The sequence below is a fragment of the Orcinus orca genome, chromosome 2 (genome assembly GCF_937001465.1).
Source record: "Orcinus orca chromosome 2, mOrcOrc1.1, whole genome shotgun sequence".
Taxonomy (NCBI): Eukaryota; Metazoa; Chordata; class Mammalia; order Artiodactyla; family Delphinidae; genus Orcinus; species Orcinus orca.
This window is the reverse complement of record NC_064560.1, coordinates 137,571,526-137,693,935: the sequence shown is the minus strand read 5'-3', so window position 1 is coordinate 137,693,935 and position 122,410 is coordinate 137,571,526. Positions and strand designations below refer to the sequence as shown.

Here is a 122,410-nt window from a genome sequence, read left to right as displayed (position 1 = left end):
GGCATGTGGGATCTTTTAGGACCGGGGCACGAACCCGCGTCCCCTGCATCGGCAGGTGGACTCCCAACAACTGAGCCACCAGGGAAGCCCTAGGTGGACTCTTTTTTACTGGGGCTTTTCCTTCACTTAAAACAAACTTTCCTTCATTTCTACTTATAGTGAGTTCTTCATTTTCCTCACTCTCACTGAAGTCGGATCACTAATACTGGGTCTAGTGCTTCCTCTCAAAAGAATGTTCCTCTGTTTTACTCAAGCATTAACCATCATGCAAATCATGTTCCATAATTTCATCCAAATTCAAATAATCACTAATTGTGCTACAATTAGAGAATTGGGAAAGCTTATTCATTGTTTTTGTTTTAGTACTGCCACATTTTTCAATTCCTTTACCCTGAAACCCCTGCACACCAGTGGAGTCTGTTGATGGTTCCTTCACCAGTAGTACGGATGTAACTTCTAAATCTTTCTGGTAGAGCTTGTTGTTTAAGGATGGAGTTTTCACTTGAAGTGGAGCATCTTCAGATTTAAAATTTTGAAATTAGTTTTTGTTTCTAACTCCAGATTATGTTTGGATTTTTTAAGGTACAATTAAACAATATCATTATCATGGTCTCTGTTAGAGTGCCCAAACTTTAATAAGTGTCTGGCCTAGGTTGCTTTTTCTGGTGCTCCTTGCCAGTGGAGTAAGATAAGAAAAATAAATTAGGGAATTCCCTGGCGGTCCAGTGGTTAGGACTCGGCACTTTCACTGCTGGGGCCCGGGTTCCATCCCTGGTTGGGGAACTAAGATCCCATAAGCCACGAGGCTCGGCCAAAAAAAAAAAAAAAAAAGAAAGAAGTATAAGGATTGGAAAGGAAAAAAGAAATGTCATTATTCATAGATGATAGAGTTCTCTACCTAAAAAAGCCCAGACAGGTTTTCAGGAATATGGGAATTTAGCAAGATGACTGAATATAAGATTGATATATAAAAAAATAGGTTGTCTTTAAATGGGTGCATTGTACGGTATGTAGATTATATCTCTCTACATCTGCTATATTTAAAAAAATCTGGTATTTTCCTTTAGATGGGAAGTGGAGCCATCCCTGCTGTCAGTACAAGCCTGGGAACTGCAGATGCTCAGTCGCACTGTCCCCACTCACCAAAACTCACCAACCCTAACTGATTTAAAAAAATACAAGAGCTGTGTTGAGATATAATTCACACAGTATACAATTTTCCCATTTAAAGCCAATTAATTTTTATTATTTATTTATTTATTTGGCTGTGCCTTGTCTTAGTTGCGGCACTCGGATCTTCGTTGTGGTATGCAGGATCTTTAGTTGCAGCATGTGGGCCTCTTAGTTGTGGCATGTGAACTCTTAGTTGCGGACTTCTTAGTTGCAGCGTGCATGTGGGATCTAGTTCCCTGACAAGGGATCGAACCTGGGCCTCCTGCATTGGGGGTGCGGAGTCTTACCCACTGGACCACTAGGGACTGCTATCCTTTGAAAAGCCTGCTTACAAGGTTGGCCCTGGCTGGCATCTGGAAACTAAGAATCTGGGGAGGGTTTCAACCACCCTAACTGATAGAAATAACTCACTGTGCCTAAACTGTTTGTATAAACAATGTGGTTTATGCTAAACACCGGCTTTCCTCCTGGGAGTCTGGAATTTTGGTACTGCTAGACCAAGGGTGCCTACGTGACCAGGCCCAAATAAAAACCTTGGGAGCAGGGTCTCTAATGAGCTTCTCTGGTAGAGAACACGTGTTGTCACAACTGGGGGAATTAAGTGTGTCCTGGTGACTCCACTGGGAAAGGACTCTTGGCGGCTTGTGTCTGGTTTTCTGTGGACTTTGCCCATTTGCCTGTTTCCTTTGCTGATTTTGCTTTGTACCCTTTCACTGTCATAAATCATAGCCATGAATGTGACTACACGCTGAGTCCTGTGAGTCCTCCTAATGAATCATTGAAACTGGGGGTGGTCTTGGGAACCTCTCCCCTGACCAAATTATAGGTTTGTTGTTTTTTAATAGACTGAATTTTTTAAAAGCAGTTTTAGGTTCAAATTATAGTTTTTATATGTCGCTGGAGTTGTTTTGCATATTTTAATGTTTTTATAGCTTTATTAAAGTATAAACATATACAATAAAATGCATATTAAAATGTACAGTTTTATTACTTTTGACATATGTATATACCCATGAAACCATCACCACAGTCAAGATATTGAGCATATCTATCACCCTGATAGTTATCTCACGCCCCTTGGTAATCCATCTCTTCCTCTGTACCCCCTCACCCCAGATAACCACTGATCTATCACTATAATTTGCATTTTCCATAATTTTATATAAATAGAATCATGCAGTATATACTCTTTGTATGACCTCCGTCACTCAGACTACTTATTTGGAGATTCATCCATGTTGTTGCATATTATAGATAGTTGTTCCTTTTTATTGCTGAGTAGTATTCTATTGTATGAACTTCATATGGATTATACTACAATTTATTTATCACCTGTTGATAGACATTTGGGATGTTTCCAATTATTGGCCATTACAAATAACACCGCTATAAATGTTCATATACATGTCTTTGTAGGGGCACATGCCTTCATTTCTCTTTGGTAAACATTTTGGAGTAGGATGGTTAGGTTGCATGGTTGGTATATATATCACTTTTTGAGAAACTTCCAAACTATTTTCAAAAGTGATGGCAACCCTTTGCATTCCTACCAGCAGTGTATTAGAGTTCCAGCTGGTGCACATCAACATTTGGTATAGTCTGTCTTTTTATTTTTTAAGTCTGTCTTTTTTTTTGGCTGCAGCTCATGGCTTGTGGGATCTTAGTTCCCCCACCAGGACCAGGGATTGAAACTGGGGCCTAGCAGGCAGTGAAAGTGCCGTATCCTAATCACTGGGTCACCAGGGAAGTCCCTAGTCTGTCTTTTAAATTGTAGCCATTCAATTGGGTGTGTAGAGATTTCTCATTATGGTTTCAATTTGCATTTCCCTATTAACTAATTGATGTTGATCACCTTTTCTTATGCTTACTTGCCATCTTTTGTGAACTGTCTATTTTAAAATTGGGTCTACTTTGTTGGGTATGTATTTTGCCAATATTTTGTCTCAGTCTGTGGCTTGCCTTTTCATTTTAGTTAACAGAGCAAAAGTTTTACATTTTGATGAGGTCCAACTTATCAATGTTTTCTTTTTGTGTCATATTTAAGAAATCTTTGCAAAACCCAAGGTCACTAATATTTTCTCCTATTTTCCTCTACAAGTTTTCTTTTTTTTTTTGGCTGCGCTGGGTCTTTGTTGTGGGCTTCTCTCTAGTTGTGCCGTGTGGGCTTCTCTAGTTGTGGTGTATGGGCTCTAGAGTGCACGAACTCAGTAGTTGTGGCTCCAGGCGTGGGTTTAGTTGCCCCACGGCATGTGGGATCTTAGTTCCCCGACCAGGGATCTAGCGGCGTCCCCTGCATTGGAAGGTGGATTCTAACCACTGGACCACCAGGGAAGTCCCTTCATGTACAAGTTTTATACTTTAGGGACTTCCCTGGTGGTGCAATGATTAAGACTCCGCTCCTCTACTGCGGGGGGCACAGGTTCGATACCTGGTTGGGAAACTAAGGTCCCACGTGCCGTGCAGCACGGCCAAAAATAATAAAAGTACAAGTTTTACACTTTAAGTTCCTACATTCATGTCTGTGATCCGTCTTAAGTCAGTTTTTGTATGTGATGTGGGATAAAGGTTGAGTGTTTTTTTGTTTTTTTTTTTGTATATAGCTACCCAATAGTGTTCCTGCACCATTTGTTGAAAAGATTATCCTTCCCATTGAATTGCCTTGGGACCTTTGTTGAAAATGAAATGATCATATGTGTGTAGGTCTGTTTCTTGACTCTATTCTGTTTCATTGAAATATAGGTCTATATTTATGCTAATACCACATTGTCTTAATTACTATAGCTTTATAATAAGCTTTGAAATCAGGTAGTATAATCCCTCTAGTTTTGGTATTTTTAAAGTTGTTTCGGCTATCCTAGGCCCTTTGTATTTCTATATAAATTTTAGAATCAGATTGTCAATTTTAATTTTTCTACCTATGTTCTCAAGTGATGTTGTCCAGTACTTGTCCTTTCTTAGCTGTTTTTATCTGTTTCTAGGATCAAGGTTATATCCTGTCATAGAACAAGGTGGGGAGAGCTCTATTTTTCTGTGCTCTGAAAGATTTTGTATAAGATTGTGATGATTTTTCTTTCAAAATTTGGTTTAACTCACCTGTAGACATGCAAACCTTCAGGTCCCACTCCAGGCCATGGGGGATGAGACCCAGCCATCTTTTTTTTTTTTCCTAAATAATTAATTAATTTATTTTTGGCTGCATTGGATCTTTGTTGCTGTGCATGGTCTTTCTCTAGTTGCGGCGAGCAGGGGCTACTCTTTGTTATGGTGTGCGGGCTTCTCATTGCAGTGGCCTGTCCTGTTGCAGAGCATGGGCTCCAGGCATGCAGACTTCAGTAGTTGTGGCATGCGGGCTCAGTAGTTATGGCTTGAGGGCATACTTGCTCCACAGCACATGGGATCCTCCCTGACCAGGGATCAAACCCGGATCCCCTGCACTGGCAGCTGGACTCCCAACCAATGTGCTACCAGGGAAGCCCCCAGCCATCTTTTTAACAAACCTTCCAGGTGATTCTGATGTGCTCTGAAGTTTGAGAACCACTATGAAGGATTGTTTATTTTTTTATTTAAGTCTTTAAGCCATTTTGAGTTTATTTTTGTGTATGGTGTGAGGCTGTGTAATAACTTCTCTTTTAAAAAAAATTTATTTATTTGGTTGCACCAGGTCTTACTTGCAGCATGTGGCCTCAGTTGCGGCCAGTGGGCTCCTTACTGTGGCATGCGAACTCTTAGTTGCGGCTTGCATGTGGGATCTAGTTCCCTGACCAGGGATTGAACCCGGGTCCCCTGCATTGGGAAAGTGGACTCCTCTCCACTGTGCTACCAGGGAAGTCCCTGTTTTTTCTTAAAACAAGGAAAAAACAAGCCAGAGAACATTTGAACATTTATCCTAATAGGTACTTGCTACTATCTTTCCCCTGCTTTTGGTCCCTGTTTTTGGTCAGGTGGGGTGTGTTGCTGTTACTTCTAGGACAGGAACAACCCCAGCCCAAACACACTCATGGTGTGGAATTTTGGCTTTGGGTTTATCAGTGCCAGCCATGGCCTGGTTGTGTTTTTATCTTGATCCTATTTCTCAGCCAGGGCTGAGGGCTAGCTGTATCACAAGGCTGTGGGAGTGGTTTCGGAACTTGAGAATCTGTAGTGTTGCTTCACCTACAGTGGGATTGTGAAGGTCACTGGCAAATACTTACAGATGATTCATCTGTACAAGGGATAGAAATACCTTGAGCTAAGGCCAGGGTTGGTGTTGGGGGCTGCGGGGGGCAGATTGTAAGGATCACAGATCCAAAGACTGGGGAGGATATTTTAAAGGCCTGAGCTGGGGTGCTTGGGGTCTAGGATCAGGTTCGTTCACGATCATATCTATCAATCTTTTTTTTTTTTTTTTTTTACTAGTCCTGCTTTTGGGATTATGCCTAGGACACATTCTCCCTTTTCTCCCCATTTATACATCTTTTATCTGTTTTTTATTTTTCAAGTATCTCATTGGTCCACTTGGAATTTATTTTGGCTTTAAATTGTATTTAATGTGTAAATTTGGAGGAGACTAACATTTCATATTACAGTGTTTCCCATCTACTACATCTCTTCATTGTTAAAATCTTTCCGTTTTGGGGACTTCTCTGGTGGTCCAGTGGCTAAGACTCCACGCTCCCAATGCAGGGGAACTGGGTTCCATCTAGATCCCACATGCCACAACCAAGAGATCACATGCTGCAACTAAGAGATCACATGCTGCGACTAAAGATCCCACATGCTGCAACTGAGACTTGGCTCAGCCAGATAAATAAATAAATAAATAAATATTAAAAAAAAATCTTTTGGTTTTTGTAACTTTGTAAAATTTACCACACATTTTCAAAGTTTACTCCTAGGTATTTTTGTTTTCACTATTGCAAATTGTATCTTTTGTCCATTATATTTTCTAACAGGTAATAGTTGGAGGAAAGCCACTGATTGTTGTAAGCAATTGCTGTATTTTATAACTCACTACCATGCTGAACTTGGAGTTCTGATAGTTTTTCAGGTGACTTTCTTGGGTTTTCCTCCTCTCACCTGCAGGTGGTCCTTCTCCATTGCTGTGCAGGATATTGTACTGCCCTGTTCCTCTGTGAACACGCTCTTTGTTGCCTTTTTACTTCTTTTCCTCTAGACCCTTTCATTCTCCAAGTTTCAGTCCCTCAACCATTCAGTGCATAGTCTCTTCCTTAGAATGTTCATCCACTTTTTCAAAAGTTTCAGTCTCAGTGTTAATGATTCCCAAGTCTATTTTGAGCCTTGACTCTAATTCTGAATGTCTAGAAGCACACTGGATTTTCCTAGGACCTTGCAAAATCTGCTTATCTAAAACTGAACAGGGATTTCCCTGGCAGTCCAGTGGTTAAGACTGCAGGCTTCCACTGCAAGGGGCTCAGGTTCGATCCCTGGTCGGGGTACTAAGATCCTGTATGCCACACAGGACATGGGCAAAGAAAAAAAAAAAAAACCCGAAAACCCCAAAACTGAAAAAATTGTCTACTCTAGGATTCCTTTATGCCTGTTGTGGTATCCACTTCCTAGCTGTGTAGGTTTAAAATTGAAAATTTTTCTTTGTTTCCCACTTCCACTTAGTTATTGAGTCTTTTTTGTTTTTTTTCCATCGTCCTTTCAAATGTCCCCTACTTATCTATCATTTTCCTCTAGTCACACTGAGTCCAGGTCATTTCCATCCCTTTTGGACCATTACAACCACCTGCCAACTGGTTTTCTTGCTGCCAGTCTCCCCTTCATTCATTAGTTCATCAACATTAACTGAGCTCCTCTCTGCCTGGGATTGTGTCAGGTGCTAGGAATTTACAGACAGGGGCCTGCTCTCAACGAGTTGAGATGAGTGGCGAAAACAGGTAAACAATCACAATATTGTGTGGTGTCGGCCATGGCACAAATGTAACACCAGGTGCCACCAGAGTACAGAAAAGGAAGGACTCGGGACAGCTCTGGAGAGGAGGAAATGTTTGAGCTGAGTCTTACACGATTGGTATGAATTGGCCAGGAATTCAGCCCTCTGAGGTTTTAACTCTTTGTTAGATCAAACTCTTCTTTGGGAAAGTTTTTTCTCTGAATGCAAATTTTCCATATATCTTATTTATTTATTTATTTATTTGTAGTAGACTTTAAGACTCTTTAAGTGCTGTTATCACATTTCAATCATTGTAATTCAAGCATGGAATCAAATTTCAAGCTAACAAATGGGTAGATGTACTAAGAAACTAAACCTCAGGTACAAGTCCTTTCCTCTGCCACAGCTGTATAGTCATATCCCAAATACTATCTAGATTGTTACTATAGGATTCTGGAAATCAACAAGGCTCTCATAGATTATGATGCTGTCTTAGCCCATCCACAGACCAGTAATGTGACAAAGTCTGGTTTATTAACCCATTACAATGAGGGAGGCTACTCACCAGAGGACCAAACAAAGTATAGAGTTAATACAGGACCTGAGGGACCTCCCTGGTGGTCCAGTGGTTAAGACTCCACGCTCCAAATGCAGGGGGCCGGGGTTCGATCCCTGGTCAGGGAACTAGATTCCGCATATCACAACCAAGACCCCTCGTGCCACAACTAAGACCTGGAGCAGATAAATAAATTTAAAAAAATTTTAAAAATACAAGATTTGAGGGAATGGTGGAGATAAAATTTCAAAGAAGCAGTGACAGGCTGAAAGCAAAGCAGGGCTCATGTGGTCAGTGTCAGGCTTAAACTGTTGAACTGAGCTCAGAGTGATGTTTCCCTGGAAAGTAAAAGTTTAGGTGTGGAATGTTGTGTCCACAACTCCTTTTCTGAAGCTTTACACCTGGGTTGTAAATCAAGGCTGCTGCTCTGTGTCAGAGTGGCTTGGATTCTCAATCAGGAATGGAATGTTTCATTTTTATGGATATAATTGCAAATAGGAAAGTTTCTGATCATCTATGATTTTAGAGAACAAATGCTTTCAGTGCGTTAAGAAAGCAGGAGTCATGCAAAGAAGGGTGTGATTTTGATACTTTACACCTGTAGTGTGTCACGGGGAGAGAGGCTTTTCTTGTTATTTTGCAGCTGCCTTTCACTGTGTCTGTTATCCTAGCCTGGGTAATGGCAAGGCAGATTTTAAATTTTCTCAGTCCTACCAAATTTTGACTTTTTCAGTGCTCACATCACAGTAAGGCAGGATCTGTCGACAAAAGGCAGAGAGGGGTCTGATGAAGACGGGTGCTCCTCTGTGAAGCCTGTGACTAATAGGCCTCCATGCTCCCGGCCTCAGCTGCTTACCTCTGTAAAAGACTGGTATGTAATCATCTGTTATGAATCTGGGCTGTGAGCTTCTTGAGTACCGGGCCTTTCAAAGATTCCCTTTGTCCTCCCAGTTCTGGCACACAATGTTGAATGGACTCACAGATGAGTCATCAGGGTTGCTCACCCCTCAGTTTTTACTGATCTGCCACTCTTTCAACACATCCAAGGTGGAGGTAGGAAGCACCAGCAGTCCCCTAAGCGGTGTGTCCCTAGAGTCCCAAGGACTGTAGAAGTGCTTTTGACTCCCGGTGTTGCTTGATCAGTGAAGGATGGCAGGGGAAGTTATCTGCATATGTGTCAAAATCCGACGACTTCACACAGAGCCTTAAGTCATGTTCTGAGCTTCTTGCAGAATTCCTGGCCCAGCCTTTACGAACAAGGCCTCTTCTTTAGCTGTGCAGGTGCAGTACCGAAGCTCCCTCCAGGCATAGGCTGTCATGGGAAAGTGAGATGATCCTTTTCTGGAAGATCCTTAAAAAAAAAAATGCAAACAGGTACGCAACAGTCATGGATCTTTCAACTCACAGAGTTTAAAAGGAGCCGTCTCATATTTAAATGAACTCTTAGCCTCAAACTAACTTCATTGGTGTGTAATCCATCTGTGTTGTCATAGGAGTAGCTCACATGAATCTCTTTAAAGGCGTTCAAGTTAAATCCCTTTTTCTTGGGTTTTCCGTTGCCCGGTGCTTGACCGGGATTCCTATGCATGCGCAGAAATGTCAGCTTTTACAGGGTCTCTAGGTGCTAGGGCCACAGTGATTTCCTTTCTCCTTTTACTGTAGTAAGCTGCTTTCTAAAGTAACTTCAGCTTCTGGTTTAGAATTATTTTATTGAATCAAATATAGCAGTCCCTGCTTATTAACCATCTGTATCCACAATGTAACCATGATATACCAGTTGCCAGGTAGTTTTCCACTATATAAAAATATGATAAATAATTCATAGGGAGAATCATTATCAAAATATAGCTTGTGCCTTCGGTAGCTTTTACCTGGAGATCTCAAGAGAACTCTACACAGATGATCCAGACTAGCACAGAAGGTACCTTTTGCCATGTGTCTTGAATAAAAGAATGGTCTTCGGGGTTCCCTGGTGGCGCAGTGGTTGAGAGTCCGCCTGCCGGTGTAGGGGACACGGGTTCGTGCCCCGGTCCGGGAGGATCCCACATGCCGCGGAGCGGCTAGGCCTGTAGGCCATGGCCGACTGGGCCTGCGCGACCGGAGCCTCTGCTCTGCAATGGGAGAGGCCACAACAGTGAGAGGCCCGCTTACCGCAAAAAAAAAAAAAAAAAAAAAAAAAAAGAATGGTCTTCATCTTTAGGTAATGCATAAGCTTTGCTCTTTATCACTGCAAATCTTGGAATTTTTATCAAGTTATTTTTATATAACTTTTTTTTTTTTTTTTTTTTTTTGCGGTACGCGGGCCTCTCACTGCTGTGGCCTCTCCCGTTGCGGAGCACAGGCTCAGGCTCAGTGGCCATGAATCACGGGCCCAGCCGCTCCGCGGCCTGTGGGATCTTCCTGGACCGGGGCATGAACCCGTGTCCCCTGCATCAGCAGGTGGACTCTCAACCACTGCGCCACAAGGGAAGCCCTATATAACTGTTTTAAGAATAAAATAGTATTAAAATGCAACAAAATCAGTGTTTCCCTCCCCTAGCCATGTTGCTACTACACAGAGGCATCTCCTTCTAATGTAATTGTTTTTTCTGGTGTTCACCTCTATCTAAATAACATGCTTATACCATGGATTCTTGACTCATCAACCTTAGATCACGGTGTTTACTTTCTCTCTGTTCAGCAAGGACCTAGAGCTCTCTCATATCCTGCCACCTCTCAATATGAATGTAGTACAGCCTTTCTTTTTAAAGTCAATATTAAATGATTGCATTATTATGCCTAAACTAAGCAGTGTAGGATGGTTACAGTTCCTTTCTTCTACATTGTATATATGTATATTTTTTCTTTTTGTGGTACACGGGCCTCTCACTGTTGTGGCTTCTCCCGTTGCAGAGCACAGGCTCCGAACATGCAGGCTCAGTGGCCATGGCTCACGGGCTCAGCCGCTCTGCGGCATGTGGGATCTCCCTGAACCGGGGCACGAACCCGTGTCCCCTGCATCGGCAGGCAGACTCTCAACCACTGCGCCACCAGGGAAGCCCTCTACATTGTATTTTTACTGGAGGTATAATTTGCCTTTACTTCCTGTTTCCTGCAGGGTGGGGAGAAAGGGAAAGTCGCTTGGCTTTCTGGGGTGGTGATGACACCTGGTGCCAAACAGCTTCTTTTTTTTTTTTTTTATAAATTTATTTATTTATTTTTGGCTTCACGGGGTCTTTATTGCTGTGCGTGGGCTTTCTCTAGTTGCGGCGAGCGGGGACTACTCTTCCTGGCGGTCCGCAGGCTTCTCACTGTGGTGGCTTCTCTTGTTGCGGAGCACGAGCTCTAGGAGCACGAGCTCTAGGCGCACGGCTTCAGTAGTTGTGGCACGTGGGCTTCAGTAGTTGTGGCTCGCGGGCTCTAGAGCGCAGGCTCAGTAGTTGCGGCACGTGGGCTCAGTAGTTGTGGCTCGCGGGCTCTAGAGCGCAGGCTCAGTATTTGTGGCACACGGGCTTAGTTGCTCCACGGCATGTGGGATCTTCCTGGACCAGAGATAGAACCCATGTCCCCTGCACTGGCAGGCGGATTCTTAACCACTGCGCCACCAGGGAAGCCCCCCCAACAGCTTCTTAACCAGCCTTTTAACCAATTCTCTAGTCCCCAGCCTCTCCTGTCACTCCCTCAGCCCTCCAGCAGAACCCAAGATCCCCAGTTCCTGACGTGGCCCCAAATTCTCATCTTTGGCTTTTCCTGTGTACAGGATACAAAGAGAAATGACTGAACTGAGGAAATCATCGTATTGGAAATATTTCAAGATTTTAAATACTGAATACAGGACTGATTGCTATATCTTATATTGCTATATCCTAGTTCAGAACCTCATCATCTACTACCTGAACTACATTTCACGAGCTATACCCTGTTTAACCCTAGGGTCTTACTGAGTATTAATAGATGTTCTACAACCACCATCACAACAAAGATGCTTTGGTCAGATGAGTTTGGGATACACTGCGTTGTGCAAAGTTAGGTTTTTGCTGCAGGACATCTAAGAGCACCTAATATGCTAATATGCATTATGACTCCCCAGGAAGACTGTCCTCCCCCGCCTTTCTTTTGAGAATACCAGTGTTCCTTGGAACATGTTGGGCAACCCTGAACTTGGTCATTTCAATAACTGCCTAAGGGGGTTTTCCCTGTCTCCAGTCTCTTTTCATCCTAAACCCATGACTTAAATTGTTGCCACACTTTTCTTTCTAACTCACAAAGCCAATCTTGGCACTTCAGTTCTCAGAAAGCTTCCCCATTTTCATGAAAAATACAGTCCATCCTCAAGATCCTTCATGTTTCAGCCCCAACAGATTTTCCTACCCACTCTTCCAACCTTTCCTCACGCACCTTCACGTTTCAGTCAAATCAATCAAGAGTTTTACCTCAGGCTCATAGAGTAACTGCAAAGTCCTGTTCCTGCTCCTCCTTCACCCAGAATGTTCTGTCGTTACTTCTTTTTTTTTTTTACTTCTTTATTAGAGTATAATTGCTTTACAATGGTGTGTTAGTTTCTGCTTTATAACAAAGTGAATCAGTTATACATATACATATGTTCCCATATCTCTTCCCTCTTGCGTCTCCCTCCCTCCCACCCTCCCTATCCCACCCCACTAGGTGGTCACAAAGCACCGAGCTGATCTCCCTGTGCTATGCGGCTGCTTCCCACTAGCTATCTATTTTACGTTTGGTAGTGTATATATGTCCATGCCACTCTCTCACTTCGTCCCAGCTTACCCTTCCCCCTCCCCGTGTCCTCAAGTCCATTCTCTAGTAGGTCTGTGTCTTTATTCCTGTCTTAACCTGTCGTTACTTCTCATCATCCTCCATGAAGGCCTCCCTGATCCACTTCCTTCCCTGGGCGCCACACACATTGGAAGGTAAGTCATTCCCTCCCCTGTGCTCCACCGTTTTGTCAGTGATTCTGTTAGACTTAGTGCATTCAACCTTGTAGCTTGTTGTCTCACTGGTGGAATCTAAGACCCCCCAGGACAAGACAATGTCTTTTTCATTTCATAATTCTAGCATGTGTCTTGTACTGGGTAAATATTCAATGAAAGCTTGTTAAAAAAAATTAGAAACAGGAGCACTCTTTGGAGATCTAACCTGAAGCAGTAAGAGATGGCTATATTAATATTATTGAGGAGTTGATTTCTCAATTTCTAGGTTATCCGGCATGTTATCAATTCCGCCCCCCCATCTTTTCAACAGCTTCATCTCTTCCAGATCAGGGTAAAAGGAAACTGACAGTGAGATTACTGTAAGATTTTCTTATTTATTTAGTAATTTAAAAAATAAATATTTAATTGGAAAAAAGGTTGAACTTGGGGTTTTAGGTTCCATTAATTTTATTCGTGTATTCCTACCCCTCACTGGCAAAAGTAATCAAGATCTAATTTCATGTTACTAGATCTTTTGTTTATTAAGCCACTGAAATCCTAGCTCCAGACTCTTTCCCTCTGATACTCTAAACTGGGAGAGCATTGTGACACTGAGGCCTAAAATGAAACTGAGATTAGGTAGAGTTTATCTTTTAAAATCTGAGTGTCATAAATGAAAACACCCACAAAATCAAACACTAATTGCTACTCAGATCAACATGGTTAACTTTGAAGTAGAAAATTCCTTAGGAAGAAAGGTTTTATACTAATTCAAAATGAAACAAACAGTAGTTTGTCTGTCCTACAGGAAGCTTGTGTAGTCAGTCCAGGCTGCTCACTTCCCAGCACTGAGGAGATGTGGGCGGCAAGAGGATGGGCCTCCTGGTCAGTCTTGGAAACTGATTGGCTTCTTCTTGAAAAGCTTTCTTCTATGACATATCCTTTCCTGGTTTTCTGCCTGTGTCTCTGGCCTCCCCTTATTAGTCTTTCAGTGGTTTTTCCTCCTCTTCCTGACTTACGTGTTGGAGTTGGAGGCCCCCTGGCTGTGGTCCCAGCCTTTCTTTCTGGGCTCCAGACACATACATTCAATGCACCACCTGGTTTCTCTATCTTGATATCTCATTGGCACCTCAAACCCACCATGGCCACTCAGCTCCCCTGCTGTCCCCCTCTCACCTCTGCCTACTTTACCTGGATAACTTCTATTAATTTTTTTTGGCTGCACTGCTCAGCATGAGGGATTTTAGTTCCTTGACCAGGGGTCGAACCTGTGCCCCTTGCAGTGGAAGCATGTAGTCTTAACCACTGGACCGCCAGGGAAGTCCCTGAATAACTTCCATTTATCTTTCATGCTTCACCTCTATTTATTCAACAAATACTGACTGAATGTCTGATAGGTGCTTAAATGTCCCATCCTCAGGGAAGCCTTGTCTGATGTCACAGATCAGGTTAAGGAGCTCCTGTTATCAGGTAAACCATGTTCTTCCCATTAGAGCACTTATCACCATGGAAGTTACATAGTTAAAAAATATGTCTATCCCACTAAAATTAATATCCATAAGAGCAGAGATAATGTCTAATTATCACTGTGTCCCCAGTGCCTAGAATAGTGCTTGGTATATAGTAGGTGCTCAATAAATGTTTGCAGAGTGCACAGACATAAAAGGATTTAATGGAATTGCTTATAATCTAGTTGAAGAAAGACAACATTTTCACATGCAACAGATGTTTACAAAGCAATGTTAACAAGGAAGTGGTTAGAATATAAGAGTTTTGAAGTCCTGTTCTGTCTGGATACTCTATGATTTTTTTTTTTTAATTTAAAAGTTGATAAAAGTTTACTAAGTCTTTGTGTTACAGAAGATTTCATTGGTATTACAAAAGAATTCATTGAAGCTTTTTTTTTTTTTTGAGTATAATTGCTTTACAATGGTGTGTTAGTTTCTGTTTTACTCTATGATTCTTAACCTCACATTCAAGTTACTGTAGAGCACTCTGTACATTTTGGGGTAATGCAAAGCAAGGGCATGTTCAGAGTCGGGTGTGGTTAATTTCAGGAATATTTCCTAATCCAAATTTAGTATATGTGCTGCCGAACATTTCCCTAATCCAAATAGATGAATTTAAAGCTCAACTTAAAGCAGAGTTTCTCAGCCTGGGTATACTGCTGACCTTTTGGGGCCAGGTAATTCTTTGTGTTGGGGGCTGTCCTATGCAGTATAGGATATTTAGCAGCGTCCCTGGACTCTACCCATTAGATGCCAGTAGCAACTCTTAGGTTTTTTTTGTTTGTTCTTTTGTATTTTAATTAATTTATTTTTTTATACAGCAGGTTCTTATTAGTTATCTATTTTATACATATTAGTGTATATATGTCAATCCCAATCTCCCAGTTCATCCCTCCCCACACCCCGTTTTCCCCACTTTGTGTTCATATGTTTGTTCTCTACATCTGTGTCTCTATTTTTGCCTTGCAAACCGGTTCACCTGTACCATTTTTCTAGATTCCACATATAGCAACCCTTGGTTCTGACAACGAAAATGTCTCCAGATATTGCCAAATAGTCCCTGGGTGGCAAAATCACCCCTAGATGAGAACCACTGACTGATAGGAAGAGAATACATTGGATTGCCTGAGGGAAAAGATTTCTAGAGGATGGCATTCATGGAGGCTCTAAGTTGGGAATGAACAAATCATGCCTAGGAAAATGCCAAGATTCTCTTGGTTGGAATGGTAAGTACCAGGATAGAAAGTTGGTCAAGTTGAGGAAGAGAGCTGAATTCTGTTCATGAAGGGTTGTTTGGGGGCATCGATGTAAATTTGAAAAATGCAAGTTCTGTGGAAGTAATAAGTAATGAAAGTCAAGGGCAGCCTGAGTTCCTTGGGGAATGGGTGGTGTTCCTCACTGGGCTGGGTGCCTCCTGCCTGGGCCTTTTATCAGAGCAGTTATAGTTACATCCAGGGGATGTCTCTCAGACTAGAGTGAGTACTCCTCAGGGTCAGGGCATGGGGTGGGGGTAGCACTCACAGGGCCTGTGCAGCACATTGACGATGTTCATCGAATGAACTTTTTTTTGTTTTGTTTTTTAATAAATTTATTTATTTATTATTTATTTTTGGCTGTGTTGGGTCTTCATTGCTGCACGCCGGCTTTCTCTAGTTGTGGCGAGCAGGGGCTACTCTTCGTTGCAGCGTGCAGCTTCTCATTGCTGTGGCTTCTCTTGCTGCGGAGCACGGGCTCTAGGCGCTCGGGCTTCAGTAGTTGTGGCACACGGGCTCAGTAGTTGTGGCACGCGGGCTCAGTAGTTGTGGCACTCGGGCTCAGTAGTTGTGGCACACGGGCTCAGTTGCTCCGTGGCATGTGGGATCTTCCCAGACTAGGGCTCGAACCCGTGTCCCCTGCATTGGCAGGCAGATTCTTAACCACTGCACCACCAGGGAAGTCCCTCGAATGAACTCTTAGCTGGGCTGACCTGAGAAGGAGAAAGGAAAAAGCTGACAGAGAAGGCAAAAGTCTTCTAGTTTGTTGGTTTGATGTATCTCTTATTAAGTACTTAGAATGATATCAGTACGTCAGACATTTGATTTTTTTTGCTAGTCATCAAATTTTTATACCTTCTGATTTCTATCTTTACTTCAGGCTGGAACAAGAAGAGGAAGGTGATCATTTCTGGCTTAGTTAGTCATGACTATTAGGTGTTTAAGTATGACACATTTTAAATATCTTTCAAAATCAGGAGATGATATCACTGAAACCTTTGTATTAAAAATAAAATCAAAACATGACTTTCCTCCTGCAACATCCAATGTAATTATAACATGCCACTATATTTTTTAAAATAAATTTATTTATTTTATTTACTTATTTTTGGCTGTGTTGGGTCTTTGTTGCTGTGCACGGGCTTTCTCTAGTTGCAGTGAGCGGGGGCTACTCTTCGTTGGGTGCGTGGGCTTCTCATTGCAGTGGCTTCTTTTGCTGTGGAGCATGGGCTCTAGGCATGCGGGCTTCAGTAGTTGTGGCACATGGGCTCAGTAGTTGTGGCTCATGGGCTCTAGAGCACAGGCTCAGTAGTTGTGGCACATGGGCTTATTTGCTCCACGGCATGTGGGATCCTCCTGGACCAGAGATCGAACCCGTGTCCCCTGCACTGGCAGGCGGATTCTCAACCACTGCGCCACCAGGGAAGACCCGCCACTATTTTTTAAAATAATTTTTTTTAACTTTTTTTTTTTGGCCTTGCCACACCATGCAGCTTGCAGGACCTTAGTTCCCCGACCAGGGATTGAACCTGGGCCCTCGGCAGTGAAAGTGCAGAGTCCAAACCACTGGACCACCAGGGAATTCCCTAAAAATAACTTTTAAAAATTAATTTTATTCTTAATAGCAGTGACTTTGCGAAACTGTGCGCTTATTTTTCTGATGCTTTTGTTGCTAAAATGTTCTCGGAGCTCTTCATTCTTTTATTTATTCTTTTGACAAACATTTGTTGAGAATCTATTTTGTCCCAAGCACTGCTAGAGACATAAAGATGAAGAGGCCTAGGGCTGGTCCTCCAGGAGCTCACTGAATGGTGGGGCGACAGTTACAGTGCAGTGACAGTGACAGCAGGTAGAAGGTGCTCTAGGGGAGGGGGTGTGAGGTGCTGGGTCCTTATGGGGGGAGGGAGGGAGTGCTGCTGGGGATCTAAAGGAGACAGTGAGGGCACCTGCAGGAGGAAGCCGTGGAGCTGGTCCTTGAACGGTGAGCTGGAGTTCGCCAGGAGGGACAGGAGTGGAGACTCAGGTGCTTCCTGGTAGAGGGAATAAAAGTTCTTTTATGGGCTTCCCTGGTGGCGCAGTGGTTGAGAGTCTGCCTGCCGAGGCAGGGGACATGGGTTCGTGCCCCGGTCCGGGAAGATCCCACATGCCGCGGAGCAGCTAGGCCCGTGAGCCATGGCCGCTGAGCCTGCGCGTCCGGAGCCTGTGCTCCGCAACGGGAGAGGCCACAGCAGTTAGAGGCCCGCGTACCGCAAAAAAAAAAAAAAGTTATTTTATGTAGGCATGGGAGTGAGAAAGAGTGTGCCACAGAGAGAAGGAATAGCTCAGCATGCTTGGGGGAGAGAGGGCAGAGCAGAAGTGTGCAGAACTCTGCCCTCCATGCTGAGGTGATGAAAAGCTGTGGAAAGATTCTTGGCAAGTTGACTCTGGCAGTAGTGAGGAAGGACTGGATTTGGGGGCAAGACAGGAAGATGGGGTATGAGGCTAATACTACTTATCTGCACAAATGGGAGGGGGGGAGGTAACCGAGGGAATATGCACCCTCCTCCCTGCATTCCTAGAGGCACTTGAAGTACTTTTTTTTTAAATTGAAGTATAGTTGATTTACAATGTTGTGTTAGTTTCAGGTGTACAGCACAGTGATTCAGTTCATATATATATATATATATATATATGTGTAAAATTCTTTTTCAGATTCTTTTCCATTATAGGCTATTAGAAGGTATTGAATATAGTTCAATATATTGAACTATATATAATTCAATATATATATTGAACTGTGCTATACAATAGGAGCTTGGTGATCCGTTTTATATATAGTAGTATGTATCTTATACACTTCTATAGCTCTCAGAAACGTGATAACTATCCAATTGGTGAACCGTACATGTACATGGTGAAATGTAGCCCACAGTTCCATGTGTTCTCCGGGAACATAACAATTGAACATTTTTCTTCAAGATAGAAAATGACAGCTTGGTTTCGCCCATCCTCCTCCCAATCAAAAAACCTGTCAGTCATGCTGCACGTTTGGTCCATCCAGGTCAGAATCAATGGTTAACCTAAGGTAGGGACTGGGAAGGAAAGGAGGGAGATGGCCAGGACAATGGAGTCATTCAGTGGTTGGGCAAATGATTACAGATCTTGGCCAGTAATTTAAGGTGAAGGTAGGGGCTAAAGGAGTAGTCTAGGATATTTCCTATATTTCCAGCTTGGTCACTAACTTTTAAAATTGCCTTCTGAGTCCCTTTATGGGTCAAGAAGATCAGTTTCATTACTTAAAAAAAATTTTTTACTGAATAATTATTTATTGGGGAACCTTTTATAATCAGAGCAACTTGAGATGCACAAAGATGAAAAAGAAACCATTTGTTTTCAAGGAATTTAAAACTGAGATGGGGAGACAGATATGTCCAACAATTAACCATAAAACCAAGCACTAGTTTAAGGGTTAAAAACAGAGTTACAAACAACCAACTATGAAGATAAGGAAGGTTTTGAACCCTGACCATTTCTCATTCATTTTGTTTTCTGGTTCAGAACCCCTATATTGGAATGCTAGTATGGGGTATGTGCACGTAGTTATAAGGATTCAGGTTCCTAGGACCTTTCTTAGAATTTGACTCATGATTTTTCTTCTATCCTTCTGCTGGCAGGAATACCTGCCATTTAATCTTTTTTTTTTTTTTAATATATCTTTACTGGAGTATAATTGCTTCACAATACTGTGTTAGTTTCTGTTGTACACCTAAGTGAATCAGCCATATGCATACACATGTCCCCATATCCCCTCCCTGTTGAGTCTCCCTCCCATCCTCCCTATCCCACCCCTCTAGGTCATCACAAAGCACCGAGCTGATTTCCCTGTGCTATGCAGCTGCTTCTCACTAGCTATTATACATTCATTAGTGTATATACGTCGATGCTACTCACACTTTGGCCCAGCTTCCTCCTCCCACCCCATGCCCTCAAGACCATTCTCTAGGTCTACATCTTTATTACTGCCCTGCAACTAGGTACATCAGTACCATTTTTTAAAAAAATTCCATATATATGTGTCAGCATACGGCATTTGTTTTTCTCTTTCTGACACACTTCATTCTGTATGACAGACTCTAATTCCATCCACCTCACTACAAATAACTCAATTTCATTTCTTTTTATGGCTGAGTAATATTCCATTGTATATATGTGCCACATCTTTATCCATTCATCTGTCGATGGACATTTAGGTTGCTTCCATGTCCTGGCTATTGTAAATAGTGCTTCAATGAACACTGTGGTACATGACTCTTTTTTTTTTATTTTTTATTTTATTTTTATTTTTATTTTTTTTATTTTTTTAACATCTTTATTGGGGTATAATTGCTTTACAATGGTGTGTTAGTTTCTGCTTTATAACAAAGTGAATCAGTTATACATATACATATGTTCCCATATCTCTTCCCTCTTGCGTCTCCCTCCCTCCCACCCTCCCTATCCTACCCCTCCAGGCTGTCACAAAGCACCGAGCCAATATCCCTGTGCCATGCGGCTGCTTCCCACTAGCTATCTACCTTACTACGTTTGTTAGTGTGTATATGTCCATGCCTCTCTCTCGCCCCGTCACAGCTCACCCTTCCCCCTCCTCATAACCTCAAGTCCGTTCTCTAGGAGGTCTGCGTCTTTATTCCTGCCTTACCCCTAGGTTCTTCATGACATTTTTTTTTCTTAAATTCCATATATATGTGTTAGCATACGGTATTTGTCTTTTTCTTTCTGACTTACTTCACTGTGTATGACAGACTCTAGGTCTATCCACCTCATTACAAATAGCTCAATTTCGTTTCTTTTTATGGCTGAGTAATATTCCATTGTATATATGTGCCACATCTTCTTTATCCATTCATCCGATGATGGGCACTTAGGTTGTTTCCATCTCCGGGCTATTGTAAATAGAGCTGCAATGAACATTTTGGTACATGACTCTTTTTGAATTATGGTTTTCTCAAGGTATATGCCCAGGAGTGGGATTGCTGGGTCATATGGTAGTTCTATTTGTAGTTTTTCAAGGAACCTCCATACTGTTCTCCATAGTGGTTGTATCAGTTGACATTCCCACCAACAGTGCAGGAGGGTTCCCTTTCTACCACACCATTTCCAGAATTTATTGTTTCTAGATTTTTTGATAATGGTCATTCTGACCAGCATGAGATGATACCTCATTGCAGTTTTGATTTGCATTTCTCTAATAATTAGTGATGTTGAGCATCTCTTCATGTGCCTCTTGGCCATCTGTATGTCTTCCTTGGTGAAATGTCTATTTAGGTCTTCTGCCCATTTTTTAACTGGATTGTTTGTGATTTTGATATTGAACTCCATGAGCTGTTTGTATATTTTGGAGATTAATCCTTTGTCAGTTATTTCATTTGCAAATATTTTCTCCCATTCTGAGGGTTGTCTTTTTGTCTTGTTTATGGTTTCTTTTGCTGTGCAAAAGCTTTTAAGTTTAATTAAGTCCCATTTGTTTATTTTTGTTTTTATTTCCATTACTCTAGGAGGTGCGTCAAAAAAGATCTTGCCATGGTTTATGTCAAAGAGTGTTTTGCCTATGTTTTTCTCTAAGAGTTATAGTATCTGGTCTTACATTTAGGTCTTTAATCCATTTGGAGTTTATTTTTGTGTATGGTGCTAGGGAGTGTTCTAATTTCATTCTTTTACATGTAGCTGTCCAGTTTTCCCAGCACCACTTATGGAAGAGACTGTATTTTCTCCAATGTAAGTTCTTGCCTCCTTTGTCATAAATTAGGTGACCATATGTTCATGGGTTTATCTCTGGACATTCTATCCTGTACCATTGATCTATATTTCTGTTTTTGTGCCAGTACCATACTGTCTTGGTTACTGTAGCTTTGTGATATAGTTTGAAGTCGGGAAGCCTCATTCCTCCAACTCTGTTTTGCTTTCTCAAAATTGCTTTGGCTATTCGGGGTCTTTTGTGTTTCCATACGAATTGTAAAACTTTTTGTTCTAATTCTGTGAAGAATTCCATTGGTAGTTTGATACGGATTGCATTGAATCTGTAGATTGCTTTGCATAGTATAGTCATTTTCACAATATTGATTCTTCCAATCCAAGAACATGGTATACGTCTCCACCTGTTTATGTCATCTTTGATTTGTTTCATCAGTGTTTTTTAGTTTTCTGAGTACAAGTCTTTCCCACCTTAGGCAGGTTCATTCCTAGGTATTTTATTCTTTTTGTTGCAATGGTATGTGGGGGTGTTTCCTTAATTTCTCTTTCTGATTTTTTGTTTTTGGTGTATAGGAATTTCAGAGATTTCTCTGCATTAATTTTGTATCCTGCAACCTTACCAAATTCATTGCTTAGTTCTAGCAGTTTTCTGGTGGCATCTTTCGGATTTTCTATGTATAGTATCATGTCATCAGCAAACAGTGACAGTTTTACTTCTTTTCCAATTTGTATTCCTTTTTCTGCTTTGATTGCTGTGGCTAGGACTTCCAAAACTATGTTGAATAATAGTGGCGAGAGTGGACATCCTTGTCTTGGTCCTGATCTTAGTGGAAATGCTTTCAGTTTTTCACCATTGAGTATGATGCTTGCTGTGGGTTTGTCATATATGGCCTTTATTTTGTTGAGGTAGGTTCCCTCTATGCCCATTCTCTGGAGAGTTTTTATCGTAAATGGGTGTTGAATTTTGTCATAAACTTTTTCTGCATCTATTGAGATGATCATATGCTTTTTATTCCTTAATTTGTTAATGTGGTGTATCACATTGATTGATTTGCATATACTGAAGAATCCTTGCATCCCTGGGATAAATCCCATTTGATCATAATGCATGATCCTTTTAATGAGTTGTTGGATTCTGTTTGCTAGTATTTTGTTGAGGATTTTTGCGTCTATGTTCATCAGTGATATTGGTCTATAATTTTCTTTTTTTGTGATATCTTTTTCTGGTTTTGGTATCAGGTTGATGGTGGCTTTGTAGAATGCATTTGGGAGTGTTTCTCCCTCTGCAATTTTTTGGAAGAGTTTTAGAAGGATCGGTGTTAGCTCGTCTCTAAATGTTTGATAGAATTTGCCTGTGAAGCTATCCGGTCCTGGACTTTTGTTTGCTGGAAGATTTTAAAAAATGGTTTCAATTTCATTACCTGTGATAAGTCTGTTTATACTTTCTAATTCTTCCTGGTTCAGTCTTGGAAAATTATACCTTTCCAAGATTTTGTCCATTTCCTTGTGGTTATCCATTTTATTGGCATATAGTTGTTTGTAGTAGTCTCATATAATCCTGTGTATTTCTGCACTGTCAGTTGTGAGTTTTCCTTTTTCATTTCTAATTTTATTGATTTGCATCCTCTCCCTTTTTTTTCTTGATGAGTCTGGCTAAGGGTTTATCAATTTTGTTTATCTTCTCAAAGAACCAGGTTTTAGTTTTATTGATCTTTGCTATTGTTTTCTTCGTTTCTATTTCATTTATTTCAGCTCTGATCTTTATGATTTCTTTCCTTCTACTGACTTTGGGTTTTCTTTGTTCTTCTTTCTCTAGTTGTTTTAAGTGTAGGGTTAGATTGTTTATTTGAGGTTTTTCTTGTTTCTTGAGGTGAGATTGAATGGCTATAAACATCCTTTTTAGAACTGCTTTTGCTGCATCCCATAGGTTTTGGGTCGTAGTGTTTTCATTGTCATTTTTTTCGATGTTTTTTTTTTATTTCTTCTTTGATTTCTTCAGTGATCTCTTGGTTATTTAGTAGCACACTGTTTAGCCTCCATGTATTTGTGTTTTTTACAGTTTTTTTCCTGTAATTGATTTCCAATCTCATAATGTTGTGGTCAGAAAAGATGCTTGATACGATTTCAATTTTCTTAAATTTTCCAAGGCTTGATTTGTGACCCAAGATGTGATCTATCCTGGAGAATGTTCCATGTGCACTTAAGAAGAAAGTGTACTCTGCCACTTTGGGGTGTAGTGTACTATAAATATCAATTAGATCTATCTGGTCTATTGTGTCATTTAAAGCTTGTGTTTTCTTATTTATTTTCTGTTTGGATGATCTGTCCATTGGTGTAAGTGGGGTGTTAAAGTCCCCTACTATTATTGTGTTACTGTCGATTTCTCCTTTCATGGTTGTTAGCATTTGCCTTATGTATTGAGGTCCTCCTGTGTTGGGTGCATAAACATTTACAGTTGTTATATCTTCTTCTTGGATTGATCCTTTGATCATTATGTAATGTTCCTCCTTATCTCTTGTAACAGCCTTTATTTTAAAGTCTGTTTTATCTGATACGAGTATTGCTACCCCAGCTTTCTTTTTTTTTTTGCAGTACACGGGCCTCTCACTGTTGTGTCCTCTCCCGTTGCAGAGCACAGGCTCCGGACACACAGGCTCAGCGGCCATGGCTCACGGGCCCAGCCGCTCTGCGGCATGTGGGATCTTCCCGGACCGGGGCACGAACCTGTGTCCCCTGCATCGGCAGGCGGACTCTCAACCACTGTGCCACCAGGGAAGCCCTCCCCAGCTTTCTTTTGATTTCCATTTGCATGGAATATCTTTTTTACATCCCTTCACTTTCAGCCTGTATGTGTCCCTAGGTTTGAAGTGGGTCTCTTGTGGACAGCATATATATGGATCTTGTTTTTGTATCCATTCAGCCAGTCTGTGTCTTTTGGTTGTGGACAGCATCTATATGGGTCTTGTTTTTGTATCCATTCAGCCAGTCTGTGTCTTTTGGTTGGGGCATTTAATCCATTTACAGTAAGGTTATTAGCGATATGTATGTTCCTCTTACTATTTTCTTAATTGTTTTGGGTTTGTTTTTGTGGGGTTTTTCTTCTCTTGTGTTTCCTGCCTAGAGAAGTTTCTTCAGCATTTGTTGTAAAGCTGGTTTGGTGGTGCTGAATTCTCTTAGCTTTTGCTTGTCTGAAAAGCTTTTGATTTCTCCATCAAATCTGAATGAGATCCTTGCTGGGTAGAGTAATCTTGGTTGCAGGTTTTTCTCTTTCATCACTTTAAGTATATCCTGCCACTCCCTTCTGGCCTGAAGAGTTTCTGCTGAAAAATCAGCTGATCACCTTATGGGAATTCCTCTGTATGTTATTTTTTGTTTTTCCCTTGCTGATTTTAATAGTTTTCTTTGAAGTTAATTTTTGTTAGTTTGATTAATATGTGTCTTGGCGTGTTACTGCTTGGATTTATCCTGTATGGGACTGTCTGAGCTTCCTGCACTTGATTATTTCTTTTCCCATGTTAGGGAAGTTTTCAACTATAATCTCTTCAAATATTTTCTCAGACCCTTTCTTTTTCTCTTTTTCTTCTGGGACCCATATTATTCAAATGTTGATGTGTTTAGTGTTGTCCCAGTGGTCTCTGAGATTGTCTTCAATTCTTTTTTCTTTATTCTGTTCCTTGGAAGTTATTTCCACCATTTTGTCTTCCAGTTCACTTATTCGTTCTTCTGCCTCTGTTATTCTGTTTTTGATTCCTTCTAGTGTATTTTTCATTTCAGTTATTGTGTCATTCATCTCTGTTTGTTTGTTCTTTAGTTCTTCTATATCTTTGTTAAACATTTCTTATATTTTCTCAATCTGTGCCTCCATTCTATTTCTGAGATTCTGGAGCATACTTTACTCTCGTTACTCTGAAAACTTTTTCAGGTAGATTGCCTATTTTCTGTTCAATTATTTGGTCTTGTAGGTTTTTACCTTGCTCCTTCATCTGTGACATATTTTTTTGCCGTCTTATTTATTTATTTATTTTTATGAGTGGGATTGTTTTCCTGTCTTACTGGTTGTTTGGCCTGAGCCTTCCAACACTGGAGTTTGTAGGCTGTTGGGTAGAGCTGGGTGCTGAGATGAGGACCTCCATGAGAACTCACTCTGACGAATATTCCTTGGGGTCTGAGGTTCTCTGTTAGTCCAGTGGGTCGGACTTGGCACTCCCACCACAGGAGCTTCAGCCTGACCCCCGGTTTGTGAGCCAAGATCCCACAAGTCACGTGGGGTGGCAAAAAAAAAAAAAAAGAGAGAGAGAGAACAGTAACAAAGTAAAAAATAAAATTAGACTAGGAAACTAACATATATTTAGAAAGAATATAAAAATAAAGATATAGATGAATCAACAACCGGAAGGTACAGCAGTACCACAATAGTAAAAAAGACGAGGAGGGAAAAGAAAAAATAAGAAAATACAAAAAGGTGGGGAAAGGCCTTGGCTGTGGAGGGCAGGGCCTAAGCAAGGGTGAGGTTTGGGTGGTGGGCAGGGCCTGTGCTCAGGACCCACAGGGCTGGAAAAGGCCCTGGGCGTGTAGGAGGTGGTGCTTAGGCTCAACGGAACAGAAGGGGCCCAGGTGTGCCCCCCATCCCTGGTCTCAGAGGGTGGGGTCCTCAGCTGGGAGCCCAGCAGGCTTCCTGGGCTTGAGCGGGTGAGGCAAATTCCCCCCCCACCCCCCCACCCCATCCTCCCAGAGGGCCCCTACTGTCTCCCTGGCTTCCCTCCTATGCCCTCAGGACCCACATGGCCTGGAGGGGGCTTTGGAAGGCAGAGGACCTGCCTGGGAGCTCAGCAGGCTCACTGGGCCCGAGTGGGTGGGGCAATCCCCCCCAACTCCTCTCCAGCTCCTCTGGAGGGCCCCTCCCACCTGCCTTTCCTGACCTTCCCCCAGGCTCAGGGGCACTGATCCTCTCTGGCCTCCACTTCTCCTCCCCACTCAGTTCCCGCATATCCTACTGGTTCACTTGGGGCCTCCTCCTTTCTCCTTGCGCATCAGGGTTCCCCACCAGTGGCCGGCAGGAGCCCTAGTTACGGGGAGACGCTAACTCGACGTCTTCCCACACCACCATCTTCCAGTTTCATTACTCTTTTACTCATTCTGCACAGCATGAAAGATAACTCATTTGGGCATCTTCTTTTACTTATTCCATAGAGCATGAGCCAGTTTGATAATCCACATGAGTCACTGGGTTATCCTCTGATTGAAACTGACCTCGGGTTATTTACAAAAAGGATTTACTTTCAAAGGGTAAGGTGTACCCTCAGTAAGGATCTGCATGAGAACAAGCCCAAGTTCTGTCCTGTAAAATGTTTTCTTCTTTTATCTAAAATTGGGAAAACATTTCATAATTGGAACAATTTGGTAAAAACTCCGTCTTTAACAGCATTGGTGTACTTGGTATTCTGAAGAGACTGCAGCCTTTCACGTCCTTAGTGCCTTTGGCTCAGGCAGTTTCCTGTCTGGAAAGTCTCCACATGTCACCCTCCTCCCCATTACTAACTGGGGAATCAGACACACACTTTGAGGCCCAGGTTGAATATCACCTCTTCTGCCTTCCTGACAGCCTCACATCCTGGGCAGGAAAAGCACTGCCTCTTCCAGACTGTCTTCTCCAGTTGACCATGCACTCTTAATGGAGGCCCCACATGCCCATATTTGAGTCACCATCATTCACACATCTGGATTTAGCGTAAGTTTAATTTATTTGGTTAAGCTGTAGAGGATTCAGAAATGTGGTAACGAATGTTCCATCTGCCTGGGAAGGTTGGAACCCAGAGTCCACCATGAGGAGGCTAGGTGAGGGTGCCCAGCCAGGGGGCAGAACCTCTTGACACCTGGCAGTAGCAACAGGTGGGCACCAGGGAGAAGTGAAATGAAAGCAGGATGGGGGTGGGGTTCAGGGCCAGGATTACTGCCTCTGGAAGGCCTGGAGAGGCAAGGACTTGGTATTGATTTTGGGGGAGTGGGAGGAGGAAAGGGGCTACTGGGATGGTTTAGGGAGGGCACTTAAGGACCAGAGTGAAGACATTACCCAAAATGTGAGAAAAAAAATCATGTGATGGGACTTCCCTGGTGGCACAGTGGTTAAGAATCCACCTGCCAATGCAGGGGACACGGGTTTGAGCCCTGGTCCGGGAAGATCCCACATGCCCCAGAGCAACTAAGCCCGTGCGCCGCAACTACTGAGCCTGCGCTGTAGAGCCCGTGAGCAACTACTGAGCCCGTGTGCCGCAACTACTGAAGGCTGTGCGCCTAGAGCCCGTGCTCTGCAACAAGAGAAGCCACTGCAATGAGAAGCCCTCACACTGCAATGAAGAGTAGCCCCCCTCGCCGCAACTGGAGAAAGCCCGCGACAGCAACCGAGATCCAACGCAGCCATAAATTAAATAAAAGAAAAAAAAAATCATGTGATGAGCCTAATGGCTGGCACAAACTGCAGCTGTTACTGCATTTTGAAAGAGCAGGGAATCATTGTATTTGCGAAGGAAAACTTAAGCTGGGGCTGGAAAAACATGATTTGGATATTTATAGAGGCCAGTGGGAAAGAAATTCCAGGCATAAAGGTGGGAGCGAGCATGAAGTGTTTGTGAATGGAGAGGCCATTTGTGAGGGTGAGGCCACCAGCAGGTGTGGAGACTACAGTAACCAGGAGGGTACAGTCCAGCTGTGGAGATTCTGGAAAGCAAGGCAAAGGAGCCAATATCAAATGCAGAAGGAAATAGGGGCCTCCTATGCTTTCTGAGCAGAAAGAAGAGGCCAGCCATGTGTTTAGGAGATGGTGTAAGTTGTTGATTGAAGCCTGCAGATCCTGGAATTCTGGAATTGCCAGACTTTGATAATCAAATCTGAGTTGAAGGTAAGGTGGGAGAGGCCTGTGGCCAGGTTTTCACACTTGGATCTCAGTTGGTGTGTGTGCTGGGGATACTTGAAGCCACTATAGGTACAATTCCCATCTTCCTGAAACAGTGGATTCATTGGGGAGATTTGTGGGGGGGGAAACAAGTGCAGATATATATTTCTGGAGTAGAATGCCAATTTAGAATGATGTTTCAAGTAAATGTTGTGTCTGTTCTGGCTGGTCCCTTCAGCCTGTACCCAGCCCCCAGCCTCAGGGGAAGACTCACTCCCCTGCCTCTTGGGGTACCTCAGTGGTAATGGGTCAAAGGACCAGCTGAGATATTCTCCATGGTGGTGATGGGAGAGTTAAGGAGACTCACAGCCTTTTCATTTCTATCTACTATGGATAAACCACAGTTTGTTTTTCCACTCACCTATCGACAGACATTTGGGTTGTTTGCAGTTTGGGGCTATTACAAATAAAGCACCTGTAAAAGTCTTTGTGTGGACATATGCTTTCATTTCTCTTGGGAAAATACCTAAGAATAAAATGACTGAATCATATGGTAGGTGATTGTTTAACTTTTTAAGACACTGCCAAAATGTTTTCCTAAGTGGTTATATAATTTTACATTTTCATCATCAGTGTATGGGGATGGCATTTATATCCTTGCCAACACTTGGTATGGTCAACCTTTTCAATTTTAGTCATTCTAAACAGTGCGTAGTAGTATCTCATTGTGGTTTTAATTTGCATTTCCCTAATGTGTAATGATGTTGAACATCTTTCACTTGCATCTTTTTAGATGAGGGTCTGTTAAGCTCCCATTTTTATTTCTTTTATATAGTTAATTTTTTATTGGAGTATAGTTGATTTACAATGTTGTGTTAGTTTCTGCTGTACAGCAAAGTGAGTCAGTTATACATATACATATATCCACTCTTTTTTAGATTCTATTACCATATAGGTCATTACAGAGTACTGAATAGAGTTCCCTGTGTTATTCAGTAGGTTCTTATTAGTTATATATTTTATATATAGTAGTGTGTATATGTCAATCACAATCTCCCAATTTATCCCTCCCCCCATTTCCCCCCTTGGTAACCATAAGTTTGTTTTCTACATCTTGACTCAATTTCTGTTTTGTTAATAGGTTCATTTGTACCATTTTTTTAGAGTCCACATATAAGCGATATCATATGATATTTGTCTTTCTCTGTCTGACTTACTTCACTCAGTATGACTCTAGGTCCATCCATGTCGCTGCAAATGGCATTATTTTGTTCGTTTTATGGCTGAGTAATATTCCATTGTATATATGTACCACATCTTCTTGATCCATTCATCTATCAATTCACATTTAGGTTGCTTCCATGTCCTGGCTATTGTAAATAGTGCTGCAATGAACATTGGGGTGCATGAATCCTTTCAAATTATGGTTTTCTCTGGATATATGCCCAGGAGTGGGATTGCTAGATCATGTGGTGCTCTATTTTTAGTGGGTTTTTTTGGCCACACTGTGGCAGCATGTGGAACTTCTCGTGCCCCCTGCAGTGGAAGTGCAGAGGCTTAACCACTGGAACACCAGGGGGGTCCTATTTTTAGTTTTTTAAGGAATCTCTATACTATGCTCCAGAGTAGCTTCTGAAGCCTTTCTTATTTTTGAATTTTGGGAGAAAGATTGATTGATTGATTTTTTTTTTCTTGTCTTACTCTGCTTATCTAAAGACTTTGAGAGAATTCTGACAGGTCTTCAGAGTGTGTTGACACTGGTTGAATTTCAGTATTAGTACTGGGCCAGCATAAAGATTTGTTTTAGGAGAGTATCGGAGACACCAATTCTTAGAACTTGTTAGGGCAATGTCATGTAATCAATCCAGCTTTTATTATATATATAATTTATAAAATTATTTGCAACATAAAGGAAACTAACCATGAAATCACTCTTGTATTTGTACTTGGAAAGCAGACTGAGTTAGAGGAAGTAGGAGCTGTTAATGCGAGGCTTAAGTGGGGCCTCTAGTTTACATTCATTTGCTAACGAGACAAGCAGCTTTGCAGCTGTGGGTAGCTGAAAGGGTACCTTTAGCTCTTGCACTTGGATCTACCTGCAGGACCCCACCCTTCCAGCCAGACACTGCTCCCTGCCGTCTTCTTCTCCCAGCAGCCTATGTGCCTCTGTCCCCCCAGCCTTCTCTGCTTCCCCAGCCTCCTTGCCCCCTCAGCCTCAGACTTCTCTATGAGCAGTCTCCTCTATGGCTGCTGGTGCAGGAATATCATGAGAACCTAGTGGGCCGGATGAATCCCGTGTTTTCCTTGCCATTAAGTGTGGCTCTGGGTGACCCGCCCTGCCACTCCTACAGCCCCTGGCGAACGAGGCACTCACAGCAGTTTTAAACCTAATTGTAACATTCTTTCCATGGGACACGGGGACATGTTTCTCATTAGACCATAAACTCTTAGGGCAGCGGCATGTTGCATTGGGCTTTCTGTAACCCAGCCTTGGCACAGCTGCCATACTGTGGGCGGTCGGGGAATGGATTGATGAACTCCTGGGCCATTTTAACTGAAAAGATGATTCAAGTGAAAACTTTCAGGATGCAAACAACATGGGATAGTTTCTTGAAAATCTGTCATCCTCTTCTCATAGGCTGCAACTATTTTCAGGATGAAAGTTTTCAAGCAGGAATAGACAGTGGTAGCTGATAAGCCAAGTTTGGATGACAACAGCCAGCTCATTATCTTGATAAGAGTGAGATGATGGGGACTTCCCTGGTGGCGCACTGGTTAAGAATCCACCTGCCAATGCAGGGGACAGGGGTTCGAGCCCTGGTCTGGGAGGATCCCACATGCTGCAGAGCAACTAAGCCCATGCGCCACAACTACTGAGCCTGCGCTCTACAGCCCGCGAGCCACAACTGCTGCGCCCACGTGCCACAACTACTGAAACCCATGTGCCTAGAGCCCATGCTCTGCAACAAGAGAAGCCACCGCAATAAGAAGCCTGAGCACTGCAATGAAGAGTAGCCCCTGCTCGCTGCAACTAGAGAAAACCCGCGTGCAGCAATGAAGACCCAACGCAGCCAAAAATAAATAATAAATAAAATAAATAAAATTTTTTAAAAAAAGAGTGAGATTATGGGCAGATCTTACCAAAGGAGGCAAATCTAAGATACTTGGGAGAATGACTCCATTATCACTTAGGGAGGGAAATCAGGAGTGGGGAGAAGAGAAGAGAATTAAAACTGGTACATGGTTTCTGGCCTGGAGTTCAAAGTACTTTTCACCATTAATAGAGATAAGAAAAGTGAGTTTTGGGTGCAAGATTAGTTTGGACTTGAATATGTCTTTGAACTCCAGTGTCCATAATTATTAAATAGGGATTGTACTTGCTCTCATTTCTGAGGAAATGAGATAATGGATGTGAGAGCACTTTGAAATTTGAAAGCTGGGAAGGACCAATTATGTAACAATGACCTTTATTCTTTTTTTTTTTTTGCGGTACGCGGGCCTCTCACTGTTGTGGCCTCTCCCGTTGCGGAGCACAGGCTCTGGACGCGCAGGCTCAGCGGCATGGCTCACGGGCCCAGCCGCTCCGCGGCATGTGGGATCTTCCCGGACCGGGGCACGAACCCGTGTCCCTTGCATCAGCAGGCGGACTCTCAACCACTGCGCCACCAGGGAAGCCCCCTTTATTCTTATTTTAATTATATTTAGACATATTCTGCCAGCAGTTAGAAAAAAGACTCGAGGTGAAATTTGGAATCCAAAGGGAAGTTTGCATGCATGAGTGGAGAAGGAAGCAGGCATGAGTGGAGAGGGCTAGAGGGGCCAGCCAGTCCTTATGGATGGGGAAGAAAAAAGGGTTGAATCAAAGGAGTAGTGAGAACTCCAAGTCAGGGTTGGATAGTGTGGGGTGGTAGAAACCAAGACTATGGAGAATTTTTAGAAGCTGGAAATGTTCAACAGTGTCAAATGCTGCAGAGAGGTTGAGTGAGAAGAGAGATGATTAAACTCCATTGAGTCTGGTAAACTTGAGTAAATGGTTTCAGGAGGGGGTTGAGGTAGAACCCAGACTTCATGTGTTTTGGAGTGGCTGGGACTAGGTGCTAAGGTCCTGGAGGAGAGGAGGTGGCAGCTGTGGGTATCACCACAACTATAGGTGCTCAGTGGCAAAAGGAAGACAGTTTGATAATTTTTTTTATACTTTCACTTCAAAAAGGATTTGAAGGGTAAAGTAGGGGCAGAAAGATTGGCTGAGAATGTATTGAGGCTGCAGGGAAGTATGGGGGGAGAGAGAGGAGATTCTTGAGGAGCTGGACAAAGGGTGACATTCAGTCTAAGCAGAGGGAGTGGCTTTACAGATTAGAGAGAACCCTTTGGAGGCTGGGGGTAAATGTGAGGGTCTCAGAGTATTGGCAGAGCAGTGTAGGGGCCACTCAGGAGCACAGAGTGAGAGAATTGCAGAGAAGTTGGGCAGTTAGGAAGACAAGCTCTGAAACTGTGCTGGGAAGGAGAGCTAGCTAGTTAGCAAATGTTTCTTGTGGTACAAAACACATACAAGAATTTGCAAATACAGATGTTCATTTGTCACATTCAACTAAGAACTATTCACTTTCATACAAATCTAAATAGATAGGAAGGGACTAGATCTTTAATAAACGCTGGTTGAATTAAGTTACTTTCATTATATGTCAGTCAGGCGTTGATCTTACTCATGAATACAGCTACATGGTTGTGCATGGATGCGTGTATGTGTGTGTTTCTTGTAAAGATGCTGCAGTGTACATTGCTTTCTTTCACACTTAGACCTAATTGTGCCATTCACTTTTTACCTAGGACTCCTCTTTGCAGAAGCTGGAAGCCCTGAGCTGTTATGTTTCCCCCTCCCCTTCCCCTGTCTGGGCAGGAGCCTGAGGTGGGCAGTTTGCACGGGCTATTGGTCACTTTTATCAACTGCATGACCTGCTACCCCAGGACTGAGCTTTGCTGAGGCCTAAAATGACTTCTTACTAACATGAAATTGAAAGACAGGCTGCGAATGAGCAAAGGCCCTGGCTTGCTGATTGGACTGCAGTCAGTGGTCGCCCCTTAGCCCTGGACACCACTTGGGGCCTGCCGTGTCCACAGTGATGTTTCTGGAAGCCAGATCTGGAGGTCAGCCTAGCCCATGTTGTCATTAGCACTGCCTCCCTAAGGTACCAATGTCCCACCTTCCCATTCTGCTCTGGTATTTCCTTCGTCTAGACACATCCTTGCACCGAGCCCTCCCTGCCGACCCTCTCTTGGGCCAGACTCTCCTTTCCCATATAAACAAAGTCACCTCTACTGTTGACCTCATGGTGGATGCTCTGCATACCCCCTGTTCCCTGAGGAAGGGCCCATCTCCTCCCACCACGGTGCTGTGGGCAAGGCAGGTTGGCCTTCTTCTTGTCCCCATTACTGCATCCTAAGCAAGACCACATGCCACCGGCCTTTGCCCCCTCCGTTCCACTTCTCTCTGGAGCTTTCTCAGTGCTCCCTGAAGACTTTGACATTTGGTCTGTGGACTTTTCCTCTCAACCCTTAGTCCTGCCACCATCCTAGATAACTTCAACTTTCATGTGGCCAGCCCTGCCAACACCATTGGCAATGACGGTCCCTTACTTCTCCACCCCACTCTGGCTGCCTGTCCCATGGTCACAGCCTGTGCCCGTCCTTGCGATCTCAAGCTTTGGCAGCATATCCGTGGTTATTCTCCTCCAGTACAGAAGCTTTCCCACTCATGTACTCCTGCAGTTCCCAACCTTGCACAGCTTTTTTTTTTTTTTTTTTTAAATTTATTTTTGACTGCGTTGGGTCTTTGTTGCTGCACATGGGCTTTCTCTAGTTGCGGCAAGCGGGGGCTACACTTCATTGTGGTGTGTGGACTTCTCACTGCAGTGGCTTCTCTTGTTGCGAAGCATGGGCTCTAGGTGCACAGGCTTCAGTAGTTGTGGCACGCAGGCTCAGTAGTTGTGGCTCGCGGGCTCTAGAGCACAGGCTCAGTAGTTGTGGCGCACGGGCTTAGTTGCTCCACGGCATGTAGGATCTTCCCGGACCAGGGCTCGAACCTGTGTCCCCTGCATTGGCAGGTGGATTCTTAACTACTGCGCCACCAGGGAAGCCCTTGCACAGCTCTTGACGATTCCATTTTTACTTTTCTGCATTTACTTCCATCTCTGATCCAATTCTCACAGCTGTTATTTCAATGATTCTCTTCCCACCAACCTTCTTGCTTCCCTGTCTCTCCCTTGTGCTCAGCCAGCAAGACTCCACCCTGGAGCAATCCTCCTAATTCATCCTCTCCAGTTCCATACATGGGTCCTGTGGATTGCTGGTGAAATTGATAAGCTTTTTCTGCCTGATGATCCCTACCCAGCTTTAGGCAGTCTCTCCCACTCCCCCTTTTCCTTTTCCAACTGTCCACGTCAACATCTTGCTCACCCTCAAAAGAAGGCCTTACTTCCTTACGGAGACTGAGGCTGCAAAGTAGGGAGTGTCTTAACTTACTCTTCCATGTTTGTGTCCATCTGGCTCCCATCTTCTTATCCTTCCCCTCTTAGGAAAAGAGCTACCGATTCCTGTTTATTAAGGCTTTAGATCTGGCCTCCCCATCCCACCATTTGCACCAGTGTTTTTACTCTAAGCTCATAAACTTGCTCACACTTTCCCCATCTGAAAATCAAACCAAACCAAAAACTCGTGTTATCACCCCCCTCCCCCCACTTCCTGCAAAGATAAGGCTGATCAGCTCTCTTCTTACCTCCCATTCCCTCTCTCATCCGGTTTCTGCCCTTATCACTCCACAGTGAATGAATCATCAGTTGAACCCCATGTGGACAAAACAAGCTGGCACTTCCCTGCCTCCTTTCCCTGTCCTCCCCGAGCCATCTGATTTACTGGCTGTCCCTTCCTCCCTTGGCTTTGCCCATTTGTCTAATCCTCCTCGCTGTCAAATCCGTTAGTTCCTTCTGAGTGCCCTTTATTGGCTCCCTTTGGACTCTCGTCCCCTAAATGCAGCGTTGCTGGGTTTATTCTGTGCTCTGCTTTCCCCACGCTGGCTGCTTTCCCTGGCTGACCCCGTCTGCAGTCATGGCTTCCATTACCAATGCTGATTGAAAATTCACATGCCTCTAGCTCCTGTTCAGGCTTCTCTGAAGTTCCAGACCCTCATGCCCAACTGCCCCCTGGACACCTCCACTTAAATGTCCCTCAGGTACCTCAGACTCAGCCTCTTCCTAACAGAATTCATATCTTTTCAGCCAGACTTCTTCTCCTGGATTCTTTGTGAATATTGTCGTTATCCAGGGAACCGGCCTCTTTTCACCATTCCTAGTCGGTCATCAACTTTAGAGCGATGGAGGGATTTATGTTCACTGGAATCCCGGGGAAGCTGAGGGATGGAGATTGGCTTGGCAGATGCAGTGGATTGGGGGGCTACATGGTAGGAATGGCACTTAGAGAGCTGGCCCAGTGTGGGAAGGGTAGCTATGGGTGATGCTTCCAACCTTGTGTAAACTTCACCGAGCATCACCGAGGGCAGAGGTACTTGGAATTCTTGAAGAGAAAGGAACAAGGGAGCTTGCCTGTGCCCAAACAGATCTGAAGAGAGATAGCTCAAAGAGGATCAGGGGCAGAGAGAAGCCCAACACAGTAAGATTCAGAAGTGGGAGGGCTGAGAGTACTTGGATCTCTCAGGGATAAGGAGGCCCCAAGTGAGCGTGATTTATATATGTCCCATTTACAGTTTCTACCTCTGTAAGGTCTCCAACTGGACCCTCTTTTCCTCCAGGCTATTGCTCACTCCCATGTCTTGTCCAAAAAGTGAATCTTATTAAGACGTTGGCTCTTTTTTTAAATAATAAATTTATTTATTTATTACTTTATTTATTTAGTTATTAGTTTATGGGTCTTCGTTGCTGCGCACAGGCTTTCTCTAGTTGCAGTGAGCGGGGGCTACTCTGTTGTTGTGCGTGGTCTTCTCACTGTGGTGCCTTCTCTTGTTGCAGGGCACGGGCTCTAGAGCGCAGGCTCAGTAGTTGTGGTGCACGGGCTTAGTTGCTCCGCGACATGTGGGATCTTCCTGGACCATGGCTCGAACCTGTGTCCCCTGCATTGGCAGGCAGATTCTTAACCACTGTGCCACCAGAGAAGTCCAAGCCATTGGCTCTTTTAACTTTTGAACAGTAAGTTAAAAATTCCTTAGCTCCTCACACAAGGTCCTTCAGGATATGGTCCCTGGTTACTATCTAGCCCCATCTCTTGCTGCTGTCTACACATTCTTTTTGCTTTAGCCACGTGAAATTCTTCCAGCTCTTTAAAAGCACCAGGCCTTCATATAGGGGTTCCATACTCCCGTGATGTAATATACTCCCCACCCTAACCCCATTCATTCTGCCATTTCTGCTTTTCCTTCAATGCTCAGCTCAAGCACCATTTCCTAGAAGACTTTTACAACCCTAATCTGATTTTCTCTGGGCTATCAAGGCATCCTACACATAACATAAAAATGCCCTTTACCGCATCTCACTATAATCAGTTAACTTGCTTCTCTTCTCTGGTAGACTGGGTACATTATGAAGGAAGATCTCAGTCTATCTGGCTTTCTATCCCCAATGTTTTGCTCATGAACAGTACTTGATATTTCTAAATAAATAAATAGTGATCAACCATCAAAGTTGTAAAGTTTAAGCAGAAGGCTACTTAACCTAGAAACCGTTTAACATTTAAATAGCAGGCCATTAATTGTGTCATTTCACACGCTAATCGTGCATCTTCATTCCTGAAGGTGAGTGCAATGTTGCTGGCCCATTTGCCAGTGGGAAAATCTGGACTTTTAAGAGTGCATCTCCAGGAGGTATCTGTCCCACAGACGGATCTCAAGTAGTCTGTCATCTGCAGAACCGACCAGATCCGCGTCCTTCTCCCGGTCTTGACCTACACGGCACCTTTCGCCACTAAGAGAGGTGGGCAGATTGACATATTTATGGTAATCTCTCTCTTGTCTTTAGGTTAAGGAGTGCACGGGGTATGTTGGTTTATGTGGGTGTGCTTTTGTGTGTGTGAGCCCGCGTGTGGGTGGGGAAGGAGGAAGAGGGCAGTGTGTGCATCACTTCTTCACAGATGCATTTCCTGACCTGCTTGACTGGGCGATGCTCGCCTCCCCACCCTCTCCGAGCACCTTACTCTCCCCCTCTGCACCGATCACAGCTTTTCTGGCATTTGTGAATGCCTGTCTCCTCCCCTAGATCGTAAACTGCAAGAGGTAAGGATCCTAATATGCTCCTATTCACCCTGTAATTCCCCCAGCCCAGGAGGACGCCTAAGGCGTCACTGGTATTCCACAAATATTTCTTCGACTGGCGTTTCTGGGCCCGACTCGGGGGACCCACCGCGTAAGGGAGCCACGGGCGACCCCCGCGGCAGGACCCCAGCGGGCACTACCGCCCCCCAGCCAACTGCCGGGAGAGGCGGGGCCGGGCGGGGCACTCTCGCGGGGACAGTTCTCGGGCTCGCGTGGGCGCAGCCCCGTGAGGGGGAACAGCGGGAAGGGAGCGGGCGCGGCGCGAGGCCGAGGCCTGGCCAATAAACGCCGGCCGGGCGGGGCTCGCGGCCGGCTGCCCGGGAGCGCGCGGGGCTGGGCGTGCCCACGGGTGACGCTCCGGGCCGGGCCGGCCAATGGGCGCGGGGCAGGCGGGCCTGGCGGCCAGGGGCTCTAGGACGCGAACGGGAGGCCGGCCGGACAGACTGACGTTTGGCTGCAACGCGGGAGGCGCGTGGCAGGGATGGCGCTGGCGCGGGCCTGGAAACAGATGTCCTGGTTCTACTACCAGTACCTGCTGGTCACGGCGCTCTACATGCTGGAGCCCTGGGAGCGGACTGTGTTCAGTATCCTGCCCGGGCCGCGGGCGCGGGGCCGGGTCGGGGCGCGGGGGCCCGGGCGGCATCCTCCCGGGCTCAGGGCCTGGCGGGCGCGGGGCGGCGGGAGGACGGAGAGGCGGCCCCGCGGGAACTGCGCGCGCAGACTCGCCTCTTCGCGGCGGGCACGCGGGACCGAGGTCTCGGGGCCGAGGGTGGCGCTCCCGCGGTTGGGGGGTGGGGGACGAGAACTCTTGAGATCTGAGGTCGCCGGTGAGTCACTGGACCGAGGTAGAAGCGCCTTTATTGCTGGAGGAGATCCCCTAGGGCGATGTCTACCTGGTGTGCCCTCGCCTGCACTTCGGCCGTGCCAGCCTTTGATTCAATCTCCTGTTCCCGTGGGAGGCAGGGACCGTGTAAGTGGATCAAATCGCTCCCGGCTTGGACGCTTTTGACCTTTAGCTGTCCCTGATTTAGCTGGCTTTGGTCCTAATAAGAATGCTAACCAGTTTATCGGCTTTTAAGTCAGGTTGTGAATTTGTGCTCATGGCATCCCAATACAGTTTTTGAAAGCAGTTCGTTAATCATCCCTTTTTGGTCTTCAAGATGGTTTAAAAAGTCTGTTCTACTCATTAATTTGATGTTTGCACAGTCCGTAACAGTCGAGCCTGAAAAGGAATATGTGGTTAGTTGTAGATAGTGTTTGAAGCTGTGTTTTCGTAGATGGCTAATAACTACTCGTTAACGACTATAGAGCATTTACTACCAGCCAAGCAACTGTGCTAAGTGCTTTGCCTGTATCTTAACTCATCTAACTTTCATAAGCTCAATTAATAACTCAAGGTTGTGAAGAGAGGCTTCCTGAAGTCTGTCTTCATTTGTCTATGTTGACATCCCTTGATGTTATTCTTGCAGAATAAATACTAATGAGAGATAACTTTTTAAAAAAACTTGAGGGCCAATATGAAACAACTATTTTATATAGCATGCTTGCTTCATACAGGGCCTCTCGTCTTCAGTGTGGTTTAGTTTGGAGTAGCTTCAGAACAACTTTGCAAATACGTGGTAGAGTGACTGAGGTAATTTCATTCCAAGCCTTAATAAGTGTGTTTATTTGTCTTGAACAAATAGGATTGAACAAATAGCATAGGATTGTACTCAAAGCTTAGTCTTTTGTCTCAACACTTTGAGGCATTTTAGCTGCTTTACAAGGAAATTTAGTTTTATTATTGTTGGCATTTCTTTCCAAACCTGGAATTTAAGAAGCAGAATGCAGAGTTTGGATTTAAAGTCTGAATGTAAAGTATGCCCTAATTTCCTGCACCATTTACTTGTAGCTGCAGTTTAGTTTCACTCTAAGTTCTATAGGTTGGAGCTCATGAGGTCATCCTTGTAAAATGTATACTAAAATATATACCACCTCTTGACTCAGTTAAAGTTATTAAAAAGTGAATTTAAACATAAACAATGTTGTGCTAAATCGAAACTCTTTAAATCAAGTTGAATGTAGTGCCCCACTATCAGAGTCCACACTGTAATTTTACTCTTAAAGGTTTTTGTTGGCACATAGATAAATGCTATGGTGTCAGTGGTGTTAAGGTTTTTCTGTATTATATTGCAATAGTAATAGTGTCATAAATACCTCTGTGTTTTTCTTGGGGGGGATGGAGAAATAAATTACGAATAAATTATGAAATGATATGTAGTACCTCTGTGGGTTTTTGCCTTTGAAGCATTTAACTTCTCATTGGTTTATGGGACCACATGATTTCATTAAAAAAAAAACACATACACTAGTGAGATTTGCAACCAACCTGAAAGAGACCTGCTGGGACCTGTCGACATCTACCTCTGGAGGGGAAGTTTTAACATGTTTCGAAAGTCCCCTTTCCCTATTGGCAGCCATCAGTGGGAAAGGAAAAGACCAGGTTTTGTAACCAAGACATGTTTTGTAACCAGTGAGACACTCCCTGTAGTGCCTTACTGGGTAACATTGTAATCATGCTGTTGAGGGGAGCTAGAAAATTAAAAATCTTTGTTAAAATAATTGGAAGCCTAAGTAAAAGTTATTTTAGCGTTGTTCTTTTAATTAAAAAAACAAAGGTTTATTCTGTAATGGCTTCTGTGTTTCCATGACATTTTATATTTGTATTTATTTTAAGCAAAATGCAGGCAGTTTTTTTGGTTTATGTTTAGAATTAGATTCCCCCTGAAAGACAGTCCATGTCTCTTCAAGGAAAGAGTTTTTTTTTTTTTCAACCACAGTGCTGGGCACACAAATAATGCTTGACAAACATTTTTTTTTTTATGACAAACATTTGTTTATATGTTGATTTGTCATTTCAAAGAAATTGCAGAAGCACTGATTTTAAGCCACTTTTAGAGTAGCTTTGGAACTTGACTGTTCCTGATGAACAACATTCAGTTCTTGTAGAGAATTCAAGCTTAAAGAAGTAGAAAAGGCTATAGATTGAAAGAACTTCTTTGATTTATTTTGGAGATGTTAACAAAATTTGCCTTGCTCTGTCTACTCATTTGTAAAACATGTACATTTGCTGAGTTCTGTATTCCACAAGTATTGTATACTTTCTAATTGCCAGATACTATTCTAGATAGTAGGGATTTACCTGTGAATAAAACAGATAAAAATATTTATTCTAATCCCACTAGATAAATAAGTAAAAAATTAGATTATTAGATTGTTATAGCTGTTATGGGGAAAAATAAAATGGAGAGGAGGATAGGAACTAAGAAAGAGTCCATGTTCTTTGATTTTTAGTTAGAGTGGTCAGGGAGGGGACATTTAGAAAGATGTAAGCAGGGGAAAAATTCCAGAGGATCGAGCATTCCAGGCAGAAGGAACAGTAACTAGGAATGCCCTGAAGCACCAGCGTATCTGGCTTGTTTCTGGGATAGCTGAGTGGCTGGTGTTTCTGGGGTAGAGTTAGTGGGGGTGAGTAGTAGGAAAGGAGGTCATATCTGTTCCCGTAGGGCCTTCTAGGCATGGAATGAGAGTTCTGGAGATGAAGGGAGGTGCTCATACCTTTTGAGTAGAGTCACTCAAATCCAGTAACCGTTTTCTCACTGACATTTAAATACAATAAGTCCCCTACATACTGACGAGTTCCGAGAGCGCATTCGGTTAAGTCCAATTTGTTCGATAAGTCCAACAAAGTTAGCCTAGGCACCCAACTAACACAATTGGCTACATAGTACTGTACTGTAATAGAAAACAAATACAAAAAATAAAGAAAACGTTTTTAATCTTACAATACAGTACCTTGAAAAGTACAGTAGTATAGTACAACAGCTGGCATACAGGGGCTGGCATCGAGTGAACAGACAAGAAGAATTACTCACTGGAGAAGGGAGAGGAGGTGGGAGATGGTAGAGCTGAAGGGGACTAACTGTATTTAATAAAGTAGGAAAATAAACCACAGGAATATACATTTTTCCTTTCCCCATGAGACTCAAAGCTCTTTTCATTTTGAATGGGAAAAAAAATCCTAGGAACAGGGTTTTAAAATTTATTTTAATTTAAAAAATTTTCAACATCCTGAGTTCTGTTCTAAGTTTCCAGGAAGATGGACTTCATTTCTTCAAGGAAATTAGATCCAAGTTAAGGAAAAATTAGAATTGACACATGTTCTCAGGTAGATCCCTGCCCCACCCCTTGTTATTCCGCTGAAAGAGCTGGGCAGTGAGTGCTTTGGGATGCAGGGCAGGAAGAGCATGGCGGACTCAGAGAACTTTCAGGGAGGTATTTGAGTTCTTTGCTTTATTTTCTCCTAGGTGGGGAGAAGGTGTGGACTGGGGTGCAGAGATGTGTTGGGATGGTGAGTACGCCAGGCTGACTTGGCTGGAGCAGGGATTCTTTAAGGCAGAGTGGGTGGGAAGTAAAGTTGAAAAAGCAGGTTGAGACTGGTTTTTAATTGAACAGACACTTCTGTGCGTACCTTGTGCCAGATGCTGGCCTAGATGCTTGTGATGTATCAGTGAGCACATGAGACAGAGATCCCTGTCCTTGGGAAACTTTGATAATGAGTGAAATACATAGTGGGAATTCCCTGGCAGTCCAGTGGTTAGGACTCTGTGCTTCCACTGCAGGGGGCATGGGTTTGATCCCTGGTCAGGGAACTAAGATCCTGCAGGCAGCGGGGTGTTACCAAAAAAAAAAAAAAAGTGAAATATATAGTATGTTAGGTGGTAAGCATTATGGAAAGCAGAAATATAGGTCAGGGGGATAAGAAATGTGTGGATGGGATGGAGTTACTGTTTTTAAAGAGGATATCAGGAGAGGCTTCATTGCAAAAGCATATTTGAGTAAAAAGATAAAGGAGGTGAGGGAGTTAGAAGGGTAGAAATCTGAGGGAAGAGCAGAGCTGGCAGAGGGACTAGCCATTGCAAAGTCCCTGAGTCCAGAGCCTGCCTGGCATGGATGAAGGCCATCACTGAGGCAGGTATGGCTAGTGCAGAGTGAGTGTGCGGGAGAGTCCTAGGAGGTGAGGTCAGACTCTTTGGAGGTCCTGGAGGTCTTTGTAAGGACTTTAATTTTGGTAAAAAAGGGTACTCTTGGGCTTCCCTGGTGGCGCAGTGGTTGGGAACCTGCCTGCCAATGCAGGGGACACGGGTTCGAGCCCTGGTCTGGGAAGATCCCACATGCCGTGGAGCAACTAAGCCCGTGTGCCACAACTACTGAGCCTGCGCTCTAGAGCCCACAAGCCACAACTACTGAGCCTGCGCACCGCAGTGAAGAGTAGCCCCCGCTCGCTGCAACTAGAGGAAGCCTGCACGCAGCAACGAAGACCCAATGCAGCCATAAATAAATAAATTTATAAAAATTAAAAAAAAAGGTACTCTTGGAAGGTTTGATAGAGGAGTGATCCAATCTGGCTTTTTAAGTTTGAAAAGGTTTACTTTGGTTGCAGGATTTGGAATAAATTAAGGGTGGCTGGAGGAGGCAAGGGTAGAAGCAAAGGTAGATATTTTGGATTGAGATAGGCTTTGAATGATAATGAAAAAAAGCATTCCTTTTTTTTAAATTAAAAATTAAAAAAAAATTACACAACTTTAAAGATTACTTTCCATTTACAGTTGTTACAAAATATTGGCTATATTCCCTGCATTGTACAATACATCCTTGAGCCTGTCTTACACCCAATAGTTTGTATCTCCCACTCCCCTACCCCTGTGTTGCCCCTCCCCCTCCCCAGCGCTACATTTTAAGCTGTATGTTCTTTTCAGTAGCGACTAAGTTATTTTCTCAGATTTTCGCTGTATCCTCAAATGCTTAAAGCTAGAATTGAGAAGGATTTTTCTTCACCTGTCAATATACTAGAGTAATTAACATGTTTGACAGTTTATTTTATTTATTTTTTATAAGTTTATTTATTTTTGGCTGCATTGGGTCTTTGCGCATAGACGGCGGGGGGGGGTGGGTGGGGGTGGCGAGCAAGGGCTATTCTTCATTGCGGTGAGCAGGCTTCTCATTGTGGTGGCTTCTCTTATTGCAAAGCACGGGCTGTAGGTGCGCAGGCTTCAGTAGTTGTGGCACTCGGGCTCAGTAGTTGTGGCTCACAGGCTCTAGAGGGCAGGCTCAGTAGTTGTGGCGCTTGGGCTTAGTTGCTCCTCGGCATGTGGGATCTTCCCGGAGCAGGGCTTGAACCCGTGTCCCCTGCATTGGCAGGTGGATTCTTAACCACTGCGCCAACAGGGACGCCCTATGCCATTTCATTTGATCTTCCTTTTGTAGAAATTAATGCAGTTTTCCATTACCAGGGAGGGCTAAATGAGGAAAGCTGAGCTAGGAATAACTGTAACTGATAAATTATTTTTAATTAAAAAAATTTTTTTTTTGTAGCTGAGTCGTGCAGCATGTGGAATCTTAGTTCCCCGACCAGGGATCAAAACGGAGCCCTGTGCAGTGGAAGCGTGGAGTCGTAACCACTGGATCGCCAGGGAGGTCTCTGTAACTGATAAATTAATACTTCCAACCCTCCAGCCCAGTGGTATTCAGACTTTTCATTTGTGCATTCCCTAAAAGAACAAAAAGCACATACTGTGTATCCTCTCACTCATTTAAGTTGACATCTGAAATCTTTCATAGTGAATTTAGACAATTACAAAAGATTTAATTTTTTTTTTTAATTTTTTAACATCTTTATTGGGGTATAATTGCTTTACAATGGTGTGTTAGTTTCTGCTTTATAACAAAGTGAATCAGTTATACATATACATATGTTCCCATATCTCTTCCCTCTTGCGTCTCCCTCCCTCCCACCCTCCCTATCCCACCCCTCCAGGCTGTCACAAAGCACCGAGCCAATATCCCTGTGCCATGCGGCTGCTTCCCACTAGCTATCTACCTTACTACGTTTGTTAGTGTGTATATGTCCATGACTCTCTCTTGCCCTGTCACAGCTCACCCTTCCCCTTCCCCATATCCTCAAGTCCGTTCTCCAGTAGGTCTGTGTCTTACCCCTAGGTTCTTCATGACATTTTTTTTTTCTTAAATTCCATATATATGTGTTAGCATATGGTATTTGTCTTTTTCTTTCTGACTTACTTCACTGTGTATGACAGACTCTAGGTCTATCCACCTCATTACAAATAGCTCAATTTTGTTTCTTTTTATGGCTGAGTAATATTCCATTGTATATATGGGCCACATCTTCTTTATCCATTCATCCGATGATGGGCACTTAGGTTGTTTCCATCTCCGGGCTATTGTAAATAGAGCTGCAATGAACATTTTGGTACATGACTCTTTTTGAATTTTGGTTTTCTCAGGGTGTTTTTGCTAAAACCTTAAAACTATAATTTTTTTCTTATACAATTCATAGAACACATTCATCACATGACCTGATTGGCAAAGCTGGTCCTCACTGTGAAGCCAAATAGGCAAAATCAGTCTTAATTTCTGTCAGAAAAAGCTCAGTGTCATTTTTCTGTTCAAATAATTGTTATGTAAACACCTTCAGTCCTGTCTCACTTTTTTGTTGTTGCTGTTTTATAATTTTATTTGACAATCAGTGGTTAGTTCTCATCCACATTGACTATAGGTTTTTCAAAGTGGTGACAGGTACTTAGGTAACCAACGTATAGAGCTTGTTTGGTGAATCTTCAGCTTCATGCTTTCTGGACAACCGCACAACCACACGTGGATACAGTATGGGACATTCCATAACCCTTTGGCCGAGACAGCTTTGTTGAAACTGTTGTCACTGTGCACATCTGGAGCTCCTGTCTCCTTCATGGCAGATTTCTGTGCCTGAGGGGCACGCTTCTTGAAACCCACTCCACGGGTGCGCTCGTGAATGTTGACAGTGGATTCTCTGGTCACTACCTCAGTGATGGCAGAACGGCCCCTCTCACCATCCTCCTTGCTGGAGGCATTTTGCCGGGCCCAGATTGCAAAGGTGTCTCATTTCCAAATTCACATGATTAGATGGATGGATAGGTGAGGTTTGGAGCTGTGCCAGGAGTCTGTTACCTGAACGAAATAAAGTACAATGTAAGTGAGTTACTATTCCTTTGTTTGCTGTCCCAGAGGTTATTTTATGCCCTGGGGAAATGTGTAATTGTAAGATTCTGGAAGTAAAGTGAGAGAAGTGAAGTTGTAAGGGTGGGGGGGATGGGAAGGAGAACTAGCAGATCACAGTTCTCAGATCAGCTTGAGGAGAGAGTACACTGGAAGCTGAAGATTTGTAAACTGATTCCCCTTAACCGATTCTAATCCTCTGAAAAGTCTTGTTCCTCCAGGGCTCCTGTGCTTTAGTTTGAAAACAGCTGCTCTAGCCTGTTTGACACTGCCTGGATATTTGGCTGGCTGTGTGAGAATGTCAGACTATCCCTTGTCTGTACTCCTTAGGATATTATAACTTTTTCTTTAGTAGGAAAAAGTTCTTTTCTTTCAGGAAAGGTGGAAGAGAAAAACTATGCTACACAAGAACTAGGTGATCTGTACTAGGATGTCAGGGCAAGTCATGGGAGGTTGATGGCAGTGGGGACAAAGCACATACAGGTGATCTACAGTGTTTCTGCATGTGATACCAGTGATTTTTCAGTAGAGCTGAATGTGGATCCTGTCTCCACTGCGTCATATTCTTAAAGACCTTGTGACCTCCTCCACCCCACACCCCGGCTCAGGGTTTGATTGTTGTAACATTTGTGGTGCTTAGGAGCAAGGATAAGATAAATTCTTTTTTTTTTTGGCTACGTTGGGGTTGGGTCATCGTTGATGTGCACGGGCTTTCTCTATTTGCAGAATGCGGGGTTACACTTCGTTGGGGTGTGCAGGCTTCTCATTGCGGTGGCCTCTCTTGTTGCGGAGCACGGGCTCTAGGTGCGTGGGCTTCAGTAGTTGTGGTGCGTGGACTCAGTAGTTGTGGCTCATGGGCTCTAGAGCGCAGGCTCAGTAGTTGTGGTGCAGGAGCTTAGTTGCTTGGGGCATGTGGGATCTTCCCGGACCAGGGCTTGAACCCGTGTCCCCTGCATTGGCAGGTGGATTCTTAACTACTGCGCCACCAGGGAAGTTGAAGGTAAATTCTTTAGATTAAAAAAAACCCCAATGCTCAATTTTAATAATTAAAACTCTGTGTTCTAAAAGATCTACTTAAGAGAGGATATATACTTTTCATGAATTGGAATGCTTAAAAAACAGTAGTTATGGGGGCTTCTCTCGTGGTGCAGTGGTTGAGAGTCCACCTGCCAGTGCAGGGGACGCAGGTTCAATCCCTGGTCCAGGAAGATCCCACATGCTGCAGAGCAACTAAGTCTGTGCGCCACAATTGCTGAGCCTGCGCTGTAGAGCCCGCAAGCCACAACTACTGAGCCCAGGTGCCACAACTCCTGAAGCCCATACTCCTAGAGCCCGTGCTCCGCAACAAGAGAAGCCACCAGAATGAGAAGCCCACGCACCGCAACGAAGAGTAGCCCCTGTTCGCTGCAACCAGAGAAAAGCCCGTGCACAGCAACAAAGACCCAATGCAGCCAGAAACAATAATAATAAAAAAAATAGTAGTTATGGAATGATAGACAGTATTGTATTTATGATCAATAGTTATGAAAAGTAGAATTACTACTAATACAAGAATTTTGGCCATCATATGTCGTATGCGTTCCTGAAAAATTCTCAAATAAAAGAGTTTATGGGAAAATATCATAAGCCCCTCAAAATCTATGCAACTTTGTAAGCAGGTGCTAATGATTGGCATCTTGGGGGACAACTTGGATAACCTGGGCAGACAGGCTGGGCGCTGCCCTAGGGGCATTAAAAATGCATGGACAGAGTTGACTGGAACTGCTGAAGTGATGGAGATGGTGTGGGCTGCCGTCGAGGAGATGCAGGAGGCAGTGCAGTCCTGCCATTAGTTGGGAGCTGTGCTAGCCTGGAGGTGTACCTTTCTGGAGAGGGAGCCCAGGTACAGATGCTAATTTTTAATTTTCTTAAAATAGAGCTAAAAGGACTGCAGCTGCTGAGCTGAGGGATGTTTCTTGCTGAAGATTATAATTCTTTCCTCACTAATCTGGCTCCCCTAATTTACAAAAAATCCCATATGAAACCATGCAGCTCCTGTGATATCCTAGTCACATATGGGTTAATTGATGTTCCAGAAATGTGTTATATCAGAACAGATTATATTTTAGAGCAGACAGGTTTTTTTTCCCCCTTGACCCTGGGACTTCAGATCTTCATGTGATTAATAGAAGCTCTAATTATAAAGACATATAGCGATACATAGTCTTGGTGTCTCTGGGTTCAGAGCTACAAACCATTTCTAGGATTTCAGCTCAGAGTTGAACATGATCATTGCTGGTTTCAGCAGCAGGCTTTTTTGTTTGTTTAGTTTTTAAAGAGTTCATCATCAAGTTGTTCTAAAATCAATTTCCATACTTAAGTATGACCAACACTACAGAAAGCTCAGAGAATGGGTTTTGCTTGCCAACAGTAACCTCTGATGCTGACGTGATATCCTTTACTATGGCCCAAGAATATCAAATTGGCTGACTTACACAGACTATAACCATATCGTTATCTTCTACTTGCTTTCATTTATGGCAACTAGGAAGGCATCAAAGGTGATATATTTGGTAAAAATAAGCTTTGATTTTTTTTTTTTTTTTTAAATGTTTGGCCATGCCATGCAGCTTGCGGGATCTTAGTTCCCCAACCAGGGACTGAACCCGTGCCCTCGGCAGTGAAAGCACGGAGTCCTAACCACTGGACCACCAGGGAAGTACCACCAGGAAGTAAGGAAGTCCCTTACTTTTGGTGATGGTCTCTAGTTTTTCGAGGTCAAGGGACAAAACCTGCAGTAATAAGAAAGAGTCCTTTTTGGAGCATCATTCAGCAGCTGACACCTGCTTTCCCTTAGAGCTTTGATGGCTTTTCACCAAACAGCCTATGGTAATACTTTGTCAGATACTTTGTTTTCTTTTTTCATTAAGATGGTTTCTTAAAAAAATTAAATTTATCAAAACTTTTGAATATTTCTGAGGATAAAAGTAGCTTTTTAGAGTTAGTTTTACAAAAGGAATTTGACTAATAGAAGATTGGATTGTTTTAGATGACATTTTAGCTTTGTTTTTTAATGTGACCAGGGCCATCAGAGACTGAAAACATTGAAATTAGACTAGTGAAGAGGAATAAATCATACCCACTGGAACGAAGGCCCCTGCCCTTTTCCCAATGAGGAGCTACTTTTGGTTTCTCCAAAGTCTTGCGAATAGGTTGCTAAGGTAGGCGGTGATAGTACGGGGTTACTGGTTAGGGCAGGAGATGTTAGTTACCGTGGTCTTTCTTCTGATGTACTGTATTTAACTTTAAAGCATTTCCTCTTTTTTTTAAGTTGCTGAGAAAAGGACTGGGGATGGCCAATCCCTTGTATGGGCAAAAAGTCTTTTATTTATTTATTTTTCCTGCCTAACTGGGAACTTATCAGCTCATGATTAGCTGGGGATCCCTGTTAAAGAAAACAGCAAACAGCACACAGATATATGGTTTCACATCTATTTGCTTTTTAATCCATTGGACCCATAAAATATTTATGTTATGTCCAGGTTATAAATAACCTCTGATTGTTCACTCAAGCCTTGAACAAACAACTTTCGGCAGTGCCTGCACAATCCTGGCACATTATCTGCTCAGTTCTTGAATGGTTGAGGAAGTGCCTGCGTTGTCTAACAATGCGCTACAACCGGAAGCAAAGAGCAGCCGAGGCGTTCACTCTCAAGCACTTAACATTCAGTGGTAGAGACAGTTACATACACACAAAACAGAAAAGACACATTTTTTAATTTTTGAGGTTTTTGGTTTGTTATAGTCTGGATTTCACTAGCTTTATTCTCTATTTCTTGAATCATGGTTCCCCCTCTAAAACATAAACGTGATTAATCTTGGTACAGCTGCTGATACTTATACAAACAGCAATAAGGGCTTGGTAAATGGAAAGATTACTCTATCACTTTGTGTATTACCTTCCAATATATGTGTATTATATAACACTGAATATTTACATTTTCTGTGTGTGTGTGTGTGTGCGCGCGCGCGCGCGCGTGCCTCAGTGTCTCAAAGAGAAGATTACATTAAGGATGATTGAGAACTGGTGCTTAAATCTCCAAGCAAGTGGGATCCTAACATTAATCCAGGAAGGGATTTCATTTTATGGAGAAGAAACTCAGGTCCAGAGAGGTTGTGATGCCTTAGGATTATACTATAAATAACAAGTTAATAGCAGGGTGACCTTGGGCAATTTCCAAACAGAGGTCTGAGTCATAATGTTAAGTGCCTAAGCCCTCAAGCAATAATTTCAATAAAGATTATATTACCTTTTGTTGCAGAATAGATTTGATTCCAAATTTTTATATCAACCCTGAAAGGTAGGTGATGTGTGTCCCCAAACCATAGATAAGGAGACTAGTGATCAGAGAGTTTTTGACACAACCAGGGATTGGCAGAATTGCAGCTCAGACCTAGGTTCTCTTCCAGTGCCATGGTGATTCCAGTATCCATTTCTTGTACTTCACAGTGTGTCAAGGATACTTTAAACTTTGAGAGGTGTGTTAAAGAACGCAGTGGATTGAGAAATCCACTCAAGTACCCAGATAGCAAATAATAGCTGTTATATTCTAAATGGTGTATGTTTAGTTCTGTTTGTGAGAACATTTCTAAGAAGATGAAGGTCACAAGTTCCCCAACCTTGCAAATGTCACAATAAAACTGCCATTTGGAATGGTGCCAAGCATAATCTCAGGGAGTATTCAACTCAGTGTATTGGAGCTATTTCAGCTACATGGCTAAAATTGCTTAAATTGCATTTGTAGAAGGTTACTTATTAAAAGGCACTGTTTTGCATGTTTTGCAATGTGATTATTAAGGCTAGTAGAAATTCCTCATGGTCCCATTGTTTACTTGTTCATTTAATATGAGTTTCACTGTATAGTTAAGTCAGTTTTAAATAGTCTCTTATTTGTGGGGGGAGGGATTAATTGGGAATTTGGGATTAACAGATCAACAACAAGGACCTGTTGTGTAGCACAGGGAACTATAATTAATATCTTGTAATAACCTATAATGGAAAAGAATCTACAAAAGAATATATATATATCTGAATCACTTTGCTGTACACCTGAAACATTGTAAATCAACTGTACTTCAGTAAAAAATATTCTCTTATGGTTGAGAGCTTTAGGATAATTTAGGGGAATAATTTTGAAATTTAATTGTATAGAAAACTTACTTTTAGAGGCTTATTTAATTATTGTGATTCTGGAAATACTTAGGAGAAGTGGGATCAGAATACAGAAACTTTTTTTTGAGGGAAATAGAATTAAAAGTTAAATTTAATAAGTGGCTCTGGGTAAAAGGTTAGGTTTAATATTATTGTTATTATTTTGAGTAGCTAATAATTGGCATTTGCATCTAGGTGCAAGTGACTTTTGGTAATTTTCTGTTTTCTTGGTCAGAATTGAGAGTTGTTTATTCTGTTTCTGAGAGCTAAGATTTTCTGTTTATTTCCTAGTAGCAAATTAGATCCAGTGATGCCTAACCCAAACTTTGCCAGGGAAAAAGATCCTTCAAATAAAACAGTTTTTAGTCTAGTACTATATGCAGTTCCATTTTCCTTTACAGTTCTTACTTATTAAAAAAATAAGTAAGACTTATTAACTATTCAGGCATGCAATAAAAAACCCATAAAGAATAATATAATGAAAGTGTGCCCATACCAACTACTGAAGAAAAACATGCATTTGAAGACCCTTTGTGCCCCTTCTCACTTGATCTCCCTTCTTCCTCTTCCCATTTCACCCCACTAAGTAACCACTATCCTGAATTTAGCATCTATAATTGCCATTTATTTGTTATTACTCCACAGGTATGCATCACAGCATAATGCTGTAGAAAGTCATGAACTCTAATGTCTAATATTTTAACCAGGCAAAACATCTTTTCAAGTTTTGATAAGTTCTGGGGACTTCCCTGGTGGTCCAGTGGTTAAGAGTCTGCGCTTCCATTTCAGGGAGCACAGATTCGATCCCTGGTGGGGGAACTAGGATCCTACATTCCTTTGGAGTGGCCAAGAAAAAAAAAAAGTTTTGATAAGTTCTTGTTTCACTTGGAAAGATGTCCTGATTTTATATGCATATAAAAGATTAAAGGTTTGACAATTTAGTGTTCACAAAATTGAGCCTAAGTTTCAGGTTCCTGTCTTATAGTAGAGCAATCTCTGTTAAGCTAATTTATGCATGTTGACTGATATATTCTCCATACTAAATAGAAGAATTATAGTGCCATAAAGAGTACGTAATATAATCATTCAAATGGCTGTTTTTAGTAATTCTTACTTGAATTTGAGCCAATGACCTGAAGATTATTACTATACCATTTCATTTGCTTTGTGTATACATTCGTAAGTCTTACATAAAAGCTGTTAAAAAACCCAAAAAGCATCTTGAAAATATAGTATTGCTTAGAAACAGATTTTGGTTTTCTTTGCTGTCGTTACTTTAGAGTTTGTTGGTCACAGTAATATGTGGAATACGTAGAAAGCACCACAGTAAATCTAGAGTCAAATAATGTTTCTTAAGCAATTCCTTTATTCATCAAATATTTATTAAGCGTGTGTTACGTTAGATGTTGGAGATACAAAAATGATTAGACATTGTTCCTGTGTTCAAGGAGTTGATAATCTGGATGAGATAAATATCAATACATCTACAAATAGGTAATGTCAGGTGATAAGCTCTGTGTGATATGAGTGAAGAACTTGATGAGCATTAGGGAATAGTTAATTCTGCCAGGACGTTGGGGTAAGAATAGAAAAAGTATGAGTGCTAGGGAGAGCCTCAAACGAGAGGAGAGACTAGCTGAGCTCTAAGAATGTTTAGGTTTTACTTGGAGGACTAGGACTTTTCGTACATAGGAAGATATTATAGTGTAATGGTTAAGAACACATTTTAGGAGTTTGACTTGGTTTGGAATTGGCTCCATTGCTTACTCTGATTTCGGGATATTACTGAAGGGCTTAACACAGTGCCATGCGCACACTAGACAAAATGAAAGCTGCCACTGCTGTTATCCTTAGTCACATTATTAAGCCGTAATCAAAGGCAGAGCAGTATGAAAATATAGAACATTGTTTTCTGAGACTCGTGTAATATGGCATGAGTAGGATGTGTGTTTGTTGGGGGATGATTTGGAGTGTTGGGAGGTATGATGGAAAAGCAGCATGGTACAGTTGACCCTTGAACAAGCAGGGGTTAGGGGTGCTGACCCCTGCATAGTTGAAAATCCGAGTATAACTTTTTACGGTCGGGCCCTCTGTATCTGTGGCTCCACATCTGCAGATTCAACCAGCTGCGGATTGTGTAGTGCTGTAGTAGGTGTTTATTGAAAAGAATCCACGTATAAGTGGACCTGTGCCGTTCAAACCCATGTTGTTCAAGGGTCAACTGTAGATGCTTTTGGTCCCCACCTCGATCCCCTTTGCCAGCTGATGTACTTCTCCCTCGCTGCTGGGAGTGTTGTCTGCTACTGCCTTCTAGCTTCCCCCTTCTCCAGACTGCTGGCCTTGGCCAAGGCAGCTGTCTCGCCCAGGTGGTTTTTCCTCAGCCTATCTACAGCCAGTGATTGACAGATTAAGGGATACAAAAGATCAGGCCTGTTGCCTCAAAGCAACACCAACATGTGGTACAATTCATGCTCCAGAGCGCCCTGTGGGAGCTGAGCTCCTGAACCTCCTCAGCTTTTCCCCCTGCTCTGTTCTGTTCTGCTCACTCCCCTTCTGATAAAACTCCCTTCAGAATAACTTATGCAAGAATCCCTGTTCCAGCCTCTCAATTCTTGCCTACTTCTTGCACTCCAACCTAAGACCAGGTACTTGAGCTAGATTGGAAAGGTCCTCAGATGCTTGGCTTAGAATTCCAAGTGCTATCCTAGAGGCATTGGGAAGCATGCATTTTAAAAGGATAACTCTAGTAAAGAGAGACGTGGAAAATAGCCCGAGGCCTAAAGTGGGAGCTTTTAAGTGATTAAGTAAGGAATGATAAGTACCTCAATCATTTATCATTGATAAGTGTAGGGGAACATGAGATAAAAGTCATTTGTTGTGGTTGGAAAGAACGGATAATTTGAATTTGGGGAGAAGGAATCAAAGCAATTTCTAGATTGAGTGACTAGGCAAATAGTTAATCTATAGTTATATCAGATAGTGTGTCAACTATTTTCAAATCGTTGGAAAAATAGGACCTATAGGAAGAAGTAGTTTTGGAGAAAGTTAATGAGTTCAGTTTTGGCTCTGTGAATTTAAGCCCGTCATAGGTGGAATTGTCCAGTATCATAGGAAATATTTGTCTGCAGTATAGAAGGTGGGGTCAGGTCAACAACATTAAGGTGGCTGTTTAAGTTATAAGTGTGTGTAGGCCCAAGACAAATCATTGGGAACTCCATTTATCATTTAGAATCCTTTCAACTGCAAGTATGGCAAAGAATATCTAAACGTGGTTTATGGGTAAAGGGCGTATTTATTGGCTTATGTATCCAGTGGTAAGGTGGGCCTCAGGTCATTTGATCAGTGTTCTAGCTCCATTTTTCTGTGATTATTTTTGTTCCACCACCTTCATCTGTCAACTATGTTCGGAGTTTTGATTTCCTTATGGAGGCAAAGTGACCCCACTGATTCCAGGATTCTATCAGCAAACTGCATATTCTAGAAGGAGAATCTGTGTTCCTGGATTCCTGGCAGAACTCCTAAACTTTGAGCGGGTTGATCAGATTTGGGGGGTGGGCATTGTTCAAAAGAGAAGATCTTAACTGGTTCAGACCAGTCAGGGCTTATCCCTGGAGTTGGGATAGGGTTAGGCCCACCCAAAGAGCATGGCTGCTGTACTAGCAGGAGGGCTGGAGTGGATGTTTGGGAGAAAAGCACAAAATTAACTCTAATCATCTTACACATTAGTGGCAGACAGTGAAAAAGAGCCAGTGAACTAGGAAAATGGTGCTAGAGAAGGGAAGAGAGCACCAGAGAAGTACCTCAGCCCAGAGCTGAAGGAGTTTTGAAGAGGAAAGATGAAAATAGTGTCAATTCAGAGAGCCATTGGATTTGATAGGAGGTCGTTGGTGCCCTGAGAGCAGTGTCTATAGCCTGGAGAGGTAGAAGGCAGATGGTTGTGTGGGTGATTAGTAATGATATGGAAGCAGCAAGTTTGTACTTTTTTTTTTTTTTAAAGAAATTAAGTGGTGAATACAAGGTGGTTGTTTAAGAAAGAACTGGATTAAGGGAGGCTAAAAAGTAAATTAAAAAAATGGTCATAGGGCTTCCCTGGTGGCGCAGTGGTTGAGAGTCTCCCTGCCAATGCAGGGGACACGGGTTCGAGCCCTGGTCCGGGAGGATCCCACGTGCCGCGGAGCAGCTAGGCCTGTGAGCCACAACTACTGAGCCTGCCCCTGGAGCCTGCGAGCCACAACTACTGAAGCCCGCACGCCTAGAGCCCGTGCTCCGCAACAAGAAGCCCACGCCCCATAACAAAGAGTAGCCCCTACTCGCTGCAACTAGAGAAAGCCGGCGCCCAGCAACAAAGACCCAACTCGGCTAAAAAAAAAAAAAAAAGGTAGTGGGAGAACTACCCACATCTGACATCTGCATCTCTACCAGTGCACATCTCCTTCCTGCAAACACCCTCCCTCTTGTGAAGTTCTTCACAGGGAGAGCAGCACCAACCCAGGTACCCCCAACAGAGTCATTGGTTTGGCCGCAGATGTGACACTGGCCTCTGCCGCCATATGCAGTGACCCATTTCCAAAGTCCTGTCCATCTTCTTCATAAATCCCGCTTTAGGATATCCATGTCCAAATTGTCCCGGTCACTATTCTGGGCACTGTGAGGGACACTGAAGGACTAAGAATGTCCACTGTGGCCGTCTCCCTGTCACTAAGGCCCTTCCTCCTAACCCCCTTACCCACCACCCAGCTGCTCCTCCTACCGCCCAGAAAAATGTAAATCACCAAATAATGGTTGTTAATCAGCAAGCACTTGCCCTCCCCACCTCGGGACCCACACTTGACCAACCTTAGCTTAAAAGCTAAGACTGAATGCAGGCTGGCCTCTCCCATGAAGACTGTAAAATCCCACTATAAAATCAATATGATTTTTTTTAAGGCCGTGCTGTGCAGCATGTGGGAATCTTTTTTTTAAAAAAAAATTATTTATTTTTTTGGCTGTGCCAGGTCTTTAGTTGTGGCATGTGGGATCTAGTTCCCTGACCAGGGATCGAACCTGTGCCCCCTGCATTGGGAGCGTGGAGTCTTAACCACTGGACCACCGGGGAAGTCCCCAAATCATTATGATTTTAATTTCATTTCCAAAAAAATTATTATGGGAGACTTTTCACCCATGTGTGCCAGATGAGGGGAATGAACTTAGGGTCTGAGTCAGGTTTGAGCTGTGGCTCTAAAGACAGCTTCTTGTGTGACCCTGGACAAGTCCCCTCTGTTTTGTCAGTCTCTGATGAGTACTAGTGAATAAACATTTCACAGGAAAACCGTAAAGGTCAAGCAAGATAATACATAAAAGAGGTTTGTCAACTAAACGGTTATACAAATATTAGCTGGTAGTAAGCACATTGTTTATTTAAACCCTATATTCTCATAAAAGTATGTAAGGTATTATAGAACTACTAGTATGTAGAGCTGAAAGTATGTAAGACAGGAGGTGGGGGAGGAGGGGAGAGAGAGAATATGAATGAATGAATGAATGAATGCATAAAACAGTCCCAGTTCAGAAGTAGTTATTCCCCTTAGCATGACTCTGCAAAGCAAAAAGCCCTCAGGTTTTACATACTTTTTTTTTTTTTTTGCCATACGCGGGCTTCTCACTGTTGTGGCCTCTCTCATTGCGGAGCACAGGCTCCGGACACGCAGGCCCAGCGGCCATGGCTCATGGGCCCAGCCGCTCCGCGGCATGTGGGATCTTCCCGGACTGGGTCACGACCCCGTGTCCCCTGCATTGGCAGGCCGACTCTCAACCACTGCGCCACCAGGGAAGCCCTTTACATAATTTTTGTTAGCAGTATTTCGTGTGGCCCAAGAGGAGGGCTCCTTGTTGACTTGCATATATACAGTTTATTTTTTATAAATTTATTTATTTTTATTTATTTTTGGCTGCGTTGGGTTTTTGTTGCTCTGCGCGGTCTTTCTTTAGTTCTGGGGAGCAGGGCTACTCTTCTTTGCAGTGCAAGGGCTTCTCATTGCTATGGCTTCTCTTGTTGTGAAGCACAGGCTCTAGGCATGCGGGCTTCAGTAGTTGCAGCATGCAGGCTTCAGTAGTTGTGGCTCACGGGCTCTAGAGTGCAGGCTCAGTAGTTGTGGCGCATGGGCTTAGTTGCTCCGCGGCATGTGGGATCTTCCCAGACCGGGGCTCGAATCCATGACCCCTGCATTGGCAGGTGGATTCTTAACCACTGTGCCACCAGGGAAGCCCCCTATACAGTTTACATTCCTTTTGGAATGCGGAGAACGGACCACAGTGCAGAATGTTTATGGTTTAGATTATCAAGGTGACTTTTATTTGATGTTGTTGCAAAGTTTAGTGATAATAATAATAATAATAAGAAATGTTTAATAGTAGCAGCTATTATCAGTTTATGTCACTAGTATATGATTGATCTTATCTTTTGCTCTAAAGCCAATATCTTAGCCACATTCTAGTTTAAATAATTCTAAAATTCTTGGATTAGACAAGACTTATTGTTCAAGCTTGTAGACATTTTGCAGTCATTAAATACTGTACAATTTTATTCCTATACATTTCTGTTTCTTAGATTGAACAGAGTCACTTTCTCTGCTTCATTTTAAGCAGCCTGATGTTTTGAAATATAATAGGGAGAATAATAGTATGCACCATGTAAGGTGACGGTGAAGACAAAATGAGCTTAAAGAACAGAATGGTGTCAGGCATAGTTAAAGTTAGTGGCTCTAATTATAGTTATTTGTTCTTTATAAATACTTGGTAGGTATGAGAAAGCATTAAATGAATGGGTGCTTCCACATAGAACAATTGTTGAAAACATTTGGGGATTTAGTTTTGGATAAACTGAGAAAAAGTAAATTAAGTGAAGTTTCCTTAACTACAACTCAGATTCCATGCTGGTTTCCATCGTGGGGATGGCACTGTACACAGGATATGTCTTCATGCCTCAGCACATCATGGCGATACTGCACTACTTTGAAATTGTACAGTGACCAAGATGTGACCAAAATCAAGAGGTTCTTTAGGGAAGAGCCACTGTCTGAAGTTGGAACGAGACTTCATCAGATGTCATAAGAAACTCTACTAGATGTCAACATAACCGACCCTCTGAATATAAAGACTAAAATTTATGAGTAGAACAGGAAAACAATCCTGACTCATGTGTTGTGTTCTTTATTTTTAATTTTAAAAGAGGCTCTTGTATAGTAGTTTTTGTCTATTTTAACATTGTAGTCATTTGTACTTTGATATCAGTATTTTCTTAACCTTTGTGACTGTTTCAATATTACCCAGTGAAAGCTTTTCTTAATGTAATTTTGAGTACATTTTAATTGCCTTCTATTTCTAAAACCCAAAGTCATTAGTTGGGCTTTACGGTTCTTGCTATCATATGGCATACATATCTGCCTGGATATATTTCTACTCTTGACCAAAGTTTTGTAAGAAAAAATTCACGATTTGGGGCAGGGGGCTGGGGAGGGAGGATATTTTCTTGAGAACTATTTACAAAAGACTTACCTATAAGTTTGAACTCAGGAGTACGGTTTTAGCTCTCTGGACTCTACTCTTAACAGCTTTTACTTTAAAACTATTAAAGTGTTTCTTAACAATGAAAAAGAAAGATCTTGCTGAAGTTCAAATAAGGAACATTTCACCTTTTAAATATTTAATTTGCGTGTGGACTCATTTCCAGAAAACTTTGGTGATGGTTCTTGTGACACATGGTGGTGAAATAGCATTATTATGTAATGCTTCTATATAGTAGAGTTTTTAATAGAAGGTAAATCAATTTCCTCTGAGGGCCATTAGTAACAATGTACTTCTTTAAATTTAGTGTCATGATTGTAATGGGTGCTGCAAATGCATTTGCACATTGTAATATGATGAGATGAATTGTTAAAAACTATAGCAAAAAGAAATGTAAACTTGGTTAAAATCCTCTCACTCTTTGTATTGCTTTTTTTTTAAACAGATTTTTATTCCTTAAATGTAAAATGACTACCTAATTTTTTGATGTAAACTCATTAAATTCAAAGAGAGAAAAATCAGCTGATGTAGCAGTAGTTTTTTTTTTCTCGTTGGTTAAATGTTGATCTAATATTTATACTTCTGGATTGATTGCTGTGGACAGATAAGCAGTAAGTATATCTTAACATGTCTCTCAACATAAAAGTATCGCTAATTTAAAACATTAGACATTTTTTAACATACTTCCCAGAATGTTTTACTATTTAAAAAAAATATGTAAGTACTTTTGGCCCCAAGTTGTATGAATTAGACTTTTGAAGTGTTTTCTAGTCCAGAGGTACTAAGTAATATATAAAAGTCTGGTAGTTTTAGAGAATCAATTTATATCATTACTATTAGGGAGGGTGAGAATAATATGTAAGTATTTAGTTTTGAAGTGCTTAAAAGTAGTTGGATATGGTTATGTCTGGTTATGGCATAATTATAGTATTCACACTATCTCAAGCAGAATAATGAATATGAGGATTTAAGCCTGGAGTTGTTCAATGAATGCTTAAATCTGTCTTTCCTCCATTGACATCCCTCCTCCCCCCCTTAACCACTGACAAGTAGATTCTAATGTCTGGATCTCTGGTGAGCTGAAGACAGGAAAAGTCAAGAATCACTGGTTTAGATGGGTATCCAGATTATCTATCCTAGTCCTCTACTCAGAAATCTTTAATTCATCCTCACTCTGCTGAAATCCATTAAATCACTGTTGTATTTAATGGTTGTTACGAAACACTGGCCTGTGAGATAGATAGAAGATAAGTTTAGCCTTACAGAGAATCTTGAGAAGAGTCAGAAAGAGAAATAGGAGCAGGTCCACTGAGAGGTAATCAGGGAAGCATATCCTCACCCACTGATGCAAGGGTCTGGTCTGTTTGTCAGTAAATAACAAATGGGGAGATCATTTAACTTTATCTGTTTACAAGTGGGCATTAGACAATTCTCTATAGGTCGCTTATGTTTCAGTATGTCTTCTGAACAGAGATACTGACTGCCTTTTTTCTGGAATATTTTTCTAGGATGTTTGTGTGATAAAGAAGATAGAGAAGAGATAATGTCTCCCTCCAGAACAAAGGGCAGGTTTGCTTAGAGCCTTGGAATATAAAGATCATCTCCTTCTGAAGCAATGGGCACTATAAAAGATTTGGGTTCCCTGTGCTCAGGGTTCCTCTCCTGTAATGTGACCCTCTGCATGTACAGGTGTCACCTGGCCCTCTTTACATTGTCCTGTGGGAATTGGAGCTTGGAAACCAAAACAAGAAAATGGTACTTTGACTGTTTCTTTTTTTTCTTTTTTAATTAATTAATTAATTTATTTTTGGCTGTGTTGGTTGGGTCTTCGTTGCTATGCGTGGGCTTTCTCTAGTTGCGGCGAGCAGGGGCTACTCTTCGTTACGGTGCACAGGCTTCTCATCGTGGTGGCTTCTCTTGCTGCGGAGCACAGGCTCTAGGTGCGCGGGCTTCAGTAGTTGTGGGACGCGGGCTTCAGTACTTGTGGCTCATGGGCTTAGTCGCTCCATGGCATGTGGGATCTTCCTGGGCCAGGGCTCGAACCTGTGTCCCCTGAATTGGCAGGTGGATTCTTAACCACTGTGCCACCAGGGAAACCCCTACTTTGACTGTTTCTATAAGTAATTAAGTCCATTGTGTCTGACCCTGGAATCTCATGTCTTCTGCCAGTACCCACAAAACTGTGCCAAACTAACTTGTTAGCTTGCAGACCCTTCACTGTTCTTGACAGTTTTGGTGGTGAGAATGCAACAAAGAAGAGACGTGGTCTCCTAGAAGAGAAAGGATGATGGCCCCACGGGGCAGATTCAGAGATGAGACATACGCTGGTGTCCAGTAGGAAATGCTCTTGCTCAGGTATCGGGTGGGTTAGGGGAACCAGCGTCCTCCACTCTCCTACTTGTTACTTAATCATTAGAGGCTGAGTGGTGAGAAAAATGATTGAAGCAAGCTGCCTCCACAGTGCCTTAGTGGTTGGGCACGCTCCTCTGGGCAGGTGGAAGAAGGAATCTTAGGGTAATGGGACGGCTCTAAAGATAATGTAGCTGTGGCTGCTAAGCCAGGGAACCCCCAAAACAGAAATAAATGGTGACAGCAGTGAGGGGCATGGTATTCAGTAGAGACCTTTGGGTGGTCTGAAACACTTCACATTTATTCAGGGGAACTGAATGCAAAACCTTGCTAATGGGCTCAGAGCTGCTCTCTCCCTCCGTGCCCCCTTCTCTTCTATCCTGGCTTCAGTTTCATTAAGGAGGAAGATGACCAAAGTTGAGACTCAGTGCATCCTGCCTTAGTATGCTGGGGAGCTTCGCAGAGGGCAGTCAAACTTTCACGGCTCCGTTGGGTAAGTTACCCAAGTCATTATCCTACCCATTCCTATGGGAGGAGGGGCACCAGAATTCAACTAGTGGAGTCTGGGCAGTTTTTGCAGTGGAGAACGGAAATTTATGTGACCCTGTTGGATGCAGCCGTTTGGGCCTATTCAGTGTACTGCTGTAGCTTCCACTGGTGAATGCGTAATGGGTATTGATGTTTACATGCCTGTGCTATCAGTGCCTGTCAGTGCCAGAGGTGACACTCATGTTCGGGAAGAGATGTATGTAGAGAAATACTAGTACCTTTGGATCCCCACAACCCAAATGACCCCTTTGAGCTACAAGTCTCTATGACTAATGGTCTAACCATTTAGAGTCTGGCAAAAAGAGGCATCTTCCGAGGTGCTCCTTGGATATTTGGACTCCTGGGCCCCCTTGCCCCCTGGTAGTGGCTCTCCTTTTGTAAACAGCTAGGAACTTGCTACTGGGCTGTTCTTGGAACTGACTCATGGAAGCCTTTTGACTCTCCGGCATGATAGTTTCATTTCAGGGTGAATCAGCTGGACTCAAACAGGATGGGGAGGCCAAACCAGCCTCGCTGTCAGAGGGAAATGCTGTATTCCAGCGTGCAGCTGACCGGGCTCCGGTAGCGTCTCAGCTTTACATGAAAAAGGGGCAGCCCTCCCTCTGGGAATACTTTACCTCTTGTTCTGCTGCTTGAAGCAAAACTGCTGGTTCAGTGGGGACCTCGGTTCACAGAGATTATGCTGAGTGCTTAAGGTCTACTTCACTGGTGGTTTGGCTAAGCTTAAACCTGATGGTATCTGCTGAGCTTCTGCTACTATTCAGCCTCAGTGTCAGCTCTGCAGAACCAAGCATGGGCATGCTTGTTCCATTTGCTGTTAAAACTCAAGGCTGTTCTCACAGCCCTGGCCAATACTCCCCTTGATACAACTTATCTTTTTACTGACCCCTGGGCTGTAGCCAATGGTCTAGCAGTTTGGTCTGTCACTTGGAAAACTACAGATCGGTAGGTTAAAGACATCCTTCTTTGGGGCTGCAAAATGTCATGAATCACAGCTGCTGATCAAAGTGTCTGTGTCCCTTATGTAGATGCCCATAATATGGGCCAGTTCTCTGGTACGAAGCTACTGTTCACATCAAGACTGTGCCACCCGGATTGCCACCATTACTGCCTGGGTCCATTTTTGTACTGGACGTGGCAACACAGCTACCCTTGTAGGCTCTGTGCAAGGTGAAGGACTCCATTTCTGATGCAGAGGCTACCACTACAAGCCAGACTTGTGACTCCTGCCAAAAGCATTTTGGTGAGGGGGGTGACGTAGTGTGGGCCCTCACCCCGACTTGGTTGCTCTTGGCCAACTGAATACATCAGAACTTTGACTTCCTCTTGGGGCTGTCTGTTGTGCCTCATGGCTGTTGGCATTTTCTGGGCTTATAATATTGCTGTTCCAGCCTAATCAGCTGATTCCAGCCACACTGTTGTGGCCCTTGAAACTGCTCTGTGTCATGTTTTCATGGCCCATTTGTAGCTTGACAGTGGTGTGCTTTTTTTTTTGTAATCACAAAAGCTACTCAACCGTGCGCTGACAGTCAAGGTATTCGAGGGCCATTTCATGCTGCCTGCCATTCACAGGTATCTGATATCATGGAGTATTGGAATGGCCTCCCGAAAAATCAATTTAAATATATTTTTGACTCTTAATCCCTCATCTCTTCCTGGTGCATATACCTTAATAAGGCAGTGTGGTCACTGTATGTGGCTGTGCTCAGAAAGGGACCATCTCTTCTCATCCACTCTCTGGTTAGTGATTCGGATGATCTTTTATTATTTTACAGTTTGGGATTCCTCCCTGACCATTCCTGGGCATGATGCTTTCCTGTTCACTCATGGCAACCCCAGGCTGGTAGGTTGGCTGCCCAGCCAAAAGGGGGCCTAGGGCTTTCAAACCGGCTCAGTCCCCTGGCTTCTCTTGTTGGATGGATAGAGCTCCGTATCATAAGGCTAATCGGTACGTGGTTGAGTACACCACCTTGGGATTCACCCAGTGGTTCATGCAGGCCAAGGTTAGTGGCCTAATGAGTTTCTATAAGTTTTATAAAATGCCTTATCTCTTTTGTACCTGCCTCTTCCAAATGAGAGGTCTGGGTGAGTAGAGACGATTGGAAAAAAGGCGAAGTTATAGCTACTGGAATGGGACAGACTGATTTTGTGGTGATGGAGAGAAAGAACAGTGCTTGAGGTGAGAACACTTTAAACTCCAGGACAGGGAGGAAGGAACTCTAATGATCTTTTGTCTTTCAGAGCCACCCTGGATCCTTCCTCAGGAAGGAAAATGCCCTGATGTGGCTCTCCCAATGGTGCAAGCCCCTTAAATGGAACTGACTGCCAAATCTGCCATCCCCCTCCTGCACCTCCAGATGGCTCTGACCATGATTTTGATTGCCATTCCCTTTGACCTTACCAAGAAGTCTATCAAATAAAGCAGAGGATAGCCCCAGCTTCTGCATCTCCCATGCAAAACACTGGTTAACACCTCTGGATATGTTCCATTTCCATAGCCATCGCTCAGTCTCCAGGGGGTGAACAAATGCCACCTTCCTGCTGGCACTGGACAGACAGGACAGTTTGGACTGTCGGCCCTCAGGCAATCCCTCCAAAAATAGTGACTAGATTCAACTATTTACACTGAACTGGGAACCCTAACTAAGGTATACCAGCTTGCCAGGAGGCCCCTTGGAGGAACCGTCAACCTACGCCCTTTGAATAATGGAGGTCTCACTTGAGGCCAACAATTGTAAAAACATTTTCTTTCCAGGGACACCACATGTGACCTCTGGACTTTATTTCTTGTGTGGAAGTCAGGAGTTAACTTGTCTCCTGAAAAACACCCTCTGGGGCAATCATGAGAGACCTGCAAGTGTTTAGAAATACCCCTGACAGATCATGTGGCCCTCAGATGACTGCGGAGATCTCTCCCACAAGGCTCTCCAGAAAGGTAACTGATTTGCTATTCATGTACACCTTATGGGCAGTGATCCCTATAACAAGAGTCATCCAATTAGAAAAGGTGGTACAGAATTTCATGATTTTAGCTGAAGTGATCCATGGCACTGCCTTGGCCTTAGAAGGATTTCAGGTCAGCCTCAACTCATTAGCCAAAGTTGTTACGGATGAGAGAATTGCCCTAGACTTCCTCCTTATGGGCCAAGGTGGAAATTGTGCAATCTCAAGTACACCTTGCTGTGCCTGGGTTAATGCCTTGGGCCAAGTGGAAAGGTCAATACAGAAACATGGCTTTCTAAATTAGACCCTGATAGTTCTGGGGATTTGTTAAGCTGGGTTGGTTCTAGGATGCTGGGGGCCATGGTTGAGATCAAGGTAGGATGGCCTCATCCTGTTGTCAGAATCCTATTGGATAGTAGCCTTAATTAAATGCTGTGCTAGATAAGTTGATTTGGTTCCAGCCTCTGTTGGTTAGATTAATTAGAGTGGCTGATGGAGCGGCGTAATGATGTATAGAAACTGGGACTTCCCTGGCGGTCCAGTGGTTAAGACTCCACGCTTCCAATGCAGGGGTTGTGAGTTCGATCCCTGGTCAGGGAGCAAAGATCCCGTATGCCAAGCAGCGTGGCCAAAAAAAGAGAGATGTATAGAAACTAATGTGTGCGTGGAGTGGAGATTGTTGGGAGATAGTTCTCTGTGGGCCTCTCACATTTTCTGCATGTCTTATAACAGTGGTTCTGATTGCCTTTGTTCCCGACTATCTTTCTAAGGATGTTTGTTAAAGGAACAGTTTTGGAAGATGTAGTGTCTCCTTTTAGGGTGAATGGTAGGTTTGCTTAGAACCTTGGAAGATACAGTGTTCGTCTCTGGAGCAAAAGGCAGAGACATGCTTACTGTCCAGTATAAAAAGATTTGGGTTCTCAAAGTTCAGAGGGTCTCGCCTGTAATGAAACCCATTGTATGTATAGATGTTACCTAGGCCCTCTTTATGTCTCTCTGTGAGAATTAGAGCTCGAGGATCCTTAACAAGAAATGCTATCCTCCAGCTACTGCTGTTGCTGAGGGCAATAAAGACCTTTGTCTCTGACCCTGGAGTCTCCTGTCTTTGTCAGCATCCGTCAGACAGTTACTAGGCTAACTTGTGAGCTTTCAAGCAGAATGAAATCTCGGTCCCTTTAAACTTCTTTACTTCATTTACCTTGAGTAATAAAATAGTACCATGGTTTTATTAAAGCATAATATTTTTTCTTGGTATTTGTTTTCTTGATTTGTCAGCTTTCAGTCTTTGGAATATATACAAAGCCTTGCTCTTGTTATTTTACTTTATTTAATTTAATTAATTTATTTTTTTAAAAATTATTTATTTATTTATTTTTGGCCGCCTTGGGTCTTTGTTGCTGCATGCAGGCTTTCTCTAGTTGCGGCGCGCAGGCACTACTCTTCATTGCGGTGCGTGGGCTTCTCACTGAGGTGGCTCCTCTTGTCACAGAGCACAGGCTTCAGTAGTTGTGGCACGTGAGCTCAGTAGTTGTGGCTCGCGGGCTCTAGAGCACAGGCTCAGTAGTTGTGGCGCATAGACTTAGTTGCTCCGCGACATGTGGGATCTTCTTGGACCAGGGCTTGAACCTGTGTCCCCTGCTTTGGCAGGCGGATTCTTAACCACTGTACCACCAGGACAGTCCCTATTTTATTTTATTTTATAGTTTACATGGAAACTCTAGTTTCTCTGATTCTTAAATATTCACCAGGGTTTTTAAAAGCATATGTCAAATGTCCTTACACGAATATTTTTACAGTACAAAATTGAACTCTTTACTAATGGTTGGTCAAGCTATTCATGAGAACCATCTACTTTGCTCCCTCCTCAATGAGGAAAGGCTAGTTTAGTAGTCTAGGTGAGAAAAAGAGGGTAACTTGGACCAAGGTGGTGGCACTGAGGTAGAAGCAAGATATGGTGACTAAGTAGATATAGAGAGTGAGGGGGAGGAGAGAGTCCAGGTTTCTGTCCTGAGCAACTCGGTAAGTGGTGACATTCACTGACATGGGGACTTGGGGGAAACGATCAGGTGTAGGGGTGATCCTGCGGGAGTGAGTGGATTGTAAACGATAAAGGGCTTTGTAAGCCCTAGAGCAGTGGAAGTCATTGGAGAGTTTTAAACGAGGGCGTGATATCAGATTTGCATTTTTTTTTTTTTTTTTGGCCACACCCAGTGCCTGTGGGATCTTAGCTCCCTGACCAGGGATTGAACCCGGGTGCTCGGCAGTGAAAGCATAGAGTCCTAACCACTGGACCGCCAGGGAATTCCCCAGATTTGCATTTTAGTAAGATCATTCTGGTTACAACGTTAAACATGGATTGGAGAGGATAAAAACTCTGGTAGGAAAACTATTTAAAAGGCTGTTAGAGTAATTCAGGCAGCGCATGGTGGTCAAACTAAGTTTGTTGCAGTGGAGATGAGAAGTGGATAAAATTGAGAGATGTCAAGGGTAGAGGAGATTTGGAAGTCATGGTTGCTGACCAGATTTTTGGCTGACTCAGTTGAGTGGTTATTGAATTTTTAATGAATTTTTGATTCATTAAAAATTAATATAAAGAGGTGAATGGGTTTGGAATAGGAGAAAATGATTTAAGTTTTTGATGTGTCGAGTTTGATGTTGATGAAATATTTGAGTGGAGCTGTTTAGTAGTCTGATGAATATGGAAAGATAATAATCAGGAAATGGATCTGGGCTGAATGTGTATATATATATATATATATATGTATGTATGTATGTCATAGATAGATGATAATTGAAGTCAAAGGAAAGGATGGAAGCTCCTAGGAAGTGCATAGAAGGCAGAGGCTGTTAATCTGGTGTCTAAGCTTATAAAGCTCTTGAAATTATATGTAAAATTTCTGGGGAGCTTTCCCATTGCTTTAATCAGATTTTCAAAGTCATCATTTACTTGAAAGGATTAAGAACCACTGTTATAATCTATATTTGAAGGTTTTTGCAATGAACATGAATTAATTAATAATTAAAAAATCCTATAATGCTATATGATAGATTGGAACATGGCAAAATGGGGAAAAACTGGCAATATCTATGAAAATATGTTTACTTTCCTAATCTACAAAAACATTTTGGAAATCAATAAGAAATAGAGTTCCATAACCCCTATTCAAAAACACTTGGGACTGTAAATATTTCAGAATTCTGATTTTTGGGGGCTTTAGAAAGGTAAGTGTTGTATATTATTTAATATTCCTAGTGAGGCCCAGGGCAATATGCAGTTTATCAAATATATTTTTAGTTCTGCATTGAACTATATGAATATTCACAGTAAATGAGGTAAATAAAACTATAAATAGTTTTGCATCAGTCCAGAGAACGTTTTGCTGACAAAAAAGTTCATATCAAACCAGATTATGCTACCAAATGGGTTGTGAACAATTTAAGATTTTCAGAGTCTTTTTGATTTTGGGGATTGCAGATAAGAGATTGTTGATTTGTACCAACATTTCAGCTGTACCTACACTCCCCAACCACAGACACTTTTATGCTTTTAAGTTTGTTTATTATGTATCAGTATAATACTAATACATTCATGCAGGTAGAAGTGTATATTGTCTCAAGGCGTATCAATATTTAAAAAAACAAAAAACACAACAAGCAAACAAAAAAATATATAGGACTCCCCTGGTGGCGCAGTGGTTAAGAATCCACCTGCCAATGCAGGGGACATGGGTTCGAGCCCTGGTCCAGGAATATCCCACATGCTGTGGAGCAACTAAGCCCGTGTGACACAACTACTGAGCCTGTGCTCTAGAGCCTGTGCCACAACTACTGTGCCTGCGTGCCTAGAGCCCGTGCTCCGCAACAAGAGAAGCCACCGCAATGAGAAGCCCACGCACCACAATGAAGAGTAGCCCCCGCTCCGCAACTAGAGAAAGCCTGCTCGCAGCAACGAAGACCCAATGCAGCTCCCACCCCCAAAAAATATATATATGTCTTTTGACCCAGCAGCTGTACTCTTAGTCTATAGACAGTTAAATTATATGTTCAAGGATATTAATTGAGATGAGGCTTAAACAGTAGAAAAGCGGTAACAAGATGAATGGCTGTTCATTGAGGACTGGTTAACTTATGGTGTATTTATACTTAAAAATGATGTACACATTTAGTTTATGTTATGGAGAGACAGCAAATAGTAAATGGTATGTACTAGATACCACAATGGGCCAAAATCTCCACCTCTCCCCCTTTTTTACTGTCAAAGGGCGTGATATACTTTAGGTCTGTTATTCAAAATGGTTTTGCTCATCTCAAAGCCCAGAATTAGGCAGAATTTCCCTATCAGTCACAGGCAGTGCTGGACCAGGATGTGGGGGGAAGAGCCAGCCTCTGGAGGAGCAGACAAATTGGTCTCCCAGGGGGTAGCTCATTCCCAAGAAGATAGGTGAATATCTTGCGTTTCCAGTTCTTTCCAAATTTCCAAGCGGGTAAGTCATTTTACGTCCCCAAATGGAGAGGGGCTAGGAATGCACTGAAGGAAAACCTTTCCTCAAGGAAATCAGGAGTGAGAGCAGTTCTTCCCTTGATGGCAACACTGGTCTTTGATTTTGCCATCCAGGAAGAAAGTGCTGGAGGTGACCTGTAGGCTTGGCCACAGAGGGGTCAGTGGTGGTGGAGACCTGACTTGAGGGGCATGTCTGAGTCCTCTGCCCTTGCTGTGGTGGCAGCAAGAGGCACATTAGGATTGGGAGAGCCGGGCCAATTGTGTGAGCAGCCCTGAGAATCTTTGGGTATTTCTGGAGGAGAGCCCTGGGAAAGGATGAAGCAATTTAGATGTTCATAGAGATGTGGCCTCACTTTGCAGTTGGAGGAGATGGGGTCTGGGGACGTATTGATGACACATTCCTGGGGCGACCACTCCCAAATTGATAATGCAGTCCAGACCTTGCTTCTGAGTGCCTATTTCCTGCTATGTACTGGACACTCTAATTTCCTCTTCTTGGCCCCTAGGACCTGATCCTGGTTCAGTGCTTGCCATCTCAATAGATGGTACCCCCAAACATAGTTATCCAAATCAGAAACCTAGGATTTACCCTTATTGCTTCACTTTTCCTCATTTGCCATTTCCAATCCACCATTAAGTTTTGTTGATTCCACCTCCTAAATAATTGATGAGAATTGTCTATTTTTCATTTTTACCTATACTGCCATTTTTCCATTAATTCCTACCTCCCCTGAATCCATTCTTAAAGTAAAACTCTTTTTCTGTACTCACAACATTTATGAAACCAAATGTATGTTTTTCTTCCCCACACCAAAACCAATTTTCTCACACCAGCTGGGTGTCCTACAATTCAATTAAATTCTGACACTGTCTACCTGGAGTTAGTGTCAGATCCCCCAGGCTTAGGGCCCAGTCGCACAAGACTGCCCCTGCTTCAGACACCAATGGAAAGTCTGGACCATTGTATTTCTGACCTACTGGCTATAAATCAGGGGTTCCTATGATCCCCTCCTGGGGTTTGATAATTTGCTAGAACTCCGGAGAACACTTTACTTATTATTACTGGTTTATTATAAAGAATACTTAGAGGGACCTCATGGTGAAATGGTTATCATGCCTGACTCCAAGAATACTCAGGAGCAGACAAATGGAAGAGATATATCGGGCAAAGTATGTGGGAAGGGGCAAGGAGCGTCCATGTCCTCTTCAGGTGTACCACCCTCCCAGCACCTTGTTGTGTTCACTAACTCAGAAGCTCTCCCAACCCCATTGTTTTATGGTGGTTGCATTATGTGGGCATGATTGACTAAATCACTGACCGTTGGTGATTAAACTCTGTCAGTGGGCTTTTAGGTTGCCTCCATGTCTTGGCTATTGTAAATAGTGCTGCACTGGCGTGCATGTATCTTTTCAAATTATGGTTTTCTCCAAATATATGCCCAGGAGTGGGATTGCTGGATCATATGGTAGCTCTATTTTTAGTTTTTTGAGGAACCTCCATACTGTTCTCTGCAGCGGCTGTACCAATTTACATTCCCACCAACAGTGTAGACTGTAGACTTATTGTTTGTAGACTTTTTGATGAGGGCCATTCTTACTGCTGTGTAGTTTTGATTTGCATTTCTCTAATAATTAGTGATGTTGAGCATCTTTTCATGTGCTTTTTGGCCATCTGTATGTCTTCTTTGGAGAAATGTTTATTTAGATCTTCTGCCCATTTTTTGATTGGGTTGTTTGTTTTTTTGATATTGATCTGCATGAGCTGTTTATATATTTTGGAGATTAATCCCTTGTCTGTCACATCATTTGCAAATATCTTCTCCCATTCTGTGGGTGGTCTTTTCGTTTTGTTTCTGGTTTCCTTTGCTATGCAAAAGCTTTTAAGTTTAATTAGGTTACATTTGTTTATTTTTGTTTGTATTTTCATTACTCTAGGAGGTGGATCCAAAAAAGATATTGCTGCGATTTTGGTGATTAAACTCAATCTCCAGCCCCTCTCCTCTCCTTGGTTGGGTGGGACTGTAAATTCCCACACTTTAATCACATGGTTGGTTCCCCCAGCCCCACCCTGAAACTATCTAGGGCCCTATCAAGAGTTCCTCATTCAACTCAGGTATGGTTGAAAATGACTTCTTATGAATAACAAAAAACACTCCTGTCACCTCTGTCCACTCAGGAAATTCGAAGGGTTTTCAAGGCTCTGTGCCAAGAACCTGGGATGAAGACCAAGTATGTATTTCTTATTATATCACAACATCTCAGTGCTTCACAAAGCACCCAGACTACTCTATGAAAGAATAGGTCATATGATATCACTTCCACCTAAAACCCACCCATGGCTTTCCATTGTATTTGGGATCAAGTCCCAAATCCTTAACCTTTCCACAGGCCTGGACGATCTGCCCCTCTCTGCTTCACAAGCTTTTTCTTATGATTCTCAACCAACTACCGCTCCCTCTCCCACTCTTCTTTCCACCTCAGGGAGTTTACCCAGGCTCCTTCCTCTGCCTGGTGAGTGCTTCTCTACTCTTCTTCTAGATTTTCTCTTTTCTACCCAGCACAGGTATCTCTTCTTCAGGAAACCTCTGTGACCCTCCAGACCTGGTGAGGGGCCTTGTGACACAGTGTCACTTAGCACAATTCCAGTGATTTCTGTTATAAGTCGTTGCTTTCCTTCTACTCCATAAAGACTTTAAGAGTAGATCTTATGTCTGTCTTGTTCATTTCTATTTCAGTACCTGTAAATATAACTGGGATAAAAAAAGTTATGTTTTTAAGAGATGGAAATTATTTTTTCCCCTAGTTCCTATTCCATGAAACTGACCCACATTCCCCCTCCTCTTTAAAATTTTAATAGCAGGTTCTATAATGGTACTTAAAGGCTATGCTGTTGAAAAAGCAAGACCCATTAAAAATAGAAGGAGCTTAATTTTTTCCCCTAAGCATAAAAATAATATGAGCTTATTGTAAAAAGATTCAGAAAAATTGGATGGCACTTATCATCTTGTTAAAATCATTATCTGATTATTATCATAAGTACTTATTGTTGAGAACGTATTATGTGCAAGTGCTTTACACACAGAATCCTTAAACTAGCCCTTTGTGGTAGGCATCATCTCTGTCTTACTGATAAGAAAAGCAAGGGTCATAACGACTTTCAAAGTCACATAGTAATAAGTGATGGGCGTGTGTGTGTGTGTGTGTGTGTGTGTGTGTGTGTGTGTGTGTGTCTGCAGATTTATGCCTTGGGCTATTAGGCTGAACCTCTGTGTGCCTCCTTCTCTTAAGTGGTTCCTAACCAGGAGGATCATCCTTGATGAATCTGATTCAGGAGTTCTGCAATGGAGCCTGGAAACCCCTACTTAGTCGGATATCCTGTTCTGTAATCATAGTTCTACAATACCAGACAGTCTCTTTTTCTCACTTCAGAGAAAAGTACAAGCAGGCCTGAATTAATTACTGATTATTTCACTTGGGGGCCAAGTTATTTGTGCCCATGTTATTGACTCCTGCTAGCAAATAAGCACTAGACGCCCTCCTCTATAGATCTACAGTAAGTCCCCTACATACGAACAAGTTCCGTTCCGAGAGCATGTTCGTTGAGTCCAGTTTGTTCACAAGCCCTACAAAGTTAGCCTAGGTACCCAGCTAACACAATCGGCTATCTAGTAGTACTTGCTAATGCTCTGGGTAAGTGCTTCTGTGGTTAAAATCTCAATTTGTCTCCAGGGTTCCTTACTTCTCTGTTGCCCACCTTTTGGTCCTGGGGCATCTTGCCTCTGGGATTCTCAGGCTGTTGCAGAGCAAGGAAAGAGAGATCAGAACTAAGCTAAGCAATGTTGGGAGAGAGAAGGAAGAGGAAAGGGAAGGAGGAAAGAGAGGGATGGGAGAGAGCGAAGAATCTGACAAATAAAGGACTATTTTGTGATTATAGAGTAATAGGACTCATTTTTCTTACGTGGCTGATAAATCTCTGAAGGCAGTTTTATTAGAGGAGTCCTAAACATATTCTAAACATTTAAAATGTCACATACAAGGAAACAGGACTATAATGCCACTAGAGGAGAAAGTTTGGAATAGTGCCAAGATGTAAGATTTTTTTTTTTTTCAGTCTGTGGAATCAAGGTCATCTTTGGCTTTGAGGTCTTTGCTTTTGGCCACCACTCAAGCCAAAGCTTGAAAGCATGAAAGCCCTGAGGCGAAGTATCAAATGCTAACATGTTCGGTCAGAATGAAGGCTGGTGTAGGCACTTTCAAGCAAGGCTATTTCAAATATTATCTAGCTGCAGGGTAAAGCTGCTAGTGCAGGGCAATGGTAACCCAAGAACACAGGTGTCCCATCTGTTTCAGAGGCACCAGGAGGACCACCAAGCTGATTGTTAGTGCCTACCTGTGCAAAAGGAGAACCTGTACTGAATGGAATACTTTGTAATTTCTTGAAATAGTCATTGAATGACCCTAACTCTTCAGATATCTTCTTACACATACCTGTCAAAAATGTCCTAAAATTGATAAAACCCAGTGTTAGTAAGTATGTGGAGAAATGGGAATTTTCACTCGTTATTGGTAGGAGTGAGAATTGGTATAAGCATTTGGAAGGTAATTTAGTACTATTCAATGTTTTGATGTTTGTATCATTTGATCCAGTAGTTACACTTCTATAAATTATCCTTCAGAAATACTTGCTCAAGTTTATAACAATAAATTACAAGAATATACATTCAGTATATATATATATATATATATATATATATATATATTTTTTTTTTTTGGCGGTATGCGGGCCTCTCACTGTTGTGGCCTTTCCCGTTGCGGAGCGCAGGCTCAGCGGCCATGGCTCACGGGCCCAGCCGGTCCACGGCATGTGTGAGCCTTCCGGACCGGGGCACGAACCCGTGTCCCCTGCATTGGCAGGCAGACTCTCAACCACTGCGCCACCAGGGAAGCCCTACGTTCAGTATTTAAAGAAAATATTTATTTATTTATTTATTTATTTATTTATGGCTGTGTTGGGTCTTTGTTGCTGTGTGCGAGCTTTCTCTAGTTTCAGTGAGCGGGGGCTACTCTGTTGCGGTGCGTGGGCTTCTCATTGCAGTGGCTTCTCTTGTCGTGGAGCACGGCCTCTAGGCGTGTGGGCTTCAGTAGTTGTGGCATGTGGGCTCAGTAGTTGGCCCCCCCAGGCTCTAGAGTGCAGGCTCAGTAGTTGTGGCGCACGGGCTTAGTTGCTTCGTGGCATGTAGGATCTTCCCGGACCAGGGCTCGAAACTGTGTCCCCTGCATTGGCAGGTGAATTCTTAACCACTGTGCCACCAGGGAAGTCCCTACATTCAGTAATTTTAAAACTTTTTTTGATGAAATAAAGCACATTTGAAAAAGCTCATAAAGTTCATATATGGTTTAATGAATAATTATGAAGCAAACATTCATGTAACCAACACTCATATCAGGAAAGATAATAATGCCAGTTCCCCCGAAGTCCCCAGGGTCTTTCCCAATTACAATTTTACTTCTTTCCTATAGGGGTAACTTCCTTCCTGATTTTTATATCTGCTAGAACTGGGTTGTCCAGTATGGTAGCCACCAGCCACACATGGCTAATAAGCACTTGATATGTGGCTAGGTGGAATTCACATGTGCTGTGAGTATAAAACTCACACTGGATTATGAAGATTTAGTATAAGAAAATGTAAAGCACTTCATTAATAATTTTTAATATGGATTACATGTTGAAATGACAATATTTTGAATGTATTGGGTTAAATATATATTAATTTCACTGTTTTTTAAAAAAAATAAATTATTTATTTATTTTTGGCTGCATTGGGTCATTTCCGTGCGTGGGCTTTCTTTAGTTGCATCAAGCAGGGGCTACTCTTCGTTGTGGTGCATGGGCTTCTCATTGCGGTGGCTTCTCTTGTTGTGGAGCACAGGCTCTAGGCATATGGGCTTTAGTAGTTGTGGCACAGTAGTTGTGGCTTGTGGGCTCTAGAGCGCAGGCTCAGTAGTTGTGGCACATGGGCTCAGTAGTTGTGGTTTGTGGGCTCTAGAGCGCAGGCTCAGTAGTTATGGCATGTGGGCTTAGTTGCTCTGTGGCATGTGGGATCTTCCCAGACCAGGGATTGAACCTGTGTCCCCTGCATTGGCAGGCGGATTCTTAACCACTATGCCACTAGGGAAGTCCAATTTCACTTTTTTTTTTTTTTTTGCGGTACGCGGGACTCTCACTGTTGTGGCCTCTCCCGTTGCGGAGCACAGGCGCCGGACGCGCAGGCTCAGCGGCCATGGCTCACGGGCCCAGCCGCTCCGCGGCACGTGGGATCCTCCCGGACCAGGGCACGAACCCGTGTCCCCTGCATTGACAGGCGGACTCTCAACCACTGCGCCACCAGGGAAGCCCCCAATTTCACTATTTTTAAAAAATATTTATTTAGGCTGCATCGGGTCTTAGTTGCGGCATGCGGACTCTTAGTTGTGGCATGCGGACTCTTTAAAAATATATATATTTCTTTATTTTTTTGCTGCATCAGGTCTTAGTTGTGGCTCGCAGCATTCTTTGTTGTGGTGTGTGGGCTTCTCTCTAGTTGTGCGCGGGCCCGGTTGCCCTGTGGCATGTGGGACCCTAGTTCCCCCACCAGAGATTGAACCCAGGCCCCCTGCATTTGGAACACGGAGTCTTACGCACTGGACCACCAGGGAAGTACCTAATTTCACCTCTTTTTTCCTTTTGTTTAATGTGACTACTAGAAAACGTAACATTACATTTATGGCTTGCTTTCGTGGCTCACATTATATTTATATTGGATAGCACAGCCTCTACAAGTAACCACTATCTTGACTTTTTGCTAATAATGTTTTTCCTTTTCTTTAAATTTTTATCGCCTGTGTATGCATCTGTAAAATAATATAGTTTTGCCAATGTTTGAAATTTATATAAATGGAAAATGCTTTAAGTATTCTTTCATGTCTTGCTTCTTTTTTTATGTAATTAATCCTGCTCTTACCTATAACTGTGATTCACTCATTTTCACATACAGTGCATATTCCAGTTTATGAATATATGCTACAATTTGTTTATCCATTCTGCTATGCTAATTTATACCCCTACGAGCAGTGTTTGAGAATTACAGCATTGTTTTTAATATTAAAAAATGGGAAACATCACAAATGTTCATCAGTAGGAATTGATAAATTATAGCACATCTACGCAGTGAAATGCCACACAATTATTGAAAAGAATGAGCTAACTCTCTGAAATGACTTGGAAAGGTGTCCAGAATACATTGCAAATTAAAAAAAAAAAAACAAAGAACACATAAAAAGTTGCAAAATAGATTTATAGAATCATCCCATCTAGGCACACAAATGCAAAAGTCTAGAAGTGCAAAAGAAGTTTTTGCAGCAAAACAATAGGCTGGAGAGCCGTGGATTGTAGGAGAGAGAAGGGTGAAGAGTGAAGTGGTTAGAGGAGTGTCCTCAGAGGTTTTGACCTGGAGATGGGGGGACATGTTAGATCAGCTGAGGGGAGCATCGAGGATGGGCGGGCTCTGGGAGACCACCTCCTCTCAGGCTGTGCATTGCCAATTTGGGACATTGCCACAACGAAGTATACTCAGCAGTGAGCAGCAGAGGGAGGCCTTGAATTTGAGTCCTTAGGAAAACTTTTTTTTTTTTTTTTGTGGTACGCGGGCCTCTCACTGTTGTGGCCTCTCCTGCTGTGGACCACAGGCTCCGGACACGCAGGCTCAGCGGCCATGGCTCACGGGCCCAGCCGCTCCGCGGCACGTGGGATCTTCCCAGACCGGGGCACGAACCCATGTCCCCTGCATCTGCAGGCGGACTCCCAACCAGTGCGCCACCAGGGAAGCCCCATCTTCTTTTAATGCCATTGTTTCTATTGGAAAATCAGATTTAACTTAAGGCAAAACTTTTAGGTAATAACCTGCTGTAGGAATAAGTATTACATGCATGTTTACTTTATCATAATCTACTTTCAATTAATATCAGACTATTTCATGAAGAGTATAAGGACATTACAACAGCACAATTCCATTGACCTACTCCGCCTTTTATGTTCTCATTGCTGTATACGCTATAAGCTTCTCAATTTCTTAATTTTTGCTTTAAAAATCGATGGTCTTCTATAGAAATTTGAGAAGAAAATATATAAAATAAAGGTACTAAATTTTTTTAAACATTTAATCAGATAATTTATCCTTTCTTTTGCCCTTTATTTTTTTTCTGCAGTACTAGAGTTCTGTCAGTTTTATTTCCTTTTAGGCTGAAGAACTACCATTCACATTTCTCATAGTAAAACTTGTGGAGACATATTCTCTCAACTTTTATCTTCTAAGAATATCTTTATTTCCTCTTCATTTTTGAAAGATATTTTCACTGAATATGGTATTCTAGGTTGACCTTTATCTTTCTTATATTACTTTACAGAAATTTCTCCACTGTCTTCTGACTTGCAGTATTTCTGGGGAGAAATCAGCCTTTATGTGTGTCCTTTCCTGCTTGTATATAATGTATTTCCCACCCCTCGCTCCTCTGGCTGCTCTTTTTAAGATCTGCTTTTTATTTTTTATTTTTGGAAATTTGATTTTGCTATGACTAGGTCAGTTCTTTGTGTTTATTCTGCTTGGAATTCACTGAGAGTCTTAAATCTTTGGATTGTTGTCTTTTATCAATTTTGGGAAGTTCTTGGCCAGTGTATCTTCAAATATTTCTTCTACTTCACTTTCTCCCTCCTCTGCTTCTGGGGCTCCAATTACATTAATGTTAGACCATTTGATATTTTCCCACAGATCTGTTCTGTTATTATTATTATTTTTTTCTCTCTCTCTTTTTCCTCTGTTTCAGTTTGGATACTTATATTGATCTAAACTTGGCTCTGTGATACTATCCTCTACTTTGTCCGATCTGTGGTTACACCCATCCAATGAATTCCTTACTTCTGATATCATATTTTTCATTTCTGGCATTTCCATTAGATTCTTAAAAAAAAAGTTTCCATGTTTCTGTTGAAAGTCTTCATCTCTTCAAACATATTTTCATCTTTCCCATTAGGTACTTCAGCATTTTTACCATAGTTATCTTAAAGTCCTAGTCTGATAATTTCAATATTTGGGTAAGGCCAGGGTCTGTTTCTATTGATTATTTTCTTTTACGACCATGGGTCCACATTTTCTTGTTTTTTCCATATGTATTTTGATTTTTAATTGCATTCTGGGCATTTAATATAAAAGAATAGAAGAGACTGAAGTAAATATTGTTCACCTTCAGAAGGGTAAATACCAGGCTACTAGAGTGGACGAGTCAATCTGATCTGTCACTGAGCTGACTGTGCACTTTTACTGCAACTTGTTTTAGTTCATCACCGGCCTCAGATGTTTTCAGAGTGGGATCTGGACTCTCTCTCTAGCAAGACCTGTATGTATCTGAGTCCTGGTGAGATTGCAGGGCTTTTCTGGGACTTCACAGCTCACCTCTCATCTTGTGGAACCATTGGATATCTCTCCTTGCTTTACAGACCAGCTGCCCAACTTTTGGGTTGCTGGGAATTTGCCTTCCATTCCTGACATCTCCCATACTTAATTTTTTTTAAAAAAGAGTCTTCCTGAAACATCAGTCCTCTAGTTAGGAGCCTGGAAAGAAAAAGCTTTATTATTTACCGTGAAAGTTTAGCTAGCAGAAGAATCTACATTTCCAGGACAATTTTTCCCTTATAGTTACTAATTTGTTTTTGCTAAATCCTCAGCATAAATAATGTAAAAATGTAATTAAATCTAGAAAGCTTTTATACTTCCCCAAATCTTCTAAAACTTATTATAATTAGCAGTGTAACAGGGTTTTGTTTTATTTTTAATTTGACACAGTAGTGGAGGATCCCAGTATTTTGAAATACAAGATTCTGGTCAAAAATTATACTTACAACTGAAAGATTACTAGAACAAACAGATTGTCACTGAGTAATTGCAACTATGTTAGGCTAGTGAGACTCTGAGATGTAGTAGCAGATGATAAATCTAGCATTTCCAGTGGATCATTTTAGGAGATAATAGTGTCCAATAATAGTAATACATGTTTAACCCTTGAAAGTTGTCATACCGGCGAGCGCTGGAGCTTAAGTGAGGTGGGAGTGTGAAAATGGCAGCGGCTGAGGAGGAGCCGAAGCCCAAAAAGCTGAAGGTGGAGGCGCCTCGAGGGCTGAGGTGAGCGCTACCTGACATAGGGTGGAGGGTGACGGTGCCGGCCGCTAACCAGGGACCACGTGGGGTTGCGCGACCGAGGCGCCCGGCGTTATCTTCACCGCCGGCATGGGGCCCACTCACGGGACCGGTTCCTCGGGTAGCTGCCCGCCTGGCTGCGACGCTTTGTCCGGCGCCCGACCATTTTGCCGAGTCGCTGCCGGCTCCGGAGACGCTCCGCCGTCCTTGGCCAATCAGAGCGCCGGCCGGGGATGAAGAGCCGGCTGTGGGCGGGCTACGGGCGCCACGTGGGAGCCCGCCCGCGCACGCCACGTGGGAGCCTGCTCGTGCCGGACCGGCTCTGAGGAGAGACTGTCGCGGGCACCTCCTCTTCCCTGGGGGATGTCAAGGAGAATGCCCAACGACTGCTCCACCCTGGGGCAAAGGCAGAATTCTTGGGAATTTTTCGTAAAGGTCGCGGAAGGGCGCCTTGACCTTCCTTTTCGTACATACATCGAACTGAATGATGGTATCTCTGGAGACCCTCTACCGGGACCAAGACCCCGCCTCCGAGGTTTTGCGGACGTGGCATTTGCCTAAACGGTTAGCAAAGCTTGATTTTTCTTTTTTTCTTTGCACTTTTCGCAGCAGTGGAGATAGTTCTGCACCTAAGATTTGCTTCACGTATGATTTGATGTTGTAGCTTTTACTTACAAAAAGTTATTGGTTAAAGTATTCCTTCCTAATAAGTATAAAGTGCAGTATGCACATTCCTTGATGATTTTGAAATGTTCCTTGGAAGGCAAAGATTTTTCTATATAAAAATAGACATCAAACTGATTTAAAACTATTGGGACATTGGGCTTCCCTGGTGGCCTAGTGGTTGAGAGTCCGCCTGCCGATGCAGGGGACCACATGCCGCGGAGCGGCTAGGCCCGTGAGCCACGGCCGCTGAGCCTGCGCGTGCGGAGCCTGTGCTCCGCAGCGGGAGAGGCCACAACAGTGAGAGGCCCGCGTATCGAAAAAAGAAAAACAAAAAACTATTGGGACACTCCTGATTATACAAGACAAATCTCATGTCTTCCAACATTACCCTTCTTCACCTCTGAAAGAACGAATCATTCATAATTGAAAAGGAGAGATCATTAAGGGGTTTGGTGGTGTGTTAACACCACTGTTTTGAATGGATGGTGACCAAATCCTTGCCAGTACCTTTAATGTATTCCTGTTATTTTCAAAGGGTCAGAGGGTTAGTGTGCCTACCTTATATGTGAAGAAAATACATTTTTTTTTTAAAGTTTAAATTGTCATACCGATGTGTTTCTGAAGCTTCCTGCTTTTATCTCTGGAAATCTATAGAAAAATTCAGTTTTGATTTAAGCTAAATTTGATTTAGTGTCAAGGATTGTTCAACTAGCTGAAAATTCAGAGACAGCTTTGGATTTACATTTTTCATGTTTCCATTTCTGGGCCTGTAGAATTTATCAGATTCATTCTCACTGCCCATTGTTTTTTTGTTTGTTTTTTAGTTTGGCTAGATTTCTTTATTTACTTATTTTTAAAAAATAGATCTTTATTGGAGTATAATTGCTTCACAATACTGTGTTAGTTTCTGTTGCATAACAAAGAGAATCAGCCATATGCATACATATGTCCCCATATCCCCTCCCTCTTGAGCCTCCCTCCCATCCTCCCTATCCCATCCCTCTAGGTCATCGCAGAGCACCTAGCCAATCTCCCTGTGCTAAGCTCCTGTTTCCCACCAGCCAACTATTTTACATTCAGTAGTGTATATATGTTAATGCTGCTCTCACTGCGCCCCAGCTTCGCCCTCCCACTCCATGTCATAAAGTCCGTGTTCTATGTCTACCTCTTTATTCCTGCCCAGCAGCTAGGTTTGTCAGTGCCTTTTATTTTTATTTTTTTAAGATTCCATATATATGTGTTAGCATATGGTATTTGTTTTTCTCTTTCTGACTTACTTCACTCTGTATGACAGACTCTAGGTCCATCCACCTCACTACAAATAACTCAATTTCATTTCTTTTTATGGCTGAGTAATATTCCATTGTATATATGTGCCACATCTTCTTTATACCTTCATCTGTCAATGGACGCTTAGGTTGCTTCTATGTCCTGGCTATTGTAAATAGTGCTGCAGTGAACATTGTGGTACATGATTCTTTTTGAATTATGGTTTTCTCAGGGTATATGCCCAGTAGTGGGATTGCTGGGTCATATGGTAGTTCTATTTGTAGTTTTTTAACGAACCTCCATACTGTTTTCCATAGTGGTTGTATTAATTTACATTCCCACCAACAGTGCAGGAGGGTTCCCTTTTCACCACACCCTTTCCAGCATTTATTGTTTCTAGATTTTTTGATAATGGTCATTCTGACCAGTGTGAGGTGATACCTCATTGTAGTTTTGATTTGCATTTCTCTAATAATTAGTGGTGTTGAGCATCTTTTCATGTGCCTCTTGGCCATCTGTATGTCTTCCTTGGTGAAATGTCTATTTAGGTATTCTGCCCATTTATTTATTTATTTATTTATTTTAACATCTTTATTGGGGTATAATTGCTTTACAATGGTGTGTTAGTTTCTGCTTTATAACAAAGTGAATCAGTTATACATATACATATGTTCCCATATCTCTTCCCTCTTGCGTCTCCCTCCCTCCCACCCTCCCTATCCTACCCCTCCAGGCTGTCACAAAGCACCGAGCCAATATCCCTGTGCCATGCGGCTGCTTCCCACTAGCTATCTACCTTACTACGTTTGTTAGTGTGTATATGTCCATGACTCTCTCTTGCCCTGTCACAGCTCACCCTTCCCCCTCCCCATATCCTCAAGTCCGTTCTCCAGTAGGTCTGTGTCTTTATTCCTGTCTTACCCCTAGGTTCTTCATGACATTTTTTTTTCTTAAATTCCATATATATGTGTTAGCATACGGTATTTGTCTTTTTCTTTCTGACTTACTTCACTCTGTATGACAGACTCTAGGTCTATCCACCTCATTACAATTTTGTTTCTTTTTATGGCTGAGTAATATTCCATTGTATATATGTGCCACATCTTTATCCATTCATCCGATGATGGGCACTTAGGTTGTTTCCATCTCCGGGCTATTGTAAATAGAGCTGCAATGAACATTTTGGTACATGACTCTTTTTGAATTATGGTTTTCTCAGGGTATATGCCCAGTAGTGGGATTGCTGGGTCATATAGTAGTTCTATTTGTAGATTTTTAAGGAACCTCCATACTGTTCTCCATAGTGGCTGAACCAATTCACATTCCCACCAGCAGTGCAAGGGTGTTCCCTTTTCTCCACACCCTCTCCAGCATTTATTGTTTCTAGATTTTTTGATGATGGCCATTCTGACTGGTGTGAGATGATATCTCATTGTAGTTTTGATTTGCATTTCTCTAATGATTAATGATGTTGAGCATTCTTTCATGTGTTTGTTGGCAGTCTGTATATCTTCTTTGGAGAAATGTCTATTTAGGTCTTCTGCCCATTTTTGGATTGGGTTGTTTGTTTTTTTGACATTGAGCTGCATGAGCTGCTTGTAAATTTTGGAGATTAATCCTTTGTCAGTTGCTTCATTTGCAAATATTTTCTCCCATTCTGAGGGTTGTCTTTTGGTCTTGTTTATGGTTTCCTTTGCTGTGCAAAAGCTTTGAAGTTTCATTAGGTCCCATTTGTTTATTTTTGTTTTTATTTCCATTACTCTAGGAGGTGGGTCAGAAAGGCTCTTGCTGTGATTTATGTCATAGAGTGTTCTGCCTATGTTTTCCTCTAAGAGTTTGATAGTTTCTGGCCTTACATTTAGGTCTTTAATCCATTTTGAGCTTATTTTTGTGTATGGTGTTAGGGAGTGATCTAATCTCATACTTTTACATGTACCTGTCCAGTTTTCCCAGCACCACTTATTGAAGAGGCTGTCCTTTCTCCATTGTACATTCCTGCCTCCTTTATCAAAGATAAGGTGTCCATATGTGCATGGGTTTATCTCTGGGCTTTCTATCCTGTTCCATTGATCTATCTTTCTGTTTTTGTGCCAGTACCATACTGTCTTGATTACTGTAGCTTTGTAGTATAGTCTGAAGTCAGGGAGCCTGATACCTCCAGCTTCTTTTTTCGTTCTCAAGATTGCTTTGACTGCCTATTTTTAAACTGCATTGTTTGTTATTTTGATATTGAGTTCCATGAGCTGTTTGTATATTTTGGAGATTAATCCTTTGTCAGTTGTTTCATTTGCAAATATTTCCTCCCATTCTGAGGATTGTTTTTTTGTCTTGTTTATGGTTTCCTTTGCTGTGCAAAAGCTTTTAAGTTTAATTAAGTCCCATTTGTTTATTTTTGTTTTTATTTCCATTACTCTAGGAGGTGGGTCAAAAAAGATCTAGCTGTGGTTTATGTCAAAGAATATTTTTCCTACGTTTTCCTCTAAGAGTTTTATAGTATCTGGTCTTACATTTAGGTCTTTAATCCATTTGGAGTTTATTTTTGTGTATGGTGTTAGGGAGTGTTCTAATTTCATTCTTTTACATGTAGCTGTCCAGTTTTCCCAGCACCACTTATTGAAGAGGCTGTCTTTTCTCCATTGTATATCCTTGCCTACTTTGTCATAGATTAGTTGACCATAGGTGCGTGGGTTTATCTCTGGGCTTTCTATCCTGTACCATTGCTCTATATTTCTGTTTTTGTGCCAGTACCATACTGTCTTGGTTACTGTAGCTTTGTGGTATAGTTTGAAGTCGGGAAGCCTGATTCCTCCAACTCTGTTTTGCTTTCTCAAGATTGCTTTGGCTATTCAGGGTCTTTTGTGTTTCCATACGAATTGTAAAACTTTTTGTTCTAATTCTGTGAAGAATTCCATTGGTAGTTTGATAGGGATTGCATTGAATCTGTAGATTGCTTTCCGTAGTATAGTCATTTTCACATTATTGATTCTTCCAATCCAAGAACATGGTATACGTCTCCACCTGTTTATGTCATCTTTGATTTCTTTCATCAGTATTTTATAGTTTTCTGAGTACAGGTCTTTTGCCTCCTTAGGCAGGCTCATTCCTAGGTATTTTATTCTTTTTGTTGCAGTGGTAAATGGGAGTGTTTCCTTAATTTCTCTTTCTGATTTTTTGTTGGTGGTGTAAAGGAATTTCAGAGATTTCTCTGCATTAATTTTGTATCCTGCAAACTTACCAAATTCATTGCTTAGTTCTAGCAGTTTTCTGGTGTTATCTTTCGGATTTTCTATGTATAGTATCATGTCATCAGCAAACAGTGACAGTTTTACTCCTTCTTTTCCAATTTGTATTCCTTTTATTACATTTTCTTCTCTAATTGCTGGGGCTAGGACTTCCAAAACTATGTTGAATAAGAGTGGCGAGAGTGGACATCCTTGTCTTGGTCCTGATCTTAGTGGAAATGCTTTCAGTTTTTCACCATTGAGTATGATGCTTGCTGTGGGTTTGTCATATATGGCCTTTATTATGTTGAGGTAGGTTCCCTCTCTGCCCATTCTCTGGAGAGGTTTTATCATAAATGGGTGTTGAATTTTGTCAGAAGCTTTTTTTGCATCTAATGATATGATTGTATGGTTTCTATTCCTTAATTTTTTGATGTGGTGTATCACATTGATTGATTTTTGTATATTGAAGAATTTTTGCGTCCCTGGGATAAATCCCACTTGATCATGGTAAATCCCACTTGATCATGGTGTATGATCCTTTTAATGTGCTGTTGGATTCTGTTTGCTAGTATTTTGTTGAGGATTTTTGTATCTATGTTCATCAGTGATATTGGTCTATAAGTTTCTTTTTTTTGTGATCTTTTTTTCTGGTTTTGGTATCAGGTTGATGGTGGCTTCGTAGAATGACTTTGAGAGTGTTTCTCCCTCTGCAGTTTTTTGGAAGAATTTGAGAAGAATTGGTGTTAGCTCTTTTGTAAATGTTTGATAGAATTTGCCTGTGAAGCCATCTGGTCCTGGACTTTTGTTTGTTGGAAGATTTTAAATCACAGTTTCAGTTTCATTACATATGATAGGTTTGTTTATATTTTCTAATTCTTCCTGGTTCAGTCTTGGAAAATTGTACCTTTCCAAGAATTTTTTCATTTCTTCATGGTTATCCATTTTATTGCCATATAGTTGTTTGTACTAGTCTCTTATAGTCCTTTGTATTTCTGCAGTGTCAGTTGTGAGTTCTCCTTTTTCATTTCTAATTTTATTGATTTGTGTCTTCTCCCTTTTTTTTTTGATCAGTCTTGCTAAGGGTTTATCAATTTTGTTTATCTTCTCAAAGAACCAGCTTTTAGTTTTATTGATCTTTGCTATTGTTTTCTTTGTTTCTGTTTCATTTATTTCTGCTCTGATCTTTATGATTTCTTTCCTTCTACTGACTTTGGGTTTCCTTAGTTCTTCTTTCTCTAGTTGTTTTAAGTGTAGGATTAGATTGTTTATTTGAGATTTTTCTTGTTTCTTGAGCTGAGGTTGAATTGCTATAAACATCCTTTATAGAACTGCTTTTGCTGCATCCCATAGGTTTTGGGTCATCTTGTTTTCATTGTCATTTTTTTTCTTTCTTTTTTTTTTTTTTTAGTGGTACGCGGGCCTCTCACTGTTGCGGCCTTCCCCATTGCGGAGCACAGGCTCCGGATGTGCCAGCTCAGTGCCCATGGCCCACGGGCCTAGCCGCTCCGTGGCATGTGGGATCTTCCTGGACCGGGGCATGAACCCGTGTCCCCTGCAACGGCAGGTGGACTCTCAACCACTGCGCCACCAGGGAAGCCCTTTTCTATGTATTTTTATAATTTATTCTTTGATTTCTTCAGTGATCTCTTGGTTATTTAGTAGCACACTGTTTAGCCTCCATGTAATTTTGTTTTTTACAGTTTTTTTCCTGTAATTGCTTTCCAATCTCATAGCGTTATGGTCAGAAAAGATGCTTGATACGATTTCAGTTTTCTTAAATTTTCCAAGGCTTGATTTGTGACCCATGATGTGATCTATCCTGGAGAATGTTCCATGTGCACTTGAGAAGAAAGTGTATTCTGCCACTTTAGGGTGGAGTGTTCTATAAATATCAATTAGATTTATCTGGTCTATTGTATCATTTAAAGCTTGTGTTTCTTTATTTATTTTCTGTTTGGGTGATCTGTCCATTGGTGTAAGTGGGGTGTTAAAGTCCCCTACTATTATTGTGTTATTGTCTATTTCTCCTTTCATGGTTGTTAGCATTTGCCTTATGTATTGATGTGTTCCTATGTTGGGTGCTTAAACATTGATAATTGTTATATCTTCTTGGATTGATCCTTTGATCATTATGTAGTGTTCCTCCTTATATCTTGTAACAGTCTTTATTTTAAAGTCTATTTTATCTGATGCGAGTATTGCTACCCCAGCTTTCTTTTGATTTTTGTTTGCATGGAATATCTTTTTTCCATTCCTTCACTTTCAGTCTGTATGTGTCCCTAGGTCTGAAGTGGGTTTCTTGTAGACAGCATATATATGGGTCTGGGGTTTGTATCCATTCAGCCAGTCTGTGTCTTTTGATTGGGGCATTTAATCCGTTTACATTAAGTTTATTATTGATATATATGTTCCTATTACCATTTTCTTAATTGTTTTGGGTTTTTGTGGGTCTTTTTCTTCTTTTGTGGTTCCCGCCTAGAGAAGTTTCTTTAGCATTTGTCGTAAAGCTGGTTTGGTGGCGCTCAATTGTCTTAGCTTTTGCTTGTCTGAAAAGCTTTTGATTTCTCCCCAAATCTGAATGAGATCCTTGCTGGGTAGAGTAATCTTGGTTGTAGATTCTTCTCTTTCATCACTTTAAGTATATCCTGCCACTCCCTTCTGGCCTGCAGAGTTTCTGCAGAAAAATCAGCTGATAAGCTTATGGGGATTCCTTTGTATGTTATTTTTTGTTTTTCTCTTGCTGCTTTTAATAGTTTTCTTTGAATTTATTTTTTGTTCATTTGATTACTGTGTGTCTTGGTGTGTGTTTCCTATGGTTTACCCTGTATGGGACTCTCTGTGCTTCCTGGACTTGGGTGACTATTTCCTTTCCCATGTTAGGGAAGTTTTCAGCTATAATCTCTTCAAATATTTTCTCAGACCCTTTCTTTTTCTCTTCTTCTTCTGGGACCCCTATAGTTCAAATGTTGATGTGTTTAGTGTTGTCCCAGAATTCTCTGAGATTGTCTTCAATTGTTTTCATTCTTTTTCTTTATTCTGTTTCTTTGCAGTTATTTCCACCATTTTGTCTTCCAGTCTGCCTGTTTTTCTGTTATTGATTCATTCTAGTGTATTTTTAATTTCAGTTATTGTGTTGTTCATCTGTTTGCTTGTTCTTTAGTTCTTCTAGATCTTTGTTAAACATTTCTTGTATTTTCTCAATCTGTTCCTCCATTCTGTTTCCAAGATTCTGGATCATCTTTACTATCATTACTCTGAATTCTTTTTCAGGTAGATTGCCTATTTCCTGTTCATTTATTTGGTCTTGTAGGTTTTTACCTTGCTCCTTCATCTGTCACATATTTTTTGGCCGTCTCTTTTTTAAAATTTTTTTAATCAGTGGGATTGTGTTCCTGTCTTACTGGTTGTTTGGCCTGAGGCTCCCAACACTGGAGTTTGTAGGCTGTTCGGTAGAGCTGGGTCTTGGTGCTGAGATGAGGAACTCTGTGAGACCTCACTCCGATGAATATTCCCTGGGGTCTGAGGTTCTCTGTTAGTCCAGTGGTTCCAACTTGGAGCTCCCACCGCAAAAGCTTCAGCATGACCCCAGGCTCGTGAACCAAGATCCTGCAAGCCATGTGGGGCGGCAAGGAAAAGAAAAGAAAAAAAAGAACAATAACAAAGTAAAAAATAAAATTAGACTAGGAAACTAACAGATATGTTAGGATGAATATAAAAATAAAAATATAGATGAATCAATGACCGGAAGGTACATCAGTACCATGGTAGTAAAAAAGAGGAGGAGCTAAAAGAAAAAACAAAAAAGGGGGAGGAAGGGCCTTGGCTGTGGGGGGCAGGGCCTAAGCAAGGGTGAGGTTTGGGTAGTGGGCGGGGCCAATGCTCAGGACCCACAGGGCTGGAAAAGGCCCTGGAGGCTGTGGAGGGTGGGGCTTAGGCTCAAGGAACAGAAGGGGCCCAGGCGTGCCCTCACCCCTGGTCTCAGAGGGCAGGGGACCTCATCATGGAGCTCAGCAGGCTCCCCGTGTCTGAGTGGGCGGGGCAATCACCCTCCACTCCTCTGCCGCTCCTCCTGGAGGGCCCCTCCCGCCTGCCTCTCCTGATCCCCCTGCCCACCCTCCTATGCCCCCAGGACCCACGCAGCCTGGATGGGGCTCTGAAGGGGGGTACCAGCTTGGGAGCTCAGCAGGCTCCCTGGCCTGAGTGGGCCAGGCAATTGCCCTCTGCTCGTCTCCCACTCTTCCTGGAGAGTCCCTCCCAGAGAGTCCCTCCCACCTGAGTCTCCTGATCTCCCCAGCCTCAGGGGCACAGATCCTGTCTGGCCTCCACTTCTCCTCCCCCCTCAGTCCCCCTACGTCCTACCAGTTCATTGTGGGGTTCCTTCCATCTCCTTGGGGGTCAGAGTCCCCCACCAGCGGCCAAAAGGCACCCTAGTTGGGGGGAGAGGCTAACTTAGTGTCTTCCCACACCACCGTCTTGACTCCACCTCTAGACCTGCTTACTGTTTTTAAGGACAATCTCTAACTTCTGATATTTCTAAACAAGACTCATTTGAAAAATACCTGTCATTTCTCATGGACTTAATGAAACTTTTTGCTTTTTTTTTTTTTTTTTTTGCTGTTCGCGGCCCTCTCACTGTTGTGGCCTCTCCCATTGCGGAGCACAGGCTCTGGACGCACAGGCTCAGCGGCCATGGCTCACGGGCCCAGCCGCTCCGTGGCCTGTGGGATCTTCCCGGACCGGGGCACGAACACGTGTCCCCTGCATCGGCAGGCGGACTCTCAACCACTGGGCCACCAGGGAAGCCCAACTTTATGCTTTTATATCTGTCATTTCTCATGGGCTTAATAAAACTTTATGCTTTTTCAGCTGTGTAAAAGTTTAGAAAATTGATTCATTTTTTTCTTGCTTGATTCAACTATGTTAAAGACAGTCATCGGAGATGATGTTAATTTTTGCCTTTGTGTCTTATCTTCTTCAGTGTTTTTTAAACTTACCAAACAAGGAACTTCCCTGGTGGTCCAGTGGTAAAGAATCTGCCTTCCAGCGCAGGGGACGTGGGTTCAATCCCTGGTCAGGGAACTAAGATCCCGCATGCAGTGTGTCAACTAAGCTCTTGCACCTCAATGAGAGAGCCTGCATGCTGCAACGAAAGATCCCACATGCCTCAGTGAAGACCCTGCATGCCGCAACTAAGACCCGATGCAGCCGAAAAATAACCCCCCAAAAAATTTGCCAAACAAGGACACAGGTAGGTTCACTTATTGAATATTTGTTACGATCAGTATGAAAACGCTGATTTATAAATATTTCTGTTTGGTACAATTCTAGGTATAAAAGTAAAAAGATGTAAGAAAGGCAAAAGTAAAAAGCTATATAAAAAACAGGAAAACAAGGAGCACATAAAATTATTTTTAGAATTAAATCACAGCAGCTTTTACTTTAGTACCAACTATGACAAGATTTTTTCAACTTTTAAATTGGAATATTTTCAGTAATTCAAAAGTCTTGGAAGAATGGTATACATAACAGCATATATTAATAGCTTTTACCTCAGTTTACTGATTGTTAAATATTGTTAATATTTTCTAACAATCTAAAAAGTTACATCTTTTATTTGGGTAGTTGAGAATTATATCTTGTTTCTGTTTTTTTTTTTTTGGTAGTTTGCTTCTTGGTGATTAGGTACAGAGACAAAAAGACCCTGTGATAGAATCATCCCCTCACTTTCATCAGTGCCTACCTCGTGGTATCTGCTACTTGTGAGCCATTCATTTAGGGCATGGGTTCTCTTGGATCATAGCAAGGGGTGAAGAGGGGAAATAAGTGAATATTCTCTCTATAAGGTGTCTCCCTCCCCTCCCCCTCCTCTTTTTGATGAGTACTTACTGGTCTGAAGAATTAACCATGCGCATCAAAGCAGGGTGAATTCAATTTTCTTTTTTTCTTATCAAGTGAAGAAAGGTCAGTCTTTCTAGGTTTTTCTGGTGTAGTGTATCATACATCAGAAAGTTTGCTATGATTTTGGATTCTGTTACATTTCCCACAAACCTGTCTTCAGAGTTAATAGTTTATAGCACTCTCGTTCAGATAAGAAGGATTGGCGCTGGAGGATTTATGATATCTAACCTAATTTTCCATCACCATACCTTGACCTTGGCTTTATAAGTTGTAGCCCATACAAAGCAATCGATTGCTACCCGATAGAGGCAAATGACCCTCTTTAACTCTAGGGCAATAGCTAATAAGGTCTTGATAATTGTGATTTATCCACTGTCAGCGGTGATTGCATGTGCCTCTCTGAAGCTGCCCTGAATTGATGGATGCAACCTGTATGACAGGAAGCCAGTTCCAGAGGCTTTCTCCTTTTATCTTTAGCATTGCCAGGGCTCCTAGAATGGGACCGATGAAGTCATTTTTCTTTCATTGTGGTTTTTTATAATGAAATACGGTAAAAATTCATCTTCTCTCGAGCACGCCATTTTTCCCTTGTCAGATCTACAGTCTTTCCTTGACTGAACCGATTTGTTATCTACAAAAGCAGTGGCCTTGCACTTCCCTTTTGATTCAAGGAGCTCTGGGTTGGCCAAGAGGTGTTTTCTTCTATAAATTTAGTAGTAGGTCAGCTCTTTCCTTAGCCAAGACATTTGGTTTCCCTTTTAATGAATTTGAGAGAAAAAGAAATATCTGTTATTGGTGACCCTCTGGAATACTTCAAACTATCTCATCCTTCAGGCATCATTGACCAACACCCTAGGCAGTAGCAAAACCCTGTGTTAGGAGAAACCAAAACTAATTTTTCTGTATGTCCCAGGATTGAAAGATACCTTAGTCATTAGTAAAAATGAGGATGTGGTAATCTGGATCCCTCTTGTTTAAAGACGTCATCACATACGAATTTGAGGAACACTCAGAGTCAAGCTCTTTGTGCTTCTGGCTTGTCTGAAGTGAAAGCCTGTTGGCATGTTCTTTAAAACACTGAATCATGGGTAATACTGGATTTACTATTATCAGTAAAACAAGAAAGTAGCTGGGGCAAGAAGAGAAGATCTTATATCCTGATGTTCAGCCCTGCCACAATGATACATTTTATATATTTTTTCCACTGGCTTTTGCTGGGTAGTATTTGATTTCAGTTCAATTTGCATCTGAACTCCTATATGCTTTTGTGTTTGTCCAGATTTATTAAATAAAAGTGTGTTAAGCATTTCTTGGGCACAGGAAAATGAAGACTCCTTCAAGCTTTCTCAGGCCCTTTCTTCAGTGTACCCCACCTTCCACATTATTATAATTGTCTGTTATGACACAGACCGCTAGTTCCCCTCAATATCCATTTTCCCTTTCTTCTGTACAGATAGAATTCCTTTTTTTTCTTTTTTAAAAATTAGTTATCTATTTTATACGTATTAGTGTATATATGTCAATTCCAGTCTGCCAATTCATCCCCCCGCCCCCCCCCCGCTTTCCCCCCTTGGCGTCCATATGTTTGTTCTCTACATCTGTGTCTCTATTTCTGCCTTGCAAGCTGGTTCAAGTACAGACAGAATTTCTAGTTTTTAGCTGGGTGCATGGTTGCCCTGAGAATAAAGGCTACATTTCCCTGTACCCTTTGCAGCTAGTTGTGGCCATATGACTCTATTCTGGTCATTTGGGATGTGAGGGAAAGTAATGTGTATAGCTTCCAGAAAGAAGGGCATGCCCTTTCTTTTTCTCTTCTTTTACTGTGCTGAGTAGAATGTAAACATGACAGCAGGTCATCTTAGAGCTTGTGGACAATGGCAACCCTCAAAGGATGGTAGTGCAACAAGGTAGAAAGAGCCTTGGTCCCTGGACAACCCCATGGAATAGAGCAGATCTGTCAGCCCTACACCTTTATCTGGGCTGTTTCATGAGAGAGAGAGAAATCTTATTTAACTCACTGCAATTTGGGGTCTCTGCTTCATGCATCCGAACCTGTATTCTAATTAAAAACCTATTGTCTGGGGACTTCCCTGGTGGTCCATTGGGTAAGACTCTGTGCTCCCAATGCTGGGGGCCCGAGTTCGATCCCTGGTCAGGGAATTAGATCCTGCATGCCGCAACTAAGAGTCTGCACGCTGAAACTAAGAAGTCCGCATGCTGCAACTAAGACCCAGCGCAGCCTAAATAAATAAATAAGTGAATATTAAAAAAAAAAGTGCTAAAAGATTTCTCAAAAAAAAAAAAAAGACCCCCCCCCCCCCCCCAAACCTATTGTCGCCTTTCCCAGTGGACTGAAGCTCCTTGGGGATAGGCACTATGTTCTGCTCACCATTTGTGTTCAGCTAGTTCAGGACTAATTGGTTGGCTCTGGAGGTGGAACTGGAAACAGATTAGTTTTTTTCCTCCAAATGAAAGGACATTTTTAACGAGACACAATTACGTAGGGTACAAGTAAAACACAAGTAAACTTTTCTGCTGCCTCTTGCCTTCCTAGACTCAGTGGGGAGGGAAAGGGAAGGTCCCTAGGCAGAAAGGCAGGATAAGAAATAACCGGGCTTTGTCTAGTATCCATGGTCCACTAGGATGTCGCCACCCTCCCCTCTCTACTGTTGGTATGGTTGGAACCTAACCCTATATGCACCCTTGCCCTTCTGCCTAGGGGCTTTCCCCTTTCTTCCCCACAGAGTCTAGGAAGGCAAGAGGCAGGTGCATGTCCCATTGCCTTAGGCTATTCCACTGGGCTCTCCTTGAATGGGGCCTGCTTTGGGGTTCAGACTCTGGAAAGAATTTGTGCTGGTAGCCTAGGCAGCCTAATTACTATATCAAGGTAGACAGGCATTTGGGGGTTGGGTTACAGAATCACATTAAGGGCCAGATACTTAGGGGCTGGGACCCCCCCCCCAGGCAAAAATGACTCATTGATCCTATAAAACATATGGATCCAAGCCAATTCTATGCTTACATTAAAAGCACCTTGTACCGTCATTGTCAAGTCATAAACCGTAACAATTGTTTGGACAAAGAGAATTTAATATATACACTGTTAACTAGATATAAAGTTGTTAACTAAGTAAGCGAAAAGGCAAGAAAAGAGCACCAACGCATCACAGAGACAGCAACTGCAGGAAGCAACTACCACTCACAGGGTTTGGGCAGCAAAGACTAGCATTACTAAAATTTAGACACTGGGAGGCGGGGCCTGTGCGTGGAGCTCAGGCCTCAGGGGCAGCCACAGCTCTACTGGGACCAGCATCTCTGAGCTTGGAGAAGGATCCCTGTGGGCTTGAGAACCGGACCACTAGGAAGGAGACAGCAGCTGGGATGAGGCTAGTGTTACACGTGTTGGAAAAACTGCAAACTGGATTTAAATACTTCCATGGGGGTGGAGGCAGACACATTGCTGGTGTGACGCTCACAGTACTTGTGAGCAGACAGGAGTCCCTTCTCTCTCTCCAACCTCCCAGTCTCCCTTGATCAGAGTGGAACCTGACAGGGAGACTGCTGGCCAGGCAGAAATGTGGTTTGCAGACGCCTAGTTCCAGCACCACAAGGCACAGCATAGAAAGATGGGTTTGGAGCTGAGAGACTAGAGCTTAATAACTGGCACACACCTCAATGGTGTCTAAATTCAGACTGTTGCAAGTTGTGTCAACTAGCATGATAGGTAAGGCCTACAGACTTCAGCGACTTAAGGGACAATCTGGTGACTTAAAGGGAGAAAGATTTGTTCCAGGGAGATGAGGCAGATAAAACATCACAGGGCTGGTGATAGGAAATAAGTCTCAAAGAATGCAAAGGATTTCCATAGGCAAACCACTGTAAGAAGGATGCTCCAGTGAGAAAGAACAATAGACTCAAAGACCCAAAGGCGGGTCCAAACCCTTAAAAAGACTGAGTTACAGGGACTTCCCTGGTGGCGCGGTGGTTAAGAATCCACCTGCCAATGCAGGGCACACGGGTTCGAGCCCTGGTCTGGGAAGATGCCACATGCCGTGGAGCAACTAAGCCCATGCACCACAACTACTGAGCCTGCGCTCTAGAGCCCGTGTGCCACAACTACTGAGCCCACGTGCCACAACTACTGAAGCCCGCACGCCTAGAGTCCGTGCTCCACAACAAGAGAAGCCACCACAATGAGAAGCCCGCGCACCGTAACGAAGAGTATCCCTCAGGACAAAGCCTGAGCTACTCAAGCCTTTGGGCTTCCCTAGGATAAGGCAGGAGTTGGGGCATGACTGGGGGAACCCAGGACCAGCGACCTCCTAGGAATCTCACCCTCAGAGTAGGTAGGATTTTCTATCAATTCTTCCTCTCTAAGGGTGATGTTTTATGCTGGGCTGACTTGGACAAATTACTTAAAATTTCTGCTTAGGGAAGATTATTCCCACTTGATAAATAAGGAGACTGAGGCTCTACAAAGTTAAGTAACATGTCCATGATCACAGAAGCAGCGACTCAGATCACCTGATTTCCTACTGGACATCATTGCCTGCATATCCCCGTGGATTCTCCAGCTGAGCACAGCCAGCATGAATGCCTTCCCTTCCTTCACACCTAGCGCCAGACCTTCTTTCTGGATCTCTGAAGTCAGTTGGTGACTATATGGTTTGGGTTCCTTCCTTCTTTCTACCTGCATGCCCCTACCTTACCCCATACAATCAATCATGAAGTCTTGTAGATTTCACCTGCTAAATATACATTCTCTACTCTCTGTCACTGCTGGCTTGTCTTTATTCACGTACTCACTTGATTGCTGCTAAAGCTTTCCATAGGTCTCCCTGTTTCCAGCTTTGTCCTTCTCCAATCCAGGCACCATTCTGAGGCCAGGGAAAGCTTTCAAAAACACAAAAATGTCATTCTCCTTCTTAAAAAGGCTTTCAATGGCTCCCATGGCTTCCTGGAGAAAATCCAAGATCCTTTATATTTCACAGTGAGGCCACCATAACATGGTCCCTATGAACTCCTCCAGCTTTGCTGGCCTCTGTCTCCCTATCTTGGGGTGGGGCAGGGGGACACCTGTGGCCGGGAAAACAGGGTCGAGGTTCACCTTGCTCCCTCCACTGACTAAGCTATGGGCAAGAAATCACAGTGATGCCACGTGGTGTTCTGTGTACCCCAGCAGGTCTCCTGCTTCTGATTTAGTGGCTGTGCTGCTCCAGCCTTTGCTCACTGCGGTGCAGCAGTGATGCAGACCCTGCGGGCTTCCGTTTTCTGTGCTGAAATGAGTGTGTGAGGGTGCCTCTGGGAATTGCTTCTGTGCTCTCTTGTCCTCTTCCTCTTTTTCTTTCTTTCTTCCTTTTTTAAAAAGTATAGTTAGCCTTTTGTCTCATTGCACCTGAGAAAACAAGATGGGTCACGGGCAGCTCTCCTGGAGCCACATGAGAAAATTCTGCCAGGGTTCTCCTCTTGCAGTGGCTGCTCAAGCCAGCTGGTCTGATCCGAAAATGCCGCCTCCATAAGAGCTGCCAGTGTTTCTGATAGTACCCCAAGGATATCGGCTTCATTCAGTGGGACTATGTGAACTTCCTGGAATGGGTCACCCAACATACCTACCTTACCCCAGAAACAATGCTAGATCTTTGGACATAAAACAAACAAAAAGCGAAAACAAAACAAAACAAAAAACAAAAAAAAAAAAGAAAAAACTAACAAAGCAAAACAAAAACAACTTCAAAAGATAGTATATTTATATTAGACAAGAATCTTTTAATGCAAAGGGTAGAAACTCAATTCAAATTAGCTTAAGCCTAAAAGAGAATTTATTAACTTATTTAACTGGTAAATCTAGGGGTAGAGCTGGATCCAGGGATACAAATGTTATTATTATCATTATTATTTTTCTCTCTTTCTGTTCTGCTACTGTCTGTGTTGGCCACATTCTCTATTTCAAGATGTGTTCCCTGTGTGCAGGAGGTGAAGGGCGGCATGGCTGCAGCCACCCCAGAAGACCAAGAGCTTCTCTCTCTCAACGTCTCTCTGTAAACTCCTGAGGAGAGACTCTGATTCATTCTGCTTTACTCATTTGCCCTACCTGCTCTCCCCCTCCCCTGCTCCCCTCAATCCCTGGGTCCAGGAGGAAGGGGAACACCACTTACTACAAAGGCCTAAGATCAGAAGCCCATTGCTATGGTCGAGGGGTGGAGAACTCTGAGACTTCATCCAGAACCGCATAGAACTCGGGGGGCAGTTACCCAAAGAAATGGGGCTGTTGTTTTTAGAACACGGAGGAAAGGCATGTTGGGTAGACAAAAAAAAAAAAAGACAACCAAAGAGATATCTCTACTATTATCACCTCCACTACAAACACCATCACTGTTATTGGAAACTACCGTGTTCTAGGTACAGAGCAGGTCCTTTATTACACAGCCTCTGTCATAACATTACATATGACACTCACCATTTTATAGAAGAGGAAGCTGACGCTTAGAAAATTTAGCACACTGGCTCAGAGTCATGGAGCTAGTCTGTCTGAGGCCAGGCCCATGCACTTTGTACTGCACTAACCTTCTCCTGGTTGGGGAGTCCTCTGTCTTGACATTGTATGTTAATTATGGCTCACAGATGGCCCTATGAAGGAGCAACCGGAAGAGGACATGACTTTTAAAATTGACTTTTAGTCACATTGGCCAACTCATGTTTTCTAATGTTGAAGGTGCATTTTTTTTTAAGGGAATTCCTTTATTTTTATTATTTATTTATTTATTTATTTATGGCTGTGTTGGGTCTTCATTTCTGCGCAAGGGCTTTCTCTAGTTGCGGCAAGCGGGGGCCACTCTTCATCGCGGTGCGCGGGCCTCTCACTGTCGCGGCCTCTCTTGTTGCGGAGCACAGACTCCAGACGCGCAGGCTCAGTAGTTGTGGCTCACGGGCCCAGTTGCTCCGCGGCGTGTGGGATCCTCCCAGACCAGCGCTCGAACCCGTGTCCCCTGCATTGGCAGGCAGATTCCCAACCACTGTGCCACCAGGGAATCCCTGAAGGTGCATTTTTATGATCCAATCTGTGGAATGAGGTTAAAGAACCAGTACTTTCCTCTCATGGGCTGAATGTGACTGCTGAGGTGAAGATGAGGAGGGATGAGTTATTATTATTATAATATTTTTATGTGAAAGGGGCATCCCACGGTATCTTGTGCTCAGCAAATGTGACTTTCCTCCTCTTCTCAAGAAACAAACCAACAAACTGGGAAAAAACCTCTCTCTTGATTTTCCAAAATAATCCCAGCTTCACTATGCTTCCCAGTTCTAATAGATTAGGGCTGAGTTATTTAACTGGAACAGGGCTGCATAAGCTCATGCCAGGGACATGAAAGCCCACCTACAGACATTTTAAATTCAGTGTTGCCAATAAGCATTTGTAAAAACAGAAGCCTACAAAGCAGTTTTGCATCCATTCTTTACTTTGGATTAAGTTAAAAAATCATTTACAATGGGTTTGCCACTAGCTGTTAAAGACATGAAGCATATGGATAAGTATCAAAAACAAAAGCATGGAAACAATTTACCCTTGACTCTGAGCTACATAGTGGGTTGAGGGAAGAAGTCAATGTTACATATATACTTAAACATATATACTGTATATAATTAAAATGTACTCTGTCTCTTACAGAGTTCACCCACACCCACACACAGTTTCCGTGCTCTGTGAACTTAAAATGTGGTTCACCTCTGCAGTGAGGAAACTTAGAAGCATTAATATGGAGCCTGGTTTTATCTTTTTTATTTTTATTTATTTATTTTGAAATCAAGATTTGGAGGAGTCTGATTCTCCGCAAATACAGATTCTCTGTATTTCTAGTATATTCCCTTCTGTCTTTTTTTAAAAAATTGAAGTATAGTTGACTCACAATGTTGTGTTAGTTTCTGATGTATAGCAAAGTGATTGAGAGAGAGATATATATATATTCTTTTTCATATTCATTTCCATTATGGTTTATCACAGGGTATTGAATGTAATTCCCTGTGCTATACAGTAGGACCTTGTTGTTCATCTGTTTTTTTATATATAGTAGTTTGTATCTAGCCTGGTACCATCTTGATCACAGTATACTTCACTAGGCTGGAGGGGGGACTCTCAAGGCACATGAAAAATGTTTATTTGACTTAAGTCTCCCAGTTACACGCCTTCAGTTAGTGGCTGGCTGTCACAAAGGGCTTACAGAGACTGTGGTGTTTATAGGTCACCATTGGTGTTGTCCCCTTCACAGTCTCCTGCTCAGGGTGGGAGGTCATATTTCGTTCCACCCTCCTGGTCAGGGGTGGGCACGCAGGCCAAGGTGAGTCAGGCTGCAGATGGGTCAATGGCCTCTAAGATGACTCAATGCCAAGCATCTGCCCAAACTGTCCAGATGGTGACCACACTGGAATAAGCAATTTCTTTGTCTTTAAGAGGATCAAGATGTAGAGAGAGTCGGTGGGTTTGAGAGCAGGAGCTGCAAATACGTGGAGAGGGCCTTCTGCAGATGCCACGGGGCCTCAAAGCCACAAGTAAGCTGAAGTCAGGAGGTAGAGGAAGGGCATGTAGAGCTCCCAGCCATCATGGTAACAGGTGTTCCTTGAATGGGACTTCCTAGGCCGGTGCATTTGGGAAACACCACATGCATATCCCCTCTTGGAGAGTCACAAGGTGCTTTAGTATTTTAAAGATTCTGAAGATCCCACAGCAAGAAACTTGTCTAAACACTGTTAACTCAGTGTTTCCCAGATGTATTTGACCACGGAACTCTCACCTGTTCCCATTTTACCATGTTCCAGGGAACGATGTTTGGAGTGGGAGCTGGCATGTGGGTGGGAGTAAAAGGAGAAATGGCAGCAGAAACAGAGTGGTGGCTCTGTCGAGTTCCTGGTCGTTAGATCTGTTCCACACTCCGAACTGCATTCTAGTTGTCGTGAGCCAAGGTCTGTCCTTGGGCTGCCATGGTATTTTAGAGTTCCTTATTTCCACCAGTATTCCTATCTCAAACCTCCACTCATTAAGATGAATTGAGTCTTTTTACTTGTAACTAAGAGACTGACTAATGTAACTGGATGTTAGCTGTGTCTCCCCACATACTACGACCAGTGACAAATGTCCCTACTTCCTTGTGAGACGTTGGACCACCTATGTGGGATGTGCTAAGAGACCGTGGAACTGGTGTGGCCAGTATTCACCCCTCGTGTGCTTCAGGTGAGGGGGAAGAGGAGGGAGAATCATCATGGGGGTGGACAGTGAGAATCCTTTGGAGAAAGAGTTGTCAGTGTGTCTTCCTCGGGGATGGGGGAGCTGTCTCCCCCAGCGTAGTAAGCCAAATTGGGGGGCCTTCAGAGTTTCAGGTGGAGGGACTGGTGCCTGTTTTCACAAGAGCTGGCAGAATGAAGCAAGAAGGCACTGATGGAGGAGCTTGACTCCCGTGGGTGCAGGAACTAAGGTGTGAACAGGTGAGGACCCATGACAGAGGGAGTGGAACTTTACCATAATAAAGAGAATCTCATGGAGGGGCAAGGTGAACCCAGCATCAAGAGTCTGGAGGTGGACAGTAGGGACACTAGAGCTGAGGGGATGGCATCTGTGGCCAGAATAGGAAAGAACCTTTGTATTCTATTACAAGTTAACCACTAAAGGGGTGTTGCCTGTAAGCTTAAATTATACATAATGGCCAATTTCTGGGAACTCTGCCTCCCAGGTAATGAGCACTAAGCTAAAATACCTTTGTTTAGCTCACTGGAAACATCCTGACCAGGCCCACCTGTGAATGACTGCAGGGAGGAAGAAATTAACACATGCTGTCGGAAGGCTGATGGGAACCAGGAAATGCTTGACTTTACGCCTGCCCGTTTTAGTATAAAAGAAGCCTGAATTCTAACTCAGGCAAGATGGTTCTTTGGGACATGAGCCCACCATCTTCTTGGTCTGCCAGCTTTCTGGAAGTTGCTATTTCTTTTTTTTTTTTTTTTTTTTTTTTTGCGGTACGCGGGCGTCTCACTGTTGTGGCCTCTCCCGTTGCGGAGCACAGGCTCTGGACGCGCAGGCTCAGCGGCCATGGCTCACGGGCCTAGCTACTCCGCGACATGTGGGATCCTCCTGGACCGGGCCACAAAACCGTGTCCCCTGCATCGGCAGGCGGACTCTCAACCACTGCGCCACCAGGGAAGCCCTGAAAGTTGCTATTTCTTGCCGCAATAACTCGTCTCTCAGTTTACTGGCCTGTGCTGTGGCAAGCAGTATGAGCTCGTACTAGGTAACAGTACCATCTATAGTGGTGACTACATCAGGGTCCTTGGTGGGGAGGAGGGTTCCCCTGTGAGGAAGAAGTGTTGGTAATTGTGTGTCTGCTGTGCTGAGGCCTGCTTTTGGATTACAACTCCACCAGTGGAAGATTTCACTCTCCCTATCTCTTTTCCCTCCTAGCACTCCTGGTCCCTGGGGGACCCAGAGGCAACAGAGGGCACAGTGGAGGAGGCATAGAAGGAGCTGACTACGGCCCATGCATCCCATTCTCAGCAGTTTTCCTAGCAGAGGTAGGTCCCAGTTGGGGGAAGAGAGAAGTTTTAACTGAATGTGAGTTTGGAGATTGGCTTTTTGACCAGGCTAGAATTTTTGCCTAAAATGACCACAGGACTTTTATGCTCTGAGGGACTGGAGACTCTTTGAGCCTCAGGTTGGGATGGAGAAGGTCTGCATGTGAGTTTTGCAGAGGACATGCCTTTGGCTCATTCAACCCTGTACTCTACGGACCCAGAGTAGGACATAGCTAAACATCAGTATGAAGTGTTTAGAAGTGTTTACACTGCTTCCTAAGTAACTATGCATGAACTAATTCTAACATGAAAGCTTTTGAACACTTACACTGCATATCTGATTAACACAATCAATTCATATGTGTTCAAGCACTGAACATTGTTAAGCACCTCAGCTGGATACTGGGACTATGAGGGTGAGTAAGAGTTGCTTCCTGTCCTCAGAAGCATGCAGTCTAGTGTGAGAAGCCCTAGTCCAACCTGGGGCTTTCCTCCTTCCGGCTGTAGAAGAATCACAGTGCTGTTGGTTTAAATGTATCGTCACTCCTAAATCTGATTTGGTAGGTCTGTGTTGGGGCCTAAGAATCTGCATTTTAACAAGTATCTTGTTCTAAGACCACCCGTGGAAAAATAATATAATAATATTATTTATATAAAAATAATATATATAATATATAACATATATAATATATATAAATTATATATATTAAAATATATAAAATTATATATATATAATATAATAATAATCTAGCCTTCTAATCAGCACCACATACCAAAGCAGTTTAAAAAAATATATTTATTTATTTATCTGTTTTTATTTTTGGCTGTGTTGGGTCTTTGTTGCTGCACCCAGGCTTTCTCTATTTGCGGCAAGGGGTGCTACTCTTCCTTGCGGTGGGAGGGCTTCTCATTGTCGTGGCTTCTCTTGTTGCAGAGCACGGGCTGTAGAGCGCAGGCTCAGTAGTTGTGATGCACAGGCCCAGCTGCTCCGCGGCATGTGGGATCCTCCCGGGCCAGGGCTCAAACCCGTGTCCCCTGCATTGGCAGGCAGATTCTTAACCACTGCGCCACCAGGGAAGCCCCAAAGCAGTGTTTACTGCATTAGAACATGCATTACTGACTGCCACAGAATTTGCACCTAGGATAGTATTACCCACTTGGATAAAGTTTCTGCCTGTTCTTTATTACATCAAATGAAAACAGCTGATAGATTTTCATCAAATTAGAGGAGCATGTTTGGGCTTGTCTGACTTAAAAGACAGGGTAAAGGAAATGAACTCTGGGAGTTCCTAAGGAGGGGGTCCTTTGCAGAGAGGCAGCCATCTTCAGAGCAGTGTCAGGCACTAAATTCTGACAACGCTGCTTTTCCCAAGAGCAGGCTGGGCTTAGGGTGGAAGCAGCAGGAGTTTATTGATTTAACGGTGGTTAATGATTGATGTGAGTGGCCTTGGGGAGGCCAGGTACCTGATAACAGAATTTTCACAAAAAAATATGCAGGAGAAAATGGACTATAAGTGTGTGAACACAATTTTAATTCCCATTCAGCTGTTCGTCATGGAAATTTGGCCAAGGGTTCTTGCTTTCTCTGTTTTCCTGATTTTATAATTAGGACACTGCTGACTCTTTTTCATAAGGTTGTTGTAAGGAGTCATGAATGAAATGCCGTGTGAGCACTTGGAAACTTTATAAAGATGAGTATTTTTTTGAAAAGATGAGTTTTGTTGTATGTTAAAAATGCGGAATAAGTTAAATTTTATTGCAATATCTTGGACTTGGTTTAATCTGGCTTCCCTTATGGTGTATTGTTTATTTTCCTTATCGTCTATTTTGATGACTCGGTTTACAAGTGTGATGCAATTTTGAAATCACATGTGATTAGATTGAAAAAATGTAACATGGGAACCAGGGCAATTGGAAAACAAAGGGTAGGCGTATTTTTAGAAAGCCAAATAGGACTTTTAGAGATAAAACAAGCGTGGAGAAGTATGCTAAGCAACCGACTATGGACTTACAAATAGAGGAGTTCATTCTTTTGGTTATTAATTTGCTAAGGGGCCTTGAGTCATGAATATAGATGAAATCTATGAAAAATTGACACATGTATTTAAATCAGGGCAATATATCACCACACCTAAGAGATGGTGCAATATGAAAGTCTTAAATATTTAACATAATGCTATGCCATATAATTACATGTATGGCATTATCTTTAATAGGAGCTGATTAATGAGGGTGACATAAAGCAAGGATGAATATTAGCTATTCAGACACTGATGTTCAGAGAGCCACCTGAATAGTCATTTTTCCTCTAAGTCCTATTCCTTAAGGATTATAGAAATGTCAATTGTTTTTGCAGAGTTTCCATTTCAAGAAGCAGTTATTCATAATCCCCAGAGAACTCTTCCTTAACAGACTACAATAAAACTTAGACTTGATGGTGGTGACATTTTAGACCTAAATTACTGCCTTCACGGTTTAAATAATTATCCTGCTATGTCTGTGCAAGGGACTTTCAAATTATTCACTTCATTCCTGGCTTATCTCTCATCTTCACCACTTGACCAGTTTCTTGTCCCTTACAACTGAATGCAGGAGGCTGAATTTCTATTTTCCCCTTAAAATTATCCTGCTTGTTAGTAGTACTTCCAGGGTAATTCATCTAAAATAGTGTTTTTAGCAATTCTTCTCAAAGGTCATCTCTGACTGTCCATTTCTTTTTTCATTTTGGCACTGAATAGCAGCTATGCACTGGTCCATCCTGGGATTTATATGTTTCTTCATCTCTCTTTCTCTGTTTCTGTACTTTCTTCCTCAATGGTGATTCTCTTTCTTTCTCTCTCTCCATACATATATGTGCGTGTGTGTGTATATAAAATTAAAAAAAATTATTTATTTATTTGGCTGCATCAGGTCTTAGTTGTGGCACATGGGATCTTTTGTTGTGGCGTGTGGGCTCTTCATTGTGGCACGAGGGCTTCTCTAGTTGCAGTGCGCAGGCTTCTCTCTAGCTGTGGCATGAGGGCTCAGTAGTTGTGGTACGCGGGCTAGGTTGCCCTGTGGCATGTGGAATCTTAGTTCCCTGACCAGGGATCGAACCCTTGTCCCCTGCATTGGAAGGCGGATTCTTAACCACTGGCCCACCAGGGAAGTCCTTATAATTTTTTTCTTTACATAGAGTTTTTGTGAGCAGTTTTAGGTTCACAGCAAAACTGAATGGAAGGTACATATACTCCCTGCTCCTACACATGCATAGCCTCCTCTATTATCAATGTATCCCACCGGAGTGGTATATTTGGTACCACTGATGAACCTACACTGACACATCATAATCACCCAGCGTCCATCACTTACATTACTCTTGGTGTTGTACATTGTATGGGTCTGGATAAATGTCTAAGGACATATATCTATCTTATAGTATCATATAGCAAAGCAGTTTCACTGTGTTCTACCTATTCATCCCTCCCTCCCCCTAACTGTCAATTTTTAAAATAAATAATTGTTCAGTGCCTGTTATCTACTAGGAATGGACTAGTTACTTAAAAAACAAACTAAAAATAAGGTCCTATGTTATTAAGAATCTTACAGTCTGTGGGAAACCAATTATGTAAATAATTACATATTTGTATTACATTACATAATGTAATACGCTAAATTGCTTTAAAGTGGTTGTGTATCAGTGTCAGTGGTGCCACAGGAGAAATGGAGCTCATAAGTCAACCTGGGGAATGTCAAGGCAGCTTTCCAACAGACCTATCGTCTCTCTCTCTTTTTTAAAAAAAATTATTTATTTATTTATTCGGTTTTGGCTGCTTTGGGTCTTTGTTGCTGCGTGCGGACTTTCTCTAGTTGCGGAAAGCAGGGGCTACTCTTTGTTGCGGTGTGTGGGCTTCTCATTGTGGTGGCTTCTCTTGTTGAGCAGCATGGGCTCTAGGCGCATGGGCTTCAGTGGTTGTGGCATGTGGGCTCAGTAGTTGTGGCTTGAGAGCTGTAGAGTGCAGGCTCAGTAGTTGTGGTGCACGGGCTTAGTTGCTTAGTTGCTCCGCAGCATGTGGGATCTTCCCAGACCAGGGCTCGAACCCATGTACCCTGTATTAGCAGGCAGATTCTTAACCACTGTGCCACCAGGGAAGTCCCAGACCTATCTTCTCTAGTAGGAGTGTATGTATGCAGTGTGGAGAGTGGTTGGTATGGAGGTGGCAGGGGATGGCATATAAGCTGAAAGAATGGCATGTGCAAATGCCCAGCCTCTCTGGAGGATAAGGGGTGCTCAGAGTGACCACAGGAGTGTAGTATGTTTGAGGAACTGGCTGTGTGGTGGGGTGCAGAAGGAGATGAGACTTGGAAGGAAAGCGGGGACAAAAGTCATGAAAGACCTTGAATATCATGCAAAAGGAGTTTATTAGATTTATTGGAGGCATTGGGGAGCCACTGAAGAAGTTTGAGCAGTATACTGATATGATTTTTTTAAAAATTGAAGTATAGTTGATTTTCAATGTTGTGTTATTTTCAGGTGTACAGCGAAGTGATTCAGATATATATATTCTTTTTCAAATTCTTTTCCCTTATAGGTTATTACAAAATATTGACTATACTTCTCCGTATGTCAGAAAAATCTATTCTTGTGGAAGGGTGGAAAATAGACTAGAGGGCAGCAAAATTGGAGACAAGAAAGGCCAGTGAGGATGCTTCCATAATATTTAGTTAGGGAGACAAAGAGGGCAAGAATAGTACAGTGGGGAGGAGATGGAGAAGAGAGATTTATGAGGTACACAGGATTTAGTAATGATTAGATATGGGGAAAGAAAGAGGGAAGTTTCTGGCTTGGTCAACTTGGCATTTACGAAGATAGAGAAGACAGAAAAGGGAGCAGGATTTTTTGGGGGGGTTAGGGTGGGGTGCGTGGCAGGGATTGAAAAGTGGAAAGATGTGTTTGGCTTTGAATAACACTGAGTGTGCGGAGCTGCTGGGACATTCAGGTGGAGTGTCGAGCAGAAAGTGGGCTGCACAGTTCTGGAGCTAAGAAGAGAGTTCCAAGCTGGAGACATTGGCTTGGGAGTCATGTTTGTCCATAGGTGTGGTAAGTGTGAGTAGAACAGGCAAGTATGAGCAGAGCTGAGTAAGAAGAGTCAGAAGACAGGAGGAATAAGGAAAGGAGCCCAGGCTGTAGACATCAGGACTGTTCAACTCTAAGTATTTCAACTTGAGTCTCTCAAGAACAAGAAGATCCTCCTAGACAACCATGACATCGTTATTACACTTCAATTTATTATTTCAATAACATTCAAAATCTTGTCCATACTCAAATTCCCGAAGCTGTTTTAAGATGTTTTTTAAAATCCAATCTCTACTCAAGTTTCATGCATTGCACTTGACTGTTACCTTTCTTTCTTTTTTTTTTTTTTTCGCTGTGGTGTTGGGTCTTCATTGCTGCACACCCTCTCCAGGCCCTCTCCAGTTGTGGCGAATGGGGGCTACTCTTCGTTGTGGTGCGCGGGCCTCTCATTGCGGTGGCCTCTCCCATTGCAGAGCACGGGCTCTAGGCGCGAGGGCTTCAGTAGTTGTGGCATGTGGGCTCAGTAGTTGTGGCTTGCGGGCTCTAGAGCGCAGGCTCAGTAGTTGTGGCACATGGGCTTAGTTGCTCTGCAGCATGTGGGACCTTCCCGGACCAGCACTTGAACCCGTGTCCCCTGCATTGCAGGAGGATTCTTAACCACTGTGCCACGAGGGAAGCCTGGCTGTTACCTTTCTGTAGTCTCAGTGTAGAAAGTCTTCCCCCTTTTCCCCCACCCCCGTTCTCTGTGACATTGATCGCTTTGAGGGTCCAGGCCAGTTGTTCTGTAGGACACTCCATGTTCTGGACCATAGTTAGATTTAGGCCAGCTGTTTCCAGTAGCTCATCAGTAAGTGATGTTTGTACCTCCCACTGCATCACATCAGGGAGGTTCTAATGTCAGGAACAGACCTCCTTTATATTTAGACTTTTGACTGTTTTATCAGAAACTGCCCAAATTATTGGATCTGATATTTGGATCCAAATTTTATATATATATTTTGGTGGCCTGGTCTTTTCCACAAAGTGATACATATTCTGAGTCTCTCATCTTTAAAATATTGTCTAACCTAAGTCTACTTTGCTGCTGTTAATTCCCATTGTTTTTTTTGCGGCATGCGGGCCTCTCACCGTCACGGCCTCTCCTGCTGCAGATCACAGGCCCCGGACGCGCAGGCTCAGCGGCCATGGCTCACGGGCCCAGCCGCTCCAAGGCATGTGGGATCTTCCCGGACCGGAGCACGAACCTGCGTCCCCTGCACCGGCAGGCCACCAGGGAAGCCCTCCCATTATTTTTTTCTTGATTTTATTTTCCCATAGAAACCTGTGTTGCAAATAGCTTATTCTGAGTGAAGCCTGGTGGGGTTCAAAGGAATCCACAGCCTTACTTAGGTCAATCTGGTTCACTGATGTAGCTGTGTTTCTGTCTCACCAACCATTGTCCCCTATAATTGTGATAGAGAAGACCATGTTTGAGGGATGGACAGAGAGACAGCTACCTGCTGAGAAGACTAAACGGAGCAGCCAGATAGAGGAGAGGTGAACCAGAGAGGAGAGAATATTTATATCAGTTAGGACCCTTTTGGTGGCAAGTGACAGAAGCCAAGTGCCAACTGGCTAGAGGAAAAATGGAAATGTATTCTAAACATATAGGGGTAGTCAGGTGTGTAGGTATGGGCATGTAACTGGAATTTGGTACCAAACATTATGGGAAACCCAAGACATTTTTTTGTTTGTTTGTTTTTCCTCTCTATTCAAAAATTCTTAGGGAAGTCACTGATTGGTATAGCTTGGTGAGGCCCAACCCTGTACTGATCAGCCATGGTGGGGAGGTGGAGACATAAGTATGCAAAGCAGGCAGCTGGGGCCAAGCTGGGTGGTTTGAACATTTCCTAGGGAAGGAAAAATCGTTAATCAGGCTCTAAGAGGGCTTTATTGCTATGATGTCAAGATATTTAAGGAAGAGTTTTAGGATATGGGGATGGGTCACCGTGAGATATAGCAGGAAGTCAAATGAGAGAAAAACGTACCCATTGGGTTTGGCACTTGGAATGTCAGTGGTAACTTCAGCAGGATTAGTTTTAGTGGAGTGAGGGCAGTGGATTGAGGAGGAAATAGAAATAGGGAGCAGAGAGTTCTGTATTCTAGAAGCTTGTTTGGAAAGGAAGGAGAGGTGTCCACTAGCAACTTAGGTCTAAGGTGGAAGCAGGGATTGCTCACCTGGGCCCCGTGAGCCTAGGAATCTATCAGCCCCTTAGGAATGGCATGCAGAACTTACCCGCTTCTCAAAGAAAGATTTGTAAGCCACAACATTTAGAACCACTGTGGTGAAAGAAATGTGGCAAAAGAAAGGGAGAAAGGGAGAGGTGAAGGAAATAGGAGAGAGGATGGATCACTCGAGCATGCCTTCGACGAGGAGGGCGGGGTGGAAACCGGAACTCAAAGGAAATCATTACCCTTCTTGGGAAGAGGTTTATATATTTTTTTCTGCTGAGACTGTAGGGAAGATGTGAAATCCAGGGCCGATGCAGACACCTTTGTGGTTAGCATGGCAGGGAACCGTGAGCATTGCATTTCTCTCTCCTTTCATGGTCCATCTTGGTCTGGTATTAGGATAAAAACTCTTTCTATGCATAGCTGCCCGAGAGATGGTCATAATCTGTTCTCTTTCTTCGGCTTTGCCATTGGGCTTTCTGCCTTCATGATTGCTCCTGACTGACGTGCTTTGTCACTTGTACCTGACATGCACAGCGAGTTAGAACCTGACCTGTGCTGGCGCTTTCCCTTGCCCTGCCCCTAAGACCTTCTAAAGGTCACTCAGTACTCCTTGTAGGTGAAACTGACGCGTGTGCACAGTTAATCACACCTTCACCCTTTCTTAAACATAAGCTGCATTTGGGGCTTTCCCCCATTTGGGGGCTTCTTGTGTTGGAGTCTTCTGGCAAAGAGTGAGTTAATAGGCAGGATTCAAGAGACTAGGTGCTTATGTGGGTGGATAGTTGTTGAAGTTAATTAATTCACAGTGAGTGACCTTTGTTTCTTAAATGATCTCAAGCCAGAAGGCCAGAAACGGTGGCCTCTGGGCTAGGAGCTCAGGGTCTGGAATCTGAACTGCTCTTCTCTCGGAATGATCTCAGCTCTGTCTTTTAGATTTCCCAAGCCTTAAATTTTACCATCTGCCAATGCAAATAATATTTTCCACTAATGTTAATGGGGGACTGTGTTCACCTGCAGTACCATGAGAACAGTCTGTTGAACACATTAACACATTATTGTTAGAGAGAGCTGGAAACCCTTATAGGCCACTCCTGTGATCTGAATGTTCTCCAAGCTGCAATTGTGGGAGAACCGGTTTCTGAAAGAAAAGCTTTGTGACATCCTTTAGAAAATCGTACTCATGGACAATACTCATATACTAGACAGAGTGTAGTGATTTTTAATTTAAGGGGATTTTTTATTGTAAGGGCATGTATTTTCCTACTTTTGATTTTCATAAACCCTCAAAGCTGGTCACCTTTCTGTGCTACTGAGATTCTCTTTAAAAATAATTTAATAATACTTTAAGTCAGACAGAGAGAGACAAACACTGTATGATATATGTAGAATCTAAAAAAAATACAATGAACTAGTGAATATAACAAAAAAGAAGCAGACTCACAGGTATAGAGAACAAACTAGTGGTGATCAGTGGGGAGAGGGAAGCAGGGAGGGGAAATACAAGGGTAGGGGAGTAAGAAGTACAAGCTATTATGTATAAAACAAGCTACAAGGATATATTATACAATATGGGGATTATAGCCAATAATTTATAATAACTGTAAATGGAGTATAACTTTTAAAAATTGTGAATCACTCTATTGTACACCTGTAACTTATATAATATTGTACAACTATATTTCAATTAAAAATAATTAATAATGGACTTCCCTGGTGGCGCAGTGGTTAAGAATCCTCCTGCCAATGCAGGGGACACGGGTTCGATCCCTGGTCCGGGAAGGTCCCATATGCCGCGGAGCAACTAAGCCCGTAAGCCATAACTACTGAGCCTGTGTGCCACAACTACTGAAGCCCGCACGCCTAGAGCCTGTGCTCCGCAACAAGAGAAGCCACCACATGAGAAGCCTGCGTACTGCAACGAAGAGTAGCTCCCGCTCACCACAACTAGAGAAAGCCCGTGCGCAGCAACGAAGACCCAACACAGCCAAAAATAAATAAATTCAAATAAATTTAAAAAAAAAGAAAAAGTACCTTCCCTAAAAAAAAAAATTAATAATACTAAATCAGTGATCATTAGGCCACCTGGGACTTAGCTGTACTTCCTTTTTTAAAAAAATATGTGGCATTCAGTTTATTCTTTTTAAAATTTTTTTCACTTTGAAAAATTGTGGTAAAATATACATAACATAAAACTTACCATTTTAACCATTTTTAAGTGTCCAGGCCAGTGGCATTAGTGTATTCACATTCTTGTGCAACCATCACCACCGTCCATCTCTAAAATTAGCTGTACTTCTTTAGCAATGAAAGTAAATGATCTGTTTGCTGGCTTCGGCGATTCCTTCTGCTGGGGATCTGCAGTAAAGTGGCAGACTGACTCCTTGCTTCTGGGAAGCCTCCCTTTTCTGAGGAATGGTTCCGAAATGAAATGAGAAGTTCTGAAGACAAGAGGCCCCCACTGAAGACTGACCTTGTCAGGGTCCACAGTAGTTTAGGATTTGTACTGCAGCTGAGCCTCCATGTCCTCGCGGCTATTGTTTGCTGACAAGATGAAGCGGGTTTTATTTGGAGGGCAGAGGAGCGTTCCCAAATCTCTGTAACATCTGGAGTTGCAGAGCTGGAGGGCGTTTGGTGCTGAGTGACATGGTGGCAGCAAGGTTGTTGGCCCAAATCAGCCGCTGCAGCTGCGTGTGTGTGTGATACCACACAGAAGTGGTAGGAGATAATAGGGAGGTGGCTGGGAGGGGACGAAGTGGCACAGGATCTGTCCTCAGGGAGTGAAAAGGGCACTGTCCCAGCGTGCTGACTGGAGGAAAGAGAGCACACGCGGATGGCTGACATCAGCTCCACATCCTGTTGGAAACTTCCCCTTTCTTCCCGTGCAAGCTGAGAAATGCGGTTAGCTGGGAGCAGGGTGGATAGTAGTTTAGAAATTTCAAGCATAAAACTCTGATCATCTTCAACTCTTTTGCAATGATTCAGTCTTTCTCTGGCATCATATGAATGAAAGATATCATCTCCACAATGTTTGGCTCAATACCTGTTCCCTAAAGACCGCCTTGTTTCAAATGTGGTCTCATCCGTACTCACTCTTGTTTTATCAAAGTGTATTATGACAGGTGTTAGAAAGCTCACAGTTTACAGCCAGTATTGTACTGAAGGTCAGACACAACAAAGAGAGGACCCTGGTGTCCTCCTGACCGGGTTAAATGTCTTTTTTGGAGGAGTGGGTTTTCTTCCCCTTTGATGTGGGGATAAAAGTTTTCCATTTGTATTTGTGGAGAAAAGTTCCTTTGGCATTGCCCAGTAGCTCTGCCAGGGAGGGAAATGGGTGTCCTTTTTGTTCGATTAAAGAGTCCACTGCAGATGAGTTCAAGGTCATAGACTCTCCATCCCCTGAACTTGACTGAACACAGCATTGCCCTATTCCTGAGGGATGCCTCAGAGAGGGCCAGGACAGCCTGCTCCTGTTCCAGTGAATAGCCAGCCATTCACTGCTTCTGTGGTATCATGTTGGATGTGGGTGCCAAGTCCCCCTGTTTCTCAGCTCCCCTTCTGTGGCATGGGAAACCTGGTGGTGGGATGGGGAATGTGACCTCCTTGTTCATCACCTATGTTGATTTACGAAAAACCAGTAAGGAAACATTATACTGGACCCATACTACTGAAGGGAAATTTAGACAGAAAGAGCAAGAGACTTGGTCAGTGGGTTGATTGGCTTGTCTGTCAGACTGTTCATCTGTCTACCTCTTTCTGCCTTCCTCTCTTGTGTCTCTGTCTTCGTCTCTCTCTCTGTGTCTCTCTTTCAGTCTCTCTCCCTTGCTGTAACTCTCTCTGTCTTATATCTTTCTGTGTCTATCTCAGTATGCTTATCTTTCTTTCCTTTTTTTTTTTAAATAAAATTTATTTATTTATTTTTGGTTGCATTGGATCTTCATTGCTGCATGCGGGCTTTCTCTAGTTGCGGTGAGTGGGGACCACTCTTCGCTGTGGAGCGTGGGTTTCTCATTGCAGTGGCTTCTCTTGTTGCAGAGCATGGGCTCTAGGTGTGTGGGCTTCAGTAATGGTGGCGCATGGGCTTAGTTGCTCCACGGCACATGGGATCTTACGCAGAAGAGTAAGACGCGGAGATCACCTTCCTCCCCACAGATACATTAGAAATACATCTACATGTGGAACAACTCCTACAGAACACCTACCGAACGCTGGCAGAAGACCTCAGACCTCCCAAAAGGCAAGAAACTCCCCACGTACCTGGGTAGGGCAAAAGAAAAAAGAATAAACAGAGACAAAGAATAGGGTCAGGACCTGCACCAGTGGGAGGGAGCCGTGAAGGAGGAAAGGTTTCCACACAGTAGAAGCCCCTTCGCGGGCAGAGACTGCGGGTGGCGGAGGAGGGGAAGCTTCAGAGCCAAGGAGGAGAGCACAGCAACAGGGCCGCGGAGGGCAAAGCGGAGAGATTCCCGCACAGAGGATCGGTGCCGACCAGCACTCACCAGCCCGAGAGGCTTGTCTGCTCACCCGCCGGGGCGGGTGGGGGCTGGGAGCAGAGGCTCGGGCTTCTGTCGGAGCGCAGGGAGAGGACTGGCGGCGTGAACACAGCCTGCAGGGTGTTAGTGCACCATGGCTAGCCAGGAGGGAGTCCGGGAAAAAGTCTGGACCTGCCGAAGAGGAAAGAGACTTTTTCTTCCCTCTTTGTTTCCTGGTGCTCGAGAAGAGGGTATTAAGAGCGCTGCTGAAAGGAGCTCCACAGACGGGCGTAAGCCGCGGCTATCAGCGTGGACCCCAGAGACGGGCATGAGATGCTAAGGCTGCTGATGCAGCCACCAAGAAGCCTGTGTGCAAGCACAGGTCACTCTCCACACCTCCCATCTGGGAGCTTGTGCAGCCCGCCACTGCCAGGATCCAGGGATCCAGGGACAACTTCCCCGGGAGAATGCACGGCGCGCCTCAGGCTGGTGCAACGTCCTGGTGGCCTCTGCCGCCGCAGGCTCGCGCCACATCCACACCCTTCCCTCCCCACGGCCTGAGTGAGCCAGAGCCTCCGAAGCAGCTGCTCCTTTAACCCCGTCCTGTCTGAGCGAAGAACAGACGCCCTCCGGCGACCAACACGCAGAGGCGGGGCCAAATCCAAAACTGAACCCCGGGAGCTGTGCGAACAAAGAAGAGAAAGGGAAATCTCTCCCAGCAGCCTCAGAAGCAGCGGATTAAATCTCCACAATCAACTTGATGTACCCTGTATCTGTGGAATATATGAATAGGCAACGAATCATCCCAAATTGAGGAGGTGGACTTTGAGAGCAAGATTTATTATTTTTTCCCCTTTTCCTCTTTTTGTGTGTATGTGTATGCTTCTGTGTGAGATTTTGTCTGTATAGCTTTGCTTTCACCATTTGTCCTAGGGTTCTATCCGTCCGTTTTTGTTTTTTTTAATTAAAAAAATTTTTTTTCTTAATAATTATTTTTTATTTTAATAACTTTATTTTATTTTACCTTACTTTATTTTCTTTTCTTTTATCCCCTTCCTTCCTTCCTTCTTTCCTTCCTTCCTTCCTTCTTTCCTTCCTTCCTTCCTCTTTCTTCTTTTTCTCCCTTTTATTCTGAGCTGTGTGGATGAAAGGCTCTTGGTGCTGCAGCCAGGAGTCAGTGCTGTGCCTCTGAGGTGGGAGAGCTAACTTCAGGTCACTGGTCCACAAGAGACCTCTCAGCTCCACGTAATATCAAATGGTGAAAATCTCCCAGAGATCTCCATCTCAACACCAACACCCAGCTTCACTCAACGACCAGTGAGCTACAGTGCTGGACACCCTATGCCAAACAACTATCAAGACAGGAACACAGCCCCACCCATTAGCAGAGAGGCTGCCTAAACTCATAGTAAGTCCACAGACACCCCAAAACACACCACCAGATGTGGACCTGCCCACCAGAAAGACAAAATCCAGCCTCACCCACCAGAACACAGGCACTAGTCCCTTCCACCAGGAAGCCTACACAACCCACTGAACCAACTTTAGCCACTGGGGACAGACACCAAAAACAACGGGGACTACGAACCTGCAGCCTGCAAAAAGGAGACCCCAAACACAGTAGGATAAGCAAAATGAGAAGACAGAAAAACACACAGCAGATGAAGGAGCAAGATAAAAACCCACCAGACCTAACAAATGAAGAGGAAATGGGCAGTCTACCTGAAAAAGAATTCAGAATAGTGATAGTAAAGATGATCCAAAATCTTGGAAATAGAATAGGGAATATGCAAGAAACATTTAACAAGGACCTAGAAGAACTAAAGAGGAAACAAGCAACGATGAACAACACAATAAATGAAATTAAAAATACTCTAGAAGGGATCAATAGCAGAATAACTGAGGCAGAAGAACGGATAAGTGACCTGGAAGATAAAGTAGTGGAAATAACTACTGCAGAGCAGAATAAAGAAAAAAGAATGAAAAAACTGAGGACAGTCTCAGAGACCTCAAGGACAACATTAAACACACCAACATTCGAATTATATGGGTTCCAGAAGAAGAGAAAAAGAAAGGGACTGAGAAAATATTTGAAGAGATTATAGTTGAAAACTTCCCTAATATGGGAAAGGAAATAGTTGATCAAGTCCAGGAAACACAGAGAGTCCCATACAGGATAAATCCAAGGACAAACACGCCAAGACACATATTAATCAAACTGTCAAAAATTAAATACAAAGAAAACATATTAAAAGCAGCAAGGGAAAAACAACAAATAACACACAAGGGATACCGCATAAGGTTAACAGCTGATCTTTCAGCAGAAACTCTGCAAGCCAGAAGGGACTGGCAGGACATATTTAAAGTGATGAAGGAGAAAAACCTACAACCAAGATTACTCTACCCAGCAAGGATCTCATTCAGATTTTTTTTTTCTTGTTTTTTGCGGTACGCGGACCTCTCACCGTCGTGGCCTCTCCCGTTGCAGAGCACAGGCTCCAGACGCGCAGGCTCAGTGGCCATGGCTCACAGGCCCAGCCGCTCCACAGCATGTGGGATCCTCCCGGACCAGGGCAAGAACCTGTGTTCCCTGCAGTGGCAGGTGGACTCTCAACCAGTGTGCCACCAGGGAAGCCCTCTCATTCAGATTTGATGGAGAAATTAAAACCTTTACAGACAAGCAACAGCTGAGAGAGTTCAGAACCACCAAACCATCTTTACAACAAATGCTAAAGGATCTCCTCTAGGCAAGAAACACAAGAGAAGGAAAAGACCTACAATAACAAACCCCAAACAATTAAGGAAATGGGAATAGGAACATACATATTGATAATTACCTTAAATGTAAATGGATTAAATGCTCCACCGAAAGACACAGACTGGCTGAATGGATACAAAAACAAGACCCATATATATGCTGTCTACAAGAGACCCACTTCAGACCTAGAGACACATACGGACTGAAATTGAGGGGATGGAAAAAGATATTCCATGCAAATGGAAACCATAAGAAAGCCAGTGTAGCAATTCCATATCAGACAAAATAGACTTTAAAGACTATTAGAAGAGACAAAGAAGGACACTACATAATGATCAAGGGATCGATCCAAGAAGAAGATACAACAATTGAAAATATTTATGCACCCAACATAGGAGTACCTCAATACATCAGGCAAATACTAACAGCCATAAAAGGGGAAATCAACAGTAACACATTCATAGTAGGGGACTTTAACACCCCACTTTCACCAATGGACAGATCATCCAAAATGAAAATAAATAAGGAAACACAAGCTTTAAATGTTACATTAAACAAGATGGACTTAATTGACATTTATAGGACATTCCATCCAAAAACAACAGAATACACATTTTTCTCAAGTGCTCATGGAACATTCTCCAGGATAGATCATATCTTGGGTCACAAATCAAGCCTTGGTAAATTTAAGAAAATTGAAATTGTATCAAGTATCTTTTCTGACCACAATGCTATGAGACTAGATAGCAGTGACAGGAAAAGATCTGTAAAAAATACAAACACATGGAGGCTAAACAATACACTACTTAATAACGAAGTGATCACTGAAGAAATCAAAAAGGAAATCAAAAAATACCTAGAAACAAATGACAATGGAGACACGACGACCCAAAACCTATGGGAGGCAGCAAAAGCAGTTCTAAGAGGGAAGTTTATAGCAATACAATCCTACATTAAGAAACAGGAAACATCTCGAATAAACAACCTAACCTTGCACCTAAAGCAATTAGAGAAAGAAGAACAAAAAACCCCAAAGTTAGCAGAAGGAAAGAAATCATAAAGATCAGATCAGAGATAAATGAAAAAGAAATGAAGGAAATGGTAGCAAAGATCTATAAAACTAAAAGCTGGTTCTTTCAGAAGATAAACAAAGTTGATAAACCATTAGCCAGCCTCATCAAGAACAAAAGGGAGAAGACTCAAATCAATAGAATTAGAAATGAAAAAGGAGAAGTAACAACTGACACTGCAGAAATACAAAAGATCATGAGAGATTACTACAAGCAACTCTATGCCAAGAAAATGGACAACCTGGAAGAAATGGGCAAATTCTTAGAAATGCACAACCTGCCAAGACTGAATCAGGAAGAAATAGAAAATATGAGCAGAACCATCAGAAGCACTGAAACTGAAACCTTGATGAAAAATCTTCCAACAAACAAAAGCCCAGGACCAGATGGCTTCACAGGCGAATTCTATCAAACATTTAGAGAAGAGCTAACACCTATCCTTCTGAAACTCTTCCAGAATATAGCAGAGGGAGGAACACTCCCAAACGCATTCTACGAGGCCACCATCACCCTGATACCAAAACCAGACAAGGGTGTCACAAAGAAAGAAAACTACAGGCCAATATCACTGATGAACATAGATGCAAAAATCCTCAACAAATTACTAGCAAACAGAATCCAGCAGCACATTAAAAGGATCATACACCATGATCAAGTGGGGTTTATTCCAGGAATGCAAGGATTCTTCAATATATGCAAATCAATCAATGTGATAAACCATATTAACAAATAGAAGGAGAAAAACCATATGGTCATCTCCATAGATGCAGAGAAAGCTTTCGACACAATTCAACACCCATTTATGATAAAAACCTTCCAGAAAGTAGGCATAGAGGGAACTTTCCTCAACATAATAAAGGCCATATATGACAAACCCACAGCCAACATCGTCCTCAGTGGTGAAAAACTGAAAGCATTTCCACTAAGATCAGGAACAAGACAAGGTTGCTCACTCTCACCACTCTTATTCAACATAGTTTTGCGAGTTTTAGCCACAGCAATCAGAGAAGAAAAGGAAATAAAAGGAATCCAAATCGGAAAAGAAGTAAAGCTGTCACTGTTTGCAGATGACAGGATACTGTACATAGAGAATCCTACAGATGCTACCAGAAAACTACTAGAGCTAATCAGTGAATTTGGTAAAGTAGCAGGATACAAAATTAATGCACAGAAATCTCTGGCATTCCTATACACTAACGGTGAAAAATCTGAAAGTGAAATCAAGAAAACACTCCCATTTACCACTGCAACAAAAAGAATAAAATATCTAGGAATAAACCTACCTAAGGAGACAAAAGACCTGTATGCAGAAAATTATAAGACACTGATGAAAGAAATTAAAGATGATACAAATAGATGGAGAGATATACCATGTTCTTGGATTGGAAGAATCAACGTTGTGAAAATGACTCTACTACCCAAAGCAATCTACAGATTCAATGCAATCCCTATCAAACTACCACTGGCATTTTTCACAGAACTAGAACAAAAAATGTCACAATTTGTATGGAAACACAAAAGACCCCGAATAGCCAGAGTAATCTTGAGAACGAAAAATGGAGCTGGAGGAATCAGGCTCCCTGACTTCAGACTATACTACAAAGCTACAGTAATCAAGACAGTATGGTACTGGCACAAAAACAGAAAGATAGATCAATGGAACAGGATAGAAAGCCCAGAGATAAACCCATGTACATATGGTCACCTTACCTTTGATAAAGGGGGCAGGAATGTACAGTGGAGAAAGGACAGCCTCTTCAATAAGTGGTGCTGGGAAAACTGGACAGGTACATACAAAAGTATGAGATTAGATCACTCCCTAACACCATACACAAAAATAAGCTCAAAATGGATTAAAGGCCTAAATGTAAGGCCAGAAACTATCAAACTCTTAGAGGAAAACTTAGGCAGAGCACTCTATGACATAAATCACAGCAAGATCCTGTTTGACCCACCTCCTAGAGAAATGGAAATAAAAACAAACAAATGGGACCTAATGAAACTTCAAAGCTTTTGCACAGCAAAGGAAACCATAAACAAGACCAAAAGACAACCTTCAGAATGGGAGAAAATATTTGCAAATGAAGCAACTGACAAAGGATTAATCTCCAAAATTTACAAGCAGCTCATGCAGCTCAATAACAAAAAAACAAACAACCTAATCCAAAAATGGGCAGAAGATTTAAATAGACATTTCTGCAAAGAAGATATACAGGCTGCCGACAAAAACATGAAAGATGCTCAACATCATTAATCGTTAGAGAAATGCAAATCAAAACTTCAATGAGATATCATCTCACACCAGTCAGAATGGCCAACATCAAAAAATCTAGAAACAATAAATGCTGGAGAGGGTGTGGAGAAAAGGGAACACTCTTGCACTGCTGGTGGGAATGTGAATTGGTACAGCCACTATGGAGAACAGTATGGAGGTTCCTTAAAAAACTACAAATAGAACTACCATATGACCCAGCAATCCCACTACTGGGCATATACCCTGAGAAAACCATAATTCAAAAAAAGTCATGTACCAAAATGTTTATTGCAGCTCTATTTACAATAGCCAGGAGATGGAAACAACCTAAGTGTCCATCATCGGATGAATGGATAAAGAAGATGTGGCACATATATACAATGGAATATTACTCAGCCATAAAAAGAAACAAAATTGAGCTATTTGTAATGAGGTGGATGGACCTAGAATCTGTCATACAGAGTGAAGTAAGTCAGAAAGAGAAAGACAAATACCGTATGCTCACACATATATATGGAATTTAAGAAAAAATAATGTCATGAAGAACCTAGGGGTAAGACAGCAATAAAGACACAGACCTACTAGAGAATGGACTTGAGGATATGGGGAGGGGGAAGGGTAAGCTGGGACAAAGTGAGAGAGTGGCATGGACATATATACACTACCAAACATAAAATAGATAGCTAATGGGAAGCAGCCGCATAGCACAGGAAGATCAGCTCGGTGCTTTGTGACTACCTAGAGGGGTGGGATAGGGAGAGTGGGAGGGAGAGAGACACAAGAGGGAAGAGATATGGGAACATATGTATATGTATAACTGATTCGTTTTGTTATAAAGCAGAAACTAACACATCATTGTCAAGCAATTATACTCCAATAAAGCTGTAAAAAAAAAAAAAAGATCTAGGAAGCAATTTGCCACTCTGAAATGTGATAGAGAGAGAAAGAGAGAAAGAGAGTGGGTGGGGGAGAGAGATAGAGGGAGAGGGAGGGAGGGAGGGAGAAGAAGAGATATTGAGAGAAGAAGAAGAAGGAGGGGAAGGGGAGGAGGGAGGGGGGAGGAGGGAGAGAGAAAGAGAGACACAGAGACAGAGATAGCAATGGAGAGACCTAAAGGTAAAAAGAGAAACAAGGTAGAAAGGGACAGACATACTAAAATACACATAGAATGAGAGAGAGAGAGAGAGAGAGAGAGAGAGAGAGAGAGAGAGAAGGAGACACAGATGTACAGACTTCATACATGCCAACCCATTGATCAAGTCTCTTGCCCTCTCTCTTTCTCAAATTTTTCTTTTGTTAGGGTGGGTCCAGTATAATGTTTCCTTACATGTTTCTTAAAAATCAACATGAATGATAAGCAGTGGTGTCCAGTAATATGTTGTGTGCTGTGGGGAATATAAAAGATTGGCAAGAATGTGGCAACTCTGAAATACAGAGAAACCTGAATAAAAGCTTTTTTGTTCCTAGTGATCAGAACACAATAGAACCATTATTTAACTGCATTTTATGTATTTAACATAAGTGATTAGGCATGGACTTTGGAGTTGGACTGAAGAAATTCACATCCCAGCGCCTCTACTTCCTAGTTGTGTGACTTTGAGTAAGTTACTGAACTTCTCTGAGCCTCAGTTTTCTGATCTGTAAAATGGCCTTAATAGTGGTACCTCTTTTATGAGGTTTTTAAAGAGATGATGTCCAACAGTGTTGGGCATAAATAACTTTAGCCATTTTTTTTTTAATGAACAGTATTGGTAAAGTTAATTTAAAACACTGAATAAACTAATCTGCTGTTAGGATGTATCAGCTGCATTGTCCTGCTTTTAGGACTTGGTGACCTAGTTTCTGGGAGCACTCTCCTCAGCCCCAGAGCTGCGGTGACCTGGAATCTCCAGCTCTGATGCCTATAATTTGCTTATCAAGCAGCCGTTACCCATCCACCCTCACCCACACACACACACCAGGCACTTTCACCTGCTGGTGCATTTGATGACGTGGTTCTCTCTGCCCAGAACACCCTTCCCTTCACTTTTCCAACATTTCCAATGGTCAGAAGCCCAGGAACTGCTTTGAGTAGCTTTCCCCAGCACAGAGAATGAATACTACCCTCTCTGCAGACCCATGCCACTGTGGAAGCATCCCTGTTGTGGCCATTATCATAATCTCTCTAATTAAAAGCAGGTGTCTGCTCATCCCTGTAGATTGTGAGTTCTTTGCAGACTGGCAGTGTCTTATCTGCTTTTGTGTTCTCGTAGGGTGGGCAGAGCCCCTGAAGATTCTGGGAGAAAAGACTGAGAGAGCCTTACACCATTTGTCATGTTCCAAATTTTTCTTTCCTTTGCTAAATAGTTACCGGGAGAGCCCAACCGGCGTTTTAGGCATTTCCATCCCACAAAAGACTAGACAGGGTGTGGTTGTAGATTAGTTTTATATTTCATATATGGCTTGGATTACATCATAATATTTTCAGGCTTGTTACTTTGGTTTTTATTTTAATAAATAATTTTTTAAAAAAAATTTATTATTTTTGGCTTCATTGCTCCACGCAGGCTTTCTCTAGTTGCAGCGAGCAGGGGCTACTCTTCATTGTGGTCCATGAGCTTCTTATTGCGGTGGCTTCTCTTGTTGTGGAGTACGGGCTCTACGTTCGCGGACTTCAGTAGTTGTGGCTCGCAGGCTCAGCAGTTGTGGGTCGTGGGCTCTAGAGAGCAGGCTCAGTAGTTGTGGTGCATGGGCTTAGTTGCTCTGCGGCATGCAGGATCTTCCCGGACCAGGGATTGAACCCATGTCCCCTGCATTGGCAGGCGGATTCTTAACCACTGCGCCACCAGGGAAGTCCCAGGCTAGTTACTTTGAAGCTCCTCTGGCAGAGACTAGAAGCAGCCCACTTTCCAAATCCAAAGGAGATTGGAAAGGCTGTAATTGGATACTGTCACTGTCAGTCATCTTCAGCATGATAGGGAGGCGGGTCACCTGAAGAGAGAAGTGCTTTCTAGGTGGTGTTTGCCAGGCTTTACTGTGGACAGATCTTCTTTAGTTCACCCCTCCTAACTTGGGGGATCTTGACTCTCCATTTGGACTTTTAAAATGTTGAATATTTAAGGAGAGAACATTTGCATTGGAAGTCTGAGAAACCAATATAAGTAATATCTAATTCCTTAATATTGAGTAGAAAAAAAAGAGACTTTGCTGTAAAGCCCTTCAGTTTGATGTCTCAGAGTTCAGAACCTCTTGCAACTTAATTTGTAAGAACCTTCCTATCATTTTGGGGGCTTATGGGAGAAGGAAGACTGCCATGATATTTGGACAAAACTGTCCTTAAAACACCAGGATAGAGTACAGTCACATAACACAGTGCAGGTACAGAGCAGGTGATTGGGAAATGCTTACTGTATAACAGGAATTTATGTTGTTTAAAAGTGTTCCTTGGGCTTTCCTGGTGGCTCAGTGGTTAAGAGTCCACCTGCCAACGCAGGGAACACAGGTTTGAGCCCTGGTCCGGGAAGATCCCACATGCCGCAGAGCAACTAAGCCTGTGTGCCACAACTACTGAGCCTGCGCTCTAGAGCCCGCGAGCCACAACTACTGAGCCCGTGTGCCACAACTACTGAAGCCTGCACACCTAGAGCCCGTGCTCCGTGACAAGAAAAGCCACCACAATGAGAAGCCCACGCACCGCAATGAAGAGTAGCCCCTGCTCGCCACAACCAGAGAAAAGCCTGCACGCAGCAACGAAGACCCAATGCAGCCAAAAATAAAACAATAAATTTATTTTTTAAAAAAAAGTGTTCCTTACAGAAATCAGTGTCCATCATTTTGGCAGGACATGAGCAAAGTGATGATGTAAGCTAAGGAACTAGTTTTGCATAGCCTGGAGTTGAACTTCAAATTTCACTATTTCATCACTCCACAATTTTATGTATCTGAACCACAGGCTGATTCAGATCCTGGGCAGGAATTTAAATTCTGGACTGACTGAACTCTGGGCAGGTTCCACTAGGCTTTGACTGACTTCAGCCCAAGAGCCTCGGGCTCTGGTGCAGCTTAAGAGTTGAACAGAATGTTATGAGGTCTCCCTTTCCCCTGAACAACTGGGGAAATATTATGAGCCCCTCCTCTCCTTGACCACTGAAAAGTCCATACTGGTCTGAGATCTGCTGAGAATGAGTTCTCATCTCTCTAATTTAAGGTCAGTTTTTAGTCTTGATTTGGCTATAGTAGAGTGAAATCCATATGCCTTTCTCGACAGGTGCTTCTGTGTTTTTCAGGGAGGGAAGGGAGTGGGGAATCCCCAGGCTGTTTTTTTTTTTGGGGTCTTCGTTTTTTGGGTCTTCAGCTGCTCCGCGGCATGTGGGATCTTCCTGGACCATGGATCGAAC

General features: G+C 42.8%; 1 protein-coding gene, 1 non-coding gene and 1 pseudogene across 4 annotated transcripts; 2 read left to right on the top strand and 1 right to left on the bottom strand.

The window, feature by feature from the left end:
• Positions 1-16,783: 16,783 nt before the first annotated feature.
• Positions 16,784-16,856, bottom strand: TRNAE-UUC (transfer RNA glutamic acid (anticodon UUC)). Its single transcript has one exon. It is a non-coding gene; the product is annotated as a tRNA-Glu (tRNA).
• Positions 16,857-37,627: 20,771 nt separating this feature from the next.
• On the top strand, positions 37,628-58,555 carry SPTSSA (serine palmitoyltransferase small subunit A). Of its 3 annotated transcripts, none has more exons than XR_004479974.2 (3): positions 37,798-38,177; positions 41,554-41,597; positions 57,396-57,492. XR_004479974.2 is itself a non-coding variant. In XM_049705956.1 (3 exons), the coding sequence occupies exons 1-3, from the start codon at positions 38,093-38,095 to the stop codon at positions 43,799-43,801; spliced, it is 309 nt and encodes a 102-aa protein (XP_049561913.1). In that variant the 5' UTR covers positions 37,798-38,092; the 3' UTR covers positions 43,802-44,232. The 3 variants fall into 3 exon arrangements, 2 of the variants coding, with proteins under 2 accessions (XP_004285753.1, XP_049561913.1); XM_049705956.1 differs by lacking the exon at positions 57,396-57,492 and adding an exon at positions 43,622-44,232; XM_004285705.4 differs by lacking the exons at positions 37,798-38,177; positions 41,554-41,597 and adding an exon at positions 37,628-37,791 and having other exon boundaries at positions 57,396-58,555.
• Positions 58,556-88,361: 29,806 nt separating this feature from the next.
• Positions 88,362-100,858, top strand: LOC117198740 (40S ribosomal protein S29-like; annotated as a pseudogene).
• Positions 100,859-122,410: the final 21,552 nt, after the last annotated feature.

Bases quoted from the DNA above. Each gene is read 5' to 3' on its own strand.
- SPTSSA (XM_049705956.1), top strand. From the start codon at position 38,093: ATGTCTACCTGGTGTGCCCTCGCCTGCACTTCGGCCGTGCCAGCCTTT. The intron at 38,178-41,553 runs GTAAGTGGATCA...ATTTTCTCCTAG, and splicing joins CCGTGGGAGGCAGGGACCGT to GTGGGGAGAAGGTGTGGACT. The intron at 41,598-43,621 runs GTGAGTACGCCA...TTTTTTTTGTAG, and splicing joins TGCAGAGATGTGTTGGGATG to CTGAGTCGTGCAGCATGTGG.